Source organism: Osmia bicornis, chromosome 6, assembly GCF_907164935.1.
Source record: "Osmia bicornis bicornis chromosome 6, iOsmBic2.1, whole genome shotgun sequence".
Taxonomy (NCBI): Eukaryota; Metazoa; Arthropoda; class Insecta; order Hymenoptera; family Megachilidae; genus Osmia; species Osmia bicornis.
The window spans coordinates 10,257,497-10,401,675 of NC_060221.1; the positions used below are offsets into that span (position 1 = coordinate 10,257,497).

Here is a 144,179-nt window from a genome sequence, read left to right on the forward strand (position 1 = left end):
TACATCGTCATTCTCCTCGGGACCACTTATGGGGAGGGACAGGAGTACGAGGAACGGGAAGCCGACGAGGAGAGTCGGAACCTCGGGAATACATTCGGGAAGGGATGCAAACCCGGGAAAATCTACGAGGGAAGGGGGAACTCGCAATGTTGCCATTTTCCCGAGGGTAGCCTTCCATACTCGATACTGTACATTTTTGTAAAATAACTTGATTGGAAAAAATGGCATTTACAGAAGAATTTTTCTTTTATTTATCTTTTGAAACCTTTTAAATTACGTATAAAAATTTTCTTGCTACTGCTATATTTATAAAAAATAATTAAGTGGATTGTCTTATGTGGTCCAACCTGTACCTCATACATGTAAGTCATGTCACAATTGAACTAAAAATAAAGGAATTAAATGGTTTTTATATAAAATTTTATTTTTGAAATAACCAACTTGGTTGTTTCGTTAAATGTAAAATACTATTGATATTTGTGAACGTTGTCTTGAGTTTTATGAATGAAATTAATTTTTTCAACAATGTATTTATTTCGTTTAATTACAAATTGTTGAAAATATTTCTTTCTTTACTGCACAGATCAGAAAAATATCTGTGTATTCACTATGTAATTATACTATTTATTATCCACAATAAAGTATCGTAGAATATTTGCATTTATTACAAATAAAATGAATTAAGTTATTTTTATTCGTAATTTATTAAACGAACCAGTTTACTCGCTACTACGGCGAGTCACTACTTCTCTTAAGAAATTAGAAGTATTTTTGAAAATTTTCGATAACGTTATTAAGGATAAAAAAAATAAAGAAAATTAAACTTAATATTACCATGGTGCTAATAAGAAATGAAAAAATTTGTTTGACCCCCTTATCGAACAATTATAGTTACGTCAATGAAACACACAAATAATTATTCTTCAATTAATAAGGTTGATCAAAAAACTTTTTCAAAATCATATGCAGAATAAAAATAATAGGAAATACATAGGTTATAAATATAAACTTTTTTCTTTGATGTTACCACGAATACTTGGTCAGCTTCAAATCGTGCATGCGTCAATTCTTCTGTCATGACACGTTTACACATCTATTTGTAAGATAATTATTAATCTTTCACATTATTCAAGAATTCAGGTTTCGGTTTATTTTCAATCCATATGTGGTGGTCTCTGAAGGAAACCACTAATTGTAAATCTTACACGAAGTTGGTTCATCAGTTTCATTTTTATGAATCGTTTTTATGAATAATTGTATATATGTGTATGTACGTTTATAAATTTGAATCCAACAGTATTATTGCTGTAGAAATATTTCAACTGGAACTTATTTTATTTCAAAGGTGACATCTAATTAGAGGCACTTTTAAAATTTTAGAAATATCTTTTGAAACATTTTATTAGACTAGATAAAAGAATTAAATGTTTATAAATTATTTTAAATTCGAAAGTGAAATATTTTCTACAGAAATTTGAAATATTTTACTTATTTTGTTTTAACGAGGAGTAAATGTTTTTTACACAAATTGATTCTGTAGAACAAATGATTGATTCTGTGTAAAAAATGTTAGGGTGCAGCAATGGGGGGGGGGGGGGGGGGGGGGTAGAAGGGTCAGGCGACTACCCATTAATAAATTAAAAACCTTTCTTTTCTTGAAAATAAAAAAATTAAGCTGAATATTTTCATGATTCTAATGAGGTACACTCATACATTTTTTACTTACCCAATCCAATAATTAATTACGGTCGTTGCGCCACTGAGGTATAATATAAAAGGAAACTGTTCATGAGGTGTTTCAAATTTTTATATTTAAACGTTATTCGTATATTCGTATACCTATTTAAACGTTAAAAAAAGTTTTATATAAAGTAAGAAGTAAAGTTCTATCACAGTTTTAATGTCCAATGTATTGTTTCATTAAACTTACTAGTACCGCAGTTAAGTACTTTGGCTTATTCATTATGACACTGCCTTGTTTCAATTATGGCATTACATAATTAGTAAACGCAAAGCCTAACGAAGTTGACAGTCCATTTAAATCAAGGAGAATTGAATTTATGTTGTTAAAGCGCCCTGATTGAAACAAACTACCCTTTAGCATTTGATTCAAGAACCAACACCTTTAATCAACGTAATTTATAATAATTCTTCTTCAGTAAATGTTACGATAGTGTTGGGTCCCGAATGGTAGGAAGAGATCCGAATTAACAACTCACAGTCATGAAACGTTAGATATATTTAGATTGAACAAGGATATGACGTAGTTCACACCCAACATCTCCCTTCTCGAGAAAGGGTTACCAATATGCGTATGATTTGGCCGTTGGGTCCAACTCCAAACGTCGTGGTGCAGTCCGCAGGCGGACGGGTCTGGCAGGCGCCAAGGGTGTTGTAGACTCCTTCGGAATCCCGATCTCTGGTGTTGTAGACTTCTCCGGAGTACTATGCGCCAGGGGTGTTGTAAGCTCCTCCTCCTCCGGAATCCCGATCTCCGGAGTATTGACGTCAGGCCCAACCTGGCTGTTAGGCGGTTCATTGGTGAAAAATGTCCAATCGTCTCCCGCTGCCAGTTCCTCCGTGGAAGTGGAGGTTGTTGGTTCCTGGTCGGAATCACCACCCCTCCAGATGTGGTTGATATGGCGTTCGATTTCCCTTCCACTGTCCAGACAAACAGAGTAACGAGTTTGGGAAACCCTTTTGGATACTTTACCCGGCTCGCGTTTTTTTTGCTTGGGTAAGGACTACAACGCGGTCTCCCACTGAAAGTTGCCTCGCTCGTGCCCCGTGGTGTTGGTTGAACTGCGACTGCATGTCCAACTGTCTGGAGTGATCCGGGTTGAGCACGTCTGATTGAGACCTGGGAAACAACTTTGTAAACGGTGAATTGATTCGTCGGCCAACAAATATTTCTGCCGGCGACTTTCCGTTATCAGTTGCCGAGCAAGGAGTATAGCGGTAACTATATAGGAAATTGAACAGCTGTTTTCTCCAATTTGAGGGATCCTTCGCGATAGCTCTCTTTATTGCGTCCACCATTCTTTCCACCTAGCCGTTGGATTGCGGATGGTTGACCGGGGACATCAGATGGGTACAATGTGCCTCTTCGCAGAACGATTTGAAGAGTTGAGAAGTGAATTGTGTTCCATGGTCCGAGACAAGGATTTCCGGGGATCCATATCGAGCGAAGATCTCACGGCACAGGTCGACCGTGCGACTCGCCTAGATGGTCGGAGTTATCGCCACGTCCAGGAACTTCGAGAAGGCGTCCACGAAGACGAGGATGTACTGTCCATTGATTGGTCCTGCGTAGTCTATATGTACGCGCTCCATAGACTTCGCAGGGGCAGGCCAAGGCTCTAGAGGTACCTTCCTAGGCATCTTTTGTACCAGGGCGCAAGCCTCGCAAGGACGTACTCAAGGTGCTCGATGTCTTCCAACATCTTTGGCCAAAAAACGAACTCTCGAGCGAGTTGCTTCATCCTCCTGATGTAGGGCGGAGGGAATTGCAGGCTGCAATTTCTCCGGAATGACGACTCTGTCGCCCAGCAACAGTGTGTCGTCGACAATGCTCAGGTCTTCGGCGTGTAGCCTGAAAGGCTTCAGGATTCGTTGAAGTGTTCCATTTGTTACCTCGAATCGCTTCGAACACCGTCTTGAGCAAGGGGTCTTCCGCCGTGGCAGTCCTCAAATTACGACGAAGTTGTTTTCCGAAGTGATGGATGGTGAGGTTGCGAATTTGAAGCAACTCCGAATCCACTGCGCAGACGTTGGCGACCTGTAACTCGGCTGCATTGTCTCGGCGGAATTTCTCAATGAGGCGCGACAGCGCATCGGCCTGATCGATCTCTTGAGTGCGAACATACTCAATCTGGAAATCGTACCCCAGCAGTCTTAAGGCCCATCTCTTTAGGCGAGCTTCCGTTGTAGGTTTGAGGCCTTTTGTGTTCTCAGTCTGAAGCAGCGCCACTAGGGGTTTGTGATCCGTTTGTAGAATGAACTTTCTACCCCATACAAATTTTGTGGAAGCGCTCAACCGCCGAAACTAGAGCGAAGGCCTCCTTCTCGAGCTGTGAGTAGTTTCGCTGGGCGTCGGTGAGACTCTGAAACATGTGGTACACAGCTCTCCCGGAGCCATCTGGAGATCTCTGGAGAAGTATCGCACCGATACCGGTAGAAGATGCGTAGACCGCCACTACAAGAGTAGTGGACTCAGTAGAGTCCAGTTCGGATCTCTTCCTACCATTCGGGACCCAACAGATAGCAATCAGTTTCTTAATTAATTAACTTTCCAACCGTAATCAGTCTTTAATAAGAATGATTGAAAATTGAAGTGAAAGAAATTAAAAATTCTATACTGCATGTATAATAAAATTCTATAATCTGTTTATTTTAATTATGACATAAATTTAAAGTATTCTATGAATCTACATTTCAACAATAAAAAATTGTATAAATCTTTAAATAGTAGTTTAATTAATTAATATTCAAAATTTATGAATTCTAATTTCAAAATATCAAGACTTGTAAATTAAACTTTGTGAGAATTCAAAATTGTGGTAATCAAAAATTTGTTATAATTATTATAGTTGTTATTACAATTATAATTGTAGTTATGATTATGGCAATTATAATATAGTACTTATAATTATAAATATTATTACATTTATTTCGGTGAAATTATTACAGTTCATGATTCAGAAGATGAAAATAATATGAAATACAAGATTAAATTAAAATTGGATCTCTTTCCATGGTTCGCCGTGCGAAGATTTCAAATTTAATGACACAATATTTATTTTCATTAAACTTTTCACTTTAAATTGATATAGCACATTTATTAAATTGATATGCCATTTTATGGTACTTTTATGTCATTAAACCGTGTTAGACATTTTATATTTCGAAATGAACCATTTGATATGTAACAATCTAAAAATCTTCTAATTCCTTATTACTTTATTTTCAAACTGTCAGTAACACAAGTTTTAAACAAGAATATTAAAATTCACCACGATGTGATAAGTATAAATGTGATGAATATAAAAATCTCGCCGTTTACGAATTTCTAAGAGAAAGTTTTCGTTATAAACTAATTTTAGTTGAACGAGCTGAAGTTCGTTATCTGGAAATAGGGGTCGGATAGCAAAATTGAGGTCCCAGCAAATATGCTAATGTGCTTTGGCTTAAGTGCGGTATCGTGTAGGCAAGGGTCCTTTCAAAGGGGAAGGATGATAAGAGAGAAAAGGAAAATGGAAAGGACTACCTTCTGAAAAAGAGCGACGCGAAAGACAAACTCGTCGACACTCGAAGTGACCTCACTTCAAACGACAGATGTAATTACCGACGAATGATTTTTGAGAAAAGATAGGTAGAGGAAATAAAAATTACATTGATTATCAAATCGTGAATTCTAGAATTGCACACTGAGGAAACACGTTATCTTACATCTTCAATTAATGTTTTTATAAATTAATCGATAAATTAACACTTTGAAGCCTGCTGTCACATATTTTTAACTTTGATACCTAACATTCTACGGCTGTATTTTTTACTTAACTTTTCAGGCACATACAATTATTGACTTTTTTTATACATTCTAATAATATTCGACATTTTGCACGTGTTAAGTTACTTTCTTTACTGCATTTTGATGCACCTCTCCGCGGACCAAGCAGATTATACAGAGTGAAATAGATTAACACTCTGGCGCCATTCCCTCCCCTGTTCTGCGTCCTGGCAGCGCCGGATTAAGGGGAGGTCTAAGGACGGCTGCAGCCCCCGGCCCCACTTTGAAATGGACCCCATTATAAGTTTTCCATTTACCATGTCAACAAATATTGAATAAAGTTTCTTTTTTACGGTTACCTATTTTCTTTACAACTAACGTAAATGTTGTTTTATTTTATTTAAAAGAAATTTCGATTTTTGAACTAAGTTTATCAACCAAGGGGACTCTCGAATGTTTGATAGCCTCGGACCCCAGGAATCTTAAGCCGGTCCTGTACCCTGGATACCAGAATGTATTGTTAAAGAAAGTTTATCGCGTAGTAAATACACGTTATTTCTTTTTTTCTATTTTAGTTGAAACTGCATCTCAAAAAACATGGGAATGTTTTTTTAGATCCACCTAAAGATGATCGGGTGATTATATTTGTGGCTTGGTGCAAGAAATACCAATATTAATATTTATAAAGTTCAAATGCTAAAAAATTCATGTTTAATTAATTTCTGACAGAGAAGTTTGTGAAGTTTCAAATTTCTTTTCTAATACAAAAAGAAATAATTAAAACTTATGCTGTTTTTATACTTCTTACAAAAAATGTTTCTTAAATAATTTTATTCTATGAAAAATTGTGATGTTAACATATACAAGTGCCATTATAGTCATTTCTAGATAAAATTAGCAATTGTCGTTTTTATAAAGGATATACAAACACAGTGCCAGTTTTAACTCATTTTTGCAAAAATATTGACATTGGGATTTCTTGTACCAAGCCACAGGTATATTTCTATAGAGTACTGTAAGTATCTGAAAAATTAGTCAAAGAAGTAGTCTTATTGTTACTTGTGAAAGAAAGCTAAAATAACAACGAAGTAAAAGTACAAGAGAAGCTCAGAATTAAAATAATTACGTTACGGGAAGTAGAAATTAAGAAATTAAATGAATTAGAAAAAGGAAATATAATGAATTCAAAGAACGGAATTAGGGAAATAGGGTAAGAGCAAAGTCAGAGCCAAGGGAGAAAGTACATAACGGAGTTTCAGTGCCAAATAAAGACGAGAAAGAACAAAAAGGAAAAATCAATTAAAATGAAATAAGACCAAAACCAAAACCGAAAATAAAATAGTGGAGCAAGAAAAGAAGAAGAAAATATAAAACAGAATAAAGAAAATAAAAAATGGTATCACAGTCAAGACAAAAATTTAATGAAGTAATTGTAATCTTCATGTCGAGTAAAACAGATGTAAAGCAAACAAAGACAGGTACAAAAAAATAAATAAATGCAATAGATAAAGGAATTATATATAAGTGCATATATATATAAATGCAATAGATAAAGCGGTGGTATAGGAGAAGCTAGAATTCTGAAAACCTTAATTTTGTCGATGTAATTATTAAAAATAATTTAGCAGAAAAATAATATAATTTTTAATTATTAAATAATACAAAATTTAGTATATAAGTGAGAAATATAAATAGTGAATAAATTTTAATTCAAATATTCCCGCATGAGCGTTTACACCAGACTTGTCTAACCTGCGGCCCGCGGGCCACTCGTGGCTCTTTCCCCTACCACGAAACTCGCGCTCGGTTCCGCCCACTCTTCCAGTTGGTTTCCCGACTCTTCCAATATTTGATGCGTATTCCTAGTCCTAGCAGGTACATACATACAGGGTGATTTTCTCACAGTCGGACACAAAGAAACACTAGCGACAATGAACCCATTTGACCGCACAATGAAGAGGTCCGCATTGTCACATCCCAGCGGGGACCTACCCGGGCCGAGACAACTCTGTGTGTGTACGGACCTCTTCATGTTACGGTTAAGAGGTTCATTGTCGCCAATTCCTCTGTGTCCGGCTGCGAGAAAATCACCATGTACAGGGTGATCCTCTCGCTACGCTACCCAAAGGAAGTGACGCCAAACTTGTGGAAGTGTCGCCAGGAATGTGGTAGTCGACATCCCATTTCTGTCATCGCTTACTTGACCGAGGTGGCCCCTGCAGCGAAGACGGCTGTGTGCGTGAAAATGTGTTAAGAAAATATTCTGTTTTCCGCAGCGCTTAAATGGGACTCTTCTGCTCATTACACACATTTTCACGCACACAGCCGTCTTCGCTGCAGGGGTCAAGTAAGCGATGACAGAAATGGGATGTCGACTTCTAGATTCTATTGTGGCGGCACTTCCTTTGGGTAGCGTAGCGAAAGGATCACCCTGTATAGCATCTACCACAGCCGACTCTAGTACAGTGTGATTCTACCGCTACGCAAGACAAAAGCCGTGCCGCACAATCGAACCCTGCTGGTTTTGCGGGTAAAGAGACCCAGGGGCCATATCGCCGGACCCAAGACTGCTCTGTGTGTGTTTATGGCTGAGACGAAGACAAGAAACGGAACAGCAGGGGTTCCATTGTGCGGCACAGCTTTTATCTTGCGTAGCGAGAGAATCACCCTATACTAACCGTGCTGAAGTAAAAATGGCAACACCGCGGGAGTCCGGTCTGAATATATCAACACCTACCCTATTCTATCTGCCTCCCGGACTCCCAGACTCCCAGCCAATCAACGTCGTCAGACTCCCGACTACTTTCTGGACTTCACATAACCTCTTTGGTTTCGTTCCAATAATTTCGTTTGTTTCAAGGTTTTTATTAACTTATATACACGTTTATCAATTCTTAAATGTTTCAATTTGATCCAAAGATGGTTTCATTTTCCTTCATACCTAAATTTTCTTGAAACTACTGTAAATATTTCAAATATCATGCTTCACAACACCAAACTACTTCGAGAGTACACAAAATATATATCACATTTGTAACAATTTTATACTACCACATCACTTCTACTTGCCATAGTTGCACCGTATATGTATTGTTTATACATAATTAATACAAAATAGTGTATATTACTACAGCTTTTAATTAAAAAAACGTTAATTACAATTCCGAGCACAGGACTCTGTTTTTGAAAATAGGACTCCCAATTGTCACGTGAGCGGTGTTGCAACGTTGCTCAGCATGGCTAGTACTACTAGAGTCGGCTGTGCATCTACTCATGCTGCGAGAAACCGTTGCCCCACTACTGACACTACTGGATGGTGGGGGAAGTCTGAAGCGGTAAGAATGGTAGCAATGGCTCTTTCGCTTCTACAGGATGATTCTCTCGCAACCGGACACAAAGGAACTGGCGACAATGAACCCCTTGACCGCACCATGAAGACACACAGAGTCGACTCAGCCCGGGTAGGTCCCCGCTGGCACGTGTCAATGCGGACCTCTTTATGCAGCGATGTTTATTGCTTATTCTGTAAAACATAATTGCGAATAAATGATTATGTCCTCAAAAGTTATGTATCTGTGATTCATACTACTTTCCTTTCATAATCGCAAAAACGAAGACAAATTGACCTATGGTGTACATATATAACATTTTTTGCTCAGAATGACCTCCCGAGTATCGGCTTCGATCTGGGACACCCTGTATATCGTGAACAATATAGCAATTAGACAGACCTGGTTTACACCCACGCGCGTGATAAACATACTCCTATACGTATACAAGGTGTCCCAGAACTGGAGTAGGACCCGTGGAGGGATGATTGCTGAGGTCATTCTAAACAACTTTTTCCTTTGCCAAAATGTTGGTTAAGGTTTCGTTTCCGAGTTATTAACGAAAAACACTGGCCAATCATCGCGCACCTTTAGTGCGGGCCGAACCACGAAAGTGTTGGGTATCTTCTGCGTTCAAACCGTAATCGTGATCGAATGCATCAGCACCACGTCGGTATAATAGGATTCGTTGGACAAAAGTTGTATTGAATAATGAATAAAAAAAAGAAAGGAATAATAGTATTGACTTATTGGTTGCTCATGAACAACGAATAAAGTAATGATTCGTTGCTCATGTAGAATGAATAAATCGAATTGATCCAACATTTTTATTTGTTGTACGATAGTAGTTTAAAAAAATACTTGGTAGACACTTTTGAAAAAAAATGAGGAAAACGTATACACGTTTTGGAAATCAAAATAAATTTGCAAATAATAAAAAAAGATTTGAATTTAAATGAAATGTACCAATTCGTCTGTAAATGATCCAGCTGAAAAGAAAATGGTTTACTGTCACTGGGTCATTGTGCCGATCCTGAACATTTAAGAAGGAAATACGTTACGAAGTACAGCTGATCTACAAACGGGATCATTGAACTCACTCAACCACACGGTCACCATCACTTTTCACAGAATTTCACTACGTAGTCCAAAAGGGACCGATTCTTTCAACAAAATAAACATTTTTATTCACTGTCACGTTGCTATTGCACTGGGCACAAATGAAAAACATGTAATATTCTGCACTACTTCATACGACGTTATAGGTCTCCCTTTCCAACTTCAAATGGGACTTATAGTCAAATGAATTTTAAATGAATTTTAGTAGTAACAGTGGTTCTACTTTCTTCCAAAAGTTATATATCAATTTTTTCGATGCGGCAGAAGCACTTCATTTGCTCTCAGTTATCAGAAATATGTTGCAAGTTACATGTGAAATTCTGACTTGTTTTGTGGCGGTGGTGGGGGGGGGGGAAAAAAAGTATAATACAGGAGCACAACTAAGGGGAGAGTCAAAAGGATCAAATCTCCTATTAAAAAATTAAAAACCTTTTTCTTTTAATATTTTGGAAAATTTAGGAAACCATTGTCGGAAGTAACTGCAAATGAAAAAAATTAAACTTAATATTATCACGACACTAATAAGGTTTGAAAATAGTTTAGTATCCCCTTTAAGAGAATTACGGTTGCGCCACTAGTATAATTCTATCTTTGTCAATAAAGTAAAGTGTCCGACAGAAGAATTTTTGTTAATTTTCATATACAGAGTTTCCCAGAACATGCGTTGGTCTCGTGAAGGGGTGGTAGTTAAGGTGATTCTGAACAACTTTTTCCTTTGCAAAAAAGTCATTTGAAGCTTCGTTTTTGAATTATTAAGGGGTAACACCACTGTAAATTTTTCGAAAAATCGACTTTTTTTTTATTGACTTAAAAGATGCTTTGAACCTTCTAGAATATGGGGCAAAAGCGTTATTACCTGAAAGAAATTTGTTTCCTTGAAATTTCGAGCTCTTTCCCAAGCACGTCGAACTGCTTCGAAACGACTACCGGTGTCAAATTAATCCCTGTTGGGAAGATACAACCTAATGTCGTACCTTTTGATTTCTAACTTCTCTAATACACAATGGATGTCTTTAGAAAATAGCAACGAAAGCTTTAATGCTACCGTTTGGAATTTGGTTCCATAATCTTATTCAAGCGACAAAAAAGTCTTGAAGATAGCGACTGATATTGCTGTGTGCAATTTTAATTGACAAACATTCTCCGAATTATGAAAGCTTTGGAGATGGATATTGGTGTCCAATCATACAATTTTTGTCTGGAAGCCAACGCTAAGTGGATCATCCACGCCGAGCGCTCTTTGACAGATGCGGCAAAAGAGGCACGCTCTACCTTACAATCTTCGAGGAAAGAGAATGAGGAAGAATATTTAAACATGAAAGGGCAGCTTTATGTTCCTGGGATAGCAGATTAATGATAAAAAATTTAAAACAGTCGAATTTTTCATTTCTTCATGTCTATAACACATTTCAAAAGTTTAAACGCGTTTTTTTCGAAACACGATTTTTCAAAACGACACGCAGCATAACTCGAACAATTTTCATTCTTTTCATTCGAATTTTTAACAATATCTTTAAAATAACATTTCGAAGTGAAATACGTACGAGATTTTTGATAAGTTAATTTAAACATTACTTATTAACAAATGATTATCCTGTTTTTAGAGAAAGTAGAACGCTTTTTATTCAAATACTCACCAATCACACAAAAATCAATATTTTTAAAATCCCCTACGTATTTCACTAGCTATAAGCATGTAGATTAAGTGATATTTTTTTCTTTCTCCTAGATTAAAATTTGCACCAGCTACACTGCGTGCCGCAGAGCGCTGAAAATTAAACATGCCTTGCTAGAATGGTTTCAGTGCCGCCATTTTTTAATATTTCTCAATTAAAATTTTTTTTTTAATACCTAAATATATGCTTAATAACTGCCCCCAATATTATTATTCTATTACCTTTCCTTCCATCCAAGAAAAATTGCCAAAAAAACGCTTTTTTTCGAGCTGTTACAGTGGTGTTACCCCTTAAGGAAACACACTGACCAATCCGAGCACGTATAGCGCGCGGGCTCAGGGACGGCAGCGTCGGCTACGAAAGCGGGGCTTGACGTAGGTCGCGATCGAACGGCTCGGCACCCCGTTGGCATTGCACAATAAAAAAATTGAACTGGTTGAACATTTTTAATTGTTGTTTAGAATCGTTAGAATTTCCTTTTTTACATTATGACAGGCGACAAGATTCGTATTCAATTTAAACAAGAAGTAAAAATGTTTAACCAGTTCAATTTTTTTAACATCTAAATTGTGATGCAAAAATGATTAGTAAAAACTGGACAAAAATTTTTCGACAAAAAATTACAAAAACTAATATCGTAAAGTTTATTATGTATTAAAGTAGCTCTGTTATTCTACTTTTAAATAAATAAATACTTTTTTAATCCTAGAACGACCTAGGAGGAAGCTCATCGAATCCCCCAGTTAGACAATGTTTAAAAATATATTATTTTCGTCACTCATACCTTCAAAACTAGTGCTAAAGAAGTGATTTTGATTTAGTATAAATATTATTAAAAAAAGAAAGTGTTCAAAATAAATTCTTATGTATGAGGCTCAGACTTTCAGTAGACTATTTGACTCTGCCTTGCAAAACCAGTAGAAAAATGGCACGGAGTACCTCTATCTTAAAACAAACAAGGAGAAAACGAGAAACATAACGTAAGTGAAGCAGAACCAAATTTCTCCATCCTTCTCTTTGTGAATATGAAGAACTTTGCAGTATTTTGAGGGAAGGAAAGCAAAGAAGAGGATCCTATGGAACACGACAGCAACAGAGACGGGTCTTCCCAGAATCCACGGTGAGATGGTTATAGCCCATTCACGCAGTGGCTGTACAGAGATCAATACTCGTGACACCGAGACGCAGCGTAACAACCCCCCGCAAACGTTTAAAACCAGATCAAAAAATTATACCCTTATACCTATAATAGAACGCTCCAATAAGTCGTGTAAATCGTGTAATTGTAAATCGATTATTTATTTCATTTCATTAATAAACCGGTTGTTTGTCAAATCAATTAGCTTCACAAAATAAAAAAATTCAAAATTTTTAATAATTCAAAAATTTGGAATTAATTACTTTGGCCTATGAATTAAATAAAATAATCCATATTGACAAAAACCTTAAAGCATTAACACATTCTTCACAAATGAAATTACTAGCCCACTGAAAAAAAAATGAAATTTTAGTATAAAAATATTGTTTTTCTCCATTTCGTTATAGCAATTAAATGAAATTTGTTTCTAATACTTAGTTAGTGAACATAATGGTTTTAACGGCATTCCTATTAAAATATGTTTCAGTATATAAAAATGCTATAAACCATGCGACTTAGAAAAAATAAACATTACCTTCTTGTAATAGAAAATACGAATTGAATTGTGAATATGCGTAAAATATGTTCGTGATGAAATGAAATAAAAACTCACCTCATTCTGAACAAATTAACGCGGATGTCCAGGAACGTTTTAGTCATTTGGCTGCCGATAACACGTCCATTTACATAAATGACAAGTCCATATACGTTTTGACACACGATTAGCAGAATATTTACAGCGTTATAGAACCATTTCATGTCGAAGATTATTTAAATTTTACTCGTTTTATAAATTTTAAAATTAACTTCATTGCTTAAAAATAAAAATATTAAGCAGTTATAGAATTATTTATTTTTGACACTTTGGATATTCTAAGAAAAGTGATAAGCGATAAAAGCGTTTTTCATTATTTTATCCTTAAAACAGATTTCGAAATGATGCAATTATTTTCCTACCACGAAGAGGTAAGCGGATCAGCAGTCAAGCTTGAGATGAGAAGGTGCACCTAATGATCGAACAGCACTACCTTTATTTTCTTCTGTCTTTCTTCATTTTTCTCTTTTTATTGTTTTATTTTCAATATTTTGTTCAAAAGAATTTTGATTATTGAACATACGTTACAAAAACTAAAGTACAATAGTTACAAAAACTAAAGTAGTTAAAAGCCTCGGGTACCAAACATCAATATTAACTTTAATATGAAGCACTTCTTGGTAGCATAATTAAAAACGTGAAGGTATACAAAATTAGTTATTACCAAAACCTACTGCTAAGCTGTATAGTCTCTTAGCTTTTAGAATATTAACTCTAAATATCAACAATGTGTTATTATAAATTTTCAGTAAGTAACATAAAAAATGGCGACGTTCGGGCTCCCAACCGTCCCCTTAGACATCTGCGGAGAAAACGATGATGTAGGGGAGGAGGCCCCATATACATATTATACATAGATATACATGTATGTGTATAGGTCTGTGGTCTCCCACCACTCGCATATGAACATTTACGCAGGAAAATTAAAAATGATATTTATTATTCATATTTTTCACTTATATACTAAATTTTGAAATCACTTGAAAATTGAAAATTATATTATTCTTTTTCTAAATTACTTTTAATATTAATATCGTCAAAATTAGGATATTTAGTATTCCTGGTCCTTTATATCGCCATCTTCCTTAGGGAAGCATGATTTGATTACTAGTGTATAACCATTTTTCTTAAATTAAATAGCATTAACTTAAATATAATTTGTGTATAATCCTTGACTTTTTTTTATTAAGGGTATGTCAAAATTACTATCGTCTATTACATATTTTACGCTTTCAATACGTAATCTACTGAAAAATATTTCTGTATTAAGAAATATTGATTAAAAAATATTCAAATTTAGAATAGTAATGATAAAGGCTCTGAATAAATTTGTTATATAATTATAATTAATATATGTTACATGAACTTAAACAAATACTATATAAATATTCATGAATCATATACTAAAATATATAGAATTTATACAATTTTCTATAAAAATTAATATGCAAAACAACAAACAACATCACACAAACACGCAATCTAATAAAGAGAACAGTTTCCCTCAACCAGTAGGAAACACGGTAGTAATTTGATTTCAAAAATTGAGTTAGAAGTATGCAAAGCGGGACCATTATTAATGGACGTTTATATACGACCATAATGAGAATGAGGGGTCTTTTGATCTCTCAACCCTCCTGCAAGTTCCATTTCGTGTTTTAGTCATACCCCCAATGATGCTTCATGAAATTGTAGTTTGCAATAAACATTTGCTGCAATGTGTACTCTTCAAAATATAGAAGTCATATTAATTTATATTAATCATAAAAATTTATAACAACAATTTTTGTAGCACCATATATTACATAAAACACTAGTTAAAATTAAATGAAATGCAAATATTTCCTTTTTTTTATTTACATTATATTTATTGATTTAACCAAACATTTCACTTTTTAATTTATAATTTAAAAAAACAATTAAAACTGTGGTTCTAAGTGCCAATATTAAACAGAAAAGATAAATTAAATCTTTATCATTTCATGCAGTAGACTCTCGTTATATTGCCGCGACCGACGCTGTAGGAGTGACAAATTTGTTAAACTCCCAAGCTTTTATTTGGGAGAGTAGGGGAGATAGAAATGTATTATTTTAGTAGGTTATAATGGTGAAAATCTCAATAGAGTTCAAATCTCTCACGCGGCAATATAACGAGAGCCTACTTTAGATGAGAAACTTACTATAAAATATATTATCATGGAGGTCACTGATAACCGACATTATAAATTTAATTTAATTAAATAACTAAAAAATTAAAAAACAAATAGGTATACAATATTCAAAATAATAAACTAAGAGATTAGATTGAAAAACTAGTTCTGAATACTTTGACAATCAAGGAGTCAACTTATAGTTTCTGATAGAAATCCAATCAATAGCTCCTTTAATTATAATATTAAAATCTAATTCTGTGGCAATAAAAAATGTTTTCAATTTACCCATTAGTCTGATATAATTCCAGAATGACACTTATATCGTATCAATTTGAAACTTAACACGTTCGGATTCACTTAGATAGATCTACTCGTACCAGAAAAGCGGTGGGGTTTAAAATCACTCAAATGGACAATATAGTTATCAAAGGAGCAATATGAACCTGAAACATCAGACTAGAACCTGACACACAATATTTTATAGAGTTTTGATATATTTCATGTAATCTTCGACTACGTTATGCGATACTGTGTTCCGTCAGTACTCGCTAAAATGAGAAAGTAGTAAATGAAAAAATTTTCAAACTGCCAATTTTTTTTATGATTTATATTACAAATAAATATTTGTTATAAATTATATAAAAATATATGGTTTACACATATATATGTATTTTAAAAATTTTCTAACCCTCCGCATCTCACCCATACAACACAGACTAAACACCGAAAGAGTTCATTTATAACCTCTCTTTATCTCGTCCAAGCTGCATCCGTTACTCTGAACTAAAACATTTTAACTCTTCTAATTGAGTCATTCACGGGCAAAAATAATTAACTCCATTTTTTGATCCTTTTAAAATTTTAATACCAAAACACTTGATTTTTCATACTTTTGTTTTTTGAAGTTAATCAATTTGACAAATGAGTGAGCTAATAATGTGTCATCCATCATCGGTGTAAGTGAAATTTTTATCTAGGATGGATCAAGTCACCTAGCCTCATTAAAAGTATCGAGTATATACAGGTAATAAAATGTTACAAACTATTATCTCGGAAACTATAACAGCTATCAGCCTAATTCTTTTTTCAAATTAAATGGTACAAAGTGCCTGGTTATGTGGTGTATAAAAATGGTTGCCTAGAATAGCTATCATGGGGTCAGAATAAACTGACGTCGTCTCTTTTAAATAGAATGCCATATTATTATTAATATTTTTTAAATAGCGTTTATCAAACTGGATAACATTTATTCGAACCATTTTTTTATATTTCTAATAATCAACGATTTATGGTAAAAGGAATATCAAAGAAGCGATTACGTGGAGGCATCGAAAGAGAACCAAAACAGACGTATTTTGCCTGAAAATTTATTTTATTAAATATTAAAAATGACGACTATTTACTTGTAAACATATATTTCTTCTTTTTCTAATATTATGACTTTTATAATATTGTATATCGGACAACATTATTGCAAGTACTGACTTACAAGAATTTTGCATTCGATTTTTTCTTGTGAAGATATTTGAAGCACAAAGTAATGGAAACTCTAACTAGCACAAAAGATGATATGAAAACTTGAATACAAAATACTTGTCAGTTGGTAAATATAATAATACTGTCTGATGTATGTTATAACGTCATCATTTTTAATATTTTAAAGGATAAAATACGTCTGTTTTAATTCTCCTTGAACGCCTCTATGTATTCGCTTCTTAAATATTTCCTTTGCTTTAAATCGTTAACTATGAAGAATATTAAAAAATAGTTCAAGTAAATGTTATTCAGTTTGATAAAAGCTGTATAAATAAAAAAGATTAACATAGCAATACGTTTAAAAAAGACGACGTTCGTTTATTCTAACTCTATGATAGCCATTTAAAAGAAAAATTTTATACACCACGCAATCAGGCACTTTGTACCATTTAATTTGAAAAAAGAATTAGGCTGATAGCTGTTATAGTTTCCGAGATAATAGTTTGTAACATTTTATTTAACTCACCCTGTATATACTAGAACATTAAGAACATAATAAGAACATAATAAGAACATTATCGTATTACGTATTGCATTTCGATCCAAATATTTATTTCTATTGAAATGAAATTCTACAAATTCACGAAAATTTTATTATTTATTTAAATAATTCTTAATAGGGGTTCAGTCCGCATTTTAAAGGAACCAGTTTGGACCTAATTATTATACCAATGGTGTGCACAGAATTAAATATTTAATGTTTTTGCAGAAATGCTAAACGATACGCTTTTCTTAAGTCGAAATGATCCCTAACATCACGGCGAGATCTCCAAAGAGGCTAGGAATTAGCCTGTACTCATTGCTAATCGTCGAAACGACGTCACGAGGCTCGGCCATCGGTTGACCTCTGCTCGTAACTCGCTTTTACGAATGTGGGTTGCGGGGGCGATTGTAGGCGGTGGAGAAAAGCCGCGTGGAAAACGTGGATCAATACTTTGATATTGGACGAGTACAGCGCCACTTCCGGTCGTCGAAGACGCGTGTGCAACCGAACCCGAAGAGCGCAACTCTGGAGGAGCTCTTCGTCGTTCTTTCTTGACAATCGTTGCACAGGTAAGTTCTGTCATCATCTGTGTGTGTCTTAAATCTTTGAGGCTGTTATAAAAGAAATTCAATGTTATACCTGTAGAAGATTAATTTTGAAACTGCAAAGAACTTTCAGGGTGATTTTCTTATTGTGAAAACAATTGATGGTTTTAATTTTATTATGATTAATATTAAAAATTGTGAGCAGGAAATTTAGTGAATTGTTGGTGTTTCTTGACGTTCTATGAAAAATGTAATCACTGATTAGGACTGAGTACAATAATGCTATTAAAGCATTATGTAATAACATTGTATAATATAATTATGGTATCAGTGTTATTATTGTTATGCAATATGTTTAACCGAAATAGCAATATTTAATAATGAAAGTAGTTGTGATTGGACAAAAAGTTCTTTCTTTCAGAAAATGTGACAATACTCTCAATATTTCAAAATATTTCAACAAAATATTGTAAAAATACATGAATTAATTATTTTTTTATCACCCTATACAATTTACTTCAATTGATATTTAATTAACATATAGTTACTAACTTATAGACATCCACATTTGAAACCATGTACTGGATCCTGTTTCTGTCTGTGGCTGTTGCTGTTCAGGCATCAATCTATTTGCCTCCTCCAATTAAGGTAACACTTTACCTTCAAAAATTTAACCAACTTTGCACATTTCAATTCATTAACGCGATCAACCTAGGTAATGATCATAAGATGCCAAACTGTTCGAATCCGACGTCCTGGTGACATCATAAGATTCCTCGCTCAACACGCAGAGTATTGATAAAAAATATTGACCAATCATTGCTTCCGCCGGGAGTAACAGAAGTTCTAGATTAGGATAACAGTTCAAAAGCCATATGAGTCCTAGACTAGAGGGCCTTAATCCTCGGACGGCGGACTATGGAAAGAGCCCCAATTTTAATTTAATGTGTATTTCATATTATTTCCATTTTCTTAATTTTACACTATTCCTCTAAAAATTATTCTTCCGATATATAAAATCTTTTCATTTAAAAATTACACATTTAACTTTAGATTAATATCTTTGTACATACATGTTCTATAAGTTTGTGTCTCGATTGATCCTCACTCTACTGTTCCGGCTGAACATGTTAATCCTTCCGCTACAGTAATCAATCATAGTCGTCCAACGTAAAGAATTTATTTTTCCTTGTCATTTGAACTATTTAAAACATTTTTATTTTGTATATTATAAGGAATCATGCTGTATATGTTGCCATCTGATTCAAGGAGGATCAATTGCTGACCGATACTTTTCGGGAGTTAATCAATCAAATGGGAAATGAGCTCGTGGACGCAGCTGACTCATATCTAGAACAGCAAGACAAACCTAAGGAAATTCGTATTGAACTACCCGCTGATTACGATGATATAGACACATTGAACCCCAATCCCAGCATCCGTGATCAGGAATACTTACGGCACAGTACATTATGGAGCCATCAACGCATGAACAATAATGATCAAGCAAATGATAGACAGATTAAACCTGGAAATATAAAATATATTAAAGATGAGAAGACGGAGAGTGCTTTGCCGGCATATTGCACACCTCCGAATCCTTGTCCGGTTGGATATACAAGTAAGTAACTTATTGCTATTATTAGTATTGATTTATTAACCCTCGGACGGCGGACCATGGAGACAGCCACAATTTTTATTTAATTTTGTATTTCATATTATTACACTGTTCCTTTAAAAATGATTATTCCAATATAAAAAACATATATTTTACATTATTATACATTTAATTTTGGGTTAGTATTCTTGTATAGTAATCCCTCCATCTGCACCGCAGACTATGAACTCTACTTTGTATGGAACTATGGGGTAAAGTTTGTACAGTAAAGACTCGGTAATTGCGAAACGCTCGGGACCGTACTTTCGCTTATATTGAATTACGTCGTGTTTGATATCATTTTAATCAGAAGAATTCCACAAATTTGTTAGTAAAAGTTAGGGGACACTTCCGAAAGGCCCCATCACCCCAGGATAATCAAACTTCGGATTTATAGTAATTGAGGGACGAGAAATCGAATGAGACCATTTTCAGAACTGGCAAATAAACCGTTCTCGAGATATACAGGGTATTCTAAAAGTGCGGAAACCCCCTATTACCTCGATAAGAACGCATTTTCACGGAAAATGACTAACCTAACCTAGGTTAGGGTTAGGGTTAGGGTTAGTCATTTTGCGTGGAAATGCGTTCTTATCAAGATACATAATAGGGGGTTTCCGCACTGTTAGAATACCCTGTATATCTCGAGAACGGTTTATTTGCCAGTTCTGAAAATGGTCTCATTCGATTTCTCGTCCCTCAATTACTATAAATCCGAAGTTTGGTTATCCTGGGGTGATGGGGCCTTTCGGAAGTATACCCCTCCTTTATTTTTAACTGTTTCTTAATGAAACTTTTACTAACGCATTTGTGAGATTTTTCTGATTAAAATAGTACCAAACACGATATGATTTGAATTATATTTATTTATTAAAATAATAATAAAACTGTAATAATAGCAAAGTACTAAACTGGTCGATGGCTTCATAAACTTATTGTTGCCACGGTTCAGTTCAGAATATTTCTAAGTAGCGGAACTATTGACTGCAAATTAGGTGCTTTATGATGTTAGGAACAGCCCGTGATTTCCATGAAACCGGACAGTTTCTTCCTATTGAAAATTAAAGTAATTTACAAGCTAACAGTAATAACAGAATGATAATAGAATAAATAAACAATAATAATAAAATAAACAATATAGAATTGACACCTCGGCTACATATGTATAAGGCAGGCCGTACACCAAAGATACATCAAACACGCAACATGCAACAAGCAACACGTCGCATGTTGTGTACGAACGTAGAATAGGTACCGCGGCATGGTACAAACGATTTGTACGAACGTAGAATAGGTATCGCGGCATGGTACAAACGATTTGTACGGACGCAGAATCGACACCTCGGCTGGATATATGCAACGTTTGAAACCCGAGCCGACACCGCAACCGATTTTCATTTCCAATCCTCCTTTGCTTTTCGCCAACTTTTAACATCAATTTTAGCAAGTAATTATAATTCAAACTATATCGTGTTTGGTATCATTTTAATCCGAAAAATTTCACCAATGCGTTAGTAAAAGTTTCAGTAAAAAAAAGTCAAAAATAAAAAAGTTTTATAGTTGAATTAGTATTAGTCACACCGATACGTTTCGGCTCTTTCCGTTGATCATCGGACCTCTCTCTTTCCACCATTATCTGTCCTTTTCTACGTTCACGCTTGGCTGCTCGTCGCGTGTAACCCGAGATTCGACTCCTCGACTGGATATATGCAACGACTGAGTCCCAATGTTTGTTGCATATACATATCCAGTTTTACTGTACCTCACTGATATATCTGATCCCAGATCATGTTACACCACTCGGCAAGCGAACTTTTCGGCGTTTCAAGGGGTATACCCCTCAGCGATGAGCATGAGTTCTTCGCAATTATCGAATCTTTACTATATAGAAAAATTGCAAAAAAATTGAAGAAAAAAGTCTTTATTTGACGACTAATATTTAAATTAATATAAACGTAATAGCGATGTGGAACAAACAACTGAACTTTTAATTTAATCCTCCTTCTGCTGGATTCGTTTATGTTGTATCAACTAAAACTAATATTTTTTCTCCATTTTCTAAATGTTTGACTATTTCAAGCTTTGCCTCCAATGTCAACATTTTTCTTTTGCCAACTTTTTCCATTATTATATACAGGATATCCCGAAAATTAAGTCGAATCCCGTAGAGGGATGATTGCTGAGGTGATTCTAAACAACTTTTTCATTTGCCAAAATATTGGTTAAGGTGAGCAACCAATAATTCGATACTATTATTCTTTTCTCTTTTTTATTCACTTTTCGATACAACTTTTGCCCAACGAACCTATTATACCGACGTGGTCCCGATGCACTTGATCACGACCACTGTTTGAACGCAGAAGATACCCAACACTCTCGCGGTTCGGCCCATGCTAAAGGCGCGCTCTGATTGGCCAGTGTTTTTCATTAATAACTCGAAAACGCAGCTTTAACCAACATTTTGGCAAAGGAAAAAGTTGTTTAGAATCACCTCAGCAATCATTCCTCCACGAGTCCTACGCTAAGTTTGGTACACCCTGTATATAAAATATAGCAAACTGTCTGTTTAAAAAAATGTTATATTAAATGCTGTTTGTTACAGGTGAGAACAACTGCATTGTAGATTTTGAAAATACAGCTGCATTCAGCCGGGATTACCAAAGTGCACAAGATTGCATGTGCGACACCGAACACATGATGAATTGTCCTGTTGATTCTACGAATAGCAACAGTCTACCAAGCATGCACATTCCAAATGCCAATTTTAATCAGATTGTCGATCAGTTTCAAGCTGTAAGATACACTGCGATCAATATTTTTGTTTTTACTTTTAAATTAAAGTAAATCAGGTCATCATAAAGATTTCCATTCGTTTTTGTTTATCATTTATATTTATAATTTATATTAAATATAAAGACTGCAAACTGCTGGTACATCTCTGTATCCATAATGCATCTAAAAAAGATTATAGCTATATGTATACTATATACATCAGTTTTTAATATCTTATTTATTGTTAGTTAGAAATAAACATATTTCCAACTTTTTATTTCAGGAGGATAATCCATTTTTCCGAGGTGAAAAGTTACCAATTGCAGCAAAGAAAGGTTTAAATGTTGTTTACTAAAATATATGGCATACCTCCTAAAACTACTTTAACGTATGAACCAAAAATGTTTTACTATGTATCAATAAATATCTTAGGTTCAGTGTACCATTCCATAAAAGATACAAACATCAAACGACAGATGAATTTATACCTATAAAGAAAGAAAGATATTACATAATTCAACGATGGTGGTGCTAAGATTACACAAATATTTTAATATTATAATAATAGTATTACCTCCAATGAGAAATGACTTAGAATCGATGTGTATATGTGTGTACATATTTTAAATCTAATATAGATGTCTGTTTAATATAATATAAACGTGTTAGGTTTTTACAAATTATGTATATTTTGTTACCAAGAATTAATTGTTTAAGAGAATCTTCAATTATAAAAATTACTGTTATTTCGTGGAATGGTAAGTAATAGTAAATGCAACAATGATAAGTAATTTATCTATCCGTGAAATATTTCTGTATTTTCTTTTTCTTTAACAGACAATATATTTCGTGAGATAAAAGATTTTATGAATTTTATAAATGTACTACTTGTCGACTGTATTTTAGTTCCACAGCGATATAGATCAAATACTTTCATTACTAAAGCATTCAGAAATACATTTTTTTTTTAAAACAATACCTTGCATTTATTTTTCTTATATGTATACAAAAGATATTTATCAACTAATTTGTCAAGAAAATGAACTTATATATAATATTTTTACAACATTATTGTACTTCATTTATTGTATAAGATTATTTATAATTTGTTCAACTGTTGCGAACAGAAATCACATTCGTACAAAGTTCCTAATTATTAATAAATAACTTTCGAGTCGCCAATAAATTATGTAAATGACTGTAATACCTAATACATGCAGAACATTATCTATTTTCAAATAAATTATGTATAATCGTAAAAAAATTTTAACTATTAAAAATATTTTTACTGTTTTCTGAAACTCTTTAATATTGGATATATATTGTTTAATGCATCTTGCAGCTCAGTACGATTTTTTGCTCCTGAAATGCATATTATTTTATAAAAACCATAACAATTTTGTTTTTTCTTTTTAAATTAATTTAAATTAATTATATCTCACCAGTCAATACAATTTTCCCATTGACAAATATAAGTAATACCACTCTTGGAGATACCATTCTGTATATAAGACCCGGATAAAGCTCAGGTTCATAACTAGAAAATTGCCCATGTATATGATTTAAGTTTTCCAGCTTGATTGGAAATTTTAAATCGCATGTGGCAACTATATTTTGTATTTTAAAGTTATAAAATTTAACCTGTAATAAATGCAGTTCATTAAATTATACAAGTGATAAAAAATAATGAGATTATATTTTTGTTAACACATTGATACAAAGCATCTTACTTGAAATCCTAATTTTTGAATTATTCGTGCAAACTTTCTTGTTGCTAAGTAAGAATCCTCTTCGCACCTTGCTCCGGTACATACTAATTTTCCAGAATGAAAGATCAATGCTGTAGCTCTAGGATTTCTAATTCTCATAATTAAACCTGTGAATCTAGCTGGATTATACTCTGAATTCCTTGTTCTTGTGTTAATATACATGAGTTTTAATTCTGTACCTAAGTTAACTGTAGAAACTACATTTCTACAACAAAAAATAAAAAAGATTACTTTACATATCATGAAATTGTATTCAAACTGTAATAACTTGATTATTGTTTTTAAATCCAAAATAATTAATTCATCTTAATTATTACAAAATGTAGCCATGCAATAGTCCTTACCAGAATAAAATAAAACTTACAAACTTCAGTAACTTTCTCACTTACTGTAAACATGGTTCTATAACTTCTTTTGTACTATGAGCAGGAGTCAGTGGATTAATCATTAACTGTGGATTAACATTTTGCGATGTGCTCGGTCGCGGGACATTTGTCTAAAATTCACACATTAGATTAAAATTAAAAAATTAGAAACAAGTGGTTCAACGCGTGTAACATATTTTTTAATTTACCGATTGCGGCGGAGCCATCGAACATTCCTCCCCAGCATTTTTTGCAGGATTATTCAATAACCTTTTTAATTCGTTGTCTTCTTGTACAGCAGTAGTCATTTTATCTATTTTCGTTATTAAATGAACTCTTTCCACTCATATGGACCACTAACTATTTTGAACGCCATTTACAATCATTCTGACATCTTAAACGCCATCTGCATCTGATCAGCTGATCATTTAAAGTACTTAAGTACTTACATTTAAAGCACACTAAGGTCAGATCTACACTGTGTGTAATTACATGTGTGTAAGTACTTACATATATGTATATCTTTTAGGCCCGATCCACAATATCGGTTCAGTCACGTTCCGTTCTCGATCCGGTAAAATTTTACCGTACCCATACTGCTATGCCACTTTCGAGCCGCTCTCGATCCTGATAGTCAATTATAAAAAGTTTTTTCGATTGTATTTTTGGCATTAGTAGATGTAAATTATAAATTTACTACTGTAGATATAGATTCATATGGAAAAAATAATAATGGTGGCATTTTCGCAAACTCTGATTTTGGAAGAAATTTACAAAGTCGCAAATTGAATGTTCCCGAGGATTCTCGGTAATTATTGAGATTAGGTTACACCTCACCGATTTTGATGAAATTTAAATACATATGTTGTAAAACTCAACATTTTGAACAACTTTTTCCGATACATATAACCGCCGCTCGGCCTTCGAGATATTTTCGAAAAACTACTACTACTACTACAATAAATTCTACGTATACCTATGCAGGTACGGCGGCGTATGCGTCACCATCGGACCGCCGTTTATCTACTGTTTTCACAAACATCGCAATGGTCGAAAAGCCACAGATATAACGGGTGACCTTTTTAACACGGTATTGACGGTTTATATTTCTTTAATCTATAGATACATATTGCCTCCGAAAAAGTTCAAAATCTAAACCCATTGACACCTCTCTCCCATAAATTATAACTTAACCTAACTTATTTATCCTATTTACATATTTACACAGTTATGCATCCTCCATCAATAGAATAAATATGTAAGGTTAGGTTAGGTTATATTTTATGGGGCAGGTGTGAGGCCCCGCCTACGCCTTTAAGAATCCAATGCCTGCTATTTGTTCTACTGACTAAGTATGATTTCGTAACCATCATTTGTTTTAAAACATTTACCCGTTATATCTATGGCTTTTCGGCCGCCGCAATGTGTTTGTGAAAACAATAGATAAGCCGGATAAGCGGCAGTCCCTTGCTGACGCATACGCCGCTGTACTTGCATAGGTATACGTAGAATTCATTGTAGTAAGTAGTAGCAGCAGTTTTTCGAAAATATCTCGAAAACTAAGGCCGAGCGGCGGTTATATGTATAGGAAAAAGTTGTTCAAAATGTAGAGTTTTACAACATATTTAAATTTGATAAAAATCGGTGAGGTATAACCTAATCTCAATAATTACCGAAATATTGAATGCGGCCTTATTTAAAAGATCAAAAAGTATAGAAGATATTGAAAAGAGAATATTTAAGGAGTACATAACACCACTTTGACCGCTTCAAATTTAAGGCTTTTTTGGAAATTTTTTTTTAAGAAATGGAAAGTGTTTATGAAACTCCAATTAGATTGATTTATTATACATGTATTAAAGTAGATATAGTTTTTTTGTTTTATTGATATGTGCAAAAATGGCGGCTTGACAGCTGATGATCGGAAACGCTTCGAAAAAACAGTGTCAAATGGTGGGCACGATAACTCAACCCAGATATGACCTAGAACAATGAAACAAAGGGATTTAGATTTCTTAATCCAAACGCTAGTGAAATACGTAGCCGTTTTCAAAAATATGCATTTTTAATAAAATGGCATCGATTTAAAGTAAAAGCTTAATTTTTGACCAGAAATTTCGTGCTTTGAAGTTGTACAGAAAATCGAAATATCAATATTTTGAAAAAATCCTACGTGTTTCACTAAAAAAATATGTGACGATTAAATTACAAAAAGATTCAAGAAGATTGATTGAAAATTGGCGGAGCTAGAGTGCCCACCGATTTTGAAAGTACTGTTTCGAGAAAAACGCGTTTAAAGTTTTGAAATGTGTTCTGGACATGAAGAAATGAAAAATTCGACTGTTTTAAATTTTTTATCATTTATCTGCTATCCCAGGAACATAAAGCTGCCCTTCCATGTTTAAATATTCTTCCTCATTCTCTTTCGTCGAAGATTGTAAGGTAGAACGTGCCTCTTTTGCCGCATCTGTCAAAGAGCTCTCGGCGTGGTTGATCCGTTTAGCGTCGGCTTCCAGACAAAAATTGTATGATTGGACACCAATATCCATCTCCAAAGCTTTCATAATTGGGAGAATGTTTATCAGGGCATCAATAAAATTGCACACAGCAATATCAGTCGCTATTTTCAAGACTTTTTTGCTGCTTGAATAAGATTCTGGAGCCAAATTCCAAACGGTAGCATTGAAGCTTTCGTGGCTATTTTTTAAAGACATCCATTGTGTATTAGAGAAGTTAGACATCAAAAGGTAGGACATTAGGTTGTACCTTCTCAACAGGGATTAATTTGACACACCGGTAGTCGTTTCGAAGCAGTCCGACGCGCTTGGAAAAGAGCTCGAAATTTCAAGGAAACAAATTTCTTTCAGTTAATAACGCTTTTGCCCCATATTCTAGAAGGTTCAAAGCATCTTTTAAGCCAATAAAAAAAAAATCGATTTTTCGAAAAATTTACAGTGGTGTTACCCCTTAATTATCGATTATGTAGAGGAAGAAGATTAATCGAGTGCGCATTTGGGATTTTATCACAATAACATTCAGAGTTTATTGTAGAAGACATAGCTGATCCTGAAAATGCCACTACAATTATTTTAACGACATGCATTCTGCATAATATTATTAGAAATTGTCGATCTATGATTTGCGAATAGAATTCGGAATATATTGAGACAAATCATGTAAAAACAATCTACGAAGACAAGGTGGAAATGCACAAACTGAAGTATTTCAAACAAGGGAGCGCAGTCACGCTCCAGGAAAATATTCTTCGTGAGTGAACAGGACCTGACCGGGATTGAAGCGTGATCGGATCGGAGTTGGCGCGGACGTTTTTACCGGACAGAGAGCGGACCGTGACTGAACCGATATTGTGGATCGGGCCTAAAAGATATATATGTAAGTACTTACACACATGTAATTATGCGTAGAGTAATATAGAATTTAAATTTTCACTGAACCGATATTGTGGATCGGGCCTAAAAGATATATATGTAAGTACTTACACACATGTAATTATGCGTAGAGTAATATAGAATTTAAATTTTCAAACTAATAATAATCGTTATTTAAGAAGATAATAGAAATAACATAATTTATTATATTGATAAAATGTATAAAAGATTCTGTAATAATTTTCTATTTTTGAATCAAATGTTGTCACACTTACGTATGTTGTCCGGTACAGGACCAATTTTTGAAATTATTATTTTGTTTATGTATATTTAACTATTCGATACATACTATACTATATTATTCTAATCACCAATTATATTCAAAAGTTTGATATGATTACAGTTGCTATTAGCAACCGTAAACTATAATATAAGAAGACATTTACGAAGACACAATATAAAAATACGGTGTTCTTTAAAAGTTCATTTAATTGGGATAATTATTAGATTTACAGTAATAAAGTAACAATCATCATGAGCTTGATCTTTGGTAGCGGTGACAGTAACAATAATTTGAGTGTTATTATTTTTGACGCTTCCAAAAACGAAAGAAAATTGAATGAAGAATTCAAAGTGTTGCAAAGAAAATTAAAATCGAAATGGAAATTCATTGAGTGTGTAAATACATTGATATTATTTTAACTAAAAGTAAAATATTTTCTATAGTTTTTATGTATTTTAGAAATAACGATGTCTTAACAGAGGAGTCATTATCAACAGGAAAAATATTGATACTACCAGAGCCGCGAAATAAATTTACCGAATTAGAAATGAATTCTATTAGAGCATTTTTAAATTCTGGCGGACACGTATTGGTTATGCTCGGTGAAGGCGGTGAGAAAAAGTCAAATACAAACGTGAACTTTTTATTGGAAGAATTTGGCATAATGGTGAACAATGGTGAACAATATTATCACCTTACAATCATTCAAAATGATACAAAGAATTGAATGTAACTTTAATGATTTAATTTTTAGATAGTGTAATACGTATGAGTTACAGTCAAACAATGCATCCAAAGGAATGTTTTATTTCACAAGGAATGTCAAATAAATCAATATTTTCGAAAAATCATAATGAATACATGTAATTTTAATCAAATATGAAATACTAGTTAAATTATTTAATTTACAAAATAGAAGTAATGTGACTATTTGTTTCAGGGATATGAATTTTTTATATCCATATGGCGCAACTTTAAATGTCGCACAACCTTCTGTAGTTGCATTATCCAGTGGATCTATCACCATTCCAACGAATAGACCTATTTGTGCATATCATTACAATGAAATAAATGGTGGAAAATTACTTGTTTTAGGTTCATCAAGAATGTTAACTGATACATACATTGAGAAAGAGAAAAATGATTCATTGAGAGAAATGATATTTGACTTTTTTGAATCAAAAGAAATTGTAGTCAAAGAATCACAAATGGATGAAATAGATGTAAGCTTTAAAATTCTATTAACTGTTTCTAGTTTTTGTACATATTATTACTAATAATAACATTGTTTATCCAGTTCTGGGAGTACAACTTAATCCCAGATATAACACAGCAAGCAGATAATCCAAAAGTGTGTACCCATGACATGGATATGATGGATAATCCTCATGAATATACTAAACTATTTAAACATCATTTTTATTCAATAAATTTAGACATGGTACCAGCTTGTATAAAAGCTTATGAAATTTTAGGACTGAAACATGAACCACTCACCTTAATTCCGCCACATTTTGAAGCTCCTTTACCACCTACTCAAGCTTCAGTAAAGTTTTCTATTAGTATATTGATTTTATTATTATGTTTTAAAAGATGTGATTTAAAAACTTTGTTTATAGGTCTTTCCACCAAGTTTTCAAGAATTACCACCACCAGCCTTAGAATTATTTGACTTGGATGAAGCATTTAGTTCTGATTTATTGAAACTATCTCAATTAACAAATAAGTACATGGCAACAAAAGATTTATCAAAACATATGGAACTGAATCATTACATTAGGGAATTTGGAAGTATTATAAGGATTAGTAATTCTGATACTGATACTGCAAAAGAAGTATTAAACTCTGTCTTTCAAAGTATTTGCAGTTACAAAGCTATGCATGAATGAAAAAAGGTCATATAATTGTAAATACCGTATATTTTTTCTTTGTATTTGTTATACTTATATGAAATAAGTGTAAATATGTATATTTATAAAAAAAATTTATTCTGTAATATCATGTGTTGTAATAATACATTTTTGAAGTATACCTTACCATTTCATTTGGTCATAACATTATTTTTGGCTGAACTTTACCTCAGGGGACCAAAAATTATGGCCTTTTTTTTTACCTTCGTGAAGTATTTTACGAGTAGAATCTAAAAATCCTAGTTTTAAGGTGCGGAATCGATCGGTTCAGAAGTTATACGTGTGTAAAAATGAGCGTTTTCAGCGTATTTCACGGATTATTTTGACGCCATATTGACTTGTAGCCTGTTGCCGTCCAATCACGTCCAATGAGTGGAGTCGCCGTCGGTAAAACAGAATTTGTAGGTAAATTAGTATAAACTTGGCTTTCATTCGATTTCCTTTTTCATTTTTTCCGATTTCATTTTTGGTCCGATAAAGTAAAGTTTACCCAATTCCGCGTCTTAAAACTAGGATTTTTAGATTCTATACGTAAAATACTTCAAGAAGGTAAAAAAAAAAGGCCATAATTTTTGGGCCCCTGAGGTAAAGTTTACCCATGTAAACATTTGTAAACTATACATTTCTGCCATCTACCGTGAGTATACTAAACTTGAAAGTAAAATAAAATTGATTATAATCATGGCAGTGTTTTGCTGGTGCAAACAATAATTTTGTTGTGAATATCTTACATAGCGAATAAACCAAAATATTTACACTTTATTTAGTGTTACTCACAGTTAGCAGGATGATTTTCATAATTTGAGGAATTTTATTTTGTATTATATCAAGCATTAGCTGTAAAAAATGTCGGTATTTTTCGTAAATGCGTAAGTAATAATGTTTATTTCTATATTAGGTTATATGCATTTAAGTTTATTATAGTTAACCAAGTATTTATTAACATTACTAACCGTTCAGTAATCAAGATAGTGAAGTTGAAGGAGATTCCAATGGAGATCTTCAAATTGCATCACCAGGTAGTTCTGAAGCTCAACAAGCTTTGGCCCAATTCTGGCCAAAGGTTACAGAAGAAATTAAAAAAATTACTACCGTACGTAGGGGGTTAACTGTTACATATATTTCATAATTATTAATAGTTTTTAAATTTGTAGATGGATTTAAAAACACAGTCATTACCATTGGCTAGGATAAAGAAGATAATGAAATTAGATGGTGATGTAAAAATGATAAGTGCAGAAGCTCCTATGCTGTTTTCTAAAGCTGCAGAAATTTTTATACATGAGCTAACCTTGAGGGCATGGGTTCATACAGAAGATAATAAAAGACGTACTCTTCAACGGAATGATATAGCCATGGCAATAACTAAGTATGATCAGTTTGACTTTCTCATTGATATAGTGCCTAGAGATGAATTGAAACAAAGTAAAGCACAGACCGAAAGTACTGTACGCACTTCTATGAACTCGGATCAGGTACATTATTATTTTCAATTAGCGCAACAACAAGCTTCTGCTAATCAAAATGTACAAACTGGTAACACTGCTACACAACCTATACAAATTGTACAGCCTTCTACTGGACAGATACAAACAATCAATATTGGTAGTCCTGTAGAACAGGTATATTTTATATTTTTTATAGAAAAGTATTTTAATTATTTAAACTCATTATATTCATTAATTATTATATTTTGATTTCAGGAGACTACTGGTGGAAGTACAACACAGACTGTAACAGTGCAGAGTCCACAACAATCATCAGGACAACAAATTATCCAACTACAGCAAGCTCAACAAACACCTACTACACAAACTGGAGGGATACAAATTGTGCAACAAATTGTGACACCTAGCGGCGAAATTCAACAAATACCTGTATGCACATTTCTCATAGTAAAATTGTTAATTTGTAAGTACTTTGGTATTCGTACAGAAATTTTTCTATTATTTCAGATACAGTTGACACCTCAGCAACTTCAAATGATCCGTATGCAAGTACAAGGCGGAAGTAATCAGCCAATCATAATACAAACTGCTCCGATACAAGCTCAACCTCAGTTAATACAAGTTGCACAAGGTGCCCAAGCACCAGTCTTCTTACAAACTAGCGGAACTGACAATGAGTAAATATTAATTAATTTTAAGGAATATTTAATGTCTAGTACAACAATCTTAAATTTAAAACAGGATAAAACAGTAAAGATAAGCTTGTATGGTAAGGAATACAAATTTTTTTAAATTATTCCTAAAATAAAAGCATTTCCATTTGTCTGTTATCCCTGGTATACCACAATATTTCGAAACAAAAAGAAACATTAAAAAAATGGATGGATATTTGTTTTTTATTTGATATTACAATGTAGTTATCATTTGTTACGACCTTGCTTATTGTTCTCTGCAAGCAGATACTTGCAGAAGGTGCTCAACAAAATGTAAAATTATTAAATAGTGAAAGTGTAGTTTTTGATCGTCGAAAGTTTTGATCGTTTAAAAGCTGCGTCCAAGGACGAATATGTATCACGAGCCGGTTATAAGATGCCGATCGAAGGGTTGTCACTGAAGCGAAATGAAGTGAATTGAAGCGAGGTAAGGTGAAGAATAAAGATAAGCAGCCAACGCAAGATGTAATCTGATTCGTACGTCGCGTTCCTTAGCCGCTGGCTGCTTCGCATGGCTGAGCTTAGGACTGGCTGGTGCAACTTGTATTATGTTTCACGTTGCTGCGGTTCTTGTCTGGCAAGTCTTGAGTTCGAAGCCTTCAACAATCTCGAAACGTCACGTAATAATAAATATATTAAAATTTATTTACATATTTGCAAGTCACATCGAAATACATTTCATAATTTAATCAAATAATAAGACAATTCCGAAAAATATTTTACAAACGTTTAAGTATTAGTTTTAAAAATCCTGCGCAAATTTGAAAAGCTACGAATCTGATTCTATAACGTCATTTCAAAGACACAATCATCGTCGAAAAATAATTATAGTTGATATATTTTCAAAAGTTAAGAAAATATTCTTTGGAAAAAAAGTATCGAATGAACGGATATTATCTTGGTATCAGGAATATTTTTATAGCAATGCACAGTAACAGAAGGATGAATGCCCTAAGCAGGAAGACTAAGAGACAAGGAAGAGGGTAAGGAAGATGGTGGCACCTACAGAGGTCCTTTTATTAGCACGGAACAAAGATGTGCTCCATTTAGTGACGTTGCCACTATGGCCCTGGTTGCCAGGGTAACCATGTACTCGCAATGTTGCAGTCTCAACCTTGCTCGTCGAAGATTTTAATTCTTACTTCGAGAAGACTCTGACGGGTCCTTCCACCTCGCGATCTACGCCACTGCTTGAATACTCGGATTTCACGACATGTTTACAAAGATCCTAGAGATAAGTTGAGAATGGCCGCCGCAGCCCATGCCTCCTCCATGGGTGTAAGGTGACAGCTGCCTGCGCCTGCGTTACAAGCACACAAGGTGTCCGAAAATTAGCTTCCTATCTTGTTCGTAATTTATTCACCCACTTCTTACTTAAAAATAACCTTTCTTAAGTGCGTTTAAAATTTAACAATTTTAAAATATACAATAAACCAAATGTGACAATATTATAGAATAAATTAAATACTATATAAATTCATACATGAATTGACTTCTTAAAAAAGTATTACGAATTAAATTTTATTGAACAGCTAGATAAAGGAAATAAATTATTCACATCAGAAAAAGATTAATGAGATTATTGGCGAAATTCCCCAGGTCCGATAATATCTGACTCAATGGCTTTTATTACTGTCACTAACGCCGGGATTTCTGAGTTGTATAATCGTAAAAATTTCGTATTCTGAAGGCAGTAAATTATGTCGACAACAGCAGCGAAACTTTTGAATGGTACACCCCATATAAGCTAACATACGTTCGTACATACCTACCAGGGCGAATCTTCTGGTTGTGTTTGTGCGCGACCCCCACCCCCACTCACACATACACAAAAAGGAGAGAGATATCTCGCTTACTTGGCCCGGACTGAACTCACCCGCAGGATCTCTACACGTGTGTGCACTTATTTTAACAGGATCTTACCGTGAGGATGTATACGGTTCGACAGAAAACAAAAGGCCACCTTTTTACCGGAAAAAGAAAGCGCTTTCACTTTTTTTTCCCTCTTCCTGTTGTTGTTAAGGTTAATGGTACTTCGCCGTTAACGAAATTTGATCTAAAATTGCGTGTTTCTATAGATATTTTCGATTTTGAAATAATTTCAGTTGTTTAATTCTTAACATTAAAGAAATACATACTGCAACATGAAATGATTGCATTTAGCAATAAAAATAAAAATCTGGCATATTTTATTAACCCTCGAACGGCGGACCATGAAGAGAGTCTCAATTTTAATTTAATTTTATATTTCATATTACTTTCATTTTCTAAATTTCACACTGTTCCTTTAAAAATTATTCTTACAATATATGAAACTCTTTCCTTAAAAATATCATACATCTAACTACAAAAAACTTGGGTTTTATTTTTAAAAATAAATTAATTGTCTTGATCATGTAATTGCTTTTCAAGTACTTGTTTGCAAAATGTTTCACCTTTACTGGTTAACAAATACCAGTTGAATTTTCATAAATTTGACGTTTATTTTTACAATAAATATCTATAGCAATAATGTAACTAATTTACTTGAAAACCAAAATTCCTAGAAATTCATGATAATACTTTGACTCTTCTGGATAGGCATAATCATTCTTTTTAACAGACTTCGAAAAAGGAGGAAGCTTACTCGTTTCGATTAGTATTTTTTTTTTTTTTTTTCTTACGTTACATCATATAATTTAATTAAAATCAATAAAATAATTTTAACCAGCTTCACGGCACAATTACTCCACTGTGCAACAGTCGATTTCCCTAAAGAGAAAGAGGAAGAAAATCAGTCGTTTGGACATTAAAAGGTGTATGTGCTATACCTGGACCTCGACAAAGCAAACACTGTGCCCCGTACTCGTACATTTTTTCCTAGAGCGTTCGTTCGTGTGTGCACCCTTGGGTGGTCGCGTACGTAGAGCATTTATACACATGTACGTACGTTAGAGAAATAGACCGCAAGCATCCCGCATACTTGGAGAAGAGCACGGTTACTTGCATCGTCGTATTTATCTGTACAACACAAGGGTTGTGCCCTGCGAACGTATATAGATTCACGGTGGCATTATATCATAAAGGTAGTAACCCCCATTCCGCCTCCTTTTTCTCCAGCGAGGCAAACCCGGCTGCCTTCGACCAACCCACAGGATGTTGACGCCATGTCTCCTTTACGTGCCTTCCTTTATTACCTTCGATCTTCGTCGAACGACTCTTGGGAAACTCGACGACATCCATTTCGCGTAACACTCCCCCGCGAAGTATATTGAATTTGTATATACCCCTGGGCCATCGCGACACCACGATTACGTGGACGTTTTTTAAAGAACTGCGACTCAATCATTATTGACACATACAGCCGATGTTGAAATTATTTTACAATGATGTACGAATAGTTATGATTAACTAAAAACCACGTTTTATTCGGCAATTAATATCTCTGATACAGAGAAATTTTATTATGAATTCTTACAATTTGTAAATTTTTCTAGCTTGCTCGTGTTTTGCAAGGAAGTTCAAATACAAATCTTGTATACTTAAAACTGTATTATACAATATATTAATTTTTAATTTTGAAAAACTCCTATAGACTTTAGTACTTACAATAAGCTTTTTTTATAACTAATAACAAACTCCACTGATTTTTACACTTTTTTAAATAAAATCCTTTCAAATATACATAGGTATGCCAGGTTCAACATGCATTTATTGAAGCAAAAGAAAACATTAATATCATTTACTGAGACAATCTTTTAATCAACTCAATATTTACGATATCTCCTAGATTATGGTTTTTCTGATTATAGTCAAAATAAATAGATACCTTAATACTTAAGTTTCAAAACAATTTTAGAAATCAAAGTTTATGTAAAGTATGAAAGTGTTGGTACAGTGTACCGATGTCGGGTCTGAAGATTCAATGCTGAACTAGTGTGATATTTATTCGAAATCAAGCGTTGTTTATATTCTGAAATTGATTCAGCAACTTAATGGTGTTACTTAATTAAAAATAATGTTCAATCATGACTCAAAATCATAATTCAAAAAATACTATAAGGAATTTATCTAAAGAAATACCTACTTCCGCTCCAAAGTCTTAGGACACCTACCAAAATTTTATGACTAAAGTCATTAAAACGTTTAAATAAAAGTAATCTTTTCTCGTCATCAATATATAATATATATTTTTTAATTATCCAATCATTATTAAATATATAGTATTCTTATCATTCCTAAAATTCAATACACAGTTTTCTATGATACATTTCTCAAGCTTTCGATAACACAATAATTTAGCAAAATAAATAATTATCCTTGCATTAGAGGCGAAGAAAGAACAAAATTGAAATTTTGAACCCAATATTTAACAAATCGTAAGGTATTTATATACAATAATTTATTTAAAAACCTTAGTAACATTATTAACAATAATCGAAGCTATCTCATAGAACCTCATATACACATCCTCCATATTTCTTAAATATCACCTCTACTAATTTCGATATTCCAATAACTAGTACTTTTATTATTTTACAAAATACAGACAAAAATTCTGTGCCCCTTGACCATAGACGTCTATCGAATATTAAATGTTTTTATTGCTTAGATCATTATATTTTCTTCAATTAAAACTAATATTGAACACATTTATACCTGTAAATATATGCAACAATGAAACTACATAATCTAAATAATTTACATTGTATAATTAAAGATTTAAGATTATCAAAACAGGTATATAAATTTCCTAAGATTTTTTATATATTTAAATAATCATATGAAACTAAAGAATTATAAATGAAAAAAAAGAAGAATCATTTTTCAATGTTTGAAATTATTTCTTTGAAAAATTGTGAAATTAATGAAAAATGTAGCTAGCATATGACAGAACCCATATAACCCATATGAGCTTCAAATTTTAATATTACATATATAAAAAAATAATCTTTTGTTATAAAATTTCAATGAGCAACCATTAGTTAGATTTTAATACGCTAGATAAAAATAACAGCATCAGTTTAGAAGAAAGAGAACAGGTATCCAAACGTATATCTGAAAATCTGTTTAGAACTTCCCTAAAGGATCTCCAAGTATTTTATTTGTCCAAAATTTGGAGGAAGATTCCTTGCATCCGCTGTACCGTAAAACTACGGTCAGATTAGGCGTACTTATCCGACCCTCCTGTACTTATCCGTCCTTATGTAAAAATACTAATCTTCTTTGTCGTTTGTCGACGGGTCCTCGATCGAGATCGCTTTTGTGTTTCAGTTATTTTCGCTTATCGGTTCTACAGGTACATAAACATGATCGAAATGTACGCTTGACGTTTTCTGCGGTAAATAAATACGAACCATGGCGACCAAGAGGAAACGAATTCGCATAATCACATTCGCTACCGTGTGCACTTTGATACGAAAAATATTACGTATCAGGGATGAGAGAGAGATAATAAAGCAACCGTGGCACATTCTCATCTGTCCCGCGTTCTAGCACATTCTTCTTCATCTCGCATTCTATTCCGTTCTTTGTTCAACCCTAATACGAGGATAATTATTTATTTTGTCGAATTATTACTCTATCGAAAGTGGAATTTATCATATAAAAGTGTATTTCCAATGAAAATTTGAAATATATTTAAATTAAAAATGGTAAATGTTCGGAAGTGTCACTCCTGTCAGAATCGAGCTGATTTTTTATTGTGTGGTTTCTTACAGTTAAAAAACATCATATTTAATATTATTATGGCAGCGCATCAACAAAAACAATGACAATAAATATTTTTTTAAAGATTTTTATTCGTCGATCTTTCGAACTTTTTTTAAAGATTTCTAAAAGAAATATTCTATTCTTTTAAAATACAATAGGCATACAAACTATTTTGACAATTCTTCATTATAAAATTGCTGAATAGCATCGAAGATGGCATGTATGTACGCGTTCACTGTGCGCGGTGAAAACTCGACGAAATAGAAAATCGGCAATATAACCAGCCATGTGGTAATCACGTCGTCCGAATTTTGGGATATTACCACGACAATTCCAGATGTAAACAAAAAAAAAAACTTCCCTCACGAGTTGAACAGTAACATATTAAATTCGTTTTGCTGACTGGGGGGCTGTGCCCCCCAAATCCCCCTGATGGCTACACTAACTAATACCAATAAATATGTTACTTTGTAAATTGTGTTTATTATTTCCTTATATTAAAAATGGGTATCGGTATTAGTTAGTGTAGTACTTAGGGGGGTCTGGGGGGCTTAGACCCCCAGTCAGCAAAACGAATTAAATATGTTACTGTTCAACTCGTGGTGGATAAAAAAAAAATCTTTAAAAAAATATTTATTGACATCGTTTTTGTTGATGCGCTGCCATAATAATATTAAATATGATGTTTTTTAACTGTAAGATTCTGACAGGAGTGACACTGAACATTTACCTAATATGAAATACGAAATTAGATAGAAATTAAATCTCTCTCTCTCTGTCTCTCTCTGGTCCGCCGTCCGAAGGTTAAATAAAACACGATAAATATATCATTAAGGCAAAAATTAAATTAAGCAAAAATTGTATGTTTGTTCTTATAAAGATAATTATTTATTTTACGAAATTCTTGCACTATTGAAAGCATAATACATCATAGAAAACTGTACACTGAATTTTAGGGATAATAAGGATGGTGTATATTTAAATTATAATAATAGTTGAATAACTAAAAAATGTATTTGAAAATAATATTTGTACCAAATATTGTAAAAGGATATAACGAATGTATCTACTATACATTGAAAATCTTCTGCTTATTTTGAGAAGGTTATTTGTACTTAAAAACCCATAAGTATGTTGCTAAATTAAAAATAACTAAAAATGTATTTGTATCAGATATTATATCAGAGGATGAGAAAATGACTGTTTATTGAAAATTCTCCATTTATTTCATAAAGGTTATTTACACATAAAATTACCGTAAATATTATTCTAAACTAAAAGCTAAATTAAAGCAAATTCAAATGCAAATTAGAAAAAAAAAATATTAATATTATAACTTGAAATGCTTTAATATTTTGAAAAATTTCATGGTAACATTATCCAAAGGAAATTTGAGAATCCCATTTAGTCGGTATAAAATTCAGAACGAGTATAAGTGCAGGTGGTGCGAAATTAGGTTGCTACCCCTGTCTCTTCTTAGCCTGATTATCATAGTCAAAAATAATATTATCTCTCGCGGGGATACTTTCATTACTTGTAATTTTACACTTCGCAAAAATATTTTCAGTTCGTCAAAATAATAAAAAGAAAAAAGTTATGATTAAGATGATTTAAATGATTCATTTAAAAAAAATTCCTGACAAGTTACCATCAAACGTTAAGGTTAATCTTTTGTTTTGAAAAAACTTATATTTTAACGCGCAATGACAGATGGGACAAGCATCTCGCGCCACTTTTATCACGATATAATCGATAAAGAGAGAAAAAAGAAAGTAGGCACATTCTCGTTCCAAGAAGCGAGCAAGTATGACGTAGGGTTGGCTGGACCTCCCGTCAAGAATTCTCTATCTCCGATTATAAAACAAAGGGGGAAAAAACACACACGTAGCACGCAGGATCGCGATGCAAAACAACAACGTGGACGATCGTTGTCGCTTCACATCGTCCGGCACGTTTATTCGAGAAACCTGTCCCGTACGAAAAAGAGACGTTAAATGTGAGAATTATCGTGAACACCGGCAGACAATATGAACGAATCTGAAGAAGTCACCACAAGTTGCCAACAATATAATAAAAATTCGTATATTAACCCCTATGTATCGTTTGGACCAAATGGAAATTAAATATTTAATAATTCTTTTCACAAAACCTTCTATTTATGAGAAATCTGCTATCTTTTGTTAAAGATACTCGATGAATATACTCATCGGCGTGATTTCATTGGCGTAATTGAATTGAAATTTATTGAAAATTTAACTCATGTGTCAGATTTCCCGAAGTTATATTTACCTAAATTGCACGTGTCATTATCAAGATGTTCCATAAAGTAGAAAGTACCTTATAAAATAAACCATTCATTTATTTATTTATATACAAAATTTTGTTGTAGTCATCAAAGAGTTCGGTATACCATTATAAAGTTAAGTTTTATATGCCTTTCCTTTGAATGACGAGTTAATTCGTCTTCGGTTAACAGGTTAAACGAGCAGCCCCTTCGGTCACGCTAATTCCATATATAACTTCGTTCCTTTCCGGTTATAAAAATTCTATCTAAGTTTCTTTATAGTTATTATTCAAAGATGAAATCCGACGTAAATAAGAAGAAAAAAGTTGTTCCTTCCCGGGCTGTCAGTCGAGTGCGATTCATAAAAACGAACGATGACAGGAGGTGACAATTATTCGAACGAGGGGGTAACTCGGCTGTATTTCTCTTCTCTGTTCACTTTTGGATTCGTCCTTTGTTATATTTTCTCTTTGTCTGACAATCGAGTGGCCGAGCGAGCTGCCATTAGCCCCCTCTCATTCTAATTAACGAGCGACCTGTGCGCGTCCGATGGATGAAACGAGACAGTGAACAAGACTACCATAGGTAGAACGAAGAGGAACGAAAGGGACAGAGAGGGGGCACGAACGAGGGAGTAAGACGGGAAACGAGTCGGCCAACCACGTGACCAACGGACAGGGGGTGGCAGGCGACATTTCGCATGCTCAGAACTCTACAGGCTGCAGCATATCGCACACCGAGCGATACCCTTCGCAGGGAAACAATAGTACTAGCTGCGTTCGCGACAGAGAGAATTCGTCAAAAGAATCTCGAACGGAAAGTGCATAACCTAAAAAAGATCAACTAACCACTGTTCGCTTCGGTTCGACGAATCAGAACGTAGCTTTGCAAGCCGGCTTCCATGGTTTCACCCTTCGCGCGGATACAGCTACGGGAGATGTATTCTCACGAGATCGTTCGACGAGCTTTTCCGATTTATCCGTTTCGTTTCTAGTTTCTTCTGGCTAGCAACAATCGAGTCGACTACCGTTTCTATACACATCGTCGAGAACGATCGGTGTTGGTGTGTCCGTCGGTCGTCATGATGTTCTCGTGGTCGTGGAAAGTGCGAGAAAAGTGAGAGGTAGTGTGCTTAAACCCTGGCAAGTGTGCGGATACACGCATTCACTTATACACAAAGCGAGAAGGGATGACGATGCTGCTATCAGGAGGGAACCAACTACAGCTTCCTTGATCCACGAATATTCCTCTACGAAATACCCTCGCTTGGTCCAGCATAAACACCGGATACAAGGTTTGAACAAATCGCTTTATTCCTTATTATATTTCCATTTGAACAAATAACAATTGAAAATCATTGCGCGCGATAGTCTTTACAGGTAGTTGCTACGTTCTCAACTATAATATTATAACATGAAAAGTATAAAAATGATAGAGTTCTTTTTAAGAAATGTTTTTTTTTTCAAAAACCGATAAAAAGAATTCATTTTTTTTTATCTAATACAAACTTTCTTCCTTTGTACATTTCATATAAGATTGACGCTAAGTTATTATCCCTCAGACGGCGGCCCATGGAGAGAGCCCCAATTTTAATTTAATTTTTTATCTCATATTATTTTCATCGTTTAAAGCTCTTTAGCTTAAAAATTATATATTTAATTTTAGGTTAATATCCTTGTATATGTTTCGTAAGTTGGAATCTCTCGATTGATCCAGACTCCGCTGTTCAAGAGTTAAGCGAAAGTAATTATTTTATTTTCGAAATAGCAACCGCGAAAGAGTAATCAAAATGAAATTGGGCATCGTGTGCCACGTGGGAAGCACGATGGCATCGAATGTTTCATACCTTCCTTAAATTATTAGATGTACGGGAGTCACGCGCACTACGCGGATGTGCCGCGGCACACGAAGGCGCATCCGTGCAGACGCACACGTGTAAACGTCATTATCACTTGAGCATGCGTAACTTATGCATCTCATTCGGCTCGTTACCAGTAATGTATTTTAATTGGTCAACCGCTACGTAGTGTTAAGTAATTCGTTCTGAAAAACCGCGTAATTTTCACACGATCAAACGTTTCTTGCTCAACGAACGAGCCTTCGATGGGATATTTTCAGATAAAATACACAGAGACGAAACATAGAATGTTTTTCGAACATGTTTGCGATTTCCATGGGCTCGTAGACAACGCGGAGAAAAGCCAGGGCATTTCAGACGAGGAGCTTTTGTCTTGGACCGTGGTTGTAACCATCCCTCCCTTTAGTTTTCTTTTTTCTTCCCTTCGAATATAAGCTGCCCACGGTCCTTGGGACACGAGTGTCGCACACGAGAGACCTAGCTACGCATTCCTTTCGTTTCGCTGCATTTCTTTGACGACTGACGGACTGACGGACAAGCAAGCTAAGCAACTTACCGGCGTTAAACACTTTACCGCTCGCTTTGTTTAGATAAGCAACATCGCCTTTCGTATTTCCTCTCCTGCCACTTATTCCGAAAAATAAATAATGGGTACCTATAATTTCCAGCGACTTTGCTACGGCACGAAGTATGTATGTACAGTGGTCCAGAACTGAAATTCAGCTTTCCGGACTTTGAAATGAACAGAATATGTAATTCGTAATTTTTTAAGTAATGGGATTTATTATCTTACATTGTGGTTATATTATAATTAAATGTCAAAAATATTTTAATTACAATATGAAAAATATTTTTTTATAAACAAAAGCAAAGATAATTGTTATAGACAGTTGTAAGCAATAATAATAATCTATTATTGCAAAAGTCTGTTATTTAATGTTAATTATTTGATGTAGAACTTTATAGTATGTAGTCTCTTAACGCATCACGCAGTTCCGGCGACGGCTACGTTATGAACAATAATTATTTTCGTTACGAGACGAAGTGGGATGTAATTCTGGCATGATTATACGGGAAAAGTATGATGAAAATATTTCGCTTTGTGAAAGTGTGGTACTATTTGAAACTCAAAAGATAATCCATGTCAGTTATGGAAAACTTTGACGATTCTCTTTAGTCTATTGTGTCTATTGAGTATTTTTTTTTTTTCAATAAATTATAAACAAAAGATCCTAATTTAAGGTTCATTCTGATTATAGATAAATACTCTTCATTTATAATAATAATAAAAATGAACACAATATATTAAATAAGCTTTGCAAGGTATCAATAAAAACAAAGGTATATTTCTTCAATGAAAAATGGTGTCTATGAAACGTTGATTTTTAAACACTTGTTCTAATCACAATCATTAATAAATCTCATTAATTCAATGTTTCAATCATTTTCGAAAGTGATGGACATTTGAAAAGCTAAATACATTCGGTAAACATCGATGTGAGGAAATTGATTTTTTAGCAAATAAACAGCTAATTCTTCAGCTATGTGAACCTGGCACCCGACCTTGAAATAATTTACTTCTTTTTACGGAAAATGATAGTATTTTGTTTGTAGTTGATTGTAGTAACAATATTTTTCTTTTGTATCAATTAATAAATAAACAAAATTGAAAAATTGACCCGCACCCGACATTGAGATATCTCAAATCGGTTTTTTCCATCTCATAGGGAATCGTTTGTAGTTGAATAGTTAAAAAATTATAAGCAATTGTTTATACGCATAAGAGGCAATTTTCAAGATTTTTAAAATCCGTCTTTACCATCTGATTCAGAATCATTTGTAGTTGTTTGTAGTGATTTCCGATTCGTTTATAGTTGAATAGTTTAAAAGTTATAGGCGATTGTTTATACGCCCAAGACCCATGCTTTTTTGAGTTATAAAATTTGTACAAATTTAATTATGTGGGTATTTATTTAATTGTATTCGTATAAATTTTATAACTGAAAAAGGTATTTTACGTTGCTATATACCACGAAAAGTTTTCGTAGTAATGTATCTCTGTATGGTCGACCGTAGTGGAAAGGAGACGAAATGAAATATATGTATTGTACTTGGTCTTTTCTGATCTCGAAACAACAGCGAGAAGTATGCTCGAAGAAGAAGCGTACACCACATAGGCGTTGGTACTGGAATAAAAAATAAAATAAAATAAAATAATTTGTAACAAAAATACAACCGAGTTCTAAATGCACTAAATAGTATGAAATAATTTCTATTTCATTTATACCAATATTCCAGAACTGTTAATAATAAAACCTATTTAATCGTTAAATAGTATATCTACTAAATACATTTCAATCTTTTCAGAGGCGGCGCAAAATTAAAAATACTCGAATAAATGATGCTGCCAATAACGATTTGATCGCGATAATTTTAGTAAAATATACACAATGCTATTAACATAATTATTATGACACATAAAATCAGCATGTTGAAAATTGTCCATTTAATCTTTGTCTGCAAATAATCCACACGCCGCGCCAGTATTAATATTTTTCTTAAATTATCGATTTTATTTTACTTATTTAAAATTATTGTCTTATATTAATTATGAATACATTAATAAAAAACTGAAAACAATCTTAGAGTAGGTAACAACGCTGTTTTTATAATTAACATTAATAATTTATTTATACAAATTATTGTAAAATTAATAAAAATTGGATAAGAACAATTTAAATAATAAAAGTAGAATTATTTTAAATTTAAATAAAACGCTTAATATTGAATAATTAATACACTATGATTGTTCAACATAATAGACAAACATATGGTCTCACATTACAATTTTTCTAATATAATTCATTTACATTAAGTTTTATAATATGACGGTTTGTAATTTTTCCTGTATATATATACATATAACTACTATATACACGTAAATTTTTATTTAATAATTATGATACAATATTTAGAACGAAAAATTTTTAGAATTTTATATGTAGTTACAAAATTTTTAAATCTTGGAGGTCCAGAATTTTTAATTTGTAGAATTTTCAAACCTTAGACTTTTAAAATAATGGGGGGGACAGTCCTCATTTTTGGGGGTGGCTAGGTTTACCCTGGCCCCTACTCAATTACGCCGATGGTAAATAATAGTTTACATTAATGTAATTTTTCTATTTTATTATCTTTACTTCTATAATTATAAAAATTTCGTACATCATTTCAATAGAATGTGTGTATATAATAAAAGAAATCTTGATAGGTAAATTATGAAAATAATAATTTTGAAAAGTCGAAACTAAATTATAAAATTTTAATTTGTTGTCGACACAGAACAATTAATAACACGAAATAAACTTTTCTAGGAGAGAAAAATATCATATGAATGTGTTGTGTATGATGTGTAGAACATTGGGACCATTCGTAAAAATGTTTTTCTCAAAACCACTTCTTTGAAATTGGCGTTCAACATAATTCATTGCTGCCGATACAGAAAATGTAAATACTTTCTTCAGGTAATGAAACTCTACAGAAAATGAAATTGCTTGACCCTCCAGCGGCGTTACGGGTCGTTTAAAACCGAACAAAAATTTCATCTTTCAGGATTGTTTTCGAATTTTTATGTTTATTGCAAAATTGATTAAACATTTTGCCTAACTAACATTTGTAATTAAATTAGAGACAATAAATATGTTAGAATTTTTGCAGATTTTTTATAATCTGGAACAATAAAAAAGTAGCTTCAGGAACAAAAGACCATATTGCCGGTTGAGGATTAATTTCATTTGTCTGATTACCTGCGTACTTTCTATAAAAAGAAAAATCTTTGCAACTTTTTGATTTCAAATAAATAAACAGTTACTATTATACACGCCATACAGTATAAAAAAAATCTTTTAAATTTCAAATGAATTAAATATATGTATAGTTGCTGAAAAAATACAAACTTTCAGCTCTTGGACTTTTTTATTTTCCAACTTATAAGATGTTTCTAAATACACATATGAAAGCACTATATATATAAATTTAATTTACTAATGTTAACGCGTTGAGTATTACAGGGGTCACTGGTGACCGACGCGTCGCGTAATAGGACAAAACGGCTTTCGACGATCAAAAGTAGATTTCCGTGAATTCGAAAATTGAAAAACTGTTTACGTACATGGATAGAGAACAAATTGATGTTTAACGTAGTGCAATCCGTTTTTTCATATTTGCTATAGTTTTTCTGTGGTCCGTATTCAAAGTCAGTAGAAATTTGTTAAAGCAAAACGCTGATATTACCCGTAACTTCAATGTACGATTCTACAGAACTTTACTCGGAAAGATGAAATTCAAATGAATTATAAAGTTTACTACATTAGTATAGATTCTATTCAGTGCATAATGTAAGCTAAAATGTTAACAACTTTTTAAAATAATAGGATCTGATTGAAACGAAGTACATTTAATTAAAATCTTGACTTTGTGCAGGATTTTAAAAAGTTGCAACAACTTGAGACGGGTTTAATTATTACTGCAGGAAAGGGTGAACCTTCCTCTATCAGAACCAGAAGAAATTGAGCGCAACTTCGCGCAACTTTTCAAGAAAATGGCGATTGAATTAAATTACACCCATATTGGCCGCTGCGCACGATTGTGGAAAAGCAGTACCAGATACGATTGTTAACCAATTAACTGCATTCGACGTGTATATTCATCATCCAAAACTTTATTTCGGTTCAATAAAAATGATCAATGTTCGATAAAAACGTAATCCTTCCTTGCTTTTCTATACTTTTTTCGTAAAAATTATGATTGGAGCTGTTAGATTATTTCATTTAAATAATATTCTGGCAAAAATGAATCGTACATTGAGAAGCATTGCCCTTTGTATTAGTAAAAAAAAAACCGATCGGATGGCATCGGGTCGAAGGGCTTCTAACTGTTTATGCCATAAGGCCTGGGTCATAAACACGGTGCATATGTCCTTTTTAAGTGGACGTTCTCTTTTTGTAAAGATTTTCCACTGCGTTGCCTTCTCTTGACTTCACTTCTTGTGTATCATTCGTATAGTTCAGATATCCTTCCAAGCTTCAAAAATAAATCGTTAAAAATCGGTACAAAACTGAGTTTTCCAATAGGAGCATTTGCTCTGCGTTTAACGTGTTTACTCGTCATTGCTCGATTTTAATTGAGCGCAGCACGCGAAGCTCAGTCTTTCCCGAAAAATGTATTTCGTTTTCCAGAGACTTCGTTTAGACGGCTTATCCAATCTTGACCAAATTTGGCACAGTGCACCATGACCACAATGTGATGGATATAGGCTATTGAAATCAAAAATCGTACCAACCATAGTCCGATTCACAAAAAAACTGATCTTCAATGAAACAGCATTGAAAAAAAAAAAACGTGGCCGTCGCGGGACGGCCGACAAGAGCGAAGCTCAAGTCATAATGCGTAAATTTACAGTTAAATAAATTAGAATTGTGTTTCTAGTAATTTTATGGTACAATTGAAAATGAGGAAAAAGCCGCTCTGCCGTACGCAAGGGCGAGATCGTCTTTTGTCGCGAACGTTCTTGTACGCACGATCGACGCGAAATTTCGCTGGATGAGAGAATTAGAGGAGAGGAAACCAAAATTCCCCTGTAGGGGAATCGTAACGTTCCTTCGAATCTCTTACTGGCGAGCGCGCCAAGGAGAGCTTCGCTCTAAAAATTCACGCGCAAGAAAGTTCCTAAATTGGATTACAAATCGATATCACCATATAAGCTTTTCACTACAAACTAGCCCTTACTGAATACGAGTTGCGCTCATTATTGTGTTAGCAGCGACGCGGACAACAGACCTAGTTACGCATCCCGTGAGAGATTTTCAAAACTAAATCCCACAGTTAAATAGTCAATATGTCGATATTAACTTGTCGATCCTTTCCACAGTGATTGTAATTTAACAACATCCGAAAAATTTCCCGGAAAGAGCAGAACCAGGATTTGATTCGTCGTTTCGAAGAGTTAGAAGGAAAAAAGATGCGGCGAAAATGTACCCCCACGAGATGATCAGTTTATTACACATAGACGGACTGCGACTGTGTATAAACTGATACATGTGTAGCAGTCGAGAAAACAAACGATGTTTCGTCTTGGGATCGTCTGTCAGACTCGTCTGTGGGGCTGACATTAGACGATCTCTGCCCCAGACACCTATCATACCGCAGTTCGAAACTTGTATTTATTCGAACTGCATGCCGGGTGAGCGCTTGCGAGAGACCGTTTTCACCTCGCCGCCACCTAGCGGTCCCTGGCCCGAACTCAAGGCGTCCGGGGAGACGAAACCCCCTCCACTAAACGATTACGACACGTGGATTACTTTATCGCATATCTTGCCACTTTTCCATCTAGCATTGTCAAATACAGTTTATAAAATACTGACACTTCTCTTCCGTAAACTACGCATTTCGTGGATGCTAATGGATTAATTTCATTTCTCATAATGAATAAATATAATATAATAACACATGTCTTGACATTTTGAAATTATTAAATCCGTTTCGCTTTTAGTTATTAACAGTTTTAAGTCAAATTTTTGTTAAACAACATAAAATATGTCAAACAAGTGAAAGATATTGAACGCGCTACACTTTATACGTGAATATTTTGATACCCTGTAGTTCAATATGGTTTATATTGATACAACTTAAGTACCATAATGCCGGGTCTACACTGCTGTTCGCGAACAGTTTGCGAACAGCTCGCGGACCATGTACGCCGGCAATGTGGACACTTTCGCGAACAGCGAGCAGGTTGCAGCGAACTGGTCAGCGAACAGCGAACACTGTTCGCTAAGGAGGCGGTACATCAAAGGATCTGTTTGCGAACTCGAAACATGTCTGGACGCGTTGTAACATATTTCTGTTGAATTTGACGACCGTCATCAGCCAGCGAACAATTGTGCAACCGTTTGCGTTCCGTTTGCGAGCTGTTCACGAACTATGTCTGAGCTTAGGTGTGAATTCTGTTCGCGAACTGTTCGCGAACATTTCTACCCAGTTAGACCCGGCATAATATAGGCAAGAACTTTCTAAAATTTCATTAAAATATTTCCAATAGAACCGAAGTTACAGATTTCTGATCGCCGAAAGACGTTTTGTCCCACTGTCCGACGCCGCAAATTAGATATATTTAAATAATTAAAAGGAAACAGGAGAAAAATAATATTTTGAATACCCTTACTGTTATACTAATAACGTAAGATAGTAAATAGAAAGTCTGAAGTTTGTAATTTGAACATTAGCTACAGTAGACTCTCATTATGTACATACATATAGCTGCAGACGGGGTGTAGGCTCGCAAAATTTTGCAAGCTTCCGATCTTTCAGATGGAAGGAAACAGTGTATCATTTTCGTAGATTATGATGGTGGAAAGGTATGAAAGTCAAATTGCAATACGAGAGTCTATTTTATTTCAATTCTTAATAATTAGAATTTGATGTCTAACAACAAACCTCCATTTTCATTGTGGTAATTAACGTGTTAATTAAAATATCGTTGTATATGTTTCGTAGGTTTGGGTCACGATTAACCCTCAGCTCTGCTGTTCAAACGGTAAACACTTTGACTTCTTAATTAAGAAGATAGATTACCTTGGCCTGTTTAAACAAATACTGTATTTTGGGAATTTATTTCTAGCTGATAAAAATTTGTCAATTAAGATAAAAAATGGAAATAATTAGTTGCCTGATTTGTTTGATTGGCAATAAGTATTGCAGTAGAGATTGTGAGGTTTTTTTATTACGTCCAAAATTAAAATTTTAGTGTAGTGCAGATATCAGTATCTAATTATTCTCAATTCAAGCTGATACGTTCTGCTTTGTATTCCAAGAATTAGAAATTTTTATTTATGTATGTAAACTTTTCACAGAAAAGTTAATACCTCGCTTACCCTTTAAAGACGAATTTTTAATACTGAAGTTATTCGCAACTTTTATAAATTTTTAGAATAAATATAATAGATTTAACTAGATTTTTCTAAAATCTTAAAATTTTAAAATTAGAAAATTAGAAAATTTTATGAATCTAAGATCCTAAAATTCATATCGTTTTACAAGTGGAAAACAAATATGTATTAGTCATTAGTCTTTCAGAGATCAGACTCGATAGGTACATGCATGTACCACGATTTAAAATATAACATTTAACATTTGATCTATCGCTTGCAGATGAAATGCAAGCATCCAATTTCCAAAAATTGGAAAGAGTAATTCATAACATCAAGGTTTTTTTATTTGGATTATTTATTTTGAAAGCGATGTAAGTCCATGTTTGAAAAAATTATAAAACAAGTTATAATTTCTTTGAAACTGAACTCGCACCACTTTTAAAATAAACGATTCCATACTTGTAGCACGATGGTATATACCACTTATTGGTTATTTTTCACCTAATAAGCAACAAAATATTAATAATTTTATTTGTACATGATTCATTTATACATATAAGACCTAATGGATGTGTTACAATAATATATTCTGTTAGATTGCTGTATATCGGATAGCCGACTTCGATACATAGAAAGTTTAATATGATTTGATGACCTAAAAGTACTGCAAAATAGCAATTCTGTTATATTAATTTGAGGTTCAAGGTTTGATGAAAATTATTAAATAAACATTTCGTTAATATTTTTAAAATAAAATGGCTGGTTCTTCGTTGGAACAATGAACCAACATCCTTAACCCTTTCAGCCTCTGCGGGTGGCAATTGTCACCTTCATATTTAGGGCTCTGCTATACCTGTAATAGTCCTGGTGGCGGCAAATACCAAGACGACCTGGTTTCTGCGTCTATGGTGGAAACTTGTTTAAATTTTACAGAGTAGTTATAAAACATATTTGTGCAAGAAGAATTTTTTCTTCAAAAGTATCAAAAACTCCAAAGCTGAAGCAGTTAATGAATATGTTATTACTATGTAATCGCTTAGATTCCAAAATAGCAATAGACTTTTCAGTTTTGTGTGTTATGGGCAGAACTAGATTTCTGAACATATACTTGGTTCAAAAATTGAAATTTATTCTAAATAAAATTGGATAACAATGAATCGTAAAGAAAAAAACCTCAGTCAAAGGAATTTTATTTAATATTTTTTTGACATAATATGTAAATAGGAGGCTTAGAACTTGACCTCGAAAGCTGGTTCCAGTGTTCCTTTTTCTGATTATACAACACCCTTTTGAATGCTTTTGGAAAAATATTAGGTTGTTACATTTAAAAAAAAAAGAAAAATGATAAATGTTGGGATATTTCGGGTGAAAATAATACAAGCCGTTGACGGTCAAAAGGTGTTTATTTCGTTTTCGCGGGCTGTTCAGACTTAGACGACTCTGTTCACCGTTCCTGGTTCGGATATACATATACACATACACACTTTCGAAGTAATATCCCTACCGAAGCTCATTAGGCCAATCAACAGAGATATGTCCTGATTCGTTAATTACACTGTCCAACAGTAAATTTGTGTTCCGATCTCTACTAGGTGATTCTTATAGTGTTTTGTACGCTGATTACGAATCTGCAAACCGTTTTGCTCCTATACGTAGAGTTTTTGAGAAATTTGATTTTGAAAAAAAAAAACATATTTTTCAGATTTAAACAAATTGTCTGACGTAATTATAAAAGATATTGAAATTCTATTTACACTGAAAGATTCTATAGACTTTCCTGAATACAACGATACCTATCTTTAATACATTATAAATGTTTAAGTATATTTAAACGATCATTGAACACGGAGGGACCCCGAATTGGCACCAATTGTTTAGGATATTTTTCAATTTATCTGAAAAAGTAGAGGTCCAGTGTAAAATCGAATTATACCACGCGATAGAGCAGATTTTTACCTTGAAGAACCACTCAGAGAAAGTTGCAACATTGATTTTTTTATCAAGCCAGAAAGCGAAATAGCTTCGCGGGAGACGAAGCACCGACAGCGGCGCTCCGCGTTAGGATGGTTCCTCGGCGTCCCGCTGAGCGCCGCGCTGCTGTCGGTGCTTCGTCTCCCGCGAAGCTATTTCGCTTTCTGGCTTGATAAAAAAATCGATGTTGCAACTTTCTATCGCGTGGTATAATTCGATTTTACACTGGACCTCTACTTTTTCAGATAAATTGAAAAATATCCTAAAAAATTGGTGCCAATTCGGGGTCCCTCCACATTCAATGATCGTTTAAATATACTTAAACATTTATAATGTATTAAAGATAGGTATCGTTGTATTCAGGAAAGTCTACAGAATCTTTCAGTGTAAATAGAATTTCAATATCTTTTATAATTACGTCAGACAATTTGTTTAAATCTGAAAAATATGTTTTTTTTTTCAAAATCAAATTTCTCAAAAACTCTACGTATAGGAGCAAAACGGTTTGCAGATTCGTAATCAGCGTACAAAACACTATAAGAATCACCTAGTAGAGATCGGAACACAAAAAAAAAGTTAAAATTTGTTGGACAGTGTTATCAGGAAGTGGGGAACAGTTGTTCCGCGGTATTCCTGACAACAACGGTTAGGAATTTGACAACAAAGATGCCGAATTTCACCTATATGTTAACATAAATTTATACTTTGAAACGCAAAAATGCGTGTGTAGTATTAAGTTTAGAAGAGTTTAGTTTTCAAAGGATTAAATAAAACTCTCCAGTATAATTTTGTTAATATTGTAGAAGAGAAAAAGGCGTTTCCGTCTCGAGATCGTCTGTCAGACTCGTCAATAGGGCTGACAACAGATGATCCCTGCAATTTGGAACTTCTATTATACAGGGTGTTTTCTACTTTTCCGGCAAGATTGTAGAAGCATAATCTACAAGTGAAAATAAGAAAAAAATGTTATATGAAGTTTGTTTATAAACGCTTAAAGCTGAATAATACGGAAGGTCAATTGTGTTTACTTTGCCTGTACTTGCAAGATATTTCTTAACGTATGAGGATCGTTAAGAATTTTTAAATCATCATTTCAAAATGACCACCTTCTGCATTGATACAAACTTAATATCGATGTAATATGGAATGTATTGCATTTTGAATTTCCTGAGGATTTTGCTGCATCTCAGCAACTGAGGCAAAGTACAGGCAAAGTAAACACAATCGATCTTCCGTATTATTCAGGTTTAAATCTGCTGTTCCGCACCTATTCAGGCTATATTCAATATTTGCCTATAATTTTGTAACAAAGCGTTTATAAACAAACTTCATATAACATTTTTATCTTATTTTCACTTGTAAATCATGCTCCTACAATCTTACCGGAAGTGCTTGCGAGAGCACTGTCACCGATCTCTCACCGCCACCTAGCGGTCTCCGGCTCAAACTAAAGTCGTCCGGGGAGACGGACCCTCTCCCCTCCACTAAACACCTACAATATTATCAAAACTGCAAGAATCATAGATTCCAAAAAATATAGTTATAAAAGTGTTTATCCTGCTTCAAAAAATATTTTCCAAATTGTTTATAATTTTCAAATGCTTTCCACAAATTTCCCTGATAATTATTGTTGAAATTTTCACACAAAACAGATCAGTATGTATAAGAAGCGAGTTTAAGTTTAAAGCAATAAAACGAAAAGGCAATAATCACAGCTATCTACACGAATTAAAGGCGACGTTTCCACCGATTCATCGTGTTACAATCCCACGCCAATTCGGATACAGTTTGCATTTTCTTTTGTGCCTTTTCCCAGTACACAGTATCGCTTTGATATAAAAGGTAAAACGAGAGTCGTTTAATATTCTACAGTGTCCATTGTTTTAAACGATTTGCTACTGTTTCTTCTTTTTTTTTTTTAACTTGTACGTTTTCGAGAAGAAAAATTGAACCTTGTCTCTGTTGTTCAAACAGAGGGATCGTGAGTTAATTGATTCGTTGTCGTGTTCCAGCCACACTACATAACTCCCAGTTAACGCGATTCATGTCACGAGGGAACAATCGCTTTTCATAGCTACACACAAACTCGATTGTCTGCACTTTTCGCGAAACGATTATTCTCCGACAATGATTTATTCAATGACAAACATCCGATGGAAAATATTTACCTACCGCCCCCACTCTAGTTATCACGGCATAATTAACAGTGGAATCTATCAAGAGGATAAAATGATTTGTTTGATGTTTCTATATAATTATTATCCAGCTAATTATTATTGATTTTCAATAAAACATCACTTTGTATTTTCCTTTTTTTTTTTGTTAAAGCTTGAGCTGAGCTTAAATCAATCGTAATTCAAACTTAAAAAACATTTAGAAAAATTTAGAAAATGAAAATAATATGAATATACAAAATTAAATTAAAATTGTGTCTTCTTTCCATGGTCCGCCGTCAGAGGGTTAATAACACTTTTATAGTACATTTTAAAAATATATAAATCTTTAATATTTGAATGTTTTGTATTTTTAATAACAAAAATTATTGTACACTATTATTTTGTATTGATGTGTAATGTCAATAAAGTAAGAAAAAGAAATTAAAGTAATACCTACAGTCATTAATCCAGTGAAAATTATACCTATAGCGCGCATTTAGACTGAACTTTGCGTAGTCCTAACCGACAGATGTCGACGAGAAGAACAAGATGGTTCATTTTTCTTAAATATGACTTCCTGACCCACTTGGGATCAGAAACTAAAGTCACATAGATCATGGTTTTTTGGACTGATCTCAATGAGTACATAATTTTTCATTTTAACCCAAATTTTAGGGCAACTTGAGATACGTTTACGGCTATTTGGGACGGATTTGGGGCAACTTGGGATGGGTTTGGGACAACTTGAGACAGGTTTGGGGCAACTTGAAACTCAGGTCAGGTTAGGTTAGGTTTTCCCTAAACGAGTCTCAAGTTATCCGAAATCCATCCCATGTTACCCCAAATCTGTCTCAAGTTGCCCCAAACCGAAAGGGGCAAAACGAAAAATTATGTACTCGTTGAGATCGGCCCGAAACACCATATTTCAGGTAATTTTATTTATTGACCCCTAGCGGATCAGGGTGTAATTTAAGAAAAATAAAAAGTGGGGCCCGGGACGGCTGTAGCCCCCCGTAGACCTCCCTTTAATGTGGCGCTGTAGATAAGCACGTGGGTGGCACACATTTTGGCGGAATAATTCAAAGGTTTATTTAAATATGCTTTCCACGTCTTCGGTTAGGTTAGGTTCACTTTTGACAGCATTTTATTGCTCGTCTCTGCAGACCAATTAGATTATGGATAGAAGCAATATGGCGTCATACTAACATGTAAAATATGCTAAAAACTCTCGATTTTAGATACGTTTAACTTTTGAACCGCTGGATTTCTAAAGTTAAGAATTATTTTCTTGGATTCATCGAAAGCTATTAAATGGCAAAAGAAAGCATCAATAATTTGGTGTCCCCTAAAGTGCCTAATGTAAAAAAAAAAAAATAAAAATGGAAAAAGTGCACCGATATCGAATGAATATTCAAAATTGATTTTTTTGAAAATAGAGTTTCGTATAACAAAATTTTATTTTATATTTTCGTCTCACTTTTTCATAAAGTCACCATTTTTTCTGTTGTACCATCAGTTACCAAATATCCTGTATAAAATACCCTTTTTTATTACTTGAAATTTCATTAAAAATTTTATTTTTACCCTATTCTAAAATGTTCAATTATTAGTACAACTGGATATAAACTGACGCGTTTAAAACTAAAAGGATACAAATGACACTTTGTTTTTCATTTCCAACATTGTATTTAATAATTTAACTAATTATTTTCGCTTTCAATCTAAAGATTTGAAAAAGTGTAACTTGGATCACCTTGTTTCCAAGTGCCAAGTGTCATATTGTTTAGTGTAAAAATTCGAATACGAATGTATAGTATAAAAAGCGATAAATAATAGAGCTAAAAGAAAAGTATTTGTGAGTGAATTCTAGTTTAAAAAATCAGAAATGTTCAAGATAAATATTAAAATGTTGCCCAAATAAATTATAATGTGACATCGCTATTACAACTTAAAAGATTAAATTCTCTTTCATCTTCACATATCGTGTATACTAATTGAATATCTTTTAGAAAAATTGCAGTTTATTTGCCGTAAAATGCACTTCTGATCAGCACCGCGTCTAGAGCTTTTCGGTCTAGAAAATCGGTGTCTATACTTTTCAATGAAATATTAAATTTTAGGAACGTGCTATGTACCACTATATCGTAATTCCTACGAGTAATGTCGAAGCACAGTAGACAGGTGGCACACGGGTCATCACTAGTGATGTGCGGCCCGACTTATGTGTCGGGTTGGTTCGGAAAACATTGAACGGACTCGGGCGGGCATCCAATACATGCGTGTAGTCGCGTAGCCCGACTATTACGGGTTCGGTCGGGTACAGTCGGGCAGACTCGGATGAGCTCCCAAATTATCTTATTATTAAATTATTTTATTCCAAAATTCCATATAAAACAGATTTTGCACATGCATATTCCAAGTATTAACAAGTACATACTTACATGAGAGTTGGATCGCGGTCCGCACATAGACATATGAAAATATAGACGGAGCATAAACTGTTACTTTAGGCAAGGAGGGCTCTGATAATCGGGGCGAGGAGGGGACTCGTCTGACATCGACTTATTCCGGCAAGACTCGGTAGTATTCGGCTCACATTTCACATGTATGTATGTATGTACATACACTGACGATGAGTTGCATTGAACTTGTCGCAGTGAAGTTGGCGACGCATTCACTCATCGACGCGGCGTGAATGTGTAGTGAATTTGTAGCCAACTTCACTGCGACAAGTTCAATGCAACTCATCGTACGAATGCGAAAAGCCGAACATACCCGAGTCTGCGCTTACGAAAATAGTCGAAGTCAGATGAGTTCCCCCCTTACCGCGATTATCAGTTACCCCTCGTACTGAGGGGTCCGCAGGAGCTCGTCCGAATCTGCCCGAACCCGAAATAGTCGAGCTACCTGACTGCACGTATGTATTGGACGCGCGCCCGAGCCCGTCCGATTTTTCCGAGTTCGTAATATCGGGTACCCGCACATCCCTAGTCATCACATTCTAGGTATATGTCGACAATGCTTTGACGGTGGCAGTGATCGTGTTAAAATTCGAAGCTAGCGGTCGAATTCATTTCATATTTATGCATTTATGACATACAGAAATACTTAAAATATACATATATTGAACGTGAACTCAATATAAAAAAGTAAAATAAAATATTTCAAGAATAAAAAAATATATAAAATAATGTTCCTCGACATATTTTTAGAAGAAACTAAACTGTAAAAATGTATATTAGCATAAAAAGTCGTAATCTAAAATGACAAATATCTCCATGCGAGCCCTGACTATGTGTCTATTTTGTTTGGTAGTAAACGCGGTCCTGCTAATAATAAGAAAATTATAATAGTTTTAAATATCTTCATTCATTATCACGGATGGTGATTTAAACGTTTCAAAGTTCAATGCTCCTTTCTAAGTTAAATTATCACGAGAAAACGTTTATTAAAGATACATTTAGTCTGATTGTGAGTCGACATTTGACAGCTAGTTAAAATTTTATTCAAGATTTTAATAGAAATCTCGTTATAATTTTAAACTCATCGGGCGTTGATTTCGTTAGCTGTTTAATTATAGTAATAAAGCTGAATGGTAATTTATAGAAATTTTATTTTAAATTGATATATAAAATCCAATAACAGTATTCGAAAATAAAATCACAGAAATATGTTCATTATAAGAACTAATTTAACTTTGAACTACGATGGTAAGGTCAGATTTGACTCTATCGAAATTAAATTTTTAGCTTCTATACTCCAGTTGATAATATATGTACGTTATTCTGTGCAGTTTTATTCAATAGAAATGGTCGTGTATTATTTTTTTATATAAAAAACACCATAACATGTTGACTGCTACAGTGAAAATGGACATCTGTTTAAAAAAATATTGGGATTTTAGCACGGCTGGTCCTGGTTTGATTATATATTTCGGATTATTTTCATTTTTTAAATTTTACACTGTTCCTTTAAAAGGTACTTTAAAAAATTTATTTTTAGTATATTTTTTATAAGTTTGGGTCACGCTAGACCCAGGCTCTGCTGTTAAGGGTTATATTGTACAGTCTTCCAACCAAAAGAAAACTCTTACAATTACGTCTTAATACATTTTTAATAGTAATATTTTCTTTTTATGATTTATTTCATTTGAATTTTGCGTAGTTCAAATCAATATTACTGCCCCGTATAAATAACCGGCCCCGGATTCTAATAATTAGGAACCAGAATAGCAAGATTCCAAATGAAAAGTTTTCAATTTGCCACTTGACGTTATTAATATAGACCGAGACGAACTGGGGCTTACATTTTTAATGAGAGGTTAGTGACACGGCGGGCTTTCAATTTTAATTAATTAGCCCGCAAATTGATTCATCGGCAGCCGGGAAGTTTCCCGAAATTTTGAAGATCAGTCCGCCCTTAAATATAGGTAATAGTAATGCTACTCACAATATGTAATATTTTTCTATTATTTAGTTTTCAATTATTCGAGTATATAGGGTGAACCAGGAGCAGAGGAAAATATCTTTGGAGGCGATAATATGGGTTATTTAACAAAAAATTTTAGATCAATATAGTTATTATTCCCAATAGTTTAGAGTTTAGAAGATAAATACAATTGTTCGAATGTACTCTGCATGATCCAATTAACAATTGCGAATAGTGAAAACACGTGTTTCTTCTAATAACCCTCCAGCGACCACACTCATTGTTTATGGGGCTGAAAACGGAAGTTAATAAAACAAAGTCGAATTACCGAGAGGATTTGATTGTTCATATTTCACATGCTGTTACTCGTGTAAAAAAAAAACAGCCAATTGTACTTATTGTTAGAAAAACAACACATAACCTTAAAACACGAGTTCCAGAGTGTATTGAGGTACTACCGATGAACAAAAGTCTCGCGGGACGACATAGGGGCAAGAGGGGATACTACGCACACATCGACTGACCCCCTAGTTTTACATGAGCCTGATTAGTAGATCTCATCACTTCGACCAATCATACGTCACGACCGAAAGTACGTGTGAGCTGAGGTGGGGCGCAACCAATCAGGTTGCGGCCTTCTCATGAAGCTTCTGGTCATCGGTGCACAGTATGTACACGGTTCAATTTTCAAGCACTTGTCACAAACATAATATATATACTTACGTATCATTGGTTATTATTGTGCTTTAATAAAATTTCCCAAACTATTGGGAATAATAATCATGTTCATCAGAATTATTAGTTTTTCTAACAGTGAACCATACTGCTGTCTCCCGAAATATTTTCTGTATGAGCGTCGCAGCGCCGCGCCGGCAGTGTTTAGCGACGATTAAACGACGCGACGTAGGGAGTTAAATCTTCTGAACTCCTATTAATTATACATAAGTGAACTGTAGGTTGAATGAATACGAATGCACTTGTGTGCCCACTGAAGGCTGTATATTCAAAGTACGTTCGTTGGTCAACGAATTTTTCGAAAGTGCGTCTTTTCGATGAATAAGTCCTCGGAGTGGGCGTACAATTTTGGATGAAACGGGGTGAAGGAAACCTGTATTATATTTCCATTGGTTTTGTTAATTTTCCTGGAGGTGGGAAAAATCGCCTTGGAAAACTTACTAGCGGGTACCGAAGTTACCTTCGAGTGACGTACGTAGCGGGTCCGCGTGTCCTCTTCGCGTGTTCTCAGAGTGACCGTAGCAAGCAATAAATCCCAGGTGTGTCTCGACATGAAGAAAGTATGGAATGATAAAGGGAATGAAAGTTATTCTACCGTTAGGGTTTCGACGTCTGGTAAACAGATGCGAGCTGCAATAAAGTGAAATATTCCACAGAAAGTAACGACTCCTAGGGTATTATTGCTGCTGCGCGCAAACTATTGAATTGGAATTTTTAAAGAAATATTGTATTACCTATACTATTATATAAAGGGTTGAACCGAGGGTTAATCTTCTCGTTTTCGCATTCTTCTTTTCACCACTCTATGTTCCCCTCTCCTCCTAACGCAACCTGTAATATTATTTCCGCTGCCGGTCACCGATGACCTTCACGGCATTTGACGTGTTAACAATTGTAAAATACATTAACCCTTGAATGGTGAAGCTGAGTCAGTCCTGGTATTTCGATTAAAGTTAAATCTATAAATTATTAGACAAAAGAGTTCCATATATGATGTACGTACATACAATAATATTTAAGGAAATAATGTAAAATTAAAAAAATGAAGATAATATAGAATATTAAATTCAATTTAAACTGTGATTGTCTCGGTAGTTTATTGTTGATAAATATTTAGAATAAGAGAACCACCTCCGATTTCGATGTCAAGGTCGTTATTCTAAACAACTTTTTCCTCTACATAATATGATAGGCGGACTCTTAATTTTCGAGATATTCGCGAAAAACTGCTGCCATTACTACATTGAATGTTGTCTATTCGTGCACGTTTTTGGCAACGTATAATATGCATCAGCAGGTGGTCGCTTATATATTGTTATAAACACATCAGGACGGTTAGCAAACAACAGATGAACTTAAACTGGAGGACTCAGCTATAAGCTTGATACAGTCATATGCTAAATGCGATAAATTATATTAATCATTTATTCGTGTAGACTTTCATTCAGAGAATACATAATTACCATTAATATACAATAAAAATTACAATTTCAACATATCAAAGCAGATAGAAAACAATTAATATTTCGTTGGATATCCTTTCCTCCTGTGATTGGGTATTTCATATCATACGACGTTTCGTATAAAATAACAACACAGTTTAGATTTTTCTAAATTAAAATTTTAAAACATTTACAAACCAAATCATGTGAAAATATTAAGTATAAACATTATAGATTACGGTATCAATTTAGCATAGCAGAATATACATTTTCTGCACAAATGTGAAATATAGAATATTTTTATTCAAAATGCCCAGAATCAATTCCATCAGTGTAATCGTTCAAAAAAGTCGAAAATTTTTTTTTTAAATATAAATTCTGCTAAATAATGATTAAAACGATACTCTCTGCGACACAGGAATATTTCCTCGAATTTCTCTCCACAATCTTTCGACATTTTGAGTATGTGCCCTTGTATCTGGATTCACAAAATTTACTGTGTGATGTTCGTACACATTTTTGTCTATTTGTATATACGCCTTCCAATAGTCACTATAAATTATTGTGCCAGGAGCAATCTTCTGCGAAATGAGAGGCAACAGTACCTCCGTTTTACAAGATAATATTGGTATAACAGAAAACTTTATCGAATGTCGCTCAATACCGCCGAAAATCCATTGTCCTGATATGATTCGTCCTAGATTGTATTTTCAACGACCAAATTTTACCTCGTCAATCTCTACGACTATTCTGCTTCCACCAATTTGAATTTCGTTTTTTAATAACCATTCATACATAAAGTGAGAAATTATTAATGAAATAAGTTCATAAACCAGAATTGATAATAGTAGATATTTAAGTAATTAATTAGCTCTCAAGAAAATTAGTCCAGTCTACTGCTAATCTACAGTTAAAAGATGAGATATTAAGTTCTATTTCGAGAAATCTTTGCCTAGCTTTACCTAAAGCTAATTTTTACCTAAAAAAAAATTTTCACCTTTACCTAAAGTATGAATCGTTAAATGAATTGACAAGCTGCGTCAACATTTAAATTTGCTTTTGAGAACCGGGTTCCATGAAGTGCACTGATTTTAAAATTACAAACTAGTCGTTTTCTTTTATGGTTCTTCGTTTGTTTATAATAGTAATTTATGGAATGAAAACATAATAGTGATTCCGACCTCTTTAATTTATTGTGTAACAACAGTAAAAAAAAAAACTTCGCGAAAACGATGCGGTCTGGACGCGTCCAGACAATTTCGAGAAAAATCAATTATAGGCTATCGCGGAAGGCAGAGACGCGAGGCGCGAGCAAAGCTGCGAGGCGCAAGCGTAGACGCGGATCGCGAGCGCGGAAAACGACAGATTCATTTTTGGCGACGCGATCGTTGATTACGGCGGCCACGGATAGCAACGAACGGATATAAATTAAAGGCTCGCGACCGACTCGGCCAATTTTGCCTGCTGTTATCTGAGAGAGAGAGGTCGAGGTAAGACCATCGGTCGCTCTTGGTCGGTAGGCTAAGGACTCCAGCAGAAGAGTACGGCGATAATACCTGGATGCCTGCCGGAGAAGAGCGAGAGAGATCCCGGTAGGAGAGTTCGGCGACAATACCTGGACGCCTACCGGAAGAAGAAGAAGGGAGAGTAGGGGAGAACTGTTCCTGGATGCTCGACCGACAAGGAGAGTACGACGATAATATCTGGACGCCTGTCGGTCGAGAGAGTACTGAGCATTTCCTGGACGCCCCGGTGGAGCTAGTTTTCTAGACACCCGTTCGATATGGAGAGTTCGGCGATAATACCTGGACGCCTATCGAACGGGAGAAATATAAGCATGGCGCTCACCGTAGAATGTCTTGTACAAATAAATGAAAGAAATACTGTAACCTACATCTTGTAATTCCATCTAACCCAGTGTTTCCCAACCTTTTTTGTGCCATGCCCCATTTAAGCCTTTCTAAAATTCTTATACCCCCTATGTAAAGTAAACATAATTTTTAATATTCAAAAATTGAATTGTTTACTGAAGAAACTTAAATGATAGGTTTCACAAAGAAATCACTAGAAAATTGTTGAGGAAACACAGTAAGTATATTTTCAAAACATATAATGGAGAATCGAAATTCAAGTAGGAAATAATTTAAATGAAAGATTTTTCTATATTATTTTAATTATTAGTAATTATGGACGTTTACCCAGCTCGAGTATCGACTGAGAGTAGCCATACGATTAACTTAAACTCTGGACGAGTCCATTTTCGAATTGTCCCCCTTAACAATCAAATTGCCGCCCTATGGAGCGTGGGTCCCACGTTGGGAAACACTGATCTAACCCAATAAATCCTGTCTGTCCAACAGATTTTCTTGTGTTTTCGATTAACCATATCTACAGTTGTATATATGAGTCGGGGCACAGTGTTGCTTGAGGTAGCGAAGGTGTGCATGTGTGAGTGTGCGTGTTCGCGGCGAACGAGTGCGATCGCGGTAATCGCGCATGAAGCGGCTGGACTCATAACAGTACCGCGCTGGTGACTGGCTGTAGTGAACGTTAAAATTGCAAAAGAATCTTTACTACTCGCTACATTTGTGTAAAGTATACACTTGTCTCGGTTACTTGTGAAAAATACACGCTACAAATTCTAAAATATTTCTACATCGTGGACATTTCAATGTGTGGCGAATAACATTTTTAGAACATAAATAATTAAATAATTCGTCGGGTTTTGATGTTAGAGCTAGATACTTGTAGAATTTCAATTTGGAGCATTGGTACTTATTAATATAAAACTGTACGCTACAACAATTGGTCGTATATTGTTCGTGGAACATAAGAAATATCAAATTCATTAATGACTTTCGACGTTGAGTCAACGACTTTAGTAAGAAATATACAGGATGATTCAAAAGGAAGTTAGTTTAGTTTTGAAAAATTTATTATAAAAAAACTACAAGAGATATTCAATTCAAATAAATTGTACTTTATTCAGAAACCTTGAAAATTTAATGAATGAGATTTCTAAAGTGTTTTCCCTCAGTAACCACTAACAATTCGATCCGAAGAGAACATTATCTCTACTGGCCATTGAAAAGTGAGTAAAACACGTGTGAATACAAATCGACTTTTTCTCAATTTTTCAACTGGATGACTTCAGTGATTCTTTCTTTGAAGTGTTTCATGTCTCTGATCTTCACTTCATACACTTTATCCTTGACATAATTCCAAAGAAAGAAATCATTGACCGCTAAGCGATGATAAACACACGTTCTTCAAAGCTGTTTGTGATCTTTGCAATTGCCATTTTAAAACTGAAAAACACGTATAAAAAGAATTTCCAACTTTGATCTATTTGTTTATCAAATAATGATTTGAATATCTATAAAAATAAAGAGATGGCGCTGAAATCAAAACTGAAGCTTCTTATGAACCACTCTGTGTATATATGTATATTGTATACAAAGCACTCTATTGAACGTAAAATGCTATCAAAAATTTATGTAACCTTGAGATAACTATTTTCTCAAATATCTCGAAAACTGAACGACTCTACCTATCATACGTATAGAAAAAAATTGTTCAGAATGACGACCTTGGCAGCATATTTCAAGGTCATCGTAATCTGAGATGGTTCTCTTATTCTAAATATTTACCGCTTATTGCTCAAGGACTGAAAGGATCCAGGGTCAATTTTATTCCCTGTACGTCCTGTATGTGTATTTTATTTCTATAATGTAGTTAAGATAGGAGGAGAAAAATGTTTACACTTGAGGTCAAATCAGGCTTCCATAGGGAAAATGGCGAATAGGAGTAGCAGAAATTCTCAGAATCCTAATTTTGACAATATTAATATTAAAAGTAATTTAGAACAAATATAATATACTGTTTAATGATCAAATATTATAAAACTTAGTATGTGTATAACTGAAAAGTATGAATGACAATGTAAGTATTCATTTAAATTTTTTCACGTAAATGTTCATACGCAAGTGGTGGGAGGTCACAGACCTTTGCGTACTGTTCGTCCGCGGGAAGATGGCATGCAATATAGGAGAGAGGCAACGCGGGATCTTCGTTTGCTCCGCCTGACCCCACTCTTAATGTCTAGTTTAATCCCTACCCATAGGTTCTGGAGGCTATGCTACTGCTTTGATGACACTGCCACCGCATCGCTCCGTTCCAGTCAGACTTGACCGATTCACTTATTTTCTTCGTCAAGCGATTCGACCAATTATGAAAATACTTGTGATGCGAAGTAGGGATATCGGGTAGTGGGGCATAGATTCCTACAAGTTTTAACCATGCCATCTTCTCGCGGACCAATAGTATATGGGGTCCCTTTCTGACATTGTCATTTTCCCTGGTGATGATTAACCGCTTCTGCTATAATTTTTTCGATACTTGCGACAATCACTTGAATTTTCAAATAAATAAAAAAAAATTGGAGTATCATGTACATACGTATATGTTACATAGCATTCAGTGATCCTTAACTGAGCAAATTTGAATTAGAATTAAATTCAAAATTCAACCACATTAAAAGTACCAGCCAAGTTTGACACATTTGAACTGTAAGTTGCGTCACGAGTGTGACTCGATATTAGACGGCAAAGGGTTAAGGGAAAGGGTGGGCCTATGGGACATCATTCTTATTCTTGGGAAAACCTGACTTGATCGCGACTGTACATACGTTGTTTAGAAACTAAATTATAATATTGCAAATGAAATGTTGAACCCATAAAAGGTGTGATGAGATATAAAATACTCTTTTTGTATTATAAAAATAATATTACATTCCTTCTTATTAACGATAAGTATAATCGGTGTTACTGGTCTTCTGCTTCTTCTTTCTAGTTTTTTTGTTTCAGCGAATTTTTACTATTATGCAGTTCATGTTACAAAAGTAAATTGTGTTTATTTCTCATTTGAAGGGGCAGAAGAGGAATGATGAATCCTATTTTTAGAAAAAGTTAAATGTCAAAATCCTGAATACGTAATAACAGCTATCATAATATTAATATTTCTTGAATTAGAAGTCACTTTCATCCTTTATTAAGAAATTAAAAACCATATTTGTTTCAATAAATACTGGAATGTTTACGAAAATTTCAAATAACGTTTTCAAGAACAAATAAAAATTTTGGACCCTCTACTGGACAATTATAGTTACGCCACTGTATCATGATTAAAATGATTTTAGTACGCGAAATAATCAATATTTTATAAGTGAGAGTTTATCAATTACAAATTTATTCTATTATATTTCTTTTATTGAATTTTTTGTCATATTCACCTTATGGGTTTGCAATTTTGTCTGGCAATATATTTTGCAAATATATGTATAATCTTAAGAAATTTGTTGAAATTAAATACCTATTTAATGTAGCAAACCATAAGTCACTTAAGTATGTCTAATCCAAAGAAATAGCTGGCTACCAGACATGGTTGATATCTAATAAAATGTCTGATTTGGAATCTATTAATTAAAATAGCATTTTTATGAGGTGTACGAAGAACGCAACCATATGGAGAATTGAATTTTGTTCATCTTATTAGCATTGTGATAATATAAAGTTTACTTTTCTTCATTGTTATTTACTCCTCGCAAGGTTTCTTCAAAATTTTTGAAAGTATTCCAGTATTTATTTAAAAAAAAAAGAGATTTTAATTTCTTAATAAAGGGGAAGAGGTTCAAGTGACTCTTCTCCACCCTAGTTACGCTCTACTGATAAAGACTTTCATAAATCAGAATCTAATTTCATTGTATCGTAACGATATTAGCTGTGTGAAAGAGCCCTTATGCAAGATATCCTTCTTTCTCAGTGTATAGTACAGGTTGGCTACTATACATATACGCAGATAAGGGCGGAGCACGGACAGCTATAGTGACTTGGCAACATAAAGAATACATAATGTAAAACATCGTGAAAGGTGGTCTCATTGGCTGGTACCCGGTTTACCTGGTGTACGCCTACCCATCTGGTCACTCCACCTCTTCGACACGCAATTGGCAGATAATAATGAAGCTGCCGTTAACTCTTTCCCATCAACGTACACCCTCGCTTAAAAGTCATTGGACAGCTACTGAAACTTTATAAAGACCTAAAACAAAATAATTGAAACTATTAAAATATTTAACAAGTTGATTTATGTAGTGAAAATAGGCATTTGTTGTAAGATATATTGAAATTCTGATCATTAAGAATGAGATTTAATTTCAAGCTTTCTATTTATCATTACATAGTGTAACTTGGTACGGGCCAGAGTGGGCCTGAGTCCTTACAAAATGTAGACTGTCCACTTCCTAAAAATATGAATTGGTCTTTGCAATGTTCTAAAATTTCACAATTCCAAAATTTTTAATTCTCAAAATTCTAGTATTTAAAAATTTTTCAGGGAACTGATCTACCTCAGAAAAAAGATCCTAATTACGCCAATATTATTTACTACCTTAATTATTAGTATATAGTAGCAACGGTATTCACAATATCTTTCTGTTATTTTCTATTATTTATTCAAATATACCTATCTGATTTACAGTGCCGCACACCGCTGATCCTCATAACATCCAATGTATTAAAGAAAAGCAACCTCCCACTCGTATTTTGCACAATTAATTATAAAATAACGTATTCAAAATCGTACCAGAAATATTAATGACAATTAAATATTCTTTGATCTACATGTCTTACATTCTGCTAATGTTCCAATAGCTATAACAGTATTTTTATTATTTCTGCATTATTAAAGATAAAATATACAAATAGCTATCGTGGTTTTAAAAAAACGAAAATAAAAATTCTGTCTGCATTAATCATAACACTTTTCATTATTTGAAAATGACTTTTTGTTTTCTTATAATATGATATTGTATATGATTATTGTAAGAAACTATTAATCTAATGTGATGTTATCCTCAGCGACGGATTATGGGGAGGTTTAATCGTAAGGTAGACTACAGCTCTGGGCCTCGCTTTGCAGAAGGTTCCATTATAAACCTTCCATTTACGATTAAATTTTACTTAATTTTGTTCAGATTAAATTTCAATTTTTGATCAAGATTTATCAACCAAGGAGGGTCTCGAAGGTTTGACAGCCTCAGACCTCAGAAATCTTAATCCGGTCTTGGTTATCCTACAGGATGTCTCCTGAAGATGTTAAATTATGGCTTTAAAAAAGTATAAAATAAATAAAAATGTCATTAGTGTAGGAGAGAAAAAGGGCGTTTCGTCTCGGGATCGTCTGTCATACTCGTCAGTGGCTCTGACAACAGACGATCCTTACCTCAGACACCTATGATACTGCAATTCAGAATTTCTATACATTCGAACTGCATACCGAGCGACCGCTTGCGAGAACACTGTCACCGATCTCTTGCCGCCACCTAACAATCCCCGGCCCGAACTAAAGCTGTCCAGGGAGACGAAACCCTCACCCCCTCCATTAAGGGGGTAGACACGAGTAATAGTAGCGCGATGACTTTACCGGCAAAAATGGGCCTAAACATGGGTTTACGGGATTCGACTTTTCGTCCTTATATGAGAGAATTTCGGGCTGGGTGAGGGCTTATTCGAAAGAGGAAGGTCCAGTGCAGTACGGTCAACTCATGTTTCAGTGGAATTATGTTGATGTTTAGTAATATAAGCGTCCAAAGTAGAGGAAAAAATCGACAAAATGCAGTCGCGGAATCGAAGCATTTTTCGGCCACTATGAGTTCATCGTACTGCACTGGACCTTCCTCTTTCGAATAAGCCCTCACCCAGCCCCAAATTCTCTCATATAAGGTCGAAAAGTCGAATCCCGTAAAAGCATTCCTACAGACCAGTTCCGCAATTTTGTGGATAATACAGAGCAAGTCACGTGACAAACTCAGTTCAGCTAGTAGTTATAAGGTGGCGTCTAACTAAGAAAGCTGTCGATTTGGAATCATAGCCAAAATCACGCGTTAGCTTGGTTACGTCACTCGACTGTTCTATTCTATTTCAGGTTTTCTTGGGCTTTGCCCAAGATGGCGTTTCAGGGGGCAGCGCCCCCTATATAGCCCGGGTACATTATTGGCGCTAATTATGAAATATATGATACTTCAATACAAATCATTATAACTTATTACTCACACTTTCGCACACATAACCCATTCTTAAATCATCCCAATACGTATAAAACAAAAAGTAGCCAAACCATCATGTTACTGCCCCTCCTGTAGCTTTACTCCATCGTGGCTGCTAAATCATGTCCATCCCTCTTCTTATATAACTTTCCCCAGTTTGTCTAGGAACCTGGAGATGCGGTTAATAACCCCCAAGTCTCCCCCCATCAACATTTCTATAACATCCTCCCCCTCATTGAACCCTTTTGAGACCAGGAACCTGTTCAGTTCTGATCTGCTTTCCCAAAATCTATAACACTCCCATATTACGTGTTCAATTGATTCTACATCTGCCCCACATAAACACCCTTTTTCCTCAGTAAGATTTTTCCTAAATAATGATTCTCCCAGGTTGAAGTGATTTGACCTGATTCTACTCAATCTTACCAAATCACCCCTATTTAATCCCTTTATGGTCACTCGACTGTGTCAGCGAAGGCAAGGGAAAAAGGCAACAACGCCCGAACGCTGAGTGAGACGCACTACAGTCATGCTGTCCTTCTCTCATTCTAAATGTTGAGATCGTCCCTTTTCGCTGAGTTTTGACTAACGCCCGCCTGGATTTTTTACAGCGCCCCATAACAAACTTCGCTCAAAGTGGAGGTATAACAAGAGAAGAATATATTTCCTCTTTGCAATAATTCTGCAAATGTTTACATACATAAGTTGTATATGAGATATTTATTTATTTAAATTATTTGCATTCACTCAGAATATTGACTAACACTCCTTTGTATTTTTTATTAGTTTCGAAAAACAAAGTTACTATAGGTTTTTGGAAATACAAGCGTCACGCAATTGGGACGAAGTATATCTTTTTGGTAAGAGATAGGAAAAAGCTATTGATGTAAAAGTTGAATGGTATGACTTATGAAAAATATGAGATATCTCACGAAATATTAGTTTTTTAAACATTGTACTGTTGGATATAGGTGATAGGTAATAGTGAGAGGAAATAGTAGCGAGGGAAGAGAAGGAGAGAAGGAGCCGAAGCCCCTCCATTTATTAGTTCTAATACTACTTTTTTATCCAGAATTTTCCAAGGAGTTGATACGAGTAAAGAAAGAAATACAATTCTATTTAAACAAAAAGTGCATCTGCATTTTTTTAGTGCATCGTTGCATTCACGAAGAAAATGAAGTCATAGAAAAATAAACATTATCATACCATTGAACTTTTACATAAACAGCTTTTTCCTATTTCTTACCAAATTCAAGATATAACCCGTCCCAATTGCATGATGTATCCTGTATACTTTTATTAATTAAAAAACATTTATTTAAAGAAATTAATAACTTTTTCTAAAAAGTATTCCCAGATAGCACGTTCCTTCGGTTCTTCAGAGTAGGGATATATTTTTCAGCAGCGAGGGGTGCTACGGTGCGCTATGTAAAATCCACGCGTTTGGTCAGTCAAAATTTACCGGAGCGGGACAATTCTATCATTTAGGTTGAAAGAAGGATAGCATGATCACCCTACATCTCACTCTAACCACGCGCCAATATTTCGCTTTCGTTCTTTAGGCGGGCCGTCGCTATGCCTCTGGCGAGATGAGCGTTTGAATGTGTACCCCCTTAAGGGGGTAGACCCAGTACGTGACGTCACCGATTCGGGACGTCGGTATTACAGTAGTTTTTTCGTTGGGCCTGGTGGAGCCACTTGCGTGGTCTGTTACGAACTTGAAAGGTTTAATTCTCAGCTAGCGTGCGCGCAACACTCATCTCGCCAGAGGCATAGCGACGGTCCGCCTAAAGAACGAAAGCGAAACATTGGCGCGTGGTTAGAGTGAGATGTAGGGTGATCATGCTATCCTTCTTTCAACCTAAATGATAGAATTGTCCCGCTCCGGTAAATTTTGACTGACCAAACGCGTGGATTTTACATAGCGCACCGTAGCACTCCTCGCTGCTGAAAAATATATGCCTACTCTGAAGAACCGAAGGAACGTGCAATCTGAGAATTATTTATAGAAAAAGTTATTAACTTTTTTAAATAAATGTTTTTTAATTAATAAAAGTATACAGGATACGTCATGTAGTTGGGACGGGTTATATCTTGAATTTGGTAAGAAATAGGAAAAAGCTGTTTATGTAAACGTTCAATGGTATGATAATGTCTATTTTTCTGTGATTTCATTTTCTTCGTGAATACAACGACGCACTAAAAAGATGCAAATCCCCTTTTTATTTAAATGGAATTGCATTTTTTTTTTACTTGTGTCAACTCCTTGAAACATTCTGCATAAAAAAGTACTACATATGGTACTATTAGAACTAATAAATGGAGGGACCTCACGTCTTCTATACAGTAAAAGTTGAATATATGCAACAAAGATTGGGATCCACACGTTGCATATATCATACATATGTATATCATTACATATAAGTAGAAAGGGACAAACAGTGGAGGAGAGAGCGAGAGGCCCACTGATCAAAGGAAAGAGCCGAAACGTATCGGTGTGACTAATACTAATTCAATTATAAAACTTTTTTATTTTTGACTGTTTTTTACTGAAACTTTTACTAGCGCATTGGTGAAATTTTTCTGATTAAAATGATACCAAACACGATATAGTTTAAATGAGGCGAGGTTTGTTATGGGGCACTGTGAAAAATCCAGGCGGGCGGCATGGCAGTCAAAACTTAGCGAAAAGGGAGAATCTCAACATTCAGAATGAGAGAAGGACAGCATGACTGTAGTGCGTCTCACTCAGCGTTTGGGCGTTGTTGCCTTCTTCGCTTGCATTCGCAGCACAGTTCGAGTGACGTAATCAAACTGACGCTTGATTCTGGCTACGATTCCAGATCGGCAGCCTTTCTACTTAGACGCCACCTTATAACTACTAGCTGAACTAAATTTGTCACGTGACTTACTCTGTGGTATCCAGATAATGGCGGAACTCGTCTTTGGGAATGCTTTTACGGGAATCGGTTATTCGTCCTTATATGAGAAGATCTTGAGCTGAATAAGGGCTCATTTGAAAGAGGAAGGTTCAATGCAGGGCGGTCAACTCACCGTTTGAGACACAAAACTCTTTTAGTGGCCTAAAAATGCTTTGATTCTGCAACTGCATTTTGTCGATTTTTTCTTCTACTTTGGACACTGATATTATTACATAGAGGGTATAAGGTTTTTTATTAACAGTCAACGGCATGTTATTATATGGCATTTAATGAGTACATATATATAAATTTTATGGTTACAAAAATGTTGAAAAATGGCGGAGCTGCAGTCGATTGAAGTTTGCGTCTCGAGAATGCGCCGTGCAGCCTACAGGTCGCTGTAATTGTCTAAAATCAACAACCCCGAAGTTTTTTGTTAAAATATGATAATACGCTTTGCATAAACCTAAATGTAGAAAAAAAATTTCAAAAATTAAAAATTCTGCAGCACTTTGAAGAAAAATCACCAGATTTTGTTATATATAAATGGTTATAAACATTGTTTCTTTCAATTTAAAAACAAGCCTTTAGGTTCATGCAAAGGAGAATATATTAAGGAATATTCGTGCCAAATTTCATAAGAATCGGTTGAGAAATGGCTGAGCTACATTGCACGGCGCGTAAAATTTTATGTTTTGAGATAAACGCGTTTAAAGATAGACCATTCTTGCACGCGGTCGTATACCTGCGCTCCGCACCGTTCGGAGCGCGTCACTTTAACGACGTTGCAGGTACACTTACACTTTGAATTTCGAGTTGAAACTTTCAGAGCACATTCTCCAGATATTAAATTAATTTTCTAAGCAAAAAAAAAACGTGAAATTTTTTCATTTTACTTGACCCTCCCCACTTAAATCGATGTCAAAAGAAGTACACTCGCGATCAAATCACGCTTCCCCTAGAGAAAATAGTGACACCCGGGGTTTCAACCCTTAGCCGTATGCTTCTTGAAGGAGAATGACAATGGAGTGAGCAGCACATACATATAAACCTCTGGCCCACCACCACTTGCGTATAAACGTTTACGCACCAAAATTTGAATTACATAATATTCATTTTGTTTGTTAGCGTCAGCATCCGTGCAAGGATTGATACGTGAAAGAGTAAATGCACTTGGGGCTTTGTCCAACTTTTCAAGGATATTGAAGGTGTCGATGTCGAACCCTATGTCTGCCATCGGACTTGAGTCCGGCGCGGCGGTAGTTGATACTTGAGGCGCGACAAATTCTGAGAGTCGCGGATGTTTTGTTTATGGATCGGCGATAGAGAGTTCGAATGCCGATCTTCAAAGGTACGCGCGTGCGGCCGATGACCTGAGGTCATGGTGCTGCATGGCACATGTAGAGAGATAAGGGTGATCTCGAAGGATCTGACCACAGGGTGGGGAAGATCTTGCATCTTCTGGTATGAGGACCATGAGAAACGGCATGACACTTACAAGGAAGTTCGGTAACTCGAAAATTCCGATTTTTTTTCAAGTCTGCAGGTTTGTAGGGGACCTCAAGAGAAGTATAGTACAATTTTTGTTTTTGGCCCAATTTCAGTTCTTCAGTGTGAAAACATCCCCTGAAGGTAGATAGGTGTTTCCATATTTCCCTGTATATCTTTAAAACTATCGTAGATATAACAAATTGGTTATAATAAACACATATTATACATATTATACATATGTGCTCGCACACATACATGGTAAGTGATAACGCATCGTTCAAAGTGCAACGATGGGCGTGCAAAGTGCACGTATCGGTTAAAATTATTTAAATACCTCTTTGTTCGACAAATTTACCATACATATCTGCATTTATAATGAGGTTTTACGTATTTTTCGACGTGACAGAGAATTCCAAATTTTTCAAAATAACAGTGGTGGGGGAGAATTTTTTTTATTTAAACAAAGAATTTTTATCAATTTAATTGCCTCGTTTATAGAGTATTAAAAACCATTCAATGTATATTATAACCATTTTTTTATATCTACAATAGTTTTAAAGATATACAGGGAAATATGGAAACACTTATCTACCTTCAGGGGGTAATTTTACCCTGAAGAATTGAAATTGGGCCAAAAACAAAAATTGCGCTATATGTACTTCTCTTGAGGTCCCCTACAAACCTGCAAAGTTATAAAAAAATCGGAATTTTCGAGTTACCGAATTTCCCTTGTAAGAATGGAACTAGTCACGTTCTTAGGTGAAAAGTCGCGATTTTCGGAAATTTTAATTACTTATAAATTACTTATAAATTGTGGGGAATGTAAATTAAGAACAATTTGATATTTTATTTTATGGTACTTTTATCTCTTATTTAAGCTTTAACCCTTTCCCAATGAATATTTCTGATCTTCTGTTGAATAATATGTTATACAGGGTGTCTGACAACAGGTCGCGAACGAACGGTGCGGCACCCCGTTGACATAGCACAATAAACAAAGTGAACTGGTTGAACATTTTTAGTCGTTGTTTAAAATGAATAGGGAACCTAATCTCTTGTCGCCTGTCATAATGTAAAAAAGAAAATTCCAAGTATTCTAAACAACAAATAAAAATGATTGAAATGGAATAATTAATAAACGTTTGAATTGGAGGCTACGTTAATGATGAAAAGTTTGAAAACCTTTTAAATGAAACTTACCCATTCGTTCCTAAATTAACCTGATACGCTGAAAATAGATAATTGCCACTGTGTCGGTCCCAACCATTCGACGAGAAAACACCTTGCCTATGTTGGAAACCGGGGTTGCAGGAATCACGGTGCAACAAAGATACTTCCATAAACTATTTTTATTGTGACAGACGTAGTGATCGTAACGTTGACTCTGACAAAATGCTCTATTTATGTATTACGAGAATGGCAGTGTGGAAGGGTCAAAGAAAGGAAAGGACAAAGGTTGTAGGTGACTAACTGTAGAAGGCGAGGCAGGATGAGTACGAGGATGACTGATTGTTTATGGGAGATATAGGAGATAGGGAGTAAACGGAATGACTGTTGGTGTGATTTTTGTCCTTTGCAGAAGATAGGGAAGGTGGTATCCAACACCTATTATTCATACCTAAGTGCAATAAATGACGCGAGTTCAATGGCCCGACCATGAAATCAACTGTTTTACCGAACGTGTTTCCTCGTCGAATGGTTGGGACCGACACAGTGACCCAGTGGCAATTATCTGCTTTCAGCGTAGCAGGTTAATCGGTAGGTTTCATTTAAATTGTTTTCAAATTTTTTATCATTAACGTAGCCTCCAATTCAAACCAGTGTTTGAAAGCTGTTATGATATCGATTCCGGTTCTTAAAACAGTTTCGAAGGACCGTTATGATCTGTAACAGTTATTCTACAACCGAAATTCAGGAGGATATCGGTTCCGGTTACAGTTCTAGTGCTGGTTCTGATATCGGTTCTATATCGGTTCTTTTCAGTTCTTTTCTATTCTATACCGATTACGGTTCTAATATTGTTTCTGAAATCGGTTAGGTATCGGTTCTATTTTAGTTCTATAAAAGCTACGGATACTGTTATGATAGTATTGATTCTAATACCAATTCTATTTCGATTTTACTGTATAATGGTTAGCTGAAGAATTAGGGATAAGGTCATTTTAAAAATTAATATACATGTAATTATAGTAATTATAATTAATTTTTATTATAATCATAAATGGATTAACCCTGCTTAGGACCGGCCGTAGTGGACGAACCTCTTGACCTCTCAGGTCACCAGACCTTTCAACATGTGACTTTTTTTTAAGGGGCCACCTCAAACTGGTGGTATATGAAAACGAAATAGAAAATATCCTTCATTTAAAAAATATGATATTAGAACTGCAACCGGTATGGAACCGAAAAGAACCAATATAGAACCAAAATAGAACCGATATAGAACTGAAATAGAACTAATATAGAACCGAAATAGAACTGATACTAGAACCGTAATCAAAACCGATATTAGGTTAGAACCTTTATTCTAATAACGATTATAACATCATTCCGGTTCTTATACATATATAACAGTTTGAAACGCTTATTAATTATTCCATTTCAATTATTTTTATTAGTTGTTTGGAATGCTTAGAATTTTCGTTTTTACATTATGACAGGCGACAAGAGATTAGGTTCCGTATTCATTTTAAACAACGACTAAAAATGTTCAACCAGTTCAATTTTTTTATTGTGCTATATCAACGGGGTACCGAGCCGTTCGTTCGCGACCTACGTCAGGCCCGGTTTTTGTAGTCGACACTGCCGTCCCTGAGCCCGCGCGCTATACGCGCTCGGATTGGCCAGTATTTTTCGTTAATAACTTGAAAACGAAGCCTTAACCAACATTTTGGCAAAGGAAAAAGTTTTTTAGAATCACCCTAGCAATCATCCATCTTCGGCTGTCGAGGCAATCGTGGGACACCCTGTATATGTATTATTTTATATTTTTTTCAGTTTATTTTGTTTAATATACTACTATCTTTGATTAGCACCTATGACAATAAACAAGATAGCAACGTACTGGATAATTTTTATTTATGCAATAAAGAAAAAGAATAAACTTCAAATAAGAAAAAAACTTCGATCGAAAGTCCCTTACACAAAGATTCAATGACGACTATGTTTAAGGAAATGATGAACTCTTTAAGAATCGCAATAAGTGGTAGAATCGATCGATAAATCATTACATATTCCGATTTTTGTTTCAGGCAGAGTGATATGTTAACCGAAGACAATGACCCGACAAAACCAGCAGGTGTTCTAGACAATGCTGGCAACGTGTCTTCATCCACAGAGGCCTCGGTACAGCACCCTCGTACCACAAACAATGGTAAATAAGGCTCCTATTAATTAAATTATAATCCTTTTTTAGTACTATATACATATATAAGGCACTTAGAATCAAAGGGATACAATGAGGTGCAAAGTGTCATCTTTTAAACGTTTTGAATTAAAAACAGAAATGGTTAGTTAAATCGTTAAATATAATGTAAATGTAAAAAAAATATAAGTAAAAATGTCACTTTCATTTCTTTAGTTTTAAGTGCCTCATATAACTTACTATACATAACTTACTTGTATATTGTTGTATTTCACTCGCGATATTTATTTATTTCAATCACAATATGAAATACAAACGAAGTTTTAGGTACAATATTCGTCGTGACATATGTAGACTCTAGTTCCTAAGATGGTTCGGAAAAATCTGACCCGGAAGGAAAAGTGTTGGGTATTTTATAGAATCAGAAAAATAGAAAGGTGGGAGTTGTTGTGAGTCCAGTGGTCGGTAAGGGATGAGGTCATGAGATCAAGGTTTGGAGAGGACTAATTCGGATGAATCGTTAGGAATAGAAGGAAGGACTTGTGGTGTTTGTTGTTGATGGTTGACTTATAATATGATGAGAAAACCGGACTATCTAACAATAAGTACGATAATGAATGATTCGGTATACATCAATATGTTACCCATATAACATATAACCTACTATTTAAAATATTAAGCCTTAGCAATTTGTACATACAAACTATAAATCACAATGTTTGTACGTCAGATCACTTACAATTTAGAACTAACCAATAAGACTAATAATTTTTTAAATAATAAGTGTTTTGAAAAACAAATTCGGGTTTTCAAACTTTGATAAGGTTACAGCTATAATTTTGATATATTAAAGTATTGCATATCAGGTGGTAAATTTTGAAACATACAAATTTTGACATGATTTGGTGACATAAAAATATCATAAAATAACACTTATTCTATATTAATTTACAACTTAAAGTTTGAAGAAATTGGCTATATAAATTATTCATTAACACTCTGAATATAAAATACATAGTTGATTGCCAATTACAGTAAATAATGGTCAGTTCCAGAAGATATAATATGTATGTATATTCAAGCAAGATTTCTGATAACATAAAACTATCACAAAGTAACGTTTATATTATATCAATTTGAAGGTTAAAGTTTGTTGAAAATTATCATTTAAATTGTTCATTAATGTTTTTAGTACCCAAACTTTTCATGTTTTAATAAAGCAATAAAGCCTATTTCGAAATCTGACATTTACGCGGGATCCACACTATCGGTTCGGTCACGGTCCACTCTCAGTCCGGTAAAATATAGTATGTACAATGTAAATCTATGAAAGTATTCATACACTCCAGCTCCGGTCCGATCCCGCTCCGATCCCGCTTCGATCCTATTCCAATTCTGCTCCGATCCAGCACCGATCCCGAGCAATCGCGAAGAATATTTTCCTAGAGCATGATAGCGCTCCCTCATTTGAAACGCTTCAGCTTGTACGTTTCCACCTTGTCTTCGAAGATTGTTTACTTGATTTGTCTCAATGTATTCCAAATTCTTTTCGCAAATTAAGATCGACTATTTCTAATAATATTATGCAGAATGCATGTCGTTAAAATAATGGTAATGGCATTTTCAGGATCAGCTATAAGTCTTCTACAATAAACTCTGAAGGTTTGTGAAAATCCCAAATGCGCACTCGACTAATCTTCTTCCTCTACATAATCGATAATTCTTTTTTCAATATCTTCTATACTTTTTGATCCTAGATAAGGCCGCATTCAATATTTGTTTGATGAAAATCACCTAATATCACATAAGGTGCTATTGTATTTGTTCCTGACAGCGGAGAATCCTCGGGAACATTCAATTTGCCACTTTGTAAACCTTTTCCAAAAGCAGAGTTCGCGAAAATGCCACCATCATTATTTTTTCCATATGAATCTATATCTACAGCTGTAAATTTATAATTTACATCTACTAATGCGAAAAGTACAATCGAAAAAGACTATCAAACCGAGAGCGGCTAGAAAGTGGCATAGCAGTATGGGTACAGTAAGATTTTATCGGACCGAGAGCGGATCGTGACCGAACCGATAATATGGATCTGGCCTTAGTATGCAATAACCTTTTTTTTTTTTTTTTTTTGACGTGGGGAAATCTTCAAAAGACACCCGGGGGGGGATAGTGCCGGATCTCTACCAGCCTCCTCTGGCGTTTAGGAGAGGTTCCGGGACCTGAGTAAGGCCGCGTTCAGACTATGCAACTGAGTTGTACAACTTTCCGTGCAACTTCGGATCCGAATTTTTGTGTTTCTGACTGTGCCTGTACCAGGTATGCCGCCCGAAAAAGGAAATGATTTTCTCTTGTAGAAATACCAACTTCCGCATTTTTTATCAGATCTTTGCGGAAGCGACATCAATCGATTGCTTATGTTTTTGCGATCAAAATGAACCCAAACGCGACATAAATTGGACAATAATTAATCAAGTTACGTGAAAAATCTAAATGCATAGTTAAAAGCCAATTTCGTTAAAAGTAGTCCGGTTTACGTGATATGAGGTATCATTTTAAGCGCCCATCACCGGGGAGTCAGAAAACTCCCCCTACTGCTGGCACCGTGGGCCGCACCCGGTGTCGGCTTCATCCCGAGGAACTGCGTGCAATGGTTTCCGGGACACCTGCAGCCCCTGCGCCTCGGTCTTCCCTGCAGGCTATGGGAAGGCTAAGCTGTGCTCCCCGCCCGCCCGCGAGATAGAACGGACACTGGTACCGGCGCCACCACGGGTCCGCGTGCAATGGCGCCCAGCGGGCGCCCAATCATCCTCCTCAGGGTTGCGGTGAGCCGCGGCCGGCCACACACCAGGGGGAATATTCTGGGCTACGCTGCACCCTCCAGAGGAGCCAGCGTCTACTCCCCACATGGGAAGGGCCCGCCGCTCACCGCCCGGAGTCCCCGGGAAGCGGTGCCCCCGATCCAGGGTTCCTCGCTCGCCCACTACCCAGTCCGACCAGAGTCCGGGCTCTTTTCGTCCGGGGCGGGAGGGTACACCACGACCCCTCCCAACCCCGCAATCGGGCCTCCCGTAGGCTCGATTATCATTCCTCCTTGGGACAGGAGGGCACGCGGGCCCTCTCGCCTCCCCCACCCGCCTCCGTCGCGTCTGAGGAGTGAGCAGCGATCGGCGCCGTCAGCCCCCGTACCCCTTACAGCGTCGGATCCCACCTCCTCCGGCGACGACTTCGCCCCCTCCGAGCGAGATCGCTTCTTTCGCGATCCCCCTCGGCCTTCTCCTTGAGGGCGATGACCTCCTCGCAGTAGGACGCGCTTCTTTTTTTTACCTAACCTAACTTAACCCAACCGATTATAATTTCAATTAAAGTTAACGATCAACGACAAAATCTTTTACCAAAAATTATATAAAACAATGATATTTATATCATTGCTCCGCTAATGATGACCGAAACCGTATTTCTGATAAAGCAGTTTGAATTCGATGCGTTGAAAGGTTCGACTGTACCGTATTTTACAAATTTCTTCTCCAGCACCCCTGATTGAATTAAACAAAAAACCGTCGGTGATTTTTCTTCTGCAAAATACTAAACACGACCATGGCTTATAATTTAACCAGGCTAATTGTTCCGGAAATTAATTAAGCGTCGCAGTTCTGAATGAAATCGAATATCTTCCGATTCATCCATTTTTCTTCCTAAAGGAACTTTAATGGTGGAGGAATTCTAACTAGTCACTTCTTCGAAAATAACTTTGGAATTGTAGAGAAAGATTGCCCGTTTCTTTATGATTGTTAACTGGAAATTTAACTTACCCAACATTTTTTTAATAAATTAATTTTATTATTGTCTCATGAAATTATAAATGTTGATATTTCATTTATTAGGTTGACGGTAGTTCCAATTTGTTTTACATAAATTTTATTTCTATAATAACGAAAATAAATGGTAAGTTATCTTTTATAAATAATAATGATAATTTTTTATTAATAATTTAGTATTTTTTTAATTATTTTAGATTATTCTTAAATAAATGTCTGTAATTAAAGAAAAAAAAAATTTGAAGATGCAAAGCTTATGTTTCATTATCTTATTTTTGGTAAATGATCAATTGGTTTATTAAAATATGAAAAGTTTGGGAAAAGTTTGACTGTAAAAATTGTAAAAGCAAAATAGAACATTAATCGTTTTACTATGAACAATGGAAAAAATTTAATTCAATAATTATTAAATATTGACTTGTACAGTAATTAAAAATACAAAAAGAAAAGGCTATTAAGTGAAATAAGTATTTTTGAATTCCTAAAACAACTAATTTATTTAAAGTTTACCTTAAACGCCTAATTTATAATATAGCATAATGTACCGGAAATTAAGGAACATATAGATTTATTGCATTTTGAGTATATGTTGGTAAATACTCTCAGGAAGTAAAACTACTATAAACAGTCAAGAAGAGATAAAGGAGATATAAAAAATTCTTACGTTAATTTGATAAAATTAAAAAACAGAAATTTCGAGCATTGACGCAAAGACAATTGTCCGATAGAGTGGCAAATAAAGATTTTGTTTCATAGTTTATTAATAATGTAATAATATTAAATTTAATCCTTATATGGCACACTTCACCAGAATAACATTGATGGCACACTGGGACGATTAAGACCACAACCACTAAAATATTTCCTGCAAAGAAGCTATTCATTATTTTAACTTGAAAAAATTCTTAGATAATCTTTGAAAGTTGTTTTAACATATTTCATAGCTAATTTTAGTAAACTTAAATATTGAATATAAAAAAAAAAATTGAAAAATGTAGAAAAAATAAGTTTTCACAAAAAAATTCATAACTTTTTCAAATTTTCATATAAAAAGCTAAAATTTTAGTTGGACACATTTGCGGTTGAACATTTTTAGGAAAAGAATAATATAAAAGTGGTTTCAAAAAAGGTATTTATTTGGAGAGTTAAAGGGACAAATTTTAGCTAAAAGTGGCTTAAATTGAAGTTGAATTAGCTAGGAGTCATCTCATACTCCACAGTGCCAGCTAAGGGATAATATTCTTCATTAACATTTTCTAAAATTTGCGTAAATATAAAAGCGTTTTCAATTGTTTAACATTTGAACAGCGAAGCCTGGATCAATCGTGACACAAACTTACAAAATACATAAAAGAATATTAAAATAAAGTTAAATGTACAATTTTTAAACAAAAGAGTTTTATATATTAGAAGAAGAATTGTAAAATTTAGAAAATGAAAATAATATGAAATTCAAAATTAAATATATATTGTAGCTCTCTCCATGATCCACTATCGAAGGGTTAATAGAACGGTGAACTTACCTTTGTGACTTGCTCTAGTTGCGCTACTGATTTCGAACATTTCATTTATATCCATATGTATACATATTTTGTAAATACAAGTATAAATAAACAAAATATTGTATGCCCATATTCAGGTGGCAGCGTATCGCATAATAATAAATTTATAGTTAAGAATGTTAAAAATTAAAAATATCTGAACGTAAACCATTGTGATCATACTGGTAGCTACGGAAGTTAAGAACGAGGTGCAAGATTGCCCCGAGAACGACAGCGTGCCCGGTGGAGAATTATACATCGATGAAAATGCCGAGGAAAAGGAACAAGAATATCCGGATTCTATGGAAAAGGCCGACTACAGTTCATTGTACGGAGCCAATCAATACTATAACAGGCATGTATTTCCAATATTCAATCTTGTATTTCAATCATTTTTGCTTTAATTAGCTACAGATGCTGAAATTATCATATTATTGTGCTTGATTATACGTTATTATTGTGTGTAAATTGCACAATTTCAATAATTAACGCTTTTGCTACTAACAAAGCCAGACAAGTTTGGTAACCAACACCGATTTTTTTGAAAGCATGCAGATGGAAACAAAATTAAAAAATATTATACACTTATTTATTTTATTCGTAGAAATTCAGTAGAGGAGCGTGTAAAACTACCCCTATTTCGCGCAATGCTTTAATAAGCCAGGCAGATTGTTAAAATATTGATACTTTGTAGGAGAATAGAGGACTGAAAAATATTATATACGATATATTCTAAATAAGTGTGTATAGGAAGAGACGGTAGGAATATGAGATAGGGTAGAAATATGAGATAGCAAGGTTTTAACCCGTACACAGTACATTGAAATTTTACCAATAATTGAATATTAAAAGTATAAAGTTCTTGATAGGTGTTATTGTTTTGTTTAACAAAGATTTTAACTTTCGGCCATAATAGAAGTTTCTACGCGTGCTTCTTAAAATGAACTTTACTTTGGTTTATTTTGCGAGTTTTAAGAAAGCAAAACGGGTAAGTTATACTATAATAATCATAGTATTAGTATATCAAAGGGTGTTTGAAGTATTTATGTTTTCATTATGATAAATAACAATAATTGATAGAAAAATAAGATACCTGATTGATAGCAATATGAAAGAGTCTCATATTACTACCGCATTCTTAAATTTATTACTAAATAATAAAATGAACTAATGAACATATAAAATGTGCAAATTTCGCGATAAAAGATTTTCTGAAGATTATAAAGGCGAATTGTAAATTGAATGCCTATCATACCACTTATTGGCAAAATAAAATAAACGCTTCGCTTAATTATAGTTGTCTTATTATATTTCACGTTCTGTTATCATTATTAATACTCTGTCTTAGTTTTACAACCTTATTTTTCTCAAAAGTAACACTGTCTCATATTACTACCCGAATGTGTTTTGTGAGGTCTATAATATTTATGTTGATACAACACATTCCACATGAAACTCAAATTTCTATGTTTGATTTGTCTATTTACCCCCTTCTCTAAAGTAAGTCAATCTATTTAAAACAAATATATATTGTATATTTAATATTTTGCAGTCTTCTATTCACCTGTACAGCTTCAAAACCAGCATATTTTAAATACGTATTTTTATTACTTTAGGAAGTAATTCTCATCCGTTGAAATGAATTTCTGGCGATAAAAAAAAAATAGATGTTTAATAATATTTTTTGATCTTCCATACACCTGCAAAAAATAATTCTTCTAAAAATTATTATAATCAAGAGCTGATCATAGTCACTAGTCTATGATTGTTCACCACACACTCGGAAACTAAAATAAGTGGACACTGTTTAAAACAGAATACCTAAGTTAAAATTGGACCAAATGACTTGAGGTTTTTCGAAAAGCTATAAAAATTAATTTACTAATATATGTGTTTTTGTCGTTTTAAAAAATTACAATTTGTTGAAATCGTAAAAAAAAAATAGTGAAGGACAATTTTTTTACTTTTTATGAGCCTTTTATAGATTTAAATAATTTATGTAAATATTGAAAATTTCATTGAGATCGGTCAACGCACTTTCGAAAATCGCAACTTTCATCTAATGTAAGAACATTACTAGTTACGATTTTAGGTGAAAAGTCGCGATTTTCAGAAATTTTAATTATATCTTCTAAATGCGTTGACCGATCTCGATGAAATTTTCAGTACAGGCTCGCGTAATAAAATTAAAAAATTGCCCTTCAGTATTTTTTTTTCGCTATTTCTACAAATTATAATTTTTTAGAACAACAGCAGCACATGTAATAGTAAATTAATTTTATAGCTTTTCGGAAAACCTCAAGTCATTTGGTCCAATTTTAACTGAGGTATTCTGTTTTAAACAGTGCCCATTTATTTTCATCCCTGACTGTATACCAAACCAGTTTCAATCAAATAATTTATTATTTAGTTAGAATTTTGGATAGTGTTCTGTAGTTCGATTAGATAAGAGAATTAAATAGTAAATTTCTGTTTGTAGTATATACAACTCACCCCCGTATGGATCAGCTACAGCTGGGAAGAACACTTCGAGTTTGCAAAGTTCTTACCTGACCTCGTATACGTCACCAAGTTCAATGACTCAATACTCGTCCTACGCTACTTACAACAGCGGCACACCGAATTTTCCCAACGTAACCCAAAATCTATCGTCCTCTTCTCAGGTATTCGTTTTATCATTTACAGTATTCTTATCTATACATATAGTGCTGTAAATTTTGAAAAAAAAAAAAAAAAAAAAAAAACACCCGTGCAGTGCCGAATTAAGGATAGATTGAAGGAGGGCTACAGCCCCGCGCTCCATTTTCTAGGAAGCTCTATTATAAACTTTCCATTTACTATACATTTATTGATGCCCTGTTTTTACAGTTAAATATTATTTAAAGTTAAGTTGGGATAAATTTCAATTTTTTAACTTTTGTCAATCAAGGGCCCTCTTTTAATCCAGTTCTGCATTCATGTGTAAATACAGTTTATAACTGCATACATACTTGCATCCAAAATTATGTAACAATATTGTACAATCTATTGGTAAGTTCTGAAAACGTTCAGCGTATAAGTTTTTATTCATTATTGTTAGTATATGTAATCCAATGCTCTTATATTTCTAACTTTATATTTAATTTTCTTTATTATCGATGGTACTTTAAATTTTATGGCGATAATTATATGAGACACCCTATAGTATTCACTATGATAGGGTTTGGAAACCTATTCCTTGTAGATGCAGAATAGATGCAGAATAAAATAGATTTTACTTTATCTTTTATCAATTGAATATTTCTTTTCAGAAACTAGATTATAGCGCCTACAGTAGCAGTTTATACGGAAACGACAGGGTACCATTACAGTATTCCGGATATTACCCAATGCATGGGTACCACGCGACACCGGCCTCCTTTAACATTGGAAATCTAAATTTTGCTGGTAACCTTCTTATTAATTTCTTCCTATATAGAGATTATTCACGCTTGATATACTTGATTCTGAATCGCATTCATTGACGTAATTAGGATTTTTATCTAGTATAGATTAGGTCCTCTAGTTTTATCAAAAGTGTCAAGTGTCTTATTGCTAATTTTATGTAATTAAAATTATACATTATCCTATGTTTCATAGAAATATTTATTTCTATTAAAATGAGATTTTATGATGGATGGGGGTAGTCCTCACTTTGGAGGAGCCAGGGCCAGCATAAAATATTCAGAGTTTTGTGGGGTTTAAATTTAAATAGTTTAAATTTGCTCATTTAAATTGCAGTATTTTACTGATTCTTATAATTTTGATTTGTTAGCAATTATAATTTGTCAGTAACGATCTTCCTTCTTTGTAAGAAGATTCGACAAAGTCTGCACTCACGTTGGACGCAACGACTCACGATGCCAGCGATCTGACCGCAAGAGAAACCGCAAACATCGAAGGTAACACGATTCGTACGTGTGATTTTATATTTCTATTACTATTTATTCATTGCTTTTTCTATCAATATTCGTGCTCCGATGGATGTGTGTACGACAGCTTTATCTCACTAAAAATAATAAATAAATTAATCCTTCGCAGACCACGAAAAAAGCCCCAATTTTATGTAATTTTATATTTATAAATAAGTTTAAAATTTCAAAACTATTATAATAAGCATATATCTATAAATATTCAATTTTAAAAGGTTGATATTCAAAATTCTCTTATTTCCTTAACAGTCATTTTTGTTTAATTTTGAAACTTTTCAAAAAACAAAGCTTTTCAAATCATTTACCTTAATAACACTTATTGAAATTAAAATTTAAGAAAAATGAAATAATGCAATTTTATAAAATAGTAACCAAAAGATGCATAAAAAAAATGACGGTGAATAAACGTGTTTCAGGGGCGACGGCGAAACCTTGTAGACGCGGAAGGCGTCAAAGCGGAAGTGGAAACAGTATAGGTTCCGCAGACACGACAGAAGCCGGTCCTGACCGGATATTCATTTGGGACCTGGACGAAACCATAGTTGTGTTTCACTCGTTGCTCACCGGACAATTTGCAACGAAGCACCGTAAGGATCCTAACCTTCTGGCCCAAGTTGCCTACAGAATAGAGGAGATGATATTTAATTTGGCTGATACTCATTTCTTTTTCAATGATATCGAGGTAAATACATAATTCTTTAAATTGGAGTTCAGCAAAAAAATACAATCTTTAATAAGAAAATTAAAAAATGATTAATAATGTGTAATACTTACAAGTTGGTTAAAATTATTTCAAAAGTATAACATTTTATGTTTATTCGTTTATTTCAGTAACTAGCAAACCCATGCAAATTTTATTAACTTCCGGTTTCAAAACCATTTTTTTTTTTTTTTTTTCAATTGGAGACACATCTATGGAATATTATAATATAATATTGTATAAAGGATAATATTAATATTAAAATGTAAATAATGATATAATAATATTTTTAAAATACAAAAGGTACAGTCGGCCATCCGTATCTACGGACTTATACGATGTGTCTTGGTATTTATAACGCCGATCTTCTTTAAGGAAAATGGAGAAATGTACCACCACTCGTATACAAATGTTTTTTCGGCAAAATTTCATATAATCTTTATTTTATTATTAATATTTTTTAGTTATATGTATAGGTAGTAGATTTTATCGTTTTTGGAATTAAAAATTATATTAATTTTAATATTTTTTATACTAGGATTCTGAAAATTTCTCCTACTCGTTATTTTCTCTAGAGAAACCTACCATGCTCGATACTGTATAGTCCAATAAAAAGAGGGTGTAGTGTGCAGTACACTTTTACATATCACTTTATCTAATGTCGGTAATGTTCTATGTTAAAATTTAATGAAATTCAATTGAACTTTAAAATACCTGAATTTATCAATCCAACTTCATTGTATTTATGTAAATTACACATACATACACGTTATACATATACTGTACATTGAGTTGCGTTGATTCTGTCGCGGCGTGTAACTCGAACACATTCACGCCAGAAAGCCGATTGACGAGGGGCACGCGAAGGAGGGACTGCAGCCAATTGGCTGCCTGAGTGTGCATGTGTTAAGCCGCGTTCAGACTATGAAACTTTGGTGTGAAACTTTCCGTGAAACTTCGGGTCCGAATTTTTGTGTTTCTGGCCGTGCCTGTACCAGGTATGCCGCCCGAAAAAGGAAATGGTTTTCTTTTGTAGAAATACCAACTTCCGTATTTTTTATCAGATCTTTGCGGAAGCGACGTCAATCGATTCTTTATGTTTTTGCGATCAAAATGAAACCAAACGCGACATGAGTTGGACAATAATTAACCAAGTTATGTGAAAAATCTAAATGCATAGTTAAAAGCCAATTTCGTTAAAAGTAGTCCGGTTTGCGTGATATGAGGTATCATTTTAATCGGGAGAACACCAACAATCCATTGGTACGCACGCCGCGACAGAATCAACACAACTCAGTATACACCGATTACAAGAAGTCTCGCGAGACGGCACAGGGGCAAGAGGAGGTATTACACACACATCGAATAACTCCCTAGTTTTACACGAGTCTAAATAGTAGATGTAACCGCTTCGACCAATCATACGTCAGGATTGAGAGCCCCCGCAGACTGCAGACTTTCTATCGGCTGATAGTTTGGTCGGGTTGGCCGGTTAACGCACACACTGGGCCAACTAAATATGTGCTCGGGTTGGTGAAAGAAGAAACAGGGTGGAAAGAGATGGATAGTTTAGTTTGAATGCAATCGTGTAGCCCATCAAACTTATGTATGCGCACTTGCATACATCTTCATACTGATTAAGAACCCGACCAAACTGTCGGCCGATAGAAAGTCTGTAGTCTGCGGGACCTCTGAAAGTACTCGTGTGAGCTAAGGCGGGATGCGACTAATCAAACTGCGTTATTCTCATGGGCCTTCTTGTGATCGGTGAGCAGTACGTAGGTCATTGAAAGTTTTTGGTCTAATTGTGAGACAATAGGAAAAGTTAAATGAGATGTGCTCTATTTCACTGTACAGTGAGAACCTCAAGTATGCTGTGTACAACTACTCCTATTTCTAACTTCCTGCTTTCGTAGATTATAAAAGTAAGACAGTTAATCTAAGTTACAATCCAAACCCCACGTATCGTTCAATGTGTATTATCCACATTTTGGTAAATATCTATAAAAGGTCACACATCTCCGATTTGAGCGCCACTTGGATATGTTATAGGGGAGAATGTTCTGAGTGATTTCTCGTAAGAATTAGGTAATGGTCGACATTGGTTTAGAACAGGCATGTCAAACACGCGGCCCGCCAATATTGATGATCAATACGTTTATTTAACTTTTGACATCTTTTAATATGTTTATATTCTATGTATTATTATTTTGTATGTATTGATTTGTTTATAATAAAAGCTATGCTTTATCTTTATTTCTATTTGTTTTTTTTTTTTTGTTTTGCGTCCCGCGATTTAATATATAATACTTAATATGACTCTCGGAGGTTAACGAGTTTGACATGCCTGGTTTAGGAGATATAACAAATCAATGTTTGACAATTTTAATACTTTTGGATTTATAGTAAATGAGTAATTTATAGTAATCAAGTCCGGCAAATAAACCGTTCTCGAGATATATATATATATATATATATATGTAAAATGTACTCACATTCAGCTTGAAAATCAGACTGCGCATGCGCAGGAGGGGTGAGATTGCGCAATGGCTGTCTTGCTCCCTCGGAGAGAGTCCTTCGCTTCCTCACGTGCTCCCTCAGCAGAACCAGAATGCTCACTCGTCACTCTTCCACCAGCTGTTAAACGCTTAACTGTAATTCAAATTTTAAAGCTTTTTATTCTTTGATTTTGATTTTAGTTTTTCTCGTCCCTCCATTATTATAAATCCGAAGTTTGGCTGTCCTAGGATGGGGGCGTACACCCCCATACGGGGGAGGGGTTTTAGTGGCTAGGATGCCACCCTTCGTGGGTGGTATGACTCCCACACTGCCCGGGCGTCCGAATAGTGCGAAGGGGACTGCTCCGCGCGTACGTAACTGTATTTCCCCTCCGGCAAATCAAAAAAAATAAAAGGTTAGGTTAGGTTAGGTTAGATAGAGTAGCCTTCGAGAATCAATTTATGACATCATTTGTGATAATTATCTCTAGTTAAGTCTAGTTTACGGGCTAACTACTAGTTACCTGTATCTCTGAAACGGTTAGAGATCCAGCTCTGTAATTAGTCTCATTCGATTTCTCGTCCCTCAATTACTATAAATCCGAAGTTTGGCTGCCTTAGATATTATTAATTAATATTAGGAACAGTCGTGTTTATGTACGTCATAGTAGTCTGTTTATGATCTCTAAGTAACAAAGTTTTTATTTATATTATTTAAAACATAACTACATGGATATTTTGTCAACAATCGATCATTGATTCCTCGCAGTTCGTTAAAAGCTCTCAACACGCAACTACACAGATTTCTGAGTCTCGTTGAAGATAGTAATAACATACACGTATGAGAGGATGCAAGGGGAGGGGTTCTATCCCCCTGCCCACTCAAAGTTATAAAGAGACGTATGCAAACTTTGTTGTCAAACGTTGATTTGTTATATCTCCTAAACTCAGGCCTGGCCAACACGCGGCCCGCCACATTAAATTGTGCGGCCCGCCGCGCCGCGCCGGGCGATTTTATATTTCTATTGAAACTTTTGTTCCAAAGCTTTTAATAAGAAATTATTGTTATTTGAGTGCCAACTTAGAAATAATAATGCTCAACATTTTCCACTGTTAAATAACTTCCCAAGGAGCCAATCTAAGAATTTCTCGAAATATGCTAATGAAATAAAGAAACTTATAACTGCATTTAATAGTCGTTTCTCAGAATTAGCAATATATGATAAAATGTTTGAAATATTTTTATGCCCATTTCATGTTGACATGAATATTGTTCCTGAAAATCTGCAAATAGAGTTAATTGAGTTACAGTGCAACAATGAAATGAAACAAATTTTTGCGTCCACATCAAAAATTAATTTTTACAATACTTATATTACATCCGAGAGATATTCCAACTTAAGATATTTTACACAACGAGTTGTAAGTGCTTTTGAATCCACATATGTTTGTGAAACATTTTTTTCGAAGATGAAATTTACAAAGAGTTCATCACGTATTTCGTTAACTGATGCCAATTTAGAAAACCACCTAAGATGTGCAACGTCGAACGTAAATATAGATTTACAAAAATTAAGTGAAAGAAAGGATAAACAAATATCCCATTAATTAAGACTCGAGAATTAATTATATTGAATCATAGTATAACAATAAAGTTTTATTCATTTTATATTTGAACTACATTTTTTAAAAGCATGTTTACCTAAAGTGCGGCCCGCCGTAACGTTACGCGTCACCAAAATGGCCCGTGAAACCATTTGGATTGGCCAGGCCTGTCCTAAACCAATGTCGACCGCCACTTGATTCTTGCAGGGAGTTGCTCAGGGCACTACCCCGTGCAACATATCTGGGTGGAATTCGGATCGAAAATGTGTGACCTTTTATGCATATTTACCTATTATGTATTCCTTAACACGTTCGCTGCCACCCAAAACATGTTAGGAACATGCCGTATGCCACTATCACGCGCTGGCGCGAGATTGGCAGCGAAAGTGTTAAGTTTTTAATAAGTTTTTACAATGAAAGATCATACCTAGATCTTATAAGTAGCCAACGACCATACTGCTTAGGGCCTACCGGTTCTCGTCTGATCACCGTAGTCAAGCTAAAGTGGGCGCGAATAATACTTGGATGATGGGTGACCGCTTGGGAACTCCGCGTGCTGTTGACTTTTTTTTGTCAAATTAATAAATTAACTATATTCAATCAAATTTTCTTCTATTTATTTCTAAATATTTTAATTGCTCAAATCTTCGAATGTGTTTTGATTACAATTTGCATTATAATCGACCCACCGTACATGCGACTTCGGTATCCATGGTTTCAGTTATCCGCACTTCGAAATTCCAAAAGTTTCACAAACTTGATCTACACACATAGAAGCGTAAAACAAAATTCATTGTTAAGAATATCTTACTGTGAATAATTTATAAATTGAATTTTACCATATTTATTATCATTATTATCCGTGATAAGTCTTCGAACGTAATACCGTAAACAGGGAGGACCCACTACGTATTATTATTCTTTTATATTGTAAAAGAGATCTATATTGAATCTGCAGAAAACCAACAATTTGCAGTATTAATATTCCTACTATGTGTTTCTTTTATTTTAATATTTAGTTAATATTTAAAAAGTGCTCTAATTATTTATTTAAACCCAAATTAATTTTAATCTCACCAGGTGATTTTTATAAAAGTTTTAAATTATGCTTCGTATTAATAAGAATTGAATGATCTTATTTTGTAGGACTGTGACCAAGTACACATCGACGATGTATCATCAGATGATAACGGGCAGGACCTGTCTTCTTACAACTTTGCGAACGATGGTTTCCAATGCGCGTCTACAAACAACGGTATATGCTTGGCTTCCGGTGTCAGGGGTGGTGTGGATTGGATGAGAAAACTGGCATTCCGTTATCGAAAAATAAAAGAGATTTACAGTAATTACCGGAACAACGTTGGCGGCTTATTAGGCGCGGCGAAACAAGAACAGTGGCTGCAATTACGATCAGAGATCGAAGTATTGACCGACAATTGGCTAACCTCTGCGGTGAAGTGTTTGAGTCTTATCAATAAAAGAAGTCACTGCATTAATATTCTTGTTACGACTACGCAGTTGGTACCGGCTCTTTCGAAAGTGCTGCTTTTCGGAATTGGTGGAATATTTCCAATTGAAAATATTTATTCTGCCTCGAAAATCGGTAAGTCGTATAAATCTTTAAAAAATTACCCAATATATTTCATATATATAAATTTTCAGGAAAAGAAAGTTGTTTTGGAAGAGTAATAGCACGATTCGGTCGAAGATGCACTTACGTAGTGATAGGCGACGATTCGGACGAAGAAACGGCAGCACGTGCCCATAACTTCCCATTTTGGAGAATAAATAGTCATTCGGACATACAGTCATTGTACAACGCCTTAGAAATGGGATTTCTTTAAACAAGATCTACTTATAAAAAAAAGGATTGGATGCGAGAAAAATGAATCTGTTATAATATGTCCAATGAAAGAATACTTTCGCAAGATATTTCTATATTCTTTAGTGCGCCTTAAGATAGCGCTTTTATTGAGCGAACCGTTTTAACATTCCTACTATTTATCGATCGTAATACGTGAATTTGGGGATCGACTGTTCCTCTGAAATCGCCATATACATATAATTAATTACATGGCTATTCGTCGATCGTCAAATATGACCGATCGGAACAGGGTCCACAAGTGATATACAATGCAAGTAACAGAAAGTAACGAAAAAAAAAAGAAAATTGAAGATGAAAGATTTATATATAGTATGGAGAATATTTTCAATTAATTCCTGCATACTTTCGACCATACAATTTAACAATTGATTCGTTAACAGTTATTTTTTGCGTACTTAAACTAGTTGTATTACTTGCTCTAAAAGCGCGGCAAATTTAAAATTGGTCGAAAATGTTCTTAGATTCGCAGGCGAGATACCGTTACGCATAACTTTGTTAGTTATAATATTTTAATAAATATATATTTTGAAATCTTTGACAATTTTACACAAATATTGTGATACAGTGTTTAATCCAATTATTTAATTATAAAATAATCCCAGTAAACGTAATACAGCATGGTCGAACGGATGCTTACTTTGTGGAAGTTTATAGTCACGTTTTTATTAGTTATATTATACATAGGGAATATATTTGACTGAAATATTATTCATTCGTATCATTTATTTGTTCGTACGTATTAAATACTAATAGAATATTTAGGTACATATATTTTTGAATCGTCCATATCATGGTGTGGTTTAGAAACATTTTTCAGATTTCAAATATTTCGAATTATCCTAGGCAGATGTAGCAGATTATATATGTATAGGTCGTGAGAGTAATTGAAATTTATAATTTTACGATATATATTAAGAATGGCGTAAAATGACGTTTTCAGAATGTACGAGTTTATGTTATATACTGAAAATTTTAATTAATAAAATAAAAAAAAATAGGATTAGCAAATGATAACCAAAGTTAACGTCGTTGAATAACTGTAAAATCAATTTATATGTTTTTGAAATAATATCATATATTCAATAAGTAAACATTTGCCAGAATAAATACGGCAAAATTTGTGCAAATTACATTCTTAAATCAATCAATTTTTTTTTTTTAATTTAGACGTCTATTTTATAATAAAAAGTCAATTACTTTTTCTAGAAAAACATGAAAGTTGCTTATTGTTTGAAAAATCTATAGAGAAATATATAAAATGCAAAGTACATTAATACATGGTTTAGTAAACTTAATAGCACAAAATCTGCACAAGCTATAAAATCGCGAGAAAACCTAGTTTTAAATAAAATTACTTATTGGTGTATTATTCATTTCGAAATTCGACTGAGTAAAAAGTTTAAATCATTCAAATTATATTTAAAAATAAAATTATATCAAGAAATTCATTTAAAACTGGTATATTTATTTACACTTTTGAGAGATTCATTTTTTCAAATAACTGTATTTTTATGTTACATTCACATTGTAATTACACTGATCAAACATGACAAGTGTGGATCTGTGTATTAAAATAGATTGTCGGATGTAAAAGAAATTATGTAACATTACTACAATTATTATATAAAAATTTACACACGATCAAATAATTAATTATCCATTTGATTTGTATAAAATTCCTTTCGTCGATATATTCAATTTTGTATGGTACGCACAGCGATGTATAATTTAAGAAACTGTATTACGTAAATTGTGCCTATTGAAATTACATATATTTTTGTAAGTAATTGTTATCATACTTCCAGTGTCAGGCTTTCCAATACAACAGATGATAGTTTAATACAAGATTAGATTTTTCAGTGTATAGCAACAATTTCTATATTAAGATAAAAACGTGACATTGTTTATTTGCATAAGTGTCCATATTTGTTTATGCTTTTTTACTTTGTGGACTAGCGAATCAGAATTACCACGTAATTTGCTGTAAATTCATCGTATCTGTGCGTTCTTGGTTATTCACATGCTTTTTTTTTAAATAACAAAACAGGAAAGAAAATTATAAAAGTGCTTTCAATTGCTACCGATATTCAATAAAAATCATTTTGTTCATGTTTCTACAACGTTAATTTTCATACGATCCAAATAAAATTACGTCTCATTTACCTTGTACTATTTGTATTTAAACATCGGATATAACTTTAACAGTATATTTACTCGTTTTTAGTTATTTTTTTTCTCGTTTCAGTATATTTTTGTGTACAAACAGAAAATAGAATTTAACATTTTATTTAAAAGAAAATATATAATTTCCATTTTACAAACTTATACATACATATATGTTTATACTAAAAACGTAAAATAGTGTATTATTTGTTCGTTCTTACATGGTAACATATGTTGGTGTTGTTAATACTCCACAATTATTCTTTTCTTGAGACATAAGAATGTAACCATCATTACCCCAGTAATTTGACCATGAATTCTTGATCAGCCAATAATCTTTTCCATTCAGTTGACCGTAACCAACAGCTAAAACTGCATGATCCAATGCTTCTTCTGTGTTATCTTTGGGTAAATAAATTATATTTATATCAAACATCATTTAAAAAATAACAAAAAATATTATATTTACTTACCACAGGCTGAATCATAATATACACCGTGAGAATAGAATGAAAATGTTTTATGAGAAGCATCAATTGCGACTGAAACTGGTCCGTGCTTCGCAATGGCAATTTTCAAAGCATTGGGATCTCCAGATGTAACATTCACGTAACCAGTAATCTTAGCTGCCCTTGTAACGTTATTAACATGACAATAACCGTCCTAAAAAGAAAAATATCAACACGTATTAATCTCTATGTATTCTAGATAATCATAATTGCACTGAAAAAGCATGTATTTCTTTTGATTTACCTGTCCAAGATAACCACCGTATTCATCCTCTGCGGGGAGACCTCCATGTTTCATGATCCACTGATAAGATCGAAAATCTTCACCACCATCACAGCCATTATTTCCAAAACCCCATGAACAGTCAATAAGAGCCTATAATAATTATAGAAAAATAATAAATATTTCCTATTTATACCATTTGTAATAACCGCATTCTTAATTTCTTTACCTGTTGAGATAAGCGTACTAATTTTCCATATTTCATATAATAAGCGCCTTCGACGGCACCTGTTGTACCAAAACTCCAACAAGAGCCACAAACAGATTGATCTATTTAATCAAAAATAATTATTCATTGATTTAAAATCTATAAGATTTGTTAAATAAATGTAAATACCAACCTTTAACAGGAGTAACAGCACCATAAAGCCTCCAGTCTAAAGAATCTGGAACTTCGGTCACTTCTTCAGTATTATAAGGGAAAGGTTGTCCTCCATTATAGCCTTTGGTGTATTGTTTACCACGTAAAGCTTTTAATTCTAAATCAGTACGATCTACTAAATGGTTAACATCTAATTGATAGTCCTTACTAACGCGATTGGTCGAATGAATAAATCTGAAAATGTTTTAAATGAAAATAATTATTACATAATTACAGTATATAAATGCGTAATGCATACCTTAAATTCTGTCTGAAAACTTCTTTGCGTGCCAATTCGTCTACTTCACTTATGTATTCCTTGTTATGAGCCTTCTTGAAATTTTCGAACGCTTCGTGCATATGTGCGTCGTAATTATGAACGAATTCACGCATAGGATTGAATGTATATATGTGTTTGTCTCCGGGTCCAGGGAAACTAACGCACGTTACATCTATTAAAAAACATTATTTAGTTAAAATATTATTGAATAAAATTTATATGAATAGAAAGAAAATATTCCACGTACTTTCCCCAATTTCAAACACTTCTGAATTAGGTGTCTCAGAAGAGTACCAATCATAATCCAAATAGTAATGATCATAATGAGAACCCAAGAGGCTATTAAATCCTCTCATTTCATACTTTACAGGAATTGGTTCTTTAAATTGAGGTATATGAGGAGATTTCTACAATCAATTATAAAATAATTAAACAGATACTACTAATTGTAAGTAATAATAAGTAATAATGTAATTATTTTACCTTGTATCTTATCCAAAGAGTATATTTGTTTGTTTTCTCGTTAATACTTTCTACAAGCCTCCATTTTTCACATAATAATCCATTAATTATTTCTTCCCCAATACACTGAAACAGAGTTGAATATCACAATTCAATGTTAAGTATAAATAAAGGAAAAGGAGAAAATATTATTTTACCTCCATTCCTGAGGTATCTGGAATAATGGTTTGAGGCTTAATCTTCAATTGGCTAGTACCATTTACTTCAAAACATGTTTCTTCGTTTGAAATACTTTCTGAAGTCATCGGAGCTATTTTTATACTTATTCCATAAGATCCTTTACCTGACAGTTGGAAAGTTTTCACCATTCCTAATTAAGTCAAAAGTAAGTTAACATTTTATTCAGAAAGATTAACAAAAGACTGACTGGTTTAAATGTCAATTACCTCCATAATAATCTATTCTGCTAGATCCACTTTTACCATCATACCATGCATAAAATGGTTCTCGAATTTCAGCATATGGGATATACAAGGTTCCCTTTGCTGTGTAAGTAGTGCTAAATGTTGGAGATTTAACAGCCTCAATATCAAAATTACCTATCAAAAATGATATATATTTATTTAGATACTTTTATTACATGATATATAAACGTATTAATAAATACAATCTTACCTATTATTATCAAAGAGAAAATTATAGTGAAAGCACGCATTTTTATGTTTCTGGAACAGAAATAACCAACACAGTATTAGATTAGATATTTACGTCGTAAATATCCAGAGTATATGTAAATAGTAATTTTGATAACATTATGATCTCATTACTAGTGTGTATATTCCTAATAAAAAGGAGTCACATTGATAACATACACACATATTCAGAAAAATCATTGCTTCTCTTTTGTTAAATTAATTTGGTAGCAAAATAATTATAAAAGCTGACAATGAAATTATAAATTAAACAAATAAGTCAATAAAGGGCTGCATTTCGTCTTATCGTTAGGAGAAAACCAAAAATTTTTGGTTAAAAATATCAAATCTTATAGACCTGAAATACCTATAATATTTGATATTTTTTAATCAAAAATTTTTGGTCCCCTAAGACGAAGTTTAACCGTTATTTTTGTAAAAATTGCGACCTTTTGAAAGAAACAATCAATTTCAAGTGTTTCTACAGTTTGAAACAAAATGTATAACCCAAAGAAACTTCATTAAAAATACATAAAATTGGATTAGTCGTATTCATCTTTCACTTACAGTAATTGACCTGTATAATGATTTTTACAGAAGACATTAATTAAAACAAGAAATAATTTTCTTCACATTACACGTACTACTCCGAAGCCGTAAAATGTAAATATAAACATGATCTGACAAATTCTCAGCACCTTCAGCACTTCTTTCAGAATTCATGAACTTATATATACGACTGCGGTTGGTAACAATGCTTCCGACAATTTAAACGGGATAAAGTCCAATGTTTTTCAATTTGTTTTGTGCTTCATGTTTCCGTCACAACGTAGTTATTAATCATTTTGAAAATATCCAAGTTATGACGCTTAGCACTCTACAGGGTGTCTCAGAACTGGGATAGGACCCGTGGAGGGATGATTGCTAAGGTCATTCTAAACAACTTTTTCTTTTGCCAAAATGTTGGTTAAGGCTTCGTTTTTGAGTTATTAACGAAAAACACTGGCCAATCAGAGCGCGCCTTTAGCGCGGGCCGAACCGCGAGAGTGTTGGGTATGCACTGCGTTCAAGCCGTAGTCAAAGAGAAGGTATAATAAGAGGCGACACTCTGAGAGAGAAACTACTTGTAGAGAGAAACAAAGTGATACAACCCATTTAAGGGAGCCACCTCATGTAAATGGCCTGTTTTTCAAGAATTTTTTGTGGAAAATGTAATGCGCCGATTGATTTAAAATTTGGAGTGTCATTTATTCACGTTATGATCTAAACACAAATATTTTTTATAAATGTTGATTGTTAATAAGGATGGTGCAATGGCGGCTTGAAAATGGCATCTTGGAAATTCGCCGTGCAGTGTACAGTGCACAAAAATGATGTGAAACAAAAAAATCAAAATGGAATAGCTACTTTATGCAAAAACGCTCAGCACGACATTTTTCTTTTTTTTAAATTTTCAAAATTGCGAAAATGGCAAGGTTTTGGAGAAAAAACTGGAGTTTCGGCTTTGAAAAATTCTGAATAACAGTATTTTAAATAAAAAAAAAAAAATCGGAGAATGTCATGCTGAGGCCAATTGTTTATAAAATATATATGCCAAGTTTCATAAAGATCGAGTAATTAGTTTTTGAGCTACGTTGCACGGCGCGAAAAATTTTGCGTTTCGAGAAAAACGCATTGGAAAGTTGAGTAACAGATACTTCGCCCAATACAACCGTTCACTTGATTTTGAAAATAACATACAAGGACATCTCGGATCACTTTCTAACTTTTTTTATCGCATTCCCGAGGAAATTTCCTATCGATATCAGCGAAAAAAAAAAATGCGAAAAAATTTCATTTTACATGAGGTGGCCCCCGTAAAGGTCCATTCGGCAATCTTCGTTTTCAGCCGTGAACAGTCGTGAAAGCGCGACCAGTTTGTACTGTGGATTTACGTACATACCCTATTTTGTGGAAACTTCTTTGTCAGAATGCTCCAAAAAGCAAGAGTTTATGGCATTTCAGACCGTCATAAACCGGGAATTCTATTTTACTTCGCACCCATGTGGGTAAAAATATGTATCATTTATGTAGAAATGTAACTGGTTTTATTCATCCTTGTAACAATTTTCCTCTAGAATATTTATTAGTTATTTATTAGATTAAAAATTTATTATACACTTAAATATAGTAATAGGGATTTTAAAACTTGCGTTAAAAAAGATAGGAGACTTCATATTGTATTAAATTTGTAAATATTGTAATGTCTTCAAATATATTATCCGAAACCTTCTCTCATCCTATTGTATAATTGTGTAATTTATGTTCAAATATATTTTCTAATATTATCATTTTATTATATTTCTTACTTTCCCACTTTTCAATTATGTAAAATTAATGTAAATACTTCGATTAATAATATACAGCAAAATTGACGATGCAAAAAGGTTTCTAGTTATAAAAGATTGTTATGAAAAGAAAGTATTATGTACATACATCCAATTCACTCAAACTTCCCGCTCGTTGATACAACCCATTTAAAGGGACAGCGAATCGTCGACATCAAAGGTGCCGCCGGGAGTGTCGCCTCTTGTTATACCTCCTCTTTGCCGTAGTCGTGATCAAGTGCATCGGCACCACGTCGGTGTAATAGGATTCGTTGTTCATGAGCAACCAATAATTCGATACTATTATTCCTTTCTGTTTTTAATTCATTATTCAATACAACTTTTGCCCAACGAATCCTATTATATCGATGTGGTGCCGATGCACTTGATCACGACCACGATTTGAACGCAGAGCATGTCCAACACTATTGCGGTTCGGCCCGCGCTATAGGTGCGCTCTGATTGGCCAATGTTTTTCGTTAATAACTCGAAAACGAAGCCTTAACCAACATTTTGGCAAAGGAAAAAGTTGTTTAGAATGACCTCAGCAATCATCCCTCCACGGGTCCTATCCCAGTTCTGAGACACCCTGTATTCAAACATTATTAAAGTTTTTATTTTCATGCTTATAAAGAACGATGTCCAAAAGTGGCCAAAATTTGCCCATCATATATTTGTATGAAATTAGTCTATCTTTATGTTTTTGAACCTGCTAATTGCCAAAGTTTGGGGAACTTTGTGAAAATGCATTTTCTTTGTATAAAAATCTTGTTTTGGGGGAAGCGTTATCGTACATTTTGAACAGTTTTTTTTGCATTTGAAAGAGCGATAAGTCATTTTGATAGGTTTTTTCCGTAGTTTACGAATTTAAGAATAAAAGTGTTCCATTACATCACGTTTTTTATGTAAGAATCGTCGTTATTAGTGTCAGTAAGTGGCGCGCCTTCGTTACTTGTGAAGACTCTTGCAGGTATATTGGGATTTTTTAAACATTTAAAATAACAACTTTTGCAGTATGCACTGTCGGATGATAATATATAGGATGACAATATAGGATGGACGTGATTTTTTTTCTAGTGAAATACTGCAACTGTTACATTTATTAACCATATTTATATACTAACGTATAAGAAGTCACAAAGACTAATACAGGATGAAAGACGTTAACGATAACTTCGCGGGCTGTTTGTTCTGGCTGATTTTCTATTGTTCCGAAAACCAATAATATGCAAGAATCAAATGAATAAAGCGACGAATTATGGATGCTGATAACAGTGTAGCCAAACGGAGAACTTGGGAGAACGTTTGCAGCACGCCAGAACGATAGTGGGGATGCGCTGCCAACGCACACCGAAGTGCCGAGCGACATACATACATATACAGCGTGCTCTTTGCTTCGGTTTGTTGGTTACATTACTTCATAAACGGTTAAAAACATTTTTCACTTTTCAAATCTTCTTTTAAACTTACATCAAAAACGTGATGTAATGGAACACTTTTGTTTTCAAATTCGTAATCTACGAAAAAACCTATCAAAATGACTTATCGCTCTTTCAAAAGCAAAAAAACTGTCCAAAATGTTATAAGGTAACGCTTCCCCCAAAACAAGATTTTTATGCAAAAAAATGCATTTTCACAAAGTTCCCCAAACATTCGTAATTAGCAGGTCCAAAAACATAAAAATAGACTAATTTCATACATTTATATGATGTGGCAAATTTTGGCCACTTTTGGACATCGTTGTTTTTGTAAGCTGTAATACTTTCTATGTAATTTAAGTAATATATCATTAATGCAATTAATGATATTTTAAAATAAACTATATCTGAAATAAAATTCGTAATGTTTAAATTTAAAATATCCCTTTCAATCGGCAACTTTCTATACAAGTTTTAATTTCGAAAAACGAATAAACTTTTATTTTTGAAACTTGTTTTAGCACTGTACTGACATTCAAAATTTGCTTCTTCTGGAAGGAACAATTTTAAAGAAATATTCTTTATATTTGGCTACAACGTGCACATTTATTATTCTTGTTACATTACAGTGTGAGTCAGCTTTATTGTTAAAAGATTACCATCAGCAAACAGGAAATGAAATCAATTAAAAAAAATTAGTTTTTCGTAAAACAATTAAGATAAAAAGATAACATATTTTCAAATAATGATTAGCGTTACTTTTTATCTTTAGCGAAGAGAGAAACAATGAATTTGTTATTCAGTTAATTGATAACGCGTGTCATATTCTGCAAAATAAGCATAAACGAAAGATAATTAAAAGCATTTTGTTGTCTCACATTTTTGCACATACAGCATCGTTTTAAATGATATAAACCGTCGATAATTGCAATCATTTTGTATATACATATGTATATGTAATATATCAGCGAACAATTTTACGTTGGCAACAAATTAATTTTGTATTCGGTTAAATTTACATGTTTGATACTAAAGTTTATTATACATACATTAATTTAATTCCTGATCAATCGATTTAACTTTGATCGATGTCTCAACGTTCTAAAGTTATTAATTTATACAAAACGGTACGAATTATTTCAATTTTATTCTGATATATTGAGAACTTATTATTTATTATATTAAATACATTGTTTTATACTAAACTAATGATTACACAACATGCAATATGTAATGATAAAAATGGCTAGCATTCGTTTAATTATATAGATTTAAGTTATATTTTCTATTAGTAAGTGATATTTCTAGCTCTTATTTATGGGGCGCGACTATCCAAGAGGTTATGATTTTTTCAGAAGAAAATTAAAAAGAGCGTTCGAAAAAAACAAAGAAGAACGTGACCCTGAAAAAATCGAAAAAATGTTGGAACATGGTAACTTTGTTATTAACGAATTGGAAGCTATGTATAAGCTACGCAAATACAGAGAACTAAAAAAAAGATATTATTAAAAATAATATTAAAATAAATTATAAACAATTTATAAATATATTTATATACGTAGGTGCAAAAAATGTATGTTTTGTTTGTTCTATGAAACTCTGTTATTTTACTATATAATTTGTAAGAATTTATTTTTATTTTGTTTACAAATACGACAATTGTTGATAATTTTTTAATATCTTAATACAACAATGAAATATACTGTGTGTAATACTTTATTTCGAAAATACATATTTCTATAATTAAACAAATATTTGAATTTATTTACGTAGTTCATCATCACACTTCAGTTGTCAAAAGTGACATTATAATTCTCGTGTTATGGAATACAAACAATATCAGTACATACACGTTTATCATAATTTGTAACGAGTTGAAGTTTTCAGTTGTGTATTAAATATTGTTATGGATTATAATACCTCAAACCTGTAATATTAATCAAAAATGGCAGTTTGTGTAGCTGTAATTGGAAAAGATGTAAGTATACACTTTTTAAGGTTAAGATAATGTATTTACATTTGAAAACTTATTTCAGAATTCCCCAAAATATATTAGGTGTGCAGATGAATCGTCAGCGTTGCAATTTCATTGTAAAGTTCATACTTCAATAGATATTATAGAAGAGAAATTAAATGTTGGAAATAAAACAGCTATAGATACAAGAGAGTTATATTTAGGTTTACTGTATGCTACTGAAGAATATAAAATGTACGTTAAGTTACTGCAATTCATTATAATCTGTTGTTAAACAGTAGTAATAATAAGAACTGTTTTATTGTTCAATTTTAGATATGGTTATGCTACAAATACAAAAATCAAGTTTGTCATAGTATTACAATCATCAAACGCATTACCAAGAGAGAGTGATGTAAAAATGGTATGGATTTGATTTTGGATTACTTGCATTTACAATTATTATTCATCAACTTAATTGACAGAAATATATTTCTTTTACAGACCTTCAAAAAATTACATGCAGCTTATTCTAATGCTGTGTGTAATCCATTCTACATTCCAGGTGATCAAGTTAATTCCAGGTACTTCACTTTAATTTATTGTTACAATTATAATGTGTGTAAAAAAATTTAGTAAGTCATACATGTCTGTTTTCAGGTCTTTTGATGTATCAGTAATGGAAATAATGGGTATTTTGTAGATTTTAATAAAATATATTATTTAAGATTAAAATATCATACATATAATTCAAATCGGTGAAACCTCTGTTAAATTATGTATAAATTATTATAGAGATTGACTTTTGCTATGTAGAGCAAGATTAGTTGAAAAATTGTATCTATATAGAATTTGTAATATTTTAATTTTATAATTTATACATTTTTACATTTACTGAAAAAATCGTAAATAATCATAAATTGAAATAACATATCAAATAAAGATATAGAATGTAGAATATTACAAACCTTCAATGTCAACTTCTGCTTGTTTCTTCTTTCTTGGTAGAGTAAGTTGTATTCAAATCTTTTGCACAACTAATACTAAATAACATTCATTAAAGTCTACTTGTTAACTGTAAAAAATTGCATAACAGAGATAAATTTTTTGCACTAGTACCTATAATAAATTCTAGAAATTTAGTAATGAATGTTCAAAATTATATTAATTGGAATTACAATTTTCAGCTTATCAAAACAAGATAATATCATTGAGCAGTTTAAATCATCTACAAGGAACTAATATCAGAAACAAGTAATTTTCTCAACAACTTGTAGCACAAGTGACATCATTTAAAGTCGAACAATGAAAGAACATCAATATCAGATATGTAATTGAAATCATGGCAGAGAATTGTATTTAACAATTATTTAAAGAAAAGGAGAAAAAGTAAAAAGCTTTCAGATAATGAGTTAAAAAAAAAATAAATTCCATCTTACACAACTCAAAAATTCTGTTTTTATAAATAAGATTTTATACATTTCGACAAAACATTACATTGTTTAGTTACAACGACAACATATTTAAAACAAATTTTTAAATCTATCTTTTTCATTATCTCAAAACTTCGCAACACACATTTTTAAAAAATTTCAAAAGAACAAAAAATAGGACGCTCAGTCCAATTGATTGTGCCCATTGTAGTATTATTTCCTGTTTGCTTTTTTGTAATGATATCCTTTATTGTCTCTATTTTACAAAAACAAAGAAGCAACACTGATATATTGCTCAACCGACGACGACGTAACTGATGATATATAATTTGTTAGGAAACGCGATGAAGGTTCATCTGCGCTGTGTTGCGTTTACAAAATTAATCAGCACAACCCGCAGAATCGTATTCTCTACAATACAACTAGAAAAATAGTTTTATTTGAGACGATGCAAATCATCCCTAAGTGTCTGACGTTTCTCGTCTCAACGGGATGACATTAATCAGTGAAATTAAAATTCGATGTGGGGTTCTCCAGTTCTTAAGAACATGAAAATACACTACCAACAGACTTTTCTTGTAATAATAATAATAATAATAATAATATTTTTACCATATAAATGATAGAAACATTCAAATGCTAATTATATGTACAGAGTATGATGTAGCATTTAGGATCTGTTTCATGGATGGATTCAGCACTTAAAAAATGATTCATATAAACTTGTGTTTACTTTCCTCTTGTTTCAGATTTATAGCGAGCTTGGTATCCCAGTAATAATAGTTTTGGAATTAAAATATTTTGTTAATGTATTGAAGATTACCAAGGAATTCAAGGATAAGATGACGGACAATAAGGCTTACATGTTTGTATCAAGATACAAGGTGTAAATATTAATACTACATATATTTTACTTAAAATTTTTATCTTCTATCAAAGTAAATGAATACAAACAGAACTCGCTGTAACTCAGAAACAAGATTGAATTGAACATGTACAAGTAGATGAAGGTATTCACAGCTGAAATACATATAAATTACTACTGTACAAAGCACCATGTATACATATACTTAACGTAAGTTAACATTTCATTTTTATTATAATCAGAGGTAGTGTCAGTTACAAAAGTATTCGAACTCTGTTTCAAGAATGTCATTTCTTTTAAGCTAATACAAAGTGTGTACTATAAAAATTGTTTTTTGTCCTACATAGTTTACATGTAAATGCTGTTCGAATACTTTCATGCACCAATGTATACTTACATGAACTCATTTTCATTGAAATTGCTTTTAAGTGTTGAATCTATTTCTGAAATGGGTCCCACATATTACATTGCACTCTTCATATACATGTACGTGTATGTGTATATACATACTATATACACATAATATTTCAACAAAATTACTGATCTTGATTTTTTACAACAGTCGACAAAATTTTGCACAGTTAATGCAATGAATACAAATTCTTCGCGATAACAACGTAACAACTTTTATAAATGGAGTATTGACGGAGAAACTTGCATTCATTGCACATTTGGTGCAACCAAAAAAAAAACATGGGCAATTAGAAAGAAATAAAGGAGAAAAAAATAGAAGAAAAAAAAGCGTGAAAGTATGCGCGTACCATAAATGAATTCGAGAAGCGCATTTGGTGTTGAGATCGAATGGTGCATACAAGACCATAAAAAAAACTTAATCCATTGTTGATTCAACGTTATGATCAAAGAATTAAAGAAAAAAAAATTAAAAGAACACAAAATGCCAATATACAACATGTATATACAGGGTGAAGCTAAACGTATAATTGGATAGAAAATGATTCTTCACATAAACATTAATTGAAAATATAGAATAAAGCAATTAATGAAACTATTAATACCACTAAAATCTATTACTATTATTATTAGTGGTGTACAAAAGTTTGTGTCATCTATGTATAGCTAAGGAAGTGCAATTATCTTTCAATGATTTTATTTACAGATTTCCTTCACTGCAGTATCCATGTTCTATTTAAAGGTGGAACAAAATGATATTGTCAGAAACTGTTCTGATTAAAAATACTCTGTTATTTCTAAAATATAAGTAAAGTAAATTATTCTAAAGAAATGAAAACCTTATATACTACTAATAAACTGTATTTTTCACATTTTTAAAGTATTAAAAATATAAATGTAAAGCTAACAAATTTTTAAATTGAATTTCTAGAAAACAAAAACTGTTATATTATTTTAATTAATTTTTATATAAGGAATCATTTCTTGCTTCACCTTGTACGTCCTATGATGTACGAAAGAAGCTAAAAAGAACAAGAACATAAAAACGTTTAACATTGACTGAAAGACGAGAGAAAATAATAATAATAATTATAATAATCATTCATAATAACAACAAATGACAACGTGCGTGTTACTTATTAGCGTGAACGTAATTCCCTGTCGCATATTTATCTCCTTGCGTTCGTATCACCATTTGCACTTTTCCTATTCTTTCTTTTTCTTTTTTTCCCACTATTCTACACTGTGTCCCTTTAAAACACAACACACTCTTTCTTTCATTGAAGACAGAACTCTTATTCGTCACATACATACATATGTATGTACATGCACAAAAAAAAAAGAAAAAAGAAATGGCAGAATATGTTTTACTGGCTAACAATAAAGTGTTTTTCTTTTTTTCGTGAATTAAGGGAGAATGAATTATGGATATAAAGTAACTTGTCATTGGTGTAAGATCGATCGGATAAAGTACCTATGCTGATGAAACATAATACAAAGGAATGTCGCACGATTTAATAATGGTTTCTTCTTTCTTTCCTTTCTTTTTTTTTATTAAGTAACCAACTAAGGGCAGTCGGATAGAAAAACGTTAACTAAATGAATTTTATAATTACAAAAGAAATATTGAACGGCGACTAGAATGGTCAGTGTACAGCATACATAAATTTTTAGTTACATAAGTAACAACTAAAGAAATAAGGAAAATTCTAGATAACCCTGATAATTCAAAATAGCAAATTAAAATATTAGATTGAAAAATTAACCATCAATACATTGATTACTATAGAGGTCATTGATGATTGGCGTTAAGAATTTATTAGCTGTACAAATTAATTCAGTGTTTTTTTTTAAATTGAAGCTTTGTTTTAAAAAAATCACGATAACTTTAATTATTCAAATAACCGTCGTTGTTACAGTTCTGCGCTACTTATTACTAATATGGTTATTAAAAAGGCGTAGTGCTAAAGGCACTGAATTAATTTGTATATCTAATAATTTAATCAAGTAATTAACAAATGAAAGAAGACATTTTGGAATAGTATTAAAATCCCAATCAAGAAACCGAAGCATTGAATTAAAAAATTATAATTAAGTGATTAATATATAGTATTAATAACAGACTTTAAAGATTTTAAATGGTATTACTATTATCCTATAACTTAAATAGTAAATTGTAAAGTTGAATGATGGTACACTGGTGATGAAATCAGGCTTTGCTAAGGAAAGTATTTGTAATATCCCGGGCTCCTGCTCCTTTCCGTAGACACGCCCGGAGAAAAGGACAATGTAACGAAGAGGTCTCATATACAGTACTTATATGTATGCGTAGCGATCCTCTACGTTTGCGCGGGAAAATTTGAATTAATACTTGCTTTTTTTATATACTATTCAGTAATGTATTAATACATAACAATTAAAACTCATATTATTCTATTAATAAATCACTTTAAATGTTTATATCGTGAAAATTAAGATTTTGAAAATTCTTACTTCCGCTATATGTACTGCAAATTTTCCCTCTGGAAGTCAGATTTGACCACGAGTGTACCTTGCATAATTATTACAGTCAACTTATTAAAAGGTCCTAATTTTTTTCAAAATATTTGTTCTGTGTTTGCGTGTGTGTGTACATTTTAGCATTTGTTCAAGATGATTCTATTTTCATCATAATTATTTAAAAAAAAGAAAAAAACCTGACTACACGAAACAAAAAAAAAATAAAGAAATCTTTTTAGATGAGCATTGAACAAATAGAGAAACAAATAGCAATAAATGAAAAACATTGAAAATTTTGTTTCTTTCCCTCATGATTTCTTGTTATCGTGATATTTTATATATTATCTCGGCGCATCTGTTGCTGAAACCTACAGATTTTCATTTTTTGTTTCTTTACTCTTTTTATTCGATATACAATTAGTCTCTGCGGCTATGCTAGCGGCTCGATCGTTTTACAAATTAAACGCAAATTACCTTGGATTCTTTTTTTCTCGCACTTTTCATGTCGTTACTTTTTCTATTTTTTTTTTTTTTAATACTCATCGACGTTTATCGAGACGTTCGATAAAAATCTTCTCCTTTCGAATTCTACGCACGTACGTCTACACGTATGCGACTAAAGAAAGGAAAAAAGAAAGAAAAACAAAAAGAAAAAGAATCACGAAAAAATTAGAGCGACTTATCATATCACAGTATCGTACGCAAAGCTTATATGAAATCGCAGATAGAACAGTATAAAGGCCAAATGGCGACACTATACGCTCTTTTTTTTCTTCTTCACGGTATTATAATAATTATCTGAGGAGGACAATATCTTTTTTTTTTTTGTTTATATCTCACTTTTTAAGAAGAAGCATTTGAAAACAGCATTCTCCGCACACTTTCTTCTCCTTTCTCTCTCACACATACTTTCTGATTCTTTCTCATTCTCTCCGCTACTCTTTCCTTTTTCTTGTCTTTTTACTTTTTTCGTTCACTTCTTCGTTTGTTACACACTCTATGGCAATGATTCTTTTACACCCATGATCCATGATAATCTTTTGCACGAATCTGAGGTTCTCAGTATTATTAGTAACAAAATAGTAAAGCGGTAGCCGTTTTATGGTTTTTTTACGTATTCTGACGATAAATCGGTGGTTTGTGTTTACGAATGGTGGATTTATACGATAGAACTCCTTTTATTTAAAATTTTATTTAACCGTCGAATGACGGACCGCGGAAAGAGCCCTAATTTCAATTTAATTTACATTTTCATTTTCTAAACTTTACTACTATTACTTTAAAAATTATTCTTCCAATATATGAAACTTTTTCGTTTATCCCAGACTCCGCTGTTCAAGGATTAATAGAATGATTAGGGTAATACAACATAAAAGATAATCTACCCATGGTTAATATTAAAATCGCATTTGATTACCGTTTTCGGAGATAGTGTTTTATACTTTTGTTCAAATGAAATTGCATTACTTTTGTTTAAGTTGAAAATGTGTTACATTATTCTTTTAATTAATGAAGATGTTTGTTAAAGATAAATTAATGCTGTTTAATACAAATATTAGATGTACAAATTAATTCAAAGTAATTTATTTTAAAGTAATGATAATTCCAGTTATTGAAGTAATCGTTGTTGTTATATCTTCGCGCCATTTTTCAAATACACAGAAGCGCGGAAAAATATTCAAATTTAAAATAATAATTAAGAAGATGTAATACTACAAATACCGAATTAATTTACACACCTAATACAATCTTAAGCCTTAATCTCTGGCATTTCCAGAGTGTTTTTCAATTCTGTCCACCAGTTCTGGTATTCAAGTAACAAATATCTAAATTCTAAAGTACTGATTCCATATATGTATCCAATTGTTATAAAAATCGTAAGACAAGGATTTAATTGAGCTTAGAAGGCATAAAGATTCAAAGTCGTGTGCCCTTACTAGCAGTCAACGTGTTAAATAAATTATTATTATTATAACTTTTGTTAATTACTGCTGATGAAAATTCTAGAACAAAACAGTAAAACCTTTATAATAAAACAAAATTTTTTATTGTTCGAATACTCTATTAGCCCTTCGTTGCATGAAATCCTTATATTTTTTTAAATATTTGTGATTTTAATTTTTGAAAATTTTTAATGTTATACATTTCTACAGCAGCGAAAGAACTGTATTTTTTTTTAAATTAGAAAAAGAAATTATGCAATAAAGAGTTAAACTGATAAATGAATTCGTGACCTTCCCATATGTTTTGCATCAAAATAATTGTTGACTTTTTAGTAAATCTTACAAAAATTGTCCCAAGCTCAGTATGTTAAAATAATTCTGTGGGAAAAAATGTGAAAGTCATGAATTTAATTGCCAATCTAGTAATTATTCGAAACTTTATACACGTTCAAAAAAATAAAGTTCTATTTTCAGTTTCTTCACTATTTCAATCTTCAAATTCGAGATCGATGCTTTTTATTAGGAAAGAAAAATTGTGTCTAAAAATTTTATTAAAGCACCACGAATTATCGTCCGAATACATATTATCACCGGCAAAGTACAGTATGCAAGTAATATTCGATGATAATTTCACTTTGTTTTTCTTTCATTTTGGCCACTTAGCTCTGCAGAAGCAATATCTCAATTATAAAATTCGCGATTATCACAATTACTTATTTATACTCCCTAATCACATAAATCATTAAAAAGAAAAAAAGATATGTATACATAAATAAACTTATATCATATTTCGAATCGCTGTAAAAAAATTCCATATTATTCAGTCAATTTCGACGCGTGAAAAAAACAAAAGAAAAAAAAGAGAGAAAACGAAATTAAGTGGGGAAAAAAGAAACTCGAATATTACTTTATACTGTTTCTTTTTTCTTTTAAATACCTATGAAAGGGAAAACTTTGGTAACATACTAAACGTTGGCAACAACATTCTTTCTCTCCATTGTTCATTAGTTTTCTTTTCGTTAGTTTCAGCTGGGCAGCACAGCCTTTATCATACACGCAAAATAACTATTTCTTTTTTTCTGTGTTTCTTAAATTCTTTTTATACGGCACAAGCACTCTGCGATAACTTTTGCTTTTCTTCTTCGTTACCAATTAGTTAGCGATACAATTAATAGTTAATTAATAGTTATTAATATACGTATGTACAGCACAGAAAAACTATTTCACACTGAATAACAAATTGTACAGTGATACAAGGCTAACACTGAGATCGTTGGATACTCGTTTTTTTCTTTTCTTTGCTAAGTATTGTTTTGCCCTTTTGAACGCCACCAATACGCCTGCGATAATATTTAAACATTTCTGGAAAGTTTCTTTAATTGAGTGCGAATTCGAGACATTCAGCATTGATATTGAAGAAAATTATAATTTAATGCCAAAAATGTTTAGATAACTCGTTATGCGATTACAGTACAATTATGTAATTGGTTAAACATACCCAATTACCTCTGCGATGTTTCATGGTGTATAAACAGTACAAACCGATTCAAATTATAATGGATTCGTTTTAACCCCTTTGCTACACTTTGGAATTTTATTCGTTTGTTTAATTGTTATTTTTCTGATTATAAGAATATTCAAAATTGATATTAGTTTGAGACCTGCTCTAATATTAACACTTTACCTGCTCTAACAATGGAGTCGAATTGATCGTGACACAGACCGCTAAGAAATACACAAAGGGACTGTTAAGCAATTAAATTTTTGAAGTATTAGAAAAATAATCTGCAAAGGAGTAGTTTAAAATTTAGAAAAATGAAGATGAAAAACGAAATGAAAAAAAAATTGAAAGTCAATTAAATCATAGATGGCTCATTAACAATCAGAGACTTATTTATTAGTTTTCGATTGGTAAAGTGTTAACAATTATTACCATAAAGATCTCGTTGTTTACGTAGGAAATCGCCTTCTTAATTTATAATGTCAGTAAATTAATTTATTCTTGTTTGGAAGTTAATTAATAATACATCGACTGTCACGAAGATTATTAATTACCGACGCTACCACTTTAATGTAATTAAATAAATTAATAAATGAAACAAGAAATTTTGAAAAATTTTGGCAAATTGTAATAAATTAAAAATGAATTTCTAATACGTTAACTGTTATGGGAATTGTTTGAATACTATTAAAATCACATTGGTAATTGTATATAAAAAACTAAAGCATTTAATACAAAAATTAGGATCAAAGAATTTTAAAAAATAAAGAGGAAACAACAATTACCGTTATACTAATAATTAAGGCAACAATTTGTGAAAACTTAAGCTTCATTGTGCCAATTTAAATGTTAAATTTATCAATATAAAGAAAACAAGATATTAAATATCACTGAAAAGACGCAACTATATACTTTATAAAATAGGAACCTGAAATATTATAATAGAAAATTAATTAGTAATATCTTAGTTAATACGTTGTGATCGTAGATCTATCTCCATAGCCACGCCAAAATTCTTAGATTCAACTTCATAAGTTCAGAAACCTACGGTAAATTTCGAAAAATCGTTCGACTTTACCAAGTTAAGCAATATTAATTATTAATCGTTGTAATGTAGTACAATTAAAGAAATATGATTTCCATAGAACCTTTGTATGTTCCGAAATTTCAGTTTCAATATTCAAAATAATTTGGAAATAATATTGTTCAAAGATGCATCCTCGGTCAATACGCCTCTGCCATATTAACCATGGAATTATTTCTACCATAACAGTTAACGTGTTAACTAAAAAAATACTGTTTCTATATTTGAAAATGATATTGTTTAAAAGCACACCCAAGCATTCCAAGCGGTCAAATTGTGTAGTTTTCTGTCTCAGCGAAAGGGTTACAAAAATAATAATAATAAGAAGAATAATAAATAAATATTTTATGCACGATTCAACGAATAGTAACGCTCTCTGTCAGTGTGCTCTCCTACTTGTATGTACATACGCGTTACGTATTCCCGAGTTCAACAATTCAAGATGGGATAATAACATCAACCATTTGGCTTCTTTTAAATTAACACATTGCGCGAGAGTCATAATTCAACGAAACAGAAATAACTATAATAAATGTGTGATGTTTGTGTATCGTCAAACTTATACAGCTTTAGTTAAATACCTACAAGAAGCTCAAAGTAGATTTATGTCAAATTCATTTAGTAATACGAAAATAAAATAAATGGCTACAGCTGGTGTAAAAATAGATTGAAATTATGAAATAAATTTTGCTCATTCCCAAACAAATATGCATTTACTTGCAAAACTAAATAAATTTGTAAACATGTAACTTGAATTCGTGGTTTAATACAAATACTAAATTTTCTTCTAAAATCTTACAATTTCCTTATTATTTAATACATGTCCCGTTCAAATAAATATTAATTGTATGAAATTTTAAATTCGTTATCTAATCAACGTATTTGTTACAACTTTGAATTAGGTTTTCTTTTCTAAACTAAATCTTTTAGGTTTAGAAATACTACTAAAATGTAAAGAAATTATTAGAAATTTCTCACCTTGCTATTAATCATATAATTGTATTGTATTTATTTAATTATCTGATGGGGTGGACCTTTTTAACTAATCAAACATCGTAACCACGAATACACGTGTACTTCATAAAATTTCAACAAAATTGATTCCACGATTATCATCTGTACTAAGAATTTTGTCACACTCTATACATATATTAAGGATTAAGAACAAAGAAAATGTTGTACGCAATGTATTAATTTATATTGTAGCGATGTTTCAACAGTTCAACCGAATCTATATCGTTAATAATATAGCTGAGAACAGAATGTGCAATAGCAATTTGATTTTTTTTTTCTAGATTACAAAGTTCACAAAATCCGTTTTGTGCCTATTGCGAGAAAAACATATATGTATGTATACTTTATGTTACAATACAGACTACGAGAGAGTTCATGGATAAATGCAATTAGCCTGTCGTTTGAACGAAAACAACGCTGTCTCTTTATTATTCACATTTTCAAACGCTTTAGAAATGAAAACAGAAAAAGAAAAGATTCGCTTTCTCAACTGTATACCCTTCTCGGATTTGTTAACCCTTTGCACTCTTTTATTCAGTTATTTCTGTTTCATTCGATGTTCATTATATAAATTAAGAATTTTTAAAAGAAACAATAACTTACTTTCTCACAAAGAGTAAGAAAAATAGTACTTAGAATAGGTACAAATTTCTGAACATCTTTGAACGGTACTCGAATCAGGATAGTATACAGAGTGTTTAAAAAAAAAGTTTAAAACTTAAATAGTAAATAGTACTACATTGAATGAAGATTGTTTAGTGAACGTATGTCGAAAATTCAATCATTTATATCTGCATATTTACACAGAAAATATCTTTACATTATAAAATTGCAAATTCAGTAATTTACTGATAGTTCATTTTATTTTTCACATGCATCATAATTATGTTGCATCCACAAGTAGATCAGTTTTATTTATACAAAGACAATTCTTTTTTCCCCTTTTGTATAATATCAAAAAACAATATTGAAGTATTTGTAGCTTTGGTAAATTAACAGTAAAAAAAAATATGTGTATTATTTTTAAATCAATTGTATCTTTACACTAAGAACAAAATTCTTATGATACTACTTGATTCTAAAAAAAATTGTAATTATACTGTTATAATAATCTTTTATATTAAATCAAAAATTATTGTTCTTCAATTGATCACCACTGGTCCATGCAGCATAAAACTTGTTAAAATATAGATATTTACTACAGAAATGCGCAATCTAAATGGCAATGATTAATTATTATTAGCCTTTCTAATAGATGTATGATATAATACTAAATGTATTTTTTGATGTAAGTTATATCCTTTTTTTGTTGGGTTTTCTTTACGTTTTCTTAATAAAGTCAGACCATCGATGAATCGCCTGATCTTAAAAAAGTTAACTGCAATATTAATAAAACATTGGCCTGCCCCCCCCCCCCCATTATACCCAAAAACTAGAAACTAAAATCAGTTATCATCTAAAGATAAGAATTGTTTACGGTTTTGAAGGGATTGATTTTTCAACATATGTTCATAAACATTTCCTCGTCAGTTGTTTAAACATTGTGTGCTCTGCAGGTCCTAAACCTCTTTTATTATAGAACACCCTGTATATTATCTATGCATATTTGTAGCGCAAGCGCAAAAGGTTAATGATTTCTATTAATACAATTTTCCTGCGTTCAGAAAAGAACTGTATATTACATTTTTGTTCTTTTCTTATCGATAAACCACGTGTTACAACTATAACATCGTTTCAGCATAGCTGCCACTCGACGCTCGCTAATAAACAAACGCTCTATGGTCCTATTTTCATCAAGTACTTCTGTGCTTAATCTCTGCGAAGTTAGTAATGTTGGCCATTCGAACCGGTCAACGGCACAGGCTGATACTGCATTCTACTAACGTTTTAAGGCGATGGAGCACCTGACTTTTAAATAGTTTCCTGCATGTCGGATCAAACATATACCCTGAAGAAATGTCACTTATCCAATTAAAGCAATGATAAAACGATCGTTACTATTACGTGATGTAATTAGAATAATAAAGAGGTCTTGCGATTAAAAATGAATTAGTCACATCTGGATGTTGTTTTTTTCTACATTCTTAGAGAACTATTTTTGTTGTTGTTTTTCTTATATAATATAGTATACAGCTTATTAAGGAATATTTTTGCGACTATCTTTTTTTTCCTTTACATATGTTAAAAGTATATAAAATGGGTAGTATAAAATGAACAAATAAATGTGTGCTTGAATGATTCACATCACGTTTTCTATTATTCCGTTAAAATATTAATAATGAAATTAAACGTGGTATTAAAGTTCACGATGTCATGTTTCTTGAAAACCTGTTCAGACCATACAGAATGACTTTTTCTTCAAGGTATATTCCAAAATGCATCGATAATTTTTTTTTTCTTTCTTAAATATGTTACATTACCATATTACTCATCTGAAAGCTGTACCCCCAGCTGTGCTGTTATTATATTGTTGAACAAAATAGAAAATATCAATGGAGCTCACATTCTTTCAATAAAATAAAATTTTGCAAAAAGAAAGCAATAACAAAAATTGCCAATTTGAAGTTGTTAATAACTATTAACTCCTCATTAATAATGATAATAATAATATTAATAATAATTATAATAATAGTGATATTAATAATAATAATAATAATGATAATCTAAATAGACAAATACACTTTCATTCCTTTATACGAAACTTATCTGCAGTAGTCTGTTATATTTTATCATCACTTTCAAAGGCGATAAGATTTCACACACTTTTCTAATCATTCATATCTTTTGCTGAAGATGCGTGAAATCTGCATTTGAATGAAAACACAATGTAAAGTTATCTGTTTCGCTATTTTGTTCGCTTATCGAAAAATAAAATATGTATGTATATGTTGGAGGTAGGCTTCCTATACAACGAATGGAATCGTCATGAAAGGAATTATGTTAAATCCATGGTGTTTTTGTATTTTTTTGTTTGTTTTTTGATTGATTACTCGTATAAGTTTGTTTTCATTTTCTTAGTGTAGACCAGTAACAACCACAAAGTGTATTACTGTTTTCGTTTTGCCCAATTTAGAAAACTAACATAAATTCGATTGGAAATTCGAGAAACAAAAAAGAAAAAAAGAAAAAAAAATTCAAACGTAACTTTCAAAATAAAATTGGACATCTGCTAGTAGAAGAATATCTACATAAACTACACACGCATTCGCACCATCATACTTTATGATCACAAGCAAGTATTTTATTATAATTATCATTACCAGTAATTAATAATTAATTATTCTTTAAATAAGCGAGTCTGTGTAAAAATTTAGCGTTTTTTTGTTTGTTTTGTTTTCGACACATTCGCACTTTTTTCTCACTGTTTCTCATCCAGTTTATGATCTTGAGCGCAACCTCTCTTTGCAAAAAAAAAAATCAGTTTATGATTCCTTCTTTTTTTTCTTGCCCTTTTTTCCGTTTTGTTTTTGTTTTAAATCTCTTAAACTATTATCTGTCGCGGCTGGAAGAAGCAACCACTTCAATAAAGTTGCAAGTCAATCACACTATTTTTTCCTTTTTTTTTTTTTTAAATATTTTACACTTGTTCAATGACACACTTACATTCACCATTTTCATTACACTTCATTACACATCTTTTATAGCTTTCTTTACTTTTCTTTTATGATGTCTTAAATAAAGTACATGTAATCTAGCAACCACTATTTTCCATTTTAACTTTTCTAAAGTTTTTTCTTCGAAGACTCACTGACTGCTGCAACAATCCTTGTTTTAAGACGCTGTTTTTAAAGATCATCTCGACTGGCAACTATACAACATAACTGTTAGTAGTTTAGCAATATTTCTGACGGACGATCTCAATTTGGCATAGTTAACGTAATGGGTTTCTTTCTTTCTGTCTTTTCCTCGACTATTTGTAAACTTTATTACAAAGATCTACGTATGTATTTGTTTACTTGAAAGGCATCAACATTAAACCACTGTCACAGCAGATGCAGTTCTTGAAAAACCTGCTTCGTGGTAAAATTATTTAAAGTTAATTTAAATTGCCTCTATATTTATTTTATTTTCTTCCAAAATGCTTCACTTTCATGTTGATTCGAAAGGTGCTTTCTTCAAAACATATACCGGATATTATATGAATATATGAATTTTCACACTTTTGTACAAGGAAATTTTGCTTGCGTACTTTTCAAGAGCAAAATATATTTTGCTCGTTAATAATTTCAGTCGAATATCGTAATAGACGTCAATACTGAGACTTTTAATGTTATTACAACCTTTCCAAAGGTATTTGTAACATTTCAGCGTATGTACAGTCAGAACGTACAATACGTAAGTCTTGTCTTCTTCTTCTTCTTCTGATGATTGACTATTATGTACATTATCTTTTGAGGCACATTTTGCGCCAGTTGGCTTTACAGAATTATCACTGATAATTTAATTTGAAAACTATAGCATAGCTTCTTTGCTATGATCGACACTAAAAGTTTCAGTAATTGTTTGATAGTGGTTCGATCATTTTGTTTCTATTCAGATACATATTTGGTCTTGCATTTTAGTAAGCAGACTCTTCGAGCTGTTTACACTTTATAACAGATAACTTGCGATAGAGGTAATTTTCCAGTACAAAAACATTGTGTTATTTACCCCATATTCTTAGTGCCCATTTCACTGACCACTATAGAACTGTATGCGACCACCTGCTGTCACTGGCATTTCTCTCATAACGGCATCCCATGCTATATATTAACCCAGAAACAAAAAGATATGTTAATTTCTACTTTGAAATAAAATAAATGTTACAATTATGTTATAGGATATTGGAAAGGAAACTTGGAAACATTTAAAACAGTGATTCTCAAACTTAGAGATCTTGGTGGTCACCATTTGATTGAAATTTTTGAAAAAATCTTAATTACTTTTAGATTGTAATTGAAATAAAAACTCCCATGGATATTTTGAATAATTTGTTCTGACTAATAACTTCAAAATTTGGGAATCACTTTTAAAGCATTAACGCACAGAGTTTAATGTTACTTTTCAAATTATTACAACACTGCTAATAAATATTTTAGTGATATATTTAAAAATTGTATACAATTTTAAAGGTGAAAATTGCTTACCTAAGCCAACAAACGAGACAATTTTATCATGATTGTACGTTTGTATATTAACGTCTTCTTCAGGTGCTACGTATAGCATAGAAAAATCCTCTTTTGGTTGATGATGGTATTTGTCCATTATTCCTGGGGGAGGTGCAGGTGGCGGCGGTAGACACGTGGGTGGAGGAAACCTTGAAGGATAACCCATACACGGCAATCGCTGCACCATTACCGAAGGCATAGGCTGTTGCGTTACATGAGTATTTGGAGGTTGCATGAAATTTGGCGCAAATTTATTGCATCTCATATGTTTTTCAAATATTGGAGGGTATCTATCGAAATTAGAAGGTGGTTTACTTATAAGCGGAGAAACTACAGAAGGAAAAACAGAACTGGCAGTTGACGTCTCTTCGGTTACTGATTCTTCGGATAATAATAGTTGTTCGTTAATTTCGAATCCAAACCTAAGCTCTGTTGGCAATTCACTGTTCTTAGAAACATCGGACGAACTTTCGTCCAATAATATGACCGCAGGTCTTGAAGTCTTTTGTTTATTAGATGGCTGAGATTCGGATTTTTGGTCTTTATCCACAGCTGCACCTTGTTTAGTCTTCTTTGATTCAGCATCTTCTTGCTGGTCTTGTTTGGAATTAACCGAATGGGTATTTCCTGATTTAATTGTTTCCTGTTTAATATTATTGTTCTGTTCTTTTATCGTTTTCGTTAACTTTTCGTTTTTGGTTATTTTTGTAACATCCGGATCAGTAGTTTGTATCTCTTGCGACAATTTTGGATTGTTCTGAGTACTGGATTTTTGTGACTCGACCTCGTCAGATGATCCCGTTCCGGGATTATTTTTAGTCTCAGAATGAGTACTGGAATTTTCCGTGGTATTTGACTTTTTAGTATTCTCATCGTGATGGGAATATCCAGTTTTTTTGAAGTGTTGATCTTCGTACAACGCCTGAGTTTGTACATTTTGATTGCTTTGAACATAGCCTCGGCGTGAGCGAGGATTGTTACACCTCATGTTCACAGTTGTATCTTTATTATTAACATTGTTACCACTAGAATTATTGTTGTCAGAATCGACATTACAATTCGTTATTGTATTATTGAGCTTTGATGGCACTGACACCTCATTTGGAATTGTGCTATGACTATTAGTATTTGCGTTCTTTTGCTCTTGCTGCGTTAAATTCTGACGCATTTTTTCAACATCTTGAACATATTTAATAACCTGAATGTTTTTATTAATAGCTTCTTCTTGAGCTTCTGCTTTTTTCCTTTCCGTTAAATTCTTCATCTTTACCAATGTCGGGGAAGGCGGTTTTTCAAAACTTAGGTTCAAAATGTGATTCGAATGAGTAAAGTTATGTTGCCTTGTTTTTCTATCCGAGTGTTGTAATTCATCTAAACTAGGATAATAATCTTGAGGAATCTTATCTGGCTCTGAGGGTGTTTTAGGTGGCACACTAGGCCAAGAAGACGTATTTAACATAGTTGGGACAATTGTAGACATATTCAACACTGAATTGTGTGTCATATTAATAGTTGCCATGCGAGCTATATCTGCGTAACTTGCCTGCGGCGTTCCGCCCGATGAGGTAGCTATTTTTGATAAATTGTGTTTGGACGTGTTTGATGTTACTGGCAATGAATGGACAGAATCAGAGTCACTACTATCTGATTTATCGCTGGAAAAAAAAAAAACAATAATTACTTTAATAGCATTTGATATATCTTCAATAACAACAAGAAATACTAATATCATTAATTTACAAGTTTCATATTTTTGTAAATGATACAAATGAAATAAAAACATTGCATTAATTACCTTGGTGGCATACTACTTGCTGATTTTCTTCTAAGTTCAGGAGAAAGTGGTGTTCTATATTCATTGGAGAATCCTCTGGAGTTTTGAAGATAAGATCCAGACGTTGCCAAATTCTGAGCTCTACTACCGCTAGAACTTCTCCTCTGCTTTTTACTCTTCTTCTTTTTCGTAACTACCAGGAATTCTGTTTCGTGTTCAGGTTCTGGATTGATTTTTTTATTGGAGTTTCGACGACTAGCATAATCATCTCCAGTATCATTGCAATATATAGACTGACCTTCTTCAGTTCCCCAGGATCGTCTATCACCACGACTGTCAATAGCTGCATCCCCTGTGCTTCTTTGTTTTGCACGTCGTAAAGCAACATTGATCGTGGCTATTAAATTAATATAAAAATAGCATTAATATTTTGTTTCTCAATATGGTTTAAGTAATAATTTTTATAGATGAAATTGGTATAAAATACTTACCATGTTGACTGGATATACTACTGGCACCACTGGAACTAACACTTTTTTCTGTTGTGAGGTCTTCAAGTTTAGTCTTAGATATCTCTTCAAGAGAATTCGATTTCTGCAATTTGGCAGGTAACTGTTCTCTTTTAGTATCTTTTTCTCTACTCCTTGGTTTTGCTCCAGAGCTAGTTTTCACTCTTACTGGATTACCTGGTTTTCCTTTTTTACTTTTAGATTCCTTATTTTCGATAAAATTAATTAAGCTGTCGATATCTTCGTTACGATGCCCTTCAACTTGTTCAGCATTATATATAATAACATTGGGTTCTTGTGACTGCTTTCTTCTAGACTTCTTTCGTTCTCCGTTATAATTTTGCACTGCATTTCCATTTTCATCTAAAGATTTCTTTTCTCCAGATGCTGTAGTATGTGACGTATACCTGGAACCTTCTGTGCAAAATTCATATACTTTAAATTGTTATAAACTAAAGTTTTAATATTAAAATAAATGTACAAGCTTTGATAATAATTGTTATTTAAATTTTGCTACATAAGTTTACGTAATTAATTATGCGATGTCACCTACCCATTGTAATATTCTGTGTTTGTAAGGATGCAGACATCATGGAGCATAAACTTGGAACTACTTTACCCTGACTAGTACTAGAACTGTTTGCAGTTCCGCCAATACCACATTTCACACTATTAAAAGTTTGAATAGAGAGGGCTCCGGTTACCTCTATACCGTTCACAGATATTTTTGATTTATCTTGTTTTCCACTATGTTCTCGGAAAGAAAAATCTATAGTAGTATCCACAGGAGTTTGAGCTATATCGAACGTAGGGCGTGATATATATTGAGATCTACGTGGTTCAATGATTTTCATTTCAGTTCCTTCATCATCTTCTGTGTCTAAAGAGTGAGGTCTCTGAACCCCACTTATAGTGGATCCCACATTCCTTTCGCTAATACTACCCACCTAAAATAGATATATAACAATATAAAACAGATAAAAACATGATAAAAACTCGTGAACAATTATACTAATAATATATGAACTTCTTTATTCACCTCAGTATCACCTAAATCGATCACCATGTAATCTGATTTATACTCTGGTGGTGGATTATCTGATTCAAGCATTTCATTTGTCCCGTGTTTTCCTTTGTTACCTCTTTTCTCGCGTACTTCAAGTTCGGTTTCGCACAAATCCTTTTTCGTGTCCTTTTTGTCTTTTTCTTCCTTTTTTGTATTGGTATATGATGGTTTGTCTAGAGATTTGGATTTTTCTTTATTGGTCCAATCATATGTTGTCCTTTCTTCACAGAAACCCTTCTTTATAAATTACAAAAATGCATACTTAATTACATACCATATTATTATATCCTGTCTATATATTAAACAATATAAAATTCATAAATGTATAATTTAGGGTTTTAAAATATATAATTGTATTTAAAAATTTTTATTTAAATTTCAAAATATGTACCTTTTTATCAAACAACAAATCTAAGTTAACCAACGAAGCAAGACTGTGCGATGCATTAACATTTGAGGGTAATGAACCACCTTCCCTTTGCCTCGCAGACACACTGGGTCCTGTATATTTTTTATTTTTTCTTCTACTTCCTCCGTAAGTATGGCTAGATCCAGACGTTAAGTAAGCAAAGCTACTATCAAATTCTGAAGTAATAGGTTGGGCCAAATTTTGTAAAGATCCTCCGTGTGTTAACCTTTCAGACACAGAATCTCGCTTATGTCTTCTACGATTTGATCCAGGTAAACAACGTGAATTAGTTATTATTCTACGACCTTCCTCAGTTTCATCAGCCTCTGCTTCTTGCAGTAGTTCCTACAATAAGTATAATCGAATAATTATATTAACTTTAATGTACAAAAATAGAAACAACATTATTAAAACATGATTGCTTACTTTGAAAAGGCTTGATTTTCCTTCACGATCTTTGGGACACTTATATGTTATAGCTTCATCCAGTAGTGCACGTAATTCACCTTCATTTAATGTTGATAAAGTAGCTGGTTCTTCCTAAAAGTTACAACAAAAAGAAAGGGTTTTAAATTGATTTTATTTAAAAAATTGAATCACGTATAACACATACACTGACACTATTTTGTACCATCAGGACAATTGAAAATTTTTATAAACAGATAACTAATAAACATGCTAAATCTATTTATACACTTTTATCTTCCAAAAATATATATTATTATAGACTGAAAAACTATTTCCATTGAAGAACAACTATTATATAAGCTATGATGAATTAACAATATTGAATATATATTTATCTAAAGTACATAAATGACATTAATTTAACAATGAAATATATAAAACATAAAATATTGTACTAAATTCAATTTCACTCTGTATATATTATAGTACTTAAATTGTAATATGTTTGCAAACACTTTGTTTTTTAACCTATACATGGTGGAGAAACATGTTTTGAAATCTAGATTCAAATATGGAAAGTATGCCAAGAGACCAATCCAAACTTCAGGAGTATACCATAAGTGAAAATGCATTTGAAGACATACTTAAAAAAATGAAAGATAACCATAATATTATCTGCGACCAGTTTAAATTATTTGAATGTATGATTCAATACTTTTTTATTACTTTGCTACTACCATTAATCAAATGTTTACAATAATTATAATTTAAAATACATAAAATTTGTTAATTGAATGATTAAGATAACCATTAATATAAAATTATCTACAATTATATTACTGTAATTAATTGTAACATAATAAATATTCAATGTTTGAAAACAATTTATGTTGTTATATTTTTATGTTATTTTCTATTATTCACAACACTATAGTACAAAGTAGACCACAAGGTAGATAAGCATGGATATAGATAGATTCAGAGTGAATTTAAGGTTTCACTTATTGGATTTTATGAAGAAATATAGAAACCACATAGAAAAAGGTGTATTAGTATAAATGATATACTCTAATGTTATAATTAATACTATATTCAGAGAGGTAAATATACCTACATCCATATATTATTTTTATCATGTTAATTACGCATACTTTAATTCTTATGAATCTTAAAGTATTAAATTCTCAACCTGCTTTAATTGTTTAATTCTAAAATTTTTCTGTACAATCCATATTTTTATTTTTATCATTATTTTCGGAAATAATAATCATATACATATATATATATATATATACATATACATATATATATATATATACACACATATAAATTAAATATAACATTATTGTATTAAAATGTGTACAATTGTTTACATAACCATAAATATTATAAGCCTATACACAAATTTAATATATCAACTTATAAAATATTACAAGAAACCATACATGTCATTCATTTTCATGGTAATTTAACTAACATTGCTCTGCAGTAACCTGACTGGCTTCATTTAAAGCAAAATATCTTATCAGAATGGCTGCCCATGTAAAAAATAATTGACTACTGCAGTCTTTCTTTTTTTTTCGTTCATCTGAAACAATACACAAACACTGATCGAGACAAAGCGTTTAGTAATATAATTATTGAAAGCTACATATGAAAGCTGAAAGTGATTGCTCCCAGAACATGCAGTTTTTACAAAGATAACAAAACTTATTGACCGTGAATCGTCGTACATACATTGAAGTACTTCATACGTTTTTCGTAGCTGAGTTAATAATAAACTCTTATCACTGTTTTAGCAAAAAAAAAAAGAAAAAATTATCATTCGTTTCGCAGTGTTGAGTAATATACCACGAAAAGAAAAAAAAATACATGATTTTGTACAAATAATACAAACCAATCGTCTTTGAAGATTCGGTAAAGCACTGTTAATGAATACTCGTAAGCCCTTGGAAATGGGAAAACGATAGCTAATAGCGAATTTTACCTTCGCTTGTAAATTAAAATAGGACACACATCAGGAATGAGTTTGGGCTTGTCCAGAGATCGATAGGGGGTCGCGATTAACTAATTGAGACACGAGATACCGGGGTGACTTACAGACGAAGGAAAAATCTGCTGGGCAGTGCCGGCACGGAATTTATATTTTTAGAGGGCACCTGGGTCGGCTGCAGTCGTCTTTGCTTCGTTGAACTGCAGTCCTGCAGTATATCACCGTTGCGTACAGATTTTGCGCGTTCGAGTATACGAGAAACGTAACCAACGATATGTTATCACTATTCGCAAGAAATACTATCGGCAGTATCAAAACTATGCTGCCGATTTAAATGCTATTGTGACGAGCGGGCGCGGCGCGCTCTTCTCAGCATGGCCGCCGCCATTACACTGAGTACACGACCATTCCAGGATCGTAACCAACCGAGGGTCCCTAATGTCCGCATTCGTTATCTTTTGTCAATCTATATTGCACTGTCATATGCCCGAAAGAATTATGTAAATTTATATATTTTTTTTTACTAATTACCATGTACTTAAAACAAAACAAAAAGAAAAAGAAAAAAAAATTGTATCAAAAATTCAAAGAATTCAACTGCATAGAAATTAGTTTATGCAAGTAAATATTTTTCGATTAGTAAATTATTATTCCTTTATAAAACTTGAGTTATAAATTTTTTTCTGCAACTTTTTTGATAACTATAATATAAATAATATAACTATAACATTAAATTATAGTAGTGTGAGGGTTATAATAAATTGATGTATGTATTGAAATATATACTGTGAATTTAAAAACAAAAAGAGTATTAACAAAACAAATGTTTTATAAACAATTATTTGGTCAGAATTTTTATATCGTACATAAATACTTTATAATTAAAATAATAATTGATTAACTATATTGTAACTAAATTAACTTTAAATGAAAATATAAAATTGAACGTTATTACAAAATTGTAATATTTAATAGAATATATAATAGGCTTTCAATTCATGAATTATTAATGTTTATTGAAAATATAAGAGTAATTGTATCTTCATTAGTTTCATTTTCATTATCAATGTACTATATATAAAATAATGTTGAAAACTAAAATAAATACATACAGAAATACATCCATTAATCATCCTCTTATGTTTATAACAAAATTCATGTGTTTAATAAATACGTCTTATCTAGCATTGTATGTACAATAACTTTCATAGTTAAATATACTGTTTACCTATAAACAACTAAGTAGTCCTATAATATTTGTCATTTTATTAATGTAAGTTTCAAGAACATATTATATTCATGAATGAGCTCTTTATATTTATAACTCACCTGCTTATTGTCTGAGGTAACACTGGTTGGTGCACTTTGATTTGTTGAGTCTAAAGCAGTATCAGCGTTCATTGAAGCACATTCTGTGTTTGAACTCTGGTTACTAACAGTTTCAACACCTACCACTGGATTTTCACTAACTCTTTCATTAGAGGTTTCACTATTATTTTCAGTAGTTTTATCAGGTGCTACTGGTTCTTGACGATGTTCTGGCCCTGGGGCCATTTTGATTGAAACTGACAGCGTTGTGTCCGCTGTACTCATAGTTTTATCATTTTTCTTTGGTGTTTTCAAGGTCTAATGACCTGATTTATTTGATCACAGAAAACTATTCCAGTTTCTCTCATTTCGTATCATGTTTAGTTTATTGATTTTGTTCATAATATATTAAACCATTACAACTATCACGTCCACATAAATAAAAACATCTTTTACTGATGTCACAGCAGGTTAAGATTGAACGATTCAACCAATCACAAGTACAACTTGTTAAATTCGATTTAAGAGAACATATGTTTAAATAACAACAATTATTGTGAGATTCAATTCAAAAAGATTCTTTCAATGTACTTAATTTTACACGCGCTCCATGCGCGCTACTAAGGTGACAAAAATGGCACCGTCCACCATCTAGTGTCGTGACTGTCGATCAATCAGAAAACTGTTGTCTTAACATATTTAGCGGGATTCCCGAACTAATATTTAACCGTCAATCTTATACAGAATCGTTATCTTTTACATGTAGATATTGAATAAAATAAAATAAATTCAGGAAAATATTATGTTTATTTTCCTTACTTCTGTTTTGTATTTTTAATATAAAGGCTAAAAAAAACACTGACGTTCGTATTCGAATCAGTTAGAATCTCAGTGATACATAAAGTGTGTTATGTACTTCAAAGTATTTTGCAGATCTCTGTTTTAGATCATTTTCTCGTGTTATTGAGGTTATTTTAAATCTTCTTATTTTCGATTACACCTATCGAAACGTGTATTATTCTTGTTGTTTCAATGACAAATATTTACTACATATATATGTATTTCTGTAATATGTTAATGAAAAGAAAAATACGAAACAATGAAAACACTAATCCCACTTATATATTGTCTCATTATTGATGTACTTATTTCAAATTATTTGTTACTTTTTCTACAAAATGTAGCATAAAAAATACATAGTTTGTAACTATTTTTTTCTTTCTCTTCCAGTATCAAACAAATAAATATTTCGTTACGATTGAAACTAAATTTAAATTATTTCGTTTACATTGAAATTATAACAGCAAGAAATAGAATGTTTTTTATGCAGTAATCATTAGAATTTCATTCCAGAAATGGAAAAATGCAACTTCACTTGACATATCAGATTACTTTTACACATGTCAGTAATCTTTCAAAAAAATAAAACATTTAAGAAAGTCCAATTTTGGAATTACAAAACGAGCTTTATAATCGTCGTAGTTCGAGGTACTCATAAATTCAAAATGGCCGCTGTCGATATTAAAATGCACACTTTTCTTACGTACGCTTCTTGTAAATTTCTTTTTACACAAAATGCACTTTACTGATAGCGTTGTTCCAACCATGTACGGTTGGTAGACGCGAAACAGTATTTGTCCAAAATGACGATAATATTTCTGGCATTGCTTGTACACACACACACACACACACACACACACACACTGAAAAGTATGTATAGTTTGTTCTTACTACGGTTCTGTTGCACAAAGGCTTCGGAAGACACTGAGATCACTTTTGAAACATTTCACTGACAAGTAGGAATATCCCACGGAGTTACAAATACCTGAACGGATCATCAAAGCGTATTCCAAAATCGTCGGCGAATTATCGATCGCTTGATGTTACTTTTGTACGTACAGTTTTTGACAGCAGCATAAAGAACTAAATACATCGACAGCTTTCTATCGATATGTTCAATTAAAACATGGACAGAAAATCCCGTTAACGGGATTTATTTTAAATATAATATTAATTGTATTCGAATAAAAAGAAAGTAGTCCACCCAAAACTTCATCACATAACGTCTGAATCCATCTGTACGGTTAATCAATTTTTGCACTAGAACATTTTCACTTGCTTTCACTATTGTTTAATATTATGCTTAGTTAATCACATCGAAAAGAAGTTACAGGAAAACTGACGTAAACCTGCATAGACAGTTTTCAATAAACGAACGCTTTTGCGCAGAGAAACGGCGGACCAGCCGTTTAGCCTCCGAAAATGTCGTCTGGCTTCAGGAGCGTAACTATACGACAAGCTACATACTACAATTACAATTTTCTAACTTATTTAAAACTGATTATAATAACATAAAAATATATTTTCTATGGCTAGTGTTTGTATTTCAGCTCATAATTTATAGTGTTGAAATCAATACTGATGTAAATTCAAGGAATTAAATTTAATAAACGAAATGTATCAATAATTATAACTACCACTCGTTTTATATATTAAAAGGTAGCATAATAATTCTATTTTGCAAGAAATATGTTTTGTAATTATACATAGTATGAATAAATGTAAATTTAAAAGGATGATGAAAATGTGAATAGTTACGATACTGTTAGTTGTGCAAATGCTAATGCGTCACTAAAATCGATATATCTCGAACTCGAACGCGATATAACTGTCGATTATACCGATTCATTGACGTTATATGTTGATATATACTCTATAAGGTAATTTAGATTAAATTGAAGACAGTACAGTGTGTATAAAAACAGTTGAATAGTCGGAAAGTTTGTAAGTTAAGAATTGAAAAATATTATTTGAGATGGTTAACTATAAATAACGGATAAATCCTTACGCTCGGTTATAGATAACAGGTTCCGGTACAATTACATTTCCAAAACAGTGGGGAAAGTTTTGAGGCGGTAAAATGACGGAATCTGAGAATATATTTTTGTTTGTGCCCAACATTATTGGTAAATAAATATTTGTAGTCTAATATTCGTATAAAAATATGTATTTAATTTAAAATCTGTTATGTATAATAAAATTATTTATTTTTTAAATTATAGTAAGACAAAAAAATAATACTGATAATGTATACAAAGACTTCATTTACATATGTTATTTGATCGAATATAAATTTATGTATTTTTTTTTATTAATGAATAGAATTAATTTATATAAAGATGTATGATATGACAATATCTTTTATGGTGAAATAACATACTTTACATCATAAATAATTTCTATAATCAATATAAATAGTTTCTACTCTTTTTACAACATATATTTTGAAAAATTAAAAATGTTGATCTCTGGTTATTTTGTGATATAAAATATGATTAAAAAGGGATTAAATACACAGCACTTTAAAGACTTCTTGTATTGATTTGCTCTAATTGACAGATTAACTTTTTAATGGAAAACTTTTTGTACATTTTATATAAGCAATGTTATTGTCTTCTACTTAATAAAATATTCCAATATTAAGAAAAGATATAAATGAAACCTATTACAGCAGTAAACAAATTTTTAAAATAGAACATATGAGTATTCAAATTTGTAGATATATATGTAAATATTTCAAATATTATAGTGTACTGTATTTAATAAGAATATCATAATAATGCGTGCACGTGTGTATTGACAGGCTATGGCAGAGTGATTTTGGCTATTATATCCTTTTACTTTATGACAACTAACCACATTATAGCATCATGGTGTTACATTATTAGTGCACTATTAGATGCAGTGGATGGCCATGCAGCAAGATATTTCAATCAAGGCACCAAATTTGGTGCAATGTTAGATCAGTTGACTGATCGTGTTGGTACTATGTGTCTTTTAGCTGTATTATGTATATTTTATCCTTCATACTCATTCTGGTTTCAATTAAGCATGGCTATTGACATTAGTTGCCACTGGTTATATTTGCATACGTAAGGATTAATTTTATCTGTTTACGTATATTTATTATATACTGTATACATATACATATATTATAATTATTAGATATATTTCTTCATTATAAGATTGTATGGTCCTGTTGTAGGTCTCTTTTGCAAGGAAAGACAAGTCATAAATTTATTGACATGTCTGAAAATCCAATTATGAAAGTATATTACACTAATCGTACAGTTCTGTTTTTTATGTGTGCTGGTAATGAAGCTTTTTATGCAGCTTTATATCTTCTGTATTTTACAGAAGGACCCATTTGTAAGTTATTAATTATGTGTATACTATTTATATTGAACATTAATGGTCAAAAATAATATACATTTTTATTTCAGTGGTTGGTATAAGCTTATTCAGACTGGTTATGTATCTTTCTGCCCCAGTAGCAATCGTTAAAGCTGCTATTTCTTTATTACATGGATATGTATCTTGTATTAATTTGAGTATAATTGATTTGAAGGAAAGACAACAACTAAAAGCAAAATAAGTTATTACACTATCTAGTATCTTCTAGTCACTCTAAATGTGATTAACCGATCTTCCTAATTTAACATTTATTATATGCAAATATATGTTTATATTGGTCAATCCAATTAAATGTACCACATTTAAAGCTAAAGTTGACCAACTATTTTGTTATCAAATAGGTATATAATACTACTCGATGTTTAATCTCTATTTTAATAACAATAAGCATGCTTCAATCATTACATGTTATCTTCCAATACAACTAATGTTTAAACGAAGGACTCCTATTAATAATAATTTCATTTTTATGTCTTATATTTTTGTACTTAGTAAAACATGATGTTTTTGAATAATATATATATGAATTAATAATTTTTTTTAGTAAATATGTTTTAACAGAAACAGTGTTAGGAAAACATCGATAAATGTCAGGTACTTTTAACCTTGATATATTTTAATATAACTTGGCAAAAATATATTTCATGTTCAATTATCATTGGTTTGATACTTCTGTTGCATCTTTTTGTCATATATTAATGTATCTATAATGTATAAATTTGATGTGGAGAATGTATAAAGTTGTAAGAAAATATTTAATAAATATTTTTGTCCCTTGTACAATATTGACATCTTTATTATACTATAATTATTAATACAAAACATTATAAGTATATTAATACAGTTAATTGTATTAATACAATCATTAAGATATATAAAATAAATCATATCAATCTTACATACATTAAAATTAACTATCATTAAATATTTATTGACACATATAAACATTTTTACTATGTATATGAATCAATTTCTTTACTGTTATAAAATTTTTTTATTTTCATTAGATTAAAAGCAGGTAACGTTGTGAAAATAAGAAAAAAAAAATCATCCAAACAATTTAAACCTTAATCATCCAAATCATACTTACACAACTGATATAAAAGAAATAAAAAGATAGCGAATAAAAAATAGTGTGGAAATTTCTGTACAATTGCATCAATCTTTGTAATCTACGATTTCTACAATAAAATTTTTGAAAATGAAACAGCATAAAGAATAATGCACAGATCGTTTGTTTAATGTGATATTTATAACACAACTATTATTGCTATCGAAACATTTTGCTAAATCATTATAAAAACAATGGATAAATTATCCAATGTGACACGTGTTTTCTGCAACAGTAACAAATTTTCTCCACATATACACCGTATATTTCTCTATTGTAATATTCATTAAGCTGATAAACCTAATTATACGGTAAATTTTTCGATATGCGACAATACTTAAATGACAAAATGATCAACTAACCTCAAAAATTTCGTTCTCATTCCCCCGTCATGACCAGTCATGTTTCGGCGCCATGTTAATACTTCAAACTATTCGCGCATGTTGGAAAGTTCACAAAATTTGTATGATTTTTCTTCTTCTCGTTAAACTGTTCTGAAACAGAACTTTCACTAACTAAGCTTATTAAGGTGAACAAAAACGTCTCACTCGAACAACGTATACTGTTTGCACTACGTTGAAGTATCGAAACAAAGTACAATATTTATAAAAACAGATGAGAATTCTTCACCGGCATACTACGGGATGATTCGCGATACGACAGCGCCAATGTCGTCAGCTGCCTGTAAAATGGCGGTTTTTTACTGGTATTTGAACTTGTGGCTAACTGCTATATCCTCTGCGAGATAATTGAAAATACCTTATTGGATAAATATTACATATATGTGGGTAGTCGAAAATTTCGAATCAGCTAAATTTGGAAATTATGCTCAAATTTAGGTTAGATTAGGTTAGGTCCGATAAGGAATTTTATTCGAATCCAGATTCGGATTGGAACCCTGATAGTTTGTAAATATAAATATATTTGGTTATTCAAAGATATTTTGAATGTCTCCAGCTGGATTCGGTGCAAATACTATAATTTTTTGAATTTTCTGTCTTGTTATTGCGGTGTACGCTGTTTACAAATAGTAAACATGGAGTCTTAAGATCATGTTACCGAAAGATTTGAAATTTCACAACCTCAAATAATACATGATGACTTTATGTTTTTCGTGCTTCAATTTGTGTATGATTTATTAAGTTTAGAATATCATGGATTTTAAAAATGAATTTATAAATCACGCTTTATAAATGTACATGTATCAATATTACGTTCTACTAAAATTTATAAACTTTTAATAATTTTGCATCTTGGCAACTTTTCATGTCATATAAATCAGTAAATTTATTATATGATAAACATTTAATATAGTACAAATTGTATTTCTTTATTGCAATGTAAAAAGGTATAACCGTATAAGCATAGTGAATCGGCCCCAGCAACAATTTTGGTCGATATTTATACCACATTATACAAAATTAAGTTTTGAGTGACATCCACCGAAAAAATTAAGAATGATCTTTTACTACTTAACTATTATCTGTAAAAGTTTCAAAAGTATCGGATTGGTACAACATGATTAAAAAAAATAAATCCAATATTAGGGTTGTTACCCTTATATCTCCTCTGCCAAGGAGTGTAGATGGTTAAAATTGCTCACAATTATTCTTTAGGCAAAAAGCACTATGTGGTATAATATAAATATAAATCGAAATTGTTGCTGGTGCAGATTCACTATGCTTATATGGCTAGAGTCTACCTGTTAGACCCTTCGTACAACTTTTGGCAGTGAATTTCATATTTTCCTCATTTCCAGGGAAGACAAATTTTTACAGCTGCTAAATTTTTGCAACGTTTATTTTTATTTTTTGATTCTCATAATGTTAAACACTCATTTGTTATTATTTTTACATGTAGTTTTAATCCTTCATTATAAAAATATTGTATTATGATTAACATATAATATGCAATCATACATAGTAAAAGGTATCATATAAAATGGCTCAGCAATAACACTGTATGATTAAATTGTTTGTTTTTCATAGAGTTACAAAACATAATTTATAAATTGACCACGAAAGATTATTTTAATATTTTTTATTTTAAAAGAATAAGAAAATAAACATTAAAAAAAATCGTAAAACACAGAACACTGAAATTATAAAATTTGCAGTGATATATTACTCACGCAACACAGTTATTAAATTTTCTTCAAGATTTAAATCTGCTCTTGATGGATATAACAGTTTCATGTTACCTTCCATATCTACTACTTTTACTTGTTCTACAACTAAACTGTGATAAGCGGAAATATTTTCTTGGTCTGAAGGACATCCGAAACCTTGTATGACTAATTCCTTTAAAAACTGGTCCAATATGTTTCTATTAAAATATAAAATCACATTATAATTGAATATATTTACATGATCACTGAGGTATTTAATAATTATTTTTAAAACAATATGGTTTTAAAATCAATCAATAACTAATTATCAGTGTTTGTTATTAGTAAATTAAAATTATACCTGCAAACGTGATATGATGTGGCACTGGTTATTTCTATTAGCATTGTATCAGTATTTACTGACATTTTTGTAACATCACTATTTGTTATTGGTGGAAATGAAATAACTTGTTCAGAAGCATCCAATAAACATGGAAACATAGGTTTACCTTCTAGGAGGTAAAGGTACTTGTGAATGCCAGAATATACATTACGCTTTTTTTCTTTTCTTAAATTATCAGCTTCTGTTTGTAATTGTTGAAACAATGAAGCACCAGTGTAAATTTTATTACGCATTAATGGTTTAATTTCTAATTCAGTTGGTAGTTTTGCTGTATATGTTAGGTCACCTAAATATCAAATAGTGTTATAATATATTTTTATATATTTTAAAAATATGTTTTTAATTTCTATCATATTTACCAGGAGTAATCAATTTTACATCATGTGTTGCGATAGTAGCTGCATTTCTTTTTTCACATATTCCATCGTGTAATTTAGTTTGAAGTTGAATGAATTTCTTAAAACTGTCTTCTGTAAATTTTATATTTCTGACAATGCAAGCTGCGATATAGGGCCTAACATTTTTCACATGTTTTGTAATTTTAATCAATGGTGTGTCATTTGTTACTTTTAATACTTTTAACTTATGCGTTAAAATATCTATTGTATTAGCACTATTTTCAGATTCTGATAATTTCTGGGACCTTTTTCCTTTTTTTATTTTGGAATTTGAATTAACAGAACTAGTACTCCTAGAACAATGTGATTTAATATATTCCAATATTTGTTTAGTATGGCATTGATCCACCAATTTTGATAATCTTTTATCCATTAACTTATTTCCTTTTAATTGCAGTTCTTTCAACTTGTTACAGTCAGCTATTTCACCTGGAACAGCTACATCAAAGAACCAATGATTAAATGAATTTTGCAAGAAATAATTTTGCACTTGTTGAAATAAAATTACCTGAAATTAAATTATCTACTACATTTAATATTTTCAGAGATGACAGTTGATTTATAGCTGCAGGAATTTCTTTAATTTGATTACCATTAACATAAATTTCAGAAAGGTGAACCAATTCTGGATAGCAAATATCAGGAAAGGCTTCGAACTGATTATTCGATAGGTTCAAAACACTCAACTTAGTATTACCAATCTGTGTAGGTAAGATTTTTAAAAGGTTTGCACTCAAATTCATTGTGGTCAGTTGTGGGAGCTTTCCAATTTCATCTGGCAAAGAAGTCAATTTATTTCTGGAGCAATCAAGAACTTTCAATTTCTCTAATTTCCCAATTGTGTCAGGTATTTTTGAAATTTCGTTTGAATGTAACACCAAGTTAGTTAAGTTTATCAACTGTCCTATTTCTTCTGGTACTTCTTGCAAACATGTCTGTGTAATGTTTAGGTAATTTAAATGTTGCAGGTTGAATAAAGATTTGTCGAAACCTCGTTTTTCAATTAATTCGGAAATTGCCGGACCTGACAACACTAACTCGTGTTTATTTTCTGCGGCAGCGGTTCTGATCACATGCCACGAATTATCCATCGTCATCGTTATGGTTATTAATTATAAATACAGCTAAATGTCTGTCAACACTATATAGAACAACGTCATTTAATATATTTCGAGGTTATTTGCCGGCCTCTGCAATTTCAAACGTGCGTTATTAGTTCATAACGACATCTATATATGCACATCTGTATGTGCGCAGATTCACGTGTAGTATTTGTGTATTACCTAGTTTTACAGTTTTAAATCTCTATTTTGATACGAATAATCCTTATAACATTGACAATGAAACCTTTTGTATTTTTTGAATTCAAATTAAAGTTTTTAGAAGAACAGCGTTATATTTGTTATTACGTGTTTCACTTATTGTTCTTTAACAAATTTCCATATCAAATTACCCTAGTAGACGGTTATTTTGCCATCCGAATCTAAGAGCAGCTGTTTGCTCTGCGGCAGATAGTAGCGATGAGACGGCGAGGAGTCGACCACGCGTTATAATAACTATTCAACAACAGAAAATGAAGAGTAGGGAGCATCCGTTTCAATTCCTTTATGATTACACAGTACTTTTCATATGTACCTCGTTCATTTTACGTGGTTAAAAATCGTAATGTTTTAAAATCGTATGAGTTCCTTAAGGGGACTTTCCCATCAAAAGACCCGGAACTTGTTTTTGACAGTGACTACAGATCCAACCAGACTAAACCAGTGATCAGTAATGCCAGAATGCCGTTCGGTTGCTCCCGTCGGCTAAACTTCCGAAAACTTCCATGCTCCGAATTGGCTCAAATTTTGGAAATAGATTCTTTTTTGATGAAAATGATAATTGCGAAAAGGATTTTTGGCGATTCGACAAAAAATTTGTTATCACTATCTTACCGGCATAGTATCTGCATCTATATATTGTCATCTACGTTTTCTACAAAGCCATCGCGACAGTTAAAAATCAATAGACATAACGGGGGGATTTAAAAATCAAACTTAACTGATATCAATGATTTTGGCATGCGTGGCCGTATAACCTTCCCCGGTACATACCCTTTTTTTCACTCACCTATGCGTTAATCATTATATTATACTTACATTTCTCTATTATTAACCAAGCTTTACACATACATGTATACACACATACTTACTTTTGATACAACGCTATATATATACATATATATATAGTATATATATTGGTAAGTACCAATACTAGGTAACCTTGTCACATTATACTTACCTTTGTAAAGAGAACCCTGAGAGGAACATCTAGAATTTTCTTATGCATAATCAACATCCGCTCTCATGCTCCTCAAGTAACGTCTGCCACTGATAAACTCATGTGCAGTATCAATAGCCGATAAGCTGTCTGCTGCGAACACTGAATTAACATCAGCGAAGATAACCGGCTCTAAGAACGCTGACGACCGATAAGCCCGTCAGCTACTTACCTCAGCATCCTTTTCAATACAAATAGAGGGCCCAGAGCCCAGTCCCAGAAGTTCTACCGGAGCCGTTCATCTTGTGCATATCAAGCCCTAAAAAGTGATCTACAGTAGTTCTCTACGAGTCTCTACCATCTTGTAACTATACGTAAGTCATTATATTATATCAAATATCCATTATTGTACTCTGTGCATTTTATTCCGACTATACATCTCCACCTCCAATCCTACGTACGGAATCTCGCACACCCTAAATTATTCGCGACTACTATCATTCTTTAAATTGATTCCGATTATTTGCGGTACTTTACAATAAAACCCGACGTACTTCAATTATTACCTTTATTACATCAACTGCTCGATTCTTATTCGATTTCTATACTCTTCCATCTGCCTGGCAGCGCTCAAAGGAGTCGCACCGTCATCTGTACCACCGTTATTGCGCTACATTCTACAATGAGTAAGAATCGCGTAACTAGATGATTTATAACTCATTCATTTTATTTACGTTTTATTCTATTACACGTTGCAGGCTTTGTAGTTTAAGCGCACTAAGCGTCCTAATAAAAGGAAACGTCGCGGAGGAGCTAAGCACCGAGTTCGAGTCGCCTTTAAACGTCGCGTTCGTGAATTGATAGAGGAGTTAAACGCTCCGCTTCCGAGCTCGTCCGCCAATCCCGACGAGCCTTGTTACTCGCCGTTGTCCGAGGCCCCGACGATCCGTCTGGGTCCTGCGTCGCCAGAAGTTATCGATTTAACAACTGAATCGGAGGACGTAGCCGGAGATCCAGGTCCCGCTTCACAGGAACCGTCCCCCACCTCCGATCTCGATACCGACGAAGCTATTAAAGTGAATAATCATCGCGAGATTCCGGACGACATATTAAATCTTTATATTAATGAATACGCAAATATACAGAATAATCTCATACCTGCTCCACTATACCACTGGTGTAAACAAGCCTCAGAAGTGTATGGCAAATCCGAATAAAGCTCAACAATCTGTTACCTGGCGTACTTTCATTTCGCCTTTCCTTGCCCTTACCGAATCATAAACCCTGTAGGGACGTGTATTCGTCCAACAGGTCCCTTTGATGGTTCGGCGGACCCACCCGAAACAAGACGTAAATTAAAGTCGTTCATTTATCTAGTCTTCCTACTTACCTCCCGGAGATAACCCTTCCGACCGGTAAATTCCCGGCCGATAATTCACCTTCCTTCATACTTATCTCCTCCCTTCTTACGGCAACGTGCGTCCGAGCCGCTCCGGCTCCACGGCCATGACACTATTCTACTAGGTCTGTTGTCCGCTTCGCTACTAACACAATAATGAGCGCAACTCGTATTCAATAAGGACACTAATTTGTAGTGAAAAGCTTAAATGGTGATATCGATTTGTAATCAAATTTAGGAACTTTCTTGCGCGTGAATTTTCAAAGCGAAGCTCTCCTTGGTACGATCGGCAGTAAAATTGGTTCGAAGGAACGTTACGATTCCCCTACAGGCGGAATTTCGGCCCCCTTTCCTCTAATTCTCTCATCCAGCGAAATTTCGCGTCGATTGTACTGTGCGTTGCAGTTAAGTTGCTGTCCAATCAGGTACATACATACATAGCTTTGAAAATACATTTATTTAGAAATCATAATACAATACAGTGAGTATAATAAATATAATGTAATGTAATGTAATGTATTATAAGATTGTTTCGGCGCGATCGCTGATCAGAAGCCGGAATGCCGGAACCATTCAGCGCAGAGTGCGGAACGTACTATCTATTTTGCAGATAACAAATTTCTGCTTTTTTATTTGCGAATATCTCATTAAATGTAATGTTTGCGACTGGAGCAATTTTAGATTCCGAGGGAGCAAATGGGGAGCAATTTTTTAAGACATAAATTGTTAAGAAATATTAATATTCAGCGCCAACTTTACTTCGGTACGTGGCAGCAGCATCGATGAGTCGATAAAATAATATAATCTTGCCCATGGTAATATGCCAGAATTGAAAAACCAGGAGATTTAGTTCGAATCCCGATTCAATCCTGATTTTTAATACGTAACAATACATTTTTAATACATTAAATACTTTGCTTTGAAATACATTAAATTGCGAAGCACATAAAAAAAAGAGATGAACTGCTTTCTTTATTGATATCTAGCCCTTTATCGACCCCGATCGCCCGTCAATCCATAATCGATATAGAACCCTTACCCAATCAAGCCGTGACCCGACGGAAAGACCCAATCCTGACCTGTATCCCCTCCCCAAAATTCCCTGCGACGCGCGACGGGCTCGCCGTCGCGTCACCGCGACTGCGACGAGCGAGCAGTCAGATTTTGGTATTAGAAGTGATAGTATCGAGTGAGTACGAAAATACGAGTGCGTACGTGCGGTCAATGTATCGGTAAGTTCCGATTATTGCTAAAATTGTAAAAGGGTCCGATAACGGCCACCTTCCGCGCCCGAATCTTTGTACGCCGCGATATCGTTTCACCCCTTCTCTAACCCCTAATATCCTCTGTTCCCTTTGGATACTCGATCGCGTAATGCGAAAAACCTCCTCGAACCCTCTACCCCGAGATTCCCATCCCATATTCTTCCCAACCCTTGCGAACTCCCCCGCATAGTCTGTGACGGCCGGCTACGGTCCTTATTGTAGAAATTTTGTATAGGGTGAACTCCCAAAAAGGGTCAAAAATTTGGCGCCCAACGTGGGGCCAGGAAAGTCCAACGTTCCATAAACTCTCGCGATTGGAATTTCTCGAAACACCGTTACGAATTTGAAATTGTCGAAACTACGCAGAAGGTGCCCGTTACCGTTACTGATACCCTTGTTGCCGTTTTTTTTTGCCATTGCCAGTCGAACACGGTGTTGTGATTAACGTACCGATATAAAAGCTATCAGTGCCTCTCAACCGACACAAAAGCCGTTTCCAATCGAACGCTTGATTTTGAAAATTATTTTGAATCTGCTGCATGGCCACCGAGTTTGATAATCTGTGCCATAAAATTTTTTTTGTCTTGTTTCGCCGTTTTAAATTTTCGTGTCGCGTTTTGTCGATATTGAGTGTTCTTGTCGTGCCCTTTGCCGATTTCGAATACTCTTGTCGTGCTACTTGCCAAAAAAAATATATGGTTTCATTTAGAAAACAAAACTTGACCATCATATCTCTTAAACTAATAATGCAAAAGATTTTATTATATCTGTAGTCACTATTACTGTATCTCTTACAACTGTGCACCTCCTACATCCCTGCATCCCTTATACAGGGTCTCCCAGAACTCATTTTCACCCAGTGAAGGGGTGGCAGCTGGTGTGATTCTAAACAACTTTTTCCTTTGCCAAAATGTAGGTTAAGGCTTGGTTTTCGAGTTATTAACAAAAAACACCGATCAATCCGAGCGCGTAGAGCGCGCGGTCTGAGAGAGTGCAGTGTCGATTACGGGCCTGACGTAGGTCGTAAACGAACGGCTTGGCACCCCGTTGGGATAGCATAATAAAACATCTGAACTGGTAGAACATTTTTAGTCTGTAGTTGTTTAGAATGAATACGGATCCTAATCTCTTGTCGCCTGTCATAATGTAAAAAAGGAAATTCTAAGGATTCTAAACAACAAATAAAAATGTTTGAAATGGAATAATTAATAAACGTTTGAATTGGAGGCTACGTTAATGATGAAAAATTTGAAAACAATTTAAATGAAACTTACACATTCGTTCCTAAATTAACCTGCTACCCTGAAAGCAGATAATTGTCACTGGATCACTGTGTCGATTCCATCCATTCGACGAGGAAACACGTTCGGTAGAACAGTTGTTTTCATGGTCGGGCCAGTGAACTTCCCTCATTTATTGCACTTAGGTATGAATAATAGGCGAGGTATTTCCTCATCGAATGTTCAGAATCGACACAGTTACCTAGTGGAAATTATTTGCTGCCAGCGTAGCAGGTTAATTTAGAAACGAATGTGTAAGTTTCATTTAAATTGTTTTCAAATTTTTCATCATTAACGTAGCCTCCAATTCAAACGTTTATTAATTATTCCATTTCAATTATTTTTATTTGTTATTTAGAATGCTTAGAATTTCCTTTGCATTATGACAGGCGACAAGAGATTAGGTTACGTATTCATTTTAAACAACGATTAAAAATGTTCTACCAGTTCAGTTTTTTTATTGTGCTATGCCAACGGGGTGCCGAGCCGTTCGTTTGCGACTGCCCGGTTTTCGTAGCCGACATTGCCGTCCCTGAGCCCGCGTGCTGTACGCGCTCGGATTGGTCGGTGTTTTTTGTTAATAACACGAAAACGAAACAACATTTTGGCAAAGGAAAAAGTTGTTTAGAATCATCTTAGAAATCATCCCTCTTCGGCTGTCGAGGTAGTCGCGTGACACCCTGTACATCCGCGATGATCCCATTTGTAAAAATTTATGGAATTTGTTGTTTATTAACCATGTTACGAGCCGGAGGGGGCGGCTGCGTAGCCGGGGCTTAATTTCGGTAAATGGTAATTGTTAATGGCTTGACCAGTGTTGTTATTAACACTGGTAGCCTAAGGAAGTAGACGTGGAGACGAACCTACGTATGGCTAACGTAGGGAGCTCCAGGAGGTTGGCTATGGTGGACGAACCTACGTATGGCTAACGTAGGGAGCCTCAGGAGCGTGATATGCGGACGAACCTACGCATGGCTAACGTAGGGAGCTGCAGGAAATGTTAGTATTAGGTCTCGTAACTTGATTGATGTACCTCGAGCGGTAAAGGTACACCTTAATGGGTTTCTGGATAGTAAATATAATTGAGCAATAGTATATAAGTTAAACTAATATGAGTTTATTCTCTATTCCGGGACCTTACAATTGTTGCGTGTAATTGTCGCGGTATTCAATGAATTAAACTCTAAGTTGCAAGTTTTAAATGAGTTGAATAAATACAATTTAGTTTCGATTCCGCGAAGCAAGAATCTAATCCTTCTCGGTTTTCACGAACGCGAGCAAACGGGGGCGGACTACAACGATTATAATAATGCTTAACAGCAGACAGCGTACTGTATAGTTACTGTGAGTGCTTGAAAGGTTCTTGAATACCCGAAACTCGCAGAGTTTCCTCGTTGCAGAGATTATCCGAAAAAGAACGTACTGACGTGTATCGAACTGATTCTAGACTTCAACTAGACCCGAGGTGCCCTTGTCGCCACCCTTTTTATACTCAAAAATTAGAGTAAAAAGAGTGGTGGGGACTGACTCTACGTGATCCGTAGGACCGCGCCCTTGCGCCGTTGGTCTCGAATTTTCTAGAAGACGGTTGGTGTCGGGTGCACACATCCGATTCCATATAAGGAAATTTCTTGAGAAGGGTTTGTAACACCATATAAGGAAATTGCCGAGACGGATACGTAACAACCATCTGAATTCGGTCAATTTTTTTTCGGTTTATGGTTATTAGCTAAGCAACGAAAACGTAAAATCACCTTACACTATCCTACAAATACTACACGTTCCACTAAAAAGTGTGAAATAAAATAATTTTTAACAAAAAAAAAAATCCGACTTCAAAATGGATTAAAAAGTGTAAAATAATTTCTATTTCATTTATACCAATATTCCATAGCTATTAATAATATCTACTTAATTGTTAAATAGGATACCAAATACATTTCAAAGTTTTCGGAGGCGGCGTAAAATTAAAAACTTTTCTTCTATTAGGAAGATCCTAGTTCAAGCGTCGGCAACCTATGACAAATGACCCATTTGATAGTTTCAAGTAAACAATATTCAACGGGAATCAACACACCCATTGCGGATTAACTATACTCAGTGACTATAGATAGTAGAAGACTGGACATGCCTTTGTTCTCAAAGGCTCGTGAATTTGTACTGTAGGGACCTACTTGTAGCGCGCAGGCGCACGATCAGTATTACCAACCTAGAGAAAGACAGAAAAACACGTGTGTAGAAAAAGCGCATCAGAACAAGTCTGAGCGTCGCAATAAAAATAACAATTTGGATAAAAGAATAAACGGTGTGTTACAAAAAGAGTTTTGATATCTAACGGAACAACGTAAACCTTTTCCGGACTCCGTTCGATCAGATAATAAAACTATAGGCGTAGGCGTATGCTACATAATAAATTGGTGCCGAAACGCGGTTAAAAAAAGAACAATGCCGACGGACGGAGAACAAAGAGATGCAAAAGACTTTCCTATAGAAATTCAGACCAACGATTTTAGAAGTGCCAGATTGCCACAGTTTTGGAAAGAGGAACCAAAATTATGGTTCTCAATGTTAGAAAAAGAATTTGCAGCTTATTGTGTCACAGCAGATGCGGTAAAAGCGGCTGCGGTAGTCCGAAATCTCGACTCCACGACAATGAAAGTTGTAGCAGATATATTAGATGCTATGCCAACAGGCGACTCTTATAACGAGTTAAAAGAAGCGTTGATCACTCGGCTAGCGGCGTCTGAGGAAACTCAACTAAGACAGTTACTGACGGGTCTTGAGTTACAAGACAAAAGGCCATCCGAACTCCTAAGGGAAATGGTTTTTCTGGCTGGCAAAAAGGTAACCAACAATGTTTTAAAGACGCTCTGGTTACAAAGGTTACCAAAAAGGACCCAAGAGGTACTAGCTGTAGTGGAAGACGTCGAATTAGAAAAATTGGCAAAATTAGCTGATAAAACTATGGAACGCATTGGACAACCAGAAATAGCTATTGTATCGGAACCTGAGAGAATATCTAGAAGAGATCAACACGAACAGAAAGGCGAAATGGCGGAGTTGACTCAACGTTTGGCCAACCTTGAGGCAT

General features: G+C 33.2%; 11 protein-coding genes and 1 pseudogene across 30 annotated transcripts; 7 read left to right on the plus strand and 5 right to left on the minus strand.

Moving 5' to 3' along the window:
• Nucleotides 1-2,300: 2,300 nt before the first annotated feature.
• LOC114877535 lies at nucleotides 2,301-3,039 on the minus strand. The gene is made up of 2 exons (XM_029190215.2): nucleotides 2,714-3,039; nucleotides 2,301-2,661 (listed from the first exon to the last, which is right to left on the minus strand). Exons 1-2 carry the CDS (start codon nucleotides 3,037-3,039, stop codon nucleotides 2,301-2,303), a joined length of 687 nt encoding a protein of 228 aa, XP_029046048.2.
• A 14,959-nt stretch (nucleotides 3,040-17,998) lies between these two features.
• Nucleotides 17,999-23,806, plus strand: LOC114877521. Its single transcript, XM_029190196.2, has 5 exons — nucleotides 17,999-18,108; nucleotides 18,643-18,732; nucleotides 19,354-19,705; nucleotides 22,344-22,534; nucleotides 22,797-23,806. Exons 2-5 carry the CDS (start codon nucleotides 18,661-18,663, stop codon nucleotides 22,866-22,868), a joined length of 687 nt encoding a protein of 228 aa, XP_029046029.1. The 5' UTR covers nucleotides 17,999-18,108; nucleotides 18,643-18,660; the 3' UTR covers nucleotides 22,869-23,806.
• On the minus strand, nucleotides 23,783-25,712 carry LOC114877520 (TATA-box-binding protein). 5 transcript variants are annotated; one of them, XM_029190189.2, is made up of 7 exons: nucleotides 25,624-25,712; nucleotides 25,158-25,274; nucleotides 24,857-25,067; nucleotides 24,672-24,778; nucleotides 24,244-24,487; nucleotides 23,956-24,154; nucleotides 23,783-23,875 (listed from the first exon to the last, which is right to left on the minus strand). In XM_029190189.2, exons 3-7 carry the CDS (start codon nucleotides 24,953-24,955, stop codon nucleotides 23,799-23,801), a joined length of 726 nt encoding a protein of 241 aa, XP_029046022.1. In that variant the 5' UTR covers nucleotides 24,956-25,067; nucleotides 25,158-25,274; nucleotides 25,624-25,712; the 3' UTR covers nucleotides 23,783-23,798. The 5 variants fall into 5 exon arrangements, with proteins under 5 accessions (XP_029046022.1, XP_029046025.1, XP_029046028.1 ...); XM_029190192.2 differs by lacking the exon at nucleotides 25,624-25,712 and adding an exon at nucleotides 25,485-25,514; XM_029190195.2 differs by lacking the exon at nucleotides 25,624-25,712 and having other exon boundaries at nucleotides 24,857-25,059; nucleotides 25,158-25,526.
• Nucleotides 25,097-30,315, plus strand: LOC114881383 (intraflagellar transport protein 52 homolog). 2 transcript variants are annotated; one of them, XM_046286067.1, is made up of 8 exons: nucleotides 26,095-26,167; nucleotides 27,797-28,040; nucleotides 28,544-28,710; nucleotides 28,779-28,996; nucleotides 29,074-29,182; nucleotides 29,260-29,542; nucleotides 29,617-29,865; nucleotides 29,939-30,315. In XM_046286067.1, exons 3-8 carry the CDS (start codon nucleotides 28,571-28,573, stop codon nucleotides 30,206-30,208), a joined length of 1,269 nt encoding a protein of 422 aa, XP_046142023.1. In that variant the 5' UTR covers nucleotides 26,095-26,167; nucleotides 27,797-28,040; nucleotides 28,544-28,570; the 3' UTR covers nucleotides 30,209-30,315. The 2 variants fall into 2 exon arrangements, with proteins under 2 accessions (XP_046142022.1, XP_046142023.1); XM_046286066.1 differs by lacking the exons at nucleotides 26,095-26,167; nucleotides 27,797-28,040 and adding an exon at nucleotides 25,097-25,145.
• A 567-nt stretch (nucleotides 30,316-30,882) lies between these two features.
• Nucleotides 30,883-32,563, plus strand: LOC114881384 (nuclear transcription factor Y subunit gamma-like). Of its 3 annotated transcripts, XM_029198159.2 has the most exons (6): nucleotides 30,886-31,098; nucleotides 31,190-31,322; nucleotides 31,384-31,704; nucleotides 31,801-31,851; nucleotides 31,933-32,106; nucleotides 32,185-32,563. In XM_029198159.2, the coding sequence occupies exons 1-6, from the start codon at nucleotides 31,076-31,078 to the stop codon at nucleotides 32,356-32,358; spliced, it is 876 nt and encodes a 291-aa protein (XP_029053992.1). In that variant the 5' UTR covers nucleotides 30,886-31,075; the 3' UTR covers nucleotides 32,359-32,563. The 3 variants fall into 3 exon arrangements, with proteins under 3 accessions (XP_029053989.1, XP_029053992.1, XP_029053990.1); XM_029198157.2 differs by having other exon boundaries at nucleotides 31,384-31,851; XM_029198156.2 differs by having other exon boundaries at nucleotides 30,883-31,098; nucleotides 31,384-31,851; nucleotides 31,933-32,563.
• Nucleotides 32,564-41,090: 8,527 nt separating this feature from the next.
• On the plus strand, nucleotides 41,091-94,922 carry LOC114880601 (eyes absent homolog 4). Of its 3 annotated transcripts, none has more exons than XM_046286059.1 (9): nucleotides 41,091-41,659; nucleotides 76,648-76,769; nucleotides 82,312-82,477; nucleotides 84,602-84,785; nucleotides 85,413-85,548; nucleotides 85,956-86,054; nucleotides 86,489-86,754; nucleotides 92,022-92,478; nucleotides 92,538-94,922. In XM_046286059.1, exons 2-9 carry the CDS (start codon nucleotides 76,658-76,660, stop codon nucleotides 92,717-92,719), a joined length of 1,602 nt encoding a protein of 533 aa, XP_046142015.1. In that variant the 5' UTR covers nucleotides 41,091-41,659; nucleotides 76,648-76,657; the 3' UTR covers nucleotides 92,720-94,922. The 3 variants fall into 3 exon arrangements, with proteins under 3 accessions (XP_046142015.1, XP_046142017.1, XP_046142016.1); XM_046286061.1 differs by having other exon boundaries at nucleotides 85,956-86,042; XM_046286060.1 differs by having other exon boundaries at nucleotides 85,959-86,054.
• On the plus strand, nucleotides 91,319-91,440 carry LOC114880607 (annotated as a pseudogene).
• Nucleotides 94,923-95,030: 108 nt separating the features above from the next.
• Nucleotides 95,031-98,438, minus strand: LOC114880600 (digestive cysteine proteinase 1). Of its 2 annotated transcripts, none has more exons than XM_046286058.1 (12): nucleotides 98,209-98,438; nucleotides 97,494-97,543; nucleotides 97,265-97,417; nucleotides 97,016-97,188; nucleotides 96,840-96,944; nucleotides 96,604-96,763; nucleotides 96,336-96,528; nucleotides 96,057-96,271; nucleotides 95,885-95,985; nucleotides 95,677-95,808; nucleotides 95,397-95,586; nucleotides 95,031-95,325 (listed from the first exon to the last, which is right to left on the minus strand). In XM_046286058.1, the coding sequence occupies exons 2-12, from the start codon at nucleotides 97,531-97,533 to the stop codon at nucleotides 95,141-95,143; spliced, it is 1,647 nt and encodes a 548-aa protein (XP_046142014.1). In that variant the 5' UTR covers nucleotides 97,534-97,543; nucleotides 98,209-98,438; the 3' UTR covers nucleotides 95,031-95,140. The 2 variants fall into 2 exon arrangements, with proteins under 2 accessions (XP_046142014.1, XP_029052622.1); XM_029196789.2 differs by having other exon boundaries at nucleotides 98,078-98,436.
• A 4,371-nt stretch (nucleotides 98,439-102,809) lies between these two features.
• On the plus strand, nucleotides 102,810-111,748 carry LOC114880605 (trafficking protein particle complex subunit 2-like protein). 4 transcript variants are annotated; one of them, XR_003790102.2, is made up of 7 exons: nucleotides 102,810-103,272; nucleotides 103,331-103,503; nucleotides 103,585-103,672; nucleotides 103,753-103,832; nucleotides 103,909-103,940; nucleotides 104,436-105,259; nucleotides 105,431-111,748. XR_003790102.2 is itself a non-coding variant. In XM_029196808.2 (6 exons), exons 1-6 carry the CDS (start codon nucleotides 103,240-103,242, stop codon nucleotides 104,504-104,506), a joined length of 477 nt encoding a protein of 158 aa, XP_029052641.2. In that variant the 5' UTR covers nucleotides 102,810-103,239; the 3' UTR covers nucleotides 104,507-111,748. The 4 variants fall into 4 exon arrangements, 2 of the variants coding, with proteins under 2 accessions (XP_029052641.2, XP_029052642.1); XM_029196808.2 differs by having other exon boundaries at nucleotides 104,436-111,748; XM_029196809.2 differs by lacking the exon at nucleotides 104,436-105,259 and having other exon boundaries at nucleotides 102,811-103,272.
• Nucleotides 111,749-114,158: 2,410 nt separating this feature from the next.
• LOC114880603 (probable serine/threonine-protein kinase DDB_G0267686) lies at nucleotides 114,159-127,817 on the minus strand. 5 transcript variants are annotated; one of them, XM_029196802.2, is made up of 10 exons: nucleotides 126,634-127,817; nucleotides 123,330-123,443; nucleotides 122,886-123,248; nucleotides 122,468-122,731; nucleotides 121,982-122,375; nucleotides 121,411-121,845; nucleotides 121,218-121,316; nucleotides 120,941-121,142; nucleotides 119,125-120,800; nucleotides 114,159-118,740 (listed from the first exon to the last, which is right to left on the minus strand). In XM_029196802.2, exons 1-10 carry the CDS (start codon nucleotides 126,895-126,897, stop codon nucleotides 118,670-118,672), a joined length of 3,882 nt encoding a protein of 1,293 aa, XP_029052635.1. In that variant the 5' UTR covers nucleotides 126,898-127,817; the 3' UTR covers nucleotides 114,159-118,669. The 5 variants fall into 5 exon arrangements, with proteins under 5 accessions (XP_029052635.1, XP_029052637.1, XP_029052634.1 ...); XM_029196804.2 differs by lacking the exon at nucleotides 126,634-127,817 and adding exons at nucleotides 124,789-124,899; nucleotides 125,209-125,405 and having other exon boundaries at nucleotides 120,941-121,316; XM_029196801.2 differs by having other exon boundaries at nucleotides 120,941-121,316; nucleotides 121,411-121,842; nucleotides 126,634-127,816.
• Nucleotides 127,818-128,415: 598 nt separating this feature from the next.
• On the plus strand, nucleotides 128,416-131,646 carry LOC114880604 (CDP-diacylglycerol--inositol 3-phosphatidyltransferase). 2 transcript variants are annotated; one of them, XM_046286263.1, is made up of 5 exons: nucleotides 128,416-128,503; nucleotides 129,473-129,578; nucleotides 130,256-130,544; nucleotides 130,658-130,821; nucleotides 130,896-131,646. In XM_046286263.1, exons 2-5 carry the CDS (start codon nucleotides 129,533-129,535, stop codon nucleotides 131,045-131,047), a joined length of 651 nt encoding a protein of 216 aa, XP_046142219.1. In that variant the 5' UTR covers nucleotides 128,416-128,503; nucleotides 129,473-129,532; the 3' UTR covers nucleotides 131,048-131,646. The 2 variants fall into 2 exon arrangements, with proteins under 2 accessions (XP_046142219.1, XP_029052640.2); XM_029196807.2 differs by lacking the exon at nucleotides 128,416-128,503 and adding an exon at nucleotides 129,253-129,396.
• Nucleotides 131,647-133,759: 2,113 nt separating this feature from the next.
• Nucleotides 133,760-136,657, minus strand: LOC114880602 (leucine-rich repeat-containing protein 47-like). Of its 2 annotated transcripts, XM_029196796.2 has the most exons (5): nucleotides 136,169-136,657; nucleotides 135,394-136,075; nucleotides 134,847-135,323; nucleotides 134,446-134,773; nucleotides 133,760-134,302 (listed from the first exon to the last, which is right to left on the minus strand). In XM_029196796.2, exons 2-5 carry the CDS (start codon nucleotides 135,980-135,982, stop codon nucleotides 134,101-134,103), a joined length of 1,596 nt encoding a protein of 531 aa, XP_029052629.1. In that variant the 5' UTR covers nucleotides 135,983-136,075; nucleotides 136,169-136,657; the 3' UTR covers nucleotides 133,760-134,100. The 2 variants fall into 2 exon arrangements, with proteins under 2 accessions (XP_029052629.1, XP_046142275.1); XM_046286319.1 differs by having other exon boundaries at nucleotides 135,394-136,657.
• Nucleotides 136,658-144,179: the final 7,522 nt, after the last annotated feature.

Bases quoted from the DNA above. Each gene is read 5' to 3' on its own strand.
- LOC114880600 (XM_046286058.1), bottom strand. From the start codon at position 97,533: ATGCGTGCTTTCACTATAATTTTCTCTTTGATAATAATAG. The intron at 96,945-97,015 runs GTAAAATAATAT...ACTCTGTTTCAG, and splicing joins CAGATACCTCAGGAATGGAG to TGTATTGGGGAAGAAATAAT. The intron at 95,587-95,676 runs GTAAATCAAAAG...TTTTCTTTTTAG, and splicing joins ACGGTGGTTATCTTGGACAG to GACGGTTATTGTCATGTTAA.
- LOC114877520 (XM_029190189.2), bottom strand. From the start codon at position 24,955: ATGACTACTGCTGTACAAGAAGACAACGAATTAAAAAGGTTATTGAAT. The intron at 24,155-24,243 runs GTAAGATGCTTT...CATTTATTACAG, and splicing joins TTCAAAAATTAGGATTTCAA to GTTAAATTTTATAACTTTAA. The intron at 23,876-23,955 runs GTGAGATATAAT...TATGCATTTCAG, and splicing joins TGGGAAAATTGTATTGACTG to GAGCAAAAAATCGTACTGAG.
- LOC114880604 (XM_046286263.1), top strand. From the start codon at position 129,533: ATGACGGAATCTGAGAATATATTTTTGTTTGTGCCCAACATTATTG. The intron at 129,579-130,255 runs GTAAATAAATAT...GTGTATTGACAG, and splicing joins GTTTGTGCCCAACATTATTG to GCTATGGCAGAGTGATTTTG. The intron at 130,545-130,657 runs GTAAGGATTAAT...GTCCTGTTGTAG, and splicing joins CACTGGTTATATTTGCATAC to GTCTCTTTTGCAAGGAAAGA.
- LOC114877521 (XM_029190196.2), top strand. From the start codon at position 18,661: ATGTACTGGATCCTGTTTCTGTCTGTGGCTGTTGCTGTTCAGGCATCA. The intron at 18,733-19,353 runs GTAACACTTTAC...ATCTGATTCAAG, and splicing joins ATTTGCCTCCTCCAATTAAG to GAGGATCAATTGCTGACCGA. The intron at 19,706-22,343 runs GTAAGTAACTTA...TGTTTGTTACAG, and splicing joins TTGTCCGGTTGGATATACAA to GTGAGAACAACTGCATTGTA.
- LOC114877535 (XM_029190215.2), bottom strand. From the start codon at position 3,039: ATGGTGGACGCAATAAAGAGAGCTATCGCGAAGGATCCCTCAAATTGG. The intron at 2,662-2,713 runs GTAAAGTATCCA...TTGTCTGGACAG, and splicing joins GCAAAAAAAACGCGAGCCGG to TGGAAGGGAAATCGAACGCC.
- LOC114880603 (XM_029196798.2), bottom strand. From the start codon at position 126,897: ATGAGTACAGCGGACACAACGCTGTCAGTTTCAATCAAAATGGCCCCA. The intron at 123,249-123,329 runs GTAAGCAATCAT...TACTTATTGTAG, and splicing joins GAAAATCAAGCCTTTTCAAA to GAACTACTGCAAGAAGCAGA. The intron at 118,741-119,124 runs GTAAGCAATTTT...GTTAATATATAG, and splicing joins TGTCTCGTTTGTTGGCTTAG to CATGGGATGCCGTTATGAGA.
- LOC114880605 (XM_029196808.2), top strand. From the start codon at position 103,240: ATGGCAGTTTGTGTAGCTGTAATTGGAAAAGAT. The intron at 103,273-103,330 runs GTAAGTATACAC...AACTTATTTCAG, and splicing joins TAGCTGTAATTGGAAAAGAT to AATTCCCCAAAATATATTAG. The intron at 103,504-103,584 runs GTACGTTAAGTT...GTTCAATTTTAG, and splicing joins GCTACTGAAGAATATAAAAT to ATATGGTTATGCTACAAATA.
- LOC114880601 (XM_046286059.1), top strand. From the start codon at position 76,658: ATGTTAACCGAAGACAATGACCCGACAAAACCAGCAGGTGTTCTAGAC. The intron at 82,478-84,601 runs GCATGTATTTCC...TTCTGTTTGTAG, and splicing joins GCCAATCAATACTATAACAG to TATATACAACTCACCCCCGT. The intron at 86,755-92,021 runs GTAAATACATAA...CTTATTTTGTAG, and splicing joins TCTTTTTCAATGATATCGAG to GACTGTGACCAAGTACACAT.
- LOC114881383 (XM_046286066.1), top strand. The intron at 28,997-29,073 runs GTGAACAATATT...TTTAATTTTTAG, and splicing joins TGGCATAATGGTGAACAATG to ATAGTGTAATACGTATGAGT. The intron at 29,183-29,259 runs GTAATTTTAATC...TATTTGTTTCAG, and splicing joins AAAAATCATAATGAATACAT to GGATATGAATTTTTTATATC.
- LOC114881384 (XM_029198156.2), top strand. From the start codon at position 31,076: ATGTCGGTATTTTTCGTAAATGC. The intron at 31,099-31,189 runs GTAAGTAATAAT...CTAACCGTTCAG, and splicing joins TCGGTATTTTTCGTAAATGC to TAATCAAGATAGTGAAGTTG. The intron at 31,323-31,383 runs GTACGTAGGGGG...TTAAATTTGTAG, and splicing joins AAATTAAAAAAATTACTACC to ATGGATTTAAAAACACAGTC.
- LOC114880602 (XM_029196796.2), bottom strand. From the start codon at position 135,982: ATGACGATGGATAATTCGTGGCATGTGATCAGAACCGCTGCCGCAGAA. The intron at 135,324-135,393 runs GTAATTTTATTT...TCTTTGATGTAG, and splicing joins AGTAGATAATTTAATTTCAG to CTGTTCCAGGTGAAATAGCT. The intron at 134,774-134,846 runs GTAAATATGATA...TTTGATATTTAG, and splicing joins TGTAAAATTGATTACTCCTG to GTGACCTAACATATACAGCA.